Source organism: Manis pentadactyla, chromosome 8 (genome assembly GCF_030020395.1).
Source record: "Manis pentadactyla isolate mManPen7 chromosome 8, mManPen7.hap1, whole genome shotgun sequence".
Lineage (NCBI taxonomy): Eukaryota > Metazoa > Chordata > Mammalia > Pholidota > Manidae > Manis > Manis pentadactyla.
The window spans coordinates 124810317-124922428 of record NC_080026.1 but is presented as its reverse complement, the minus strand read 5'-3'; the positions used below and the strand labels follow the sequence as shown (position 1 = coordinate 124922428).

Genomic DNA, 112112 nt, shown 5'->3' with positions numbered 1-112112 from the left:
AAGTGGAATCGTGCAGTATTTGTCTTTCTGTGTCTGGCTTGTTTCCCTGAGCATAATGTCCTCCAGGTTCATGTATGTTGTTGCAAATGGGTGGATTTCCTCCCTTTTTAAGGATGAATAATATTGCATTGACTATGTATACTACATCTTCTTATCCATTCATCCATCAATGGATGAACGGTTATTTCCATAGCTTGGCTTTGTGAATAATGCCGCAGTGAACACAGGATCCCAATTTCATTTTCTTTATATGTATACCCAGAAGTGTGATTGCTGGACCATATGGTATTTCTATTTTTAACTTTTTGAGGAACGTCCATAGTGTTTTCCATAGTGGCTGCATCAATTTACATTCCCAGCAACAATATTCAAAGGTTCCCTTTTATCCACATCTTTGCCAACACTTTTGTCCTTTTGAAAACAGCCATTTTAACAGGTATGAGGTGATATCTCACTGTGATTTTGATTTCCATCTCCCTGATGAGTGATATTAAGCCTGTTTTCATATACATGTTGGTGGTCATTTATATGGCTTCTCAAAGCCCCTGTTCTTTCAACAGAAATGCTTCCTAAAAGTATGAAGGAGGTATCTAATACAAACATATGCTTTAGCTAATTAAAGTTTAAAATGGAGAAATAAGTCTGGAAATCATCACAAATTACTTTGGTGGAAACTGGTGGTATTGGGGAGTGTACATCCTTGTACGGACTCTGGAGATCATTTATGCACTCATGGAACATATTTCTCAGGTTCCTACCAAATGTCTGGCACTGATCTAGACACAGTGAAAGATACTGTAGTAAAAGGGGAGGCCTTCCCTGCCAAAGGGTAGTGCTTACAAGCTGGTTGGGAGTGCAGGTGAGGAAGGAGTTCAAGGGCAGAAAGTAAATAAAGGAACAAGATGGTCTCCAAGCAAGCAAAGCTTTGAAGTCAGGCGAGTCTGGGTTCACATCCATAACATCTGGACTTTGGACTTTGAATCTCTATCTATCCTCTCTGAGTCCAAATTCTAGTATCTGCCAAAACACAATATGTTTGTTGTGAGGATGAAAAGGGTTTATTATATAAAGCACATAGCATGGGGCCTGCCAGAATGAATAAGCCTTCAATAAATTGTCAGTATTAGGAAATAACCAGTTACACATTTCTTCCAACATACCCATAGAAATCTATATACCTCTTGTTTATCAAACTTTATTTCAATTTCTAAGATCTGATTATTCAGCCCTATAGGAAGTATTAACTTAATTAGCTGCTATGTATAGATCACTTATAATAGTGCTGGGCAAATATTAAGTGCTGTGTTTATTAAAATAATAAATGTATGAATTCTACTCTGAATATAGTTCAGTGAATTCTCTTAATATCAGAAGATGCTTGATATAATTTTCCATCTCTTTTCCAAACAACCTTATATTTATAATCATGCCCACTGTACTTCAGTTCATTCAACAAATACTTATTAAGTGCATGGCTGGCACTGTTGAAGGTGCTGGGAATACCAGCAGAGATATTTTCAGTAAAGATGAAAATATTAGCAGGAAGCAAGTAACCTCAGGTTAAGGGTAATTTCAAAATAATTTCAGAAATTATTTCAAAATATGTTGCCCCAACGAGAGGAATTTGTTTCCTCTAAATTTCCTTGGCAATGAGTTGTCATCCTGAGTCAAGTGGAGCGCCTCCTTCAACAGCTTTTGGTTACTAACCAGCATCCAAAATGGTGAGTTCTAAGTCCTCAGTGTTTTTCCACCCCTGACATGGCACATAGTTGGGAGCGGGAATAAGGAAAGATAAGGCCGGAATGTAAATGAGGTCACAAACAGGACAACAAAGTGACTGGGGCCTCGGCTGCAGGGACCTTGGGGGCAGTAAGAGGTTCAACAGGGCCTGATTAGCAGATCCGAACTCTGGTTACAAGCTGCCTCGTAGCACCCTGCCACCTCGTAGATCTCTCAGGGACCGTAAGGGAAAATGACAGGCGTGCAGGTGGTTCCAGAAAGCAAGTGATTCAGTGAAAACCTGCTTTGAGAAATTACAGTGGTTAACAACTGTTGGGTCTCAAAGAAACGGCACTGAGGAGATATTTTGAGAAGACATCTATCAGGCAGAGCAAACTGGTCAGTTCCGTGAATGAACTGCATGGGGTTCTCTAAGGGGTGCATGTGAGATCAGAGGTTCAGTAGTTGTGACCTGGAATGGGTAAATTTTAATAAGATCAATAAAATATAACACTAGCAAACAAATGCCCCCCTGACAATGGACAAGCAGCAACGTCACCTACCTGTCTTTTCTGATGGCTTACCTACGGGCAGAGGCTCCAGCCATGCCAATCCATTGCTGTATTAATGAAAACAAAAGATACCCCTATAAATCAGGTACTGCTTTAGATGGCTTATGTCTGTTAACTCATTTGATTCCACCAACACTCCCCATCCCCATTTTAGTGTCGAACAAGCTAAGTAAAATTAAACAACATGCTTGAGGTCACCAAGCTAATAAGTGACACAGTCAGAATCTGCACCCAGGCCATCTGACTTCAGAGTTTATGCTCTCGGCCAGGACACCAAATTCCAAGTCACAGTCCAGGCACAAAAAGAATACACAATCATCGCTTATGGAGTAAGTGAATGAATTACAAATTATTCAGTGTTCTCTTAACTACTATCTGTCTAAGCAGTTACAAGACCAAATTACACAGCGTCCAAGAAATGTATAAACAGTCACAGTTTATATATAAAAGTATAAAATATCACAGTAGATCTCTGTACTGGTCACATATTCCCTGGGTAGTTGAGATTAATTTGTGTAGCCCACAGTACAATTTACTCTGCAGGCCATTGAGAAAGAATATGCCGTGCCTGGATTATTATAATACACCAAAATGGCATGTATTTCTTGCCAGTGCGTTAGTCTCTAGGGAAGCTTTTTGCTCTTTGCTAGTTTTCTAGCTAGCCGGATATGAGAGTAGATGCTGGCTTCAGCAAAGACCAGAAAATTGTCCTGGCAGTGGACTGCCCACATTTGAGCTGAAAGGAAGCAGAGCTTCATCACGGCCTTTGACTATGTAGTAGAAAGCAACATTGTCTTAGGAGTGTTTCAAACTGTATCTTAAAATTATCTTCAACTTATAAATATGATATCACACTTTAAAATTTCTTGTTTCCTGTACTGAAAATCTCCCCTTGGCAGAAATTTTGCTAAAAATCCAATGACATATAAAAGACTTTTGCATTAACTACTTTGGCTGATTGCTTTGCCAGCACCCAACGTAAAAGCTCTCTGGGCTTTAAGGATCATTATGTTTAATTATTTTTAAACCCTGTTGCATATTGTAAAATGAAGATATCCCCTAGACAGACCCAAGATTTCAAGACCAGTGTCATTGCTGATTTACTGATATTTCTTATTCTTATCCTAATTCCATTAATTGACATGGATTAAATGTCTGCTGTGAAAGATGCATAGAAGATATAAAGAAATATTCTAGTAGAGACCCACAGATTAATCATATGGATACAACCAATCACTGGCCTGCACATATCATTAAGAAAGAAAATTGAAAAAAAAAACAACTTTAAACAACCTCAAATGACATGAATACAAGTTTTTCTGGAGTATGTTCCCCTTAATATTATTAATTTTGACCATCCTTATTACTCTATCCTCAACAAAGTGTACTTTCACTAAATGAAAATTAATTTAAAATCATTTAAGGAGTGCCCTAAAATGACAAGAACATCTAACAGTTATCAACATTCAGTATTAAACCCTCAAGGGGCCTTAGAAACAGAAAGGCACCAAACCAAGTGATCAGATTCATTTCAAATCAGTAATGGACCACTCTACGCTCACTTGAAATTTTCTAATTTGAAGCATTATTATTATTATTTTTTATTTTGGTATCATTAATCTACAATTACATGAGGAATATTATGTTTACTAGGCTTCCCCCCATCACCAAGTCCCTCCTACAACCCCCATTACAGTCACTGTCCATCAGCAGAGCAAGATGCTGTAGAATCACTACTTGTCTTCTCTGTGTTGCACAGCCCTCCCCCTGCCCCTCACATTATACATGCTAACTGTAATGCCCCCTTTCTTCCCCGCCCCCCCTTATCCATCCCTTCCCACCCATCCTCCCCAGACCCTTTCCCTTTGGTAACTGTTAGTCCACTCTTGGGTTCTGTGATTCTGCTGCTGTTTTGTTCCTTCAGTTTTTGCTTTGTTCTTAACTCCACATATGAGTGAAATCATTTGGTACCTGTCTTTCCCCATCTGGCTTATTTCACTGAGCATAATACCCTCTAGCTCCATCCATGTTGTTGCAAATGGTAGGATTTGTTTTCTTCTTATGGCTGAATAATATTCCATTGTGTATATGTACCACCTCTTTTTTATCCATTCATCTACTGATGGGCACTTAGGTTGCTTCCATTTCTTGGCTATTGTAAATAGTGCTGCGATAAACATAGGGGTGCATCTGCCTTTTTCAAACTGGAGTGCTGCATTCTTAGGGTAAATTCCTAGAAGTGGAATTCCTGGGTCAAATGGTATTTCTATTTTGAGCTTTTTGAGGAACCTCCATACTGCTTTCCACAATGGTTGAACAAGTTTACATTCCCACCAGCAGTGTAGGAGGGTTCCCCTTTCTCCACAACCTTGCCAACACTTGTTGTTTGTCTTTTGGATGGTGGCGATCCTTACTGGTGTGAGGTGATATCTCATTGTGGTTTTAATTTTCATTTCTCTGATAACAAGCGATGTGGAGCATCTTTTCATGTGTCTGTTGGCCATCTGAATTTCTTCTTTGGAGAACTGTCTGTTCAACTTCTCTGCCCATTTTTTAATTGGATTATTTGCTTTTTGTTTGTTGTGGTGTGTGAGTTTTTTATATATTTTGGATGTCAACCCTTTATCCGATCTGTCATTTATGAATATATTCTCCCATACTGTAGGGTACCTTTTTGTTCTATTGATGGTGTCCTTTGCTGTACAGAAGCTTTTCAGCTTGATATAGTCCCACTTGTTCATTTTTGCTTTTGTTTCCCTGAAGCATTATTTTTATGCTGTCACATTTTGCTCAAGATTTTAAGCTTTGGTGTTAATTTCTAGTTTCGTCAAAAGAATGGTTTTTAAAGTTAGCTTCCTAATTCATTGATTGTGTGTGAGGGGCTCAAAGTTTGACTTTGGATATGGGCTCATTTTTACCTGTGCACACCATTTACCACTGGCCAGTTCTTTTCTGTGGAATGGTTCTGAGAAGTCTCACCCAAGATTTGGTAGTCTGAAATGTGCCACAAGTCTTTCACATGTGTGATTTACTTCCTGGCCTCTGCTTTTGTGCTCACAAGTCTTTCACATAATGTGATATGCAATGCAAATATGACAACCACCTCCTGGAAGAAAGCTGCAGTTTTTGGTGAGAGAACTTGTATTTATGTGTAGTGACAGGCCTTGACTATTGATCAACCAACTTGACCAGCCTGCAAAATGAGGTAAATGAAGTTTGGTACCATCAAAAATTCCCACAGCAGGGATATGACCCAAACTGAAGGAAGCTGTGGCAAATGGGTGACATGTACATTCTGGAAGCAGACCACCTGGTTTTGGTCAAACTTGATCAAACAGCTTGACCTTTTTGTGCCTCAGTTTCCTCATATGCAAGATGATGGTATGGCCTCTTTGTAGTATTATTGTGAAGTTCAAATGAGACAATGAGCACAGAGTGCATTATACAGCCTGTCATACAGTGTGGGCATTGAACAGATATGAGCTACTGTAATAGTAGAGAGTTCAGAACATCAGCATTGAACATGGCTCTTCCAGGCTTGAGAACAGAGCCAGGCACCAGCAGTAAGCAAAGAAGTGCAGTCAAGCAGATGGCATGCTGTGATTAAAGACTCGGCTTTATCCTTACAAAAGAATTCCCGAGGCAGTACAAATATTAAAGTCAAAGGCATGGAGTTATGGGGGAACTCCTTGTCTCCAGTGCAAAAGATAGCAAGGATTGTGTGTGTGTGTGTGTGTGTGTGTGTGTGTGTGTGTGTGTGTGTGTAGTTTTTGTGCTGTGGATCACATTACTATTACTACTATATGGAAACAAACTATTACCTGCTGCAAGTTACAGAAAAATTATCCATGGTAAAGTTGCTTCTGGTCATTACCCAGTGCACCAGCCCAGACCCAAAGTCAGGGTTTTCTCTCTGATGAGCATTAAGAGGGATTTTCTTTGAAATGCGTTTAAGTGAAAAATAAAGAGAATTCATCAATATCTTGCAGATTAGTCCCCATAGAAGCACTTGGAAAGTTCTGTAGGACTAAACTTTAGGCTCTAAATGCCACTAGGTGGCAGGGGAATGTTATGAAACCGGCCAATCATCACAGTCTAATGTGGTGCAGCCCCCTTTACTTCTCGTCACAGGGTGTGCGCCCTGTCTGCAGGATCCTGAGAGATCTTTCCTGGAACTTGGGCTTTTAGTCCTTGTGTTTTCACATACTCAACCTCAGGGGGGTTGGACCCTGGATGGGTAGGTTCAAGGGTAACCTAGCAGGTCACATCCCTGAGCAAAAAATATCAAAACCTTTGCATCTTTGAAAATTTTATTTTCAAGTCTCTGAGGACTAGGCATTCGGAAGAAAGGGCAACCTTCTCGCAGGCACTTGCAGGGCACTTGTTAGAGGGTCTGAGCCCTAAGGCACCCTAGTGCCATCTTTCTTCTTATGTCAAGTAGAGCCACTTCTCAACCTAAAACTTTACCCACTCCAACACAGAGCAAACACCTCTATTGCTATCTAAATCTTTTGTTTCTTAATTTCAGAAATCATTTTTTTTATATTGAACATACTTTCTAACATCCCAAAATTTGGAAGGCTAGTTTGGACTGAACTTGAGTGATTTAATCAATGACTTTTAAAAAAAATGTTCTGAGTCTGAGCTGAAAGGTGCTTTTTATATTTCTGAGCTCTAGCTCAGCTTTATCTTATCTGAATAAAGTTCATGACAGATTTGATCAAGCAGATTTATAATCAGAGAAGAAATGTCCTCCTGGAAAAAAGCTGCTTTAACTTCATACCACCACCCCCTGAAGTTGAAATCCAGCAGGTTCTGCTTTATGATTTAGAATGTTATTATATTTAATATAACATGTTAACCATAACAACAGTTTTCTTCTATCATTTATAACCATCCAATTAATTCTTCCAATTTCTTGAGAAAACTCAAATATGGCTACCATGCCTTTGGTTTAAGAATCAAGTCTTCCCTTCTGTTTACACGTGGCAGATGCTGACTGAAGATCAGAGCAGGGCCAGCTGAGACGGCAGAGCATGTGGCCTGAGAAAGGTTCATGTAAAGAGACATGATTCGGATCCTGTGGTCTGAAAGGACACCTTATTGAGGTAACAGGGAGCTGGGTTTGGAGGCGGCACCTAAGAGTGGGTCCTCCTGAGTTCTGAGCACCCTCAAGCAACAGCCCCCCACGTGTCCACATCTGCTCAGTGTCTCCCTCTCTGACACAGGCATGTGTGCTGACTGATGAACCACTGGCCTTTGGTGTTAGCTGAGATGCTGGCCAAGCATTTCCCTGCACCCAGCTCCATGCAACTGACTGTCATTGGCCATTTGCTCCCTCTGAGTGGAGCTTTCCAGCAGAGGATCTATTTCTTGGCTTTGGGAAAAAGTGGGAGAAAAAATTCAGCCTTAAAATTAAGGGCAAATTAAATTCAGGGGCTTCCAAATTAAGGCAACACCATCATTTCTGTCTTTAAAGAAATCCTACGCCCCTGCAAAGCCGGGAGCTGAGTGTTCATCTGTCACTTCCCATAAAGGGCTATTGGAAACTCAGCATCTATGAATCAAAGGAAGCAGAGTCAGCCGCGGTCAGGGGCGGTGTGGAGGCGGGGGTGCCCAGGCTCCGGAGAGCTGAAAGGCAGGGGAGGAGCTGCACCCTCCTTTCTGAGCGTCTCATCTCTGTTCAAGTGTCTGGGCAGGGCTTTGAAAGGTGCCACAGAAGTGGAGAGTGAGCTGGAACAGCTCCCCTTGGGGACTCCCAGCCACTTCACTGTGCCTGTGGCTGCAAGTCCCTCTTCCCAGATTGTCACTGGCAGAGTCCCCAACAGTTTGAACCACTGCCTTGTTCTTCCTGTTCCTTCCCGAGCCCTAGGTTCACCTCCATCAGCAGCTCTGCCTCTGTCCATTGGGGCGCCAAGCCCAGCCCATTGTCTAGCCCGGCAGCTCGCAGTCCGCGTGGATCCTGACCAGGTTCTTCCTGCCCCTGGGAACCGAGGCTCATCTCAGTGGTTTTCTCTCCAGAAAAGACACCTGCATTCATTTCTGTCTCTCCCTGTCGAGACGGTTTCTGGTCTGATATTTTGTGTATTTTTCTTAAGGAGCTATTTCTTTTGGCACAGAATAATTGCTTTTGTAGCTAGGTACATTTCTGGAGCCTTGATAATAATATGGGGGTGTATCTAGAAGTTGGCTTTTAATGGTGAATGAAAAATACAGCTTTTCCTATTGAGGACTCTGCTGCGCTGTGGTGGGAACCGGCAGCGTGTCCTACTGCGGTGGCTGTTTAGGAAATGGACAGTCGCCCACCACCCCAGGGTCCCCACACCTCACTTTATGATGCATGAGGATCAGCAGACTCAAATTTGCCTTTCATTCAAAGGCCAGTGGAAGAGAGGAAAGGGCTGCGTTACTTACAGCCTGACATATCAAAGGCCTGCGTAGCTCTCAAGCCTGTGTCACAGCCTGGGTGGGGTGCCAGCTTCTCCACTTGGCATGAAGATCAGAGATTTGAGGTTGGCCTTTATTGACATTACTGAAATCTTTGCCAGTTGTGACTGTTGATAGGGATCTGATGATAATCCTGAAAACTACAAAGATGGTAATAATGAAGATACAAAGGTAATTTTTGTAGGAATAGAATGAATATATAGTACTTTAATTAATGAGCAGGAACCCAAATTCTCAGAACCACTAGTTTTGGTCCTGGCTGGCACTGGGCCATGATCCAGGGCAGTCCTGAGCCAGAGCATTGCTGCAGAACCCGGAGTGTGGCCGGCCCAGCGGTGGCCGCACACATGGACTGTGTCACCGTCCTTGTCAGCAGTTGCCATTGAGCCAGGCAGTGCCTGGTCTGTGCCTGCCGGGGAAGTCAGCGGCGGCCTGGCCTCGGAGCCCTCTTTCGCCCCCCACCGGGACAGATGCTCTGCCAGCCCTTCCGGCAGCGGGAGTGTTCCACCCAGACGAGAACTTGGCTCTGGGGACACACGTTCCAGAGCTGTGTCGTGACTGAAGGGCTCTTGTTCCCTCTGCCTTGAGACATTTCCCCAGAGCTCAGGCCCAGCTGGGACTCTGTGGCTGTCCCCCTCCGGAGGCAGGGAGGAAATGGGGAAATGGGCGCGGAAGGCAAGACATTGCTCTGGCCCGAGTTCCAGTTCCGTTCAGGATGCAAAGCGAAAGGGAGCCGCTCCAGCCTCTCCGGAGTGAGTGGGAGCAGGGAGGCATTGACAACAGACGGGGAAGGCCGGCCCCTCGGAGGGAACAGTCACTTCTAGTGTCGGGAGGGAGACCCTTCAGTTATCCCTAAAGCAAACAAGTCAGGGTCCAGGGGCTGATCCAACCGGCATTTGGTCTACCTGAAGAAGTCTCATGTTCTCCGAATCCTTGTCATTCTCAATGGGGCTCAAATAGGAGATGGGACTATTGGATAAATAAGGACAGATAAAGGGAGATGTTTTAGCTTTCCTGTTGGGGGAAAAGAGGGTGGGGGCAGGGGACCCTGAATTGTTTTCCAGGACTGCCTAGGATCAGTGGAGCATTTTCCTATAAATACTAACTGAACCAAAAGTCACCTGAAAGGAAAGGCACATTATAATTTATGTCTCTGTGTGTATCACCCCTTGGGCAACTAAACAGAGAGGAAGTTGTAAGCATGTCAGAGACCCATTATGCATTAACAGCCATGAAGCAAGACATTGTCCTCCTAAGTGTAATTGTTTTATTTGATAAAAGGTTTTCAAATTGGGGCATGTAGACTAAAGTTCACTTTTCCTCTTGCTGGACGTTAACCTCTTTGAGCGTGTATTAGCCAGATTGCCATAACAAAATGCTACAGGCTGGGTACCTTACCCAACAGGAATTTCTATTGTTTGATTTTATTTTTTACTGATGGATTGTTGATATACAATCTTATATTGGTTTCAAGTTTATAACACAGTGGTTCACCAGTTACCCATATTCTTAAATCCTCACCCCCACTAGTGCAGTTACTATCTGTCAACATCGGAAGATGTCACAGAACCCTGGACGTATTCTCGATTCTGTACTTCCATCCCCGTGACCAACGTATATTATGACAGAGATTTTGGTGCCCCTTTATCCACCTCACCTTCCCCACCCACCCACACCAATCCCTCTGCCATGGTAACCACCAGTCACTTTTCAGTGTCTGAGTCTACTGCTGTTTTGTTCATTTTTACACAACAGGAATCTATTTTTTCACAGTCTGGGAGGCTAGAAGTCCAAGGACAAGGTGCCAGTAGGTTTGTTTTTTTCCTGATGTCTCTCTCTTTGGTTTGCAGATGGCCACCCTCCTGCTATGTCCTCACATAGTCATCTCTCTGCATGCACATGCCTAACGTCCCTCTGTGTCCTAAGATCTTCATAAGGACACTAATCAGATCAGATCACAGCCACCCTAAAAAAACCACACACACACATTTTAACTTAATTCCCTGTTTAAAGACCCTATCTCCAAATGCAGTCACGTTCTGAGGTCCTGGGTGTTAGGGCTTCAACACATTAATTTTGGGGGACACGATTCTGCCCATAGCCGAACTCCAGTTTCCTCAGCGGTGAAACGGGATAAAACTTGCCTTCTTTTTTTTTTAGACTCAAACGAGATAAAATAAGAAAAGAGACTTTTGAGGGTGCTAAATGCTGTACAAAGCCAAGTTGTCTTTGTGGCAGGTGGTGGGGGGGACAGGCAGCTGAAGACAAGGGGTCTGATGGGCCTGTGTAAAAGACTCATTCTCGGTATACACACACGGTTTGGAGGCCAAGTTCCCCAGGAGAAGGTGGATTCGCAAAGGCGCTACTACATAGTGTGCCTCCTTAGGAATCCGAGCCTGCAGGGACATTACAAATCATTTATTGATCCCTCACCACTGATTCCACACCTGCTCTGCTGGGCACCGGGTCAGTGTGATCCATTCTCTACCAATGATGCAAAACGGCAAGTTGGCTGGCTGAATTTTACAGGAAATTTCATAAAGCAGAAGACTCCTAATTTGTCTTCCTACACAGCTTACGGGGAGCTTCACCAAAAATATCTTTTGCTTTCAACAACTTCCCCCTGACTCTCCTTCCTCAATCAAAGAAGGCAGCTCAGGATCTAGAGGTTCAGAAGAACTTGCAGGTCACCCTGGCTTTGGGACTGGAGCCACATGGCTAAACTCAGGCTGGAAAAAAATTCAGGTTCTGTCACTCTCAGAGAATGAATACCTGACACAGGGAAGCCAACCTCTACGAAAAACGACAGTCAGTTACATGCACACATGGGCACGTATGCATCCACACAGACACACATACATGCACACAGAAAAGTGCACGGAAGCCAGCAAAGTCTGCACCTGAGTAAAGACGATACCATTGGTATTTTTAATGTTAGGGATTCCCAGCCTGTGCTGAAGAGTGCCTTTTGTTCATGGAGGATAAAATAACACCACCATGCTCCCATTGATCTCTCTCTCAAAGTCTGAAGCTTCAAAACCAACTGAGGAGCATCATAGCCCAGCCTCCTATCTCAGCTCTGGGATCCCTTTCTCTGTGGGGTTCTACGTCATATGGTGGGGCATGGGCAGGAGGGGAAATACAGCTACACCCTCCTTGGGCATCCAAGAGCAAAGTGAGGACACCTTCATTTCTTTCTGGTCCCGAGCCCTGAGGTTAAAGTCCCATTGCACAGGAGCAGAGGCAGGAAGAAATGAGCCTAGAGCCACAGAACAAATAATGTGATAAATTGAGGCAGAAACTACCTACAGTACGAGGGCAGGAAGGGGCAGGAAAGAGCACCTGCGGAGCACAGCTTGCCGCATGAAGAACTCCAAAGAATGGGAAGAGGATGGACCTCAGGAATTTAACTTCTTACTATGGGCCGGCAGGCTGTCTTGTAGCTCAGAAACACTTCTTTGGACTTCAACTTTGCTTTATTTCCAAAACGGGACTGGAAATGGGAATTACAAAGCCAAAAATATCAAACAGCCTTAGATCTTTAGTTAAAAACATTAGCAGCAACACACGACGGAGCTCACTCACCTCCCCCATTCTTAGCATTTCATTGCGAGAGGAAAACCACAGGCCAAGGCTAGAAAAGGCTGTTATAATTAACTCACAAGCCCTCGTGTGCTTACTAGTGGTTTTTGAGGCTCTGGGGTTCAGAAGTAATGTAAGATGGGGTTATTTAAAATGCATTATGGAAGGAGGAAACAAAAACACATTTGTAGTATTTTTTGCTAAACAGCAGCCTGATTCCATCACATCCATTTAATGGACTGCTTCTAGGCTCAAGGGAATCATTTCCTTGTGATATTTATCTAGGTAAATTTGGGATAAGAGGAATTAACATGTGTCAATCAGGGTTTTCAGTGGCAAATGACAGGGACCAAGTCTGGCCCCTTAAAGCAGAAAGGAATTTATTAAAGTGTATCCAATGAATCCTAGAATCCCAGGAGGGCTGGAGAATGAAGCTTAAAGGCTATGCGGCCAGCAGCAATCCTTGAAATCAATTCTAGAGCTGTTCTGAGAGGATACTCCACGGCCTTCTCTCTGGGCAAAGAGGCCACTTGCCCTGTGACCACTTCTCACATGGGACACACTTCTGGATCATCCATGAACTGGCTGTCCTGGCCACCATCCTCGCCAGCATGGCCCAGATCCTAACCAGGCTCCTCTGGTCCTCGGGCTATTCTTCCTTCTCCAAAGATCTCTGTGTGAGTCTCCGTTCCCTCTTCCTGGAAACCTGACTTTTCCAAAGGAAGGGGCTCATGCTCTGGAACTCCCCTGGCTCTGCACCCCAGTCGCCTTTGCAGTAGGAGTCCTTCTGTCTGGAGGGGCACCTGGGGCTTCGGCTTGAGGGTCAGTGATGTTTGAAGAGGAGGTCCAGGCTCCCTGGTAACTGAGTCTCCCCCTGGTAGGCAGCTCTCCTTGCCCCCTGGCCTGCCATAGGCATGGCCTGCACTCCTGATTCCTTGACTACCTGCCCTGTTCAATCAAGCTCATGCATACCCCCAAAGGCAGGACAGATAGTAAGCCTCTAGGGCCAGTATAGTCTGGACTTATCAAGAAAGAACATTCTCACATGCATTGCAAGGCATTTTTTCTGTAGGGCCGGCAAGCTTTATTTTTAAGCTAAGCCCCCCAAGACAGCAAAGGATGCATACTACCCTCTTTGGCTATTCCCATTGGTACCCTGGGGAGGGCTCCTGGCTGGCTGTTTGTGGAAAGGACTCTTCCATTCTTTTGTTCTTCTCCTCCTCCCTCTTGGGGGTGGAAGGCAGGACAGGGGCTGCTGCCACTTCTTCCCCTGCCGGTGCCTTGGGTCATCGCCATGTGTTAGCAGTGCAAGGTCATACGCTGGACATGTAATGTGGTGGAATAACCAGCCTGAGAATTAACTAGGCCTTTTTTTTTTTTTCTTAGCTGTAACCTCATCAGGAAAGAATGGGAGGTATTTTTTCCCCTCTTCTCCCAAGAGAGGAGCCAGGTTCTGTGTCCTGGATGTCTGGGCTTTTCCTGTCTCAGGGGAACATGAGATGCCTTTGTTTTTAACAGTCTAGGTTCCCACAGGAGACAGGACTCAACCCACTGGAGTGACAGGGCCTGTGGGTTGATGCGGAGGAGGACGGGGTAGGGCCTCAGGCTGGCCAGATGCAAGGAGGTGAGGTTCCGGAATGGTGGTGATCTGTCCCAGCTTGCAGGCATTACCTCATGAAAGGTGATGCCTCAGACAAGGGCTGGTTACCTAGGCCGGTGAAGGATCCGGTACTGCCATGCTGGGCTCCAGCAGCCAAGGCAAGTGTCCCTGGTACCGAGCCTGGCATACAAGGAGCAGCACACTCAGCCTTAACTGCCTGCCAGCCTCCGACCGGACTGGCCTGGCTCACGGAGCAAGTGAGGCTTGCTTCAGGTGCAACGACAGTGCTGAACGACTGCCCCCACAAGCATAGCAGTGATGTCAGGTGGGCAGATGGAGCCCTGACCCCAGGCACAGAGAATTGTCTAGGGAGCTGCGCAACTCCCAGCATTCCTTGTGACCCAAGTCTAGAGGTGGGAGCGTCAAAGAATGGAATGGATAATTGGACTTCTCCCAGACCCTTAAAAAGCCCTATCTTGGAGTAATTTTAGACTTACAGAAATGTTGCAAAGTTCACGGCCACCCCTCATCCAATTTGCCCCGCGTGAGCACATTCCATTTCCATTGTACATTTGTCAAAACTCAGAGACCAGCACTGAAGCACTGTATTACCCAAACACTAAACTTTATTTGGATATCGCCAGTGTTCCCACTTGCGTCCTCTTTCCATTCCACGATCCAGTCCAGGGTACCGTATCACCTTCAACCATCACAGCTTCCCAGCCTCCTCTTGTCTATGACAGGTTCTCAGTCTTCCCTAGTTTTTCATGAACTTGACAGTATTAAGCAGTACTAGCCAGCTGTCTGGCATTTTTTTCATGATCACACTGGGTTGGTTTATGGGATTTGGGGTAGAAGACCACAAGGGTGAAATGCTCTCCTTGTCACATGACGCCACGTCAGGGTGTACATGACACCCACCGGACATCATCAGTCACGTCAGTCCTCATCACTTGGTGAAGGTGATGTCTGCCAGGCTTCACCACTGTCAAGTTACTATTTGCATTTCTCTATTCTATTCTTTGTAAGCCCTCCAACCCATCGTTATTTGCAAGAGAAAAATAAGGAAATGTGACGCTACTTGCATCTGAGTGGCATGGAACAATTCTTGCGTGTTATATTTATATTTGAACAAGGGTTTTCTTGAAGCCCTCTGCCTCGACCAAAAGTAGCAACTCTAATGGTAGGAATTTCGGGCTCTGTGACAGTTGGGTGTGGGCGTGTGGGCTTGGGTGCAAAATGCAAGCGGCGTTCTCAAGCCTACCACTCAGGCGATGCCCTGCTCCTCTGCCTATATATAGGGCCAGTGCACGGAGTAGCTGTTCATCAAATCTGGGTACAGATTTGAAAATTTAACACACCTACACATGTATGAGGGACTATCCTGCCACTTATTTTCTAATGCAGGGGGTGGGTGCAGTTTTACAAGGAGTGTTGATTGTTTACCCCGGACAAATTAAGCATCTCTGGTTGAGAGCATAACTGGAGAGGAACATGGCTCTCTTCTATTTCAAGTCCAAAGGGTTCCCAGTGAGACCGCCACTCCATTTCAAGAGCAAGACCTTCCCTACATGTTTGAAATTGGAAGCTACATAAGGAGAGATAGGAAAACAGGTAAACCTCCACCTCAGTGCTAGTGTTCACCAAATAGAAAGCGGCAGCCTCCAAAGTCTTGTATAACCAGTTACAGCCCCAGATATCACTTTCAGCATTTCGGATTTTCCCAGCCATTTCCACTGAGCCAGGGAGTTATGGATTTTTAGGTTTAATGCTTTAGGCAGAAAGTACTTCTATGGCTGGAATCAGTAGCAAGACTATGAGTTATTCAGAATATATGAAAAGACAGTCAAAGTAGTTATTGCAACACTGCAGAAGTTGTTTATTGGGCTTCTGACTCGTAGAGAAGCAAGGAATTTAGCAACAGATTTAGAGTATTAAAGCATGGTGATGTTTGTTCACACTTTGTGCTGTCAAAATTAAAATTCAGTTCCATAAGTCTTTGACTTGGGTCCTTAACAGAAATCATCTCATAATATCCCTTCAACGTGGGTTGTGTTATAGCAGTTCTGCAGAAAGCTAGAGGGAGGCACAGATTTAATAGAAGCCTCTGGAAGAGAATGTGGAGCTTAGGAAGAACCTTGGGGGTTCTGAGTTCCGGAGGCCCAGCTAAGCACCCTGAGATCTCCTTAAGATTAGGGCTCAAGGTCTCCTCCCACATCCGCCTCCACTTGGCTCTCGTGACTTTTCTTTATTCAACAACTTTTGCTGGAAGTGGGGCTGCTGGGCAGAGAAACAGGATTCTGCCTCTGTTCCTGAGAGGCTTGCAACCTAGAGGGAATGGAGGCGGTGGGAGGGTGATGTGGGACAGACAGATGAACAACTGGGCAATTAAAGCAGAGGCCAGAGTTTCCCAGGTGATGAGGTGGGGGCGGGAGGGAAGGGCGTTCTAGGCAAAGACAGAGGGGCTGAAAAGCCCAGAGACACAAAAACTGCAGGGAATGAGTTCCAAAGACTCCCATGGAAATAACACTGAGATTTTGCTTCTCTGAACAAAAATGACACAACAATGAAATTTCATGTGGAGAAATAAACATGCCAACAGAACTAAGAAAAGACAGTGGGAAAGGATAATGGGAAGGGGAACGAGCCGTAAATATTAAAGAAGTTCAGAAAGCTACTTTAAAACACTGCTCTGGACAGACAGAATAGTGTAAGTAAGAGAGGCCCCAGGACGTTTAAGTACTTAATAGACCATAAAGGAACCAATAGGTGAAGATTTAGATTATCCAAAAAGTGGTTGAAATGTTGGTTATTTGTAAAATAAGTAAATAAAATGAGAAGTTACATATAGTCACCTGTCAAAGTGGGAAAGATTTTAGAGGAAGGGAGTTGGCAATATGTCCCCTGGGCCTTGAAAATATGTTCATTACCTTTGACCCCAAATCCCTCCTTTAAGAATCTATCTGAAGTTTGAAAACAAGAGCCCTGCTTTTATAAAGCAAACTTCCCTTCTATAAATGTATGCTGTGACCAAAAAGCGTGGTTATAGCTATACTGTCTTATTTTACACCATCTTGTAATATTATAAAAGCAAAGGTTTGCAGTCAGACTACCAAGTCGCTAACACAGTGACAACAGGTGACTTACTTAACCTCTCTGAACCACAGTCTTGGAATCTTTAAGATGGGATTTTGCTGTTAGAGTAGCTCCCTAACGGACTGCAGGCACGTAACAATTGTTCAGTAAATGCCATGGTTTCTGTGTCCTCATCATTCCATTCAAACCCTGAGCTCAACACGTGTTTGTTGATTGAACAGATAAACCACAATTATGTGTTTAGGAACCTGGCAGAAGAGGAGACAAGGAAGTGATTTGGAAACCTCTAAGGACCCGGGAGTGCTAGCTGAAGTAAAGTAGGTGGGCACCATGTGGAATAAACCAGTCCAAGTGGTTTATTCCCCTTGGATATTCTCCCATGGGGGAAGGAAGGAGAGGCTGGTGGGAAATACACAGAGGCCCTGAATCCCTTGGAGTTCAAAGCATTGATCCGCCTAGACAAAAATCGAAGATTTTTAAAAAGCAAGCAAGTGGTGCCACAAGTTTTCAGGATACATCTATCTTGAAGGAAGCCACCAAAAACTATTGTTCCACTTTAGCCTAGAAAAAACTGGCCTGAGGCCTGATGATGTGACGGGGTGCTCATCTTCCTGCATGAGCCCCTCATTGTGCGTATCAACATACATGCTCTGCCTAACGGAGGAGACTCAAAACTGGGGTTGGAGGCTTGGGCCACAGGACCACTTCTAGATGCGGTGACATCTGCTTCTCTCCCAGATTCCCACTGAAGAAATGGGAACAGACTGTCTTAGAGCAGGAAACTCAGGAAGCCCCACTGCACGTGCCAGGAGCCTGGAGGAATTTATGTCGTCTACAGCGTGGACCTGACCAGACTGAAGGGAGGAGTGATCAGGCTGGGACGGACTGTAACGCAGGCGTGAGGCAAACTTGCTGTTCCCAGAGACCACAGCCTGTAAAACTTCAAAGCCCGATCCACCGTATCTGCAAATTCCTGGGGTTTATATTCTCACGATCTCTGCTGCCACTGGCTCCTCTGTCCCTCCCGCTGCCCCTGCTCAGCCCCACATCAGCCTGGCCAGACACTCAAGCCCTTCAACACTTTTCATGAAGAATTCACTCAGAACAGGCCCTTGTTGAGTTGTCTTCACCCAGTGGTTCTCCACTGGGGCGGTGCCTGGAGGCATTTTGGTTGTCACAACTGGGAGAGGAGTGCTAACGGCTTCTAGTGGGTAGAGGCCAGGGATGCCTCCGTGCATGGGACAGACCCCACAACACAGAATTATCCAGCTCCAAATATCAGTAGTGCCAACATTGAGAAACTGACTTTACTGAAGATGTGAACGACGGTCCCAGGGCTGGTGACCTGGCACAGTGCATGGGTTTCTGCCATCTCTGAGATATGCCTCTCTCCTGTTCCTCTCTCTGTCTTTCTCTCTGTCTCTCTGTCTCCCTCTTACTTCTCAGGAGCAAAACAAATTCCTCTCTCTCTCTCTCTCATTGTCCGCAGTTACTCAGTCTCCTTTGGTAATAAGAATATGCCTATGGAATTCTCATCCATGCTACCAAGCCTCTTGTCAAATTATTTCATCCAAAAATTTTGCTGTCCCTAAGAGGAATTTTGATAAATATGATCACCCTCTCCTATTACACACATATGTAAAGGAACCACTTATCTGGGAAATGGAAGACTCCTGCCAATGTCCACCAAATTTGAGGGTCAGGGCTGGAAGGAGAGTGCTGGTCGGGCTGTGGCTCAGGCAAAGAAAGAAACACTGACATTCTCCTGCTTTCTAGATTCTCTGGGAAGCAGTTATTTCCAGCCCCAGCACTTGGAGTGGACAGAGGTGCCAGGCAGTTAGGGAACTTGGGACTGCCTGCTCAGAGGACAGCTGCCTCCGGCAGAGCATGTGTGTTGTTGTGAACTTCAACAGGGTGTCTGGATAAAGGTGGAGCCCTCTGCCCAAGGGCCTATGATGCTGCCGTTGACTCTTCTTTTCTCCCCCACCCCACTCCCACCCCTCTCTGCTGAAGCTGAGTGAAACCCAGCAGAGTGAACCCAGAATGAATATCTACTTGTGCACAGTGTTCTAACAGGCGGCCCTATCATTTTTGAAAGATTGCACCTCAACTCCTAATGGTATATCCACATCTCTCTGGAAGGCTCAGCTCAGACAGAACATATGAGACACAGAAGAGTCCACATTCTAAAGAGGTGAACCCATCCGAGGAATCAAGCAAATATGCAAAATAAGCTATGACGTAAACTCAGTGCAGGAAAAGGTCTAATTTGTGTTCATAATAAGCTCCAAGAAGACTTTGTTGCTGGGAAAACAGTCAAGACAGTCTTGAGCAAGAGACATCTGAGAGCAGGAGAGGCAGCCTGCAGATGGAAAACACAACTGCCAGGTTGCAAACCCCATCGGAGGCACTGGATGGGCCAGAGAAGGAATCCAGCCACGGGGAAGATAAGCTTGGGAAATCCTCCCAGAACCCAGAGGAAAAATGAAAAGGAGATTATGGAGCAAGTTTTATAACAATAAATATTATTTCAAAAAGAGATTGGGGAAAGGAAGAAGGTGGAATGGAAGCAGAAGGGGTGGGGAAAAGATACCCAGTACAGCTGGAGTTTAACAAAAAGTGGGGGAGGAATGGGGATCTTCCTAGAAAGGGTGAATTCAGACCTTGCAAGGAAGAACGACGTGTCCTGAGATAGGGCAGAAATAAGCCTTATTCAAGCCAGATTCAGCAGAAAGCCAGGCTTGTCTGGGCCTTAACCACCCTGCCATCAGCATCCTGGCAGCCCGTTTTGGAGAGCATCTGCAGGGCCCACACATTTTCCTCTAACAACATCTGCATGAGTTCTCCAATCTGGGGCTTTAATAACACAATAAAAAGATCTGTTAAGCGTAACTGGAAGCCACTGCTTTAAAATAAGAATTGCAGCTTACTGCCATCAACTGAAGAATAATTTATATCATCTATGTGCATTTTATGTACACAGGTAACCTGCACTTCTGACCTGGATGGTTATTATATAATTTCCTGAGCATGGGGAGTTGAGTGAAACCCATTGATTAGTGTGTCTGAAAAAACTGAGCTTGTTTCACTCTGCTGGGTTTCTCTTCCGTCTGCGTCCAGGCACGGCCACTCCTCTTCTGCAGGTCCCACACTGGTCTCAGCTCAGGGTCATCATTACTAGTCCCAGTTTCTACTAGCCGCCACCCTTGTTCATGGTTCTTTCAAGCACAGCCTTGTTGCCAAGGCTGGTGCTGTGGCTGCCTGTCCGTGCTGCCATCCCCCTGGGCATGAGCCTTTGGTGATTGATCCCACGTCTGCTTGCTCTTGGGTGCAATGTCCAGCTCTTCATAGGGTGCGTAGGTGATGGCAGTGGAATGTGTTAACTCTGCATTATTTGATGGGAAAAGTAAATCCCTAAGTGAAATTGCAGATGAAGTATCCCAAGGTGGCAGACACTCCATGACACTTCTCATGTAAGAACTAATGCCCTCTTGGCTGCTGAAGCCCAGGTTTCCCAAGGAGTAACTCATGCCCACTCATATGTGGGCACAGAAGTTTCGCTCACTCTGCCCACAGCTTGCCAGCAGCCCTCTGTAGTAAACTCCAGGGTGAGGGAGGTGACCCCCTGCTCAAGAGTTCCGAACAACGTGGACTCAGCAGCCAGTTGGGAGGGACAAAGCAGGAGGCCACAGAATCCCTGCAGAGGTTGGAAAATCCACTTTATCCCTGCCCACTTTTGCAGACCTGGGGAATTCCCACAGCTTTGAAGTCCTGAGTGGGAAATGAGGACTTGGCAGCTCAGATGATGCTTGAAGTCTTCATAGGAAAAACCTGAAACAGTACATTGTGTAGATACAGTTGAAAAACCCCTACTTTCTGATTCGTATGTATTATCTAGATTTTTTTTTTTTTTACCAACTATACATCTAATTTTTCTATATTTTTAAGCTCCTTAAAACAAAGTAAAAATCAGAGAAACAAGAAAAGAGATTCTCAGCCAGGAAGAAAATGGGTACCCGGCTCAGAGGCTAGGAGATTAGGTCTCCAAGTCTTGTAGATCCCTGAGGGTTAACAAAGCCTGACGTGGATGGCACAGCAATCAGGAAGTCGGAGCCAGACGGGTGAAGACAGAGAGCATGGGAGGCCAGAAGGGTCCTGCTTGGAGCCTTGAGAAGCCCAAGTGAGCCTGGCACTGCGGTTTTAATTTCAAAGCCTACAGCCTATCTCCCTACGAGACCCTGTCACATTATCACAGATCTCGTCCTTAGGGAATTCCATTGCCATGCCCGTGGGAGTCTCCTTCGACAGTGACTCTGAATTTGGCATTTGACTTGCTCTGGCCAATGGGATGTCAGCAAATGTAGTATAAGAAGCTTGAGAGGTGTTTGTGTGTTGAGGTTTGCCTTTCAGAATGTTGCCTCCCTGTGAAGAAACCCATGCTTGCCTGCTACAGACACGTGACTCAGTTGACGGCCAGCACCGACCCGCGGACACGCACATGAGGGTGTATTAGACCACTGGGGCCTGGCTGAACCGCCAGATGGAAGACTTTGGCAGCATGAGCGACTCCAGGCAAGCACAGCAGAAGAACCACCAGCTGAGACCAGCCCAAAGTGCTGACCCACAGTGCCCTGAGCAAATTAAATGGCTGTAACTTCAAGCCACTGAGTCTTGAGTGTTTTATTATGTAGCACTATGTAACTGATACATCATGTCAAATGTCTTGTTACATTTTGCATCTAGCATCTTGATCCACATACACTATTTTTTTTTTAAATAATTATTTTTTATTGAAGGGTAGTTGACGCACAGTATTACATTACATTAGTTTCAAGTGTACAACACAGTGGTAGAACATTTATATACATAATTCTAGGTTCCAGCTATCACCCTACCAGGCTGTTACAATATCTTGACTATATTCCTTATGCTATATATTACATCCCGGTTACTTATTTATTTTACCATTGGAAGTCTGTCCCGTTTTTTTTTTGTTTTTTTTTTTTGTGAGGGCATCTCTCATATTTATTGATCAAATGGTTGTTAACGACAATAAAATTCTGTATAGGGGAGTCAATGCTCAATGCACAATCATTAATCCACCCCAAGCCTAATTTTTGTCAGTCTCCAATCTTCTGAGGCATAACAAACAAGTTCTTACATGGAGAACGAATTCTTACATAATGAATAAGTTACATAGTGAACAGTAGTACAAGGGCAGTCATCACAGAAACTTTCGGTTTTGCTCATGCATTATGAACTATAAACAGTCAGTTCAAATATGAATATTCATTTGGTTTTTATACTTGATTTATATGTGGATACCACATTTCTCTCTTTATTATTATTATTTTTAATAAAATGCTGAAGTGGTAGGTAGATACAAGATAAAGGTAGAAAACATAGTTTAGTGTTGTAAGAGAGCAAATGTAGATGATCAGGTGTGTGCCTGTAGACTATGTGTTAATCCAAGCTAGACCAGGGCAATAAAACATCCACGTATGCAGAAGATTTCTCTCAGAACAGGGGGGGTGAGGTTCTAAGCCTCACCTCTGTTGATCCCCAATTTCTCACCAGATGGCCCCCTGCGACTGTGCCTGTCTTAGGTTGTTCCTCCCTTGAGGAATCTTACCCGTCTCTGGCTAACCAGTCATCTTCCAGGGCCATACAGGGAAATGTGAAGTTGGTAAGTGAGAGGGAAGCCTTATTGTTTGAAAAGGTTAGCTTTTTACTTCTTTGCATATTTATGCCCTGTGGCTTCTATGCCCAGCATTTGTCTTGAGGTATCTTTACCACTTGGAAGAATTATGATACTCGGTAAATTTGATATGAGGCACGAATTCTATTTAAGGGTTGTAATTAGGAAGGAAGAAGAAAAGCTATAGAAGTAGCAGGCGGAAGAAAACATGGGAAGATTGATTATTTCTTTGACATATCTTCTTGTAGAGTAACTTCAGCATATATAGGTTTTAAGCTACTACTTAAATTGCGCACACACATTAACATAATAGGAGTATAGTTACATAACCAAAGCATATCTGTAATTACCAGCCATCTCCAGTGAAACCAAGAAAACCAGTTAGGCACCTTAGGCATTTGTGAAAACTTATCTATGATATGGTGGATATTGTCCAACTGAACTTGAACAGTCTGAGAGAAATCAGACAAATTAAAACAACCCATTCCTGGGGAATGTTCACATGCCATATGTTCTTTTAACAGTAAATAGTCTGTAGTTGTAAGAGTTTGGAGCGCTACAATTTGCACTTCTCCAAATTCTTGGTTGAGTTCCAACAGTATAGATCCAGTCAAATTTGTTTTACTGTATGCACAGGCCAGCTTAGATATCTCCTTCCTCATTCCCATGGCAAGTCCAGGAGCTGGTGGGATGAATGCGTCTACAGCTGTAGCAGTGCGTGGATCTTTGTTGGGGTTTTTTGATGATCATCTTCTGGCATGAGTCTTCCAGAGAGTGCAGATGTTGGAAGTTCATTTTCATATCGTATCTTAGTTCATTTTCGGGGTAGCCCAATTAGGCTTTGATCCTCTGTATAAACACAAACAGACCCTTTGCCTACACTTTTATATGCCCTTTATACCCTTGTGTAGAACTCGTTGGAGGTTACCACACAGGAACTGCCCTTTTTTTTTTTTTTTTGCTTTGTTTTTGGTATCACTAATCTACACTTACATGACGAATATTATGTTTACTAGGCTCTCCCCTATACCAGGTCTCCCCTATAAACCCCTTTACAGTCACTGTCCATCAGCATAGCAAAATGTTGTAGAATCACTACTTGCCTTCTCTGTGTTGTACAGCCCTCCCTTTTCTCCTACCCCCCCATGCATGTTAATCTTAATACCCCCCTACTTCTCCCCCCCTTATCCCTCCCTACCCACCCATCCTCCCCAGCCCTTTTCCCTTTGGTACCTGTTAGTCCATTCTTGAGTTCTGTGATTCTGCTGCTGTTTTGTTCCTTCAGTTTTTCCTTTGTTCTTATATTCCACAGATAAGTGAAATCATTTGGTATTTCTCTTTCTCCACTTGGCTTGTTTCACTGAGCATAATACCCTCCAGCTCCATCCATGTTGCTGCAAATGATTGGATTTGCCCTTTTCTTATGGCTGAGTAGTATTCCATTGTGTATATGTACCACATCTTCTTTATCCAGTCATCTATTGATGGACATTTAGGTTGCTTCCAATTCTTGGCTATTGTAAATAGTGCTGCAATAAACATAGGGGTGCATCTGTCTTTCTCAAACTTGATTGCTGCGTTCTTAGGGTAAATTCCTAGGAGTGGAATTCCTGGGTCAAATGGTAAGTCTGTTTTGAGCATTTTGATGTACCTCCATACTGCTTTCCACAATGGTTGAACTAACTTACATTCCCACCAGCAGTGTAGGAGGGTTCCCCTTTCTCCACAGCCTCGCCAACATTTGTTGTTGTTTGTCTTTTGGATGGCAGCTATCCTTACTGGTGTGAGGTGATACCTCATTGTAGTTTTAATTTGCACTTCTCTGTTAATTAGCGATGTGGAGCATCTTTTCATGTGCCTGTTGGCCATCTGTATTTCTTTCTTGGAGAACTGTCTCTTCAGTTCCTCTGCCCATTTTTTAATTGGGTTATTTGTTTTTTGTTTGTTGAGGCGTGTGAGCTCCTTATATATTCTGGACGTCAAGCCTTTATCGGATGTGTCATTTTCAAATATATTCTCCCATACTGTAGGGATCCTTCTTGTTCTATTGATGGTGTCTTTTGCTGTACAGAAGCTTTTCAGCTTAATATAGTCCCACTTACTCATTTTTGCTGTTGTTTTCCTTGCCCGGGGAGATATGTTCAAGAGGAGGTCACTCATGTTTATGTCTAAGAGGTTTTTGCCTATGTTTTCTTCCAAGAGTTTAATGGTTTCATGGCTTACATTCAGGTCTTTGATCCATTTTGAGTTTACTTTTGTATATGGGGTTAGACAATGGTCCAGTTTCATTCTCCTACATGTAGCTGTCCAGTTTTGCCAGCACCACCTGTTGAAGAGACTGTCATTTCGCCATTGTATGTCCATGGCTCCTTTATCAAATATTAATTGACCATATATGTCTGGATTCTCTAGTCTGTTCCATTGGTCTGTGGCTCTGCTCTTGTGCCAGTACCAAATTGTCTTGATTACTATGGCTTTATAGTAGAGCTTGAAGTTGGGGAGTGAGATCCCCCCTACTTTATTCTTCTTTCTCAGGATTGCTTTGGCTATTCGGGGTCTTTGGTGTTTCCATATGAATTTTTTAATTATTTGTTCCAGTTCATTGAAGAATGTTGCTGGTAGTTTCATAGGGATTGCATCAAATGTGTATATTGCTTTGGGCAGGATGGCCATTTTAACGATATTAATTCTTCCTAGCCACGAGCATGGGATGAGTTTCCATCTGTTAGTGTCCCCTTTAATTTCTCTTAAGAGTGACTTGTAGTTTACAGAGTATAAGTCTTTCACTTCTTTGGTTAGGTTTATTCCTAGGTATTTTATTTTTTTTTGATGCAATTGTGAATGGAGTTGTTTTCCTGATTTCTCTTTCTGTTGGTTCATTGTTAGTATATAAGAAAGCCACAGATTTCTGTGTGTTGATTTTGTATCCTGCAACTTTGCTGTATTCCGATATCAGTTCTAGTAGTTTTGGGGTGGAGTCTTTAGGGTTTTTTATGTACAGTATCATGTCATCTGCAAATAGCGACAGTTTAACTTCTTCTTTACCAATCTGGATTCCTTGTATTTCTTTGTTTTGTCTGATTGCCGTGGCTAGGACCTCCAGTACTATGTTAAATAACAGTGGAGAGAGGGCATCCCTGTCTAGTTCCCGATCTCAGAGGAAATGCTTTCAGCTTCTCGTTGTTCAATATAATGTTGGCTGTGGGTTTATCATAGATGGCCTTTATTATGTTGAGGTACTTGCCCTCTATTCCCATTTTGCTGAGAGTTTTTAACATGAATGGATATTGAACTTTGTCAAATGTTTTTTCAGCATCTATGGAGATGATCATGTGGTTTTTGTCTTTCTTTTTGTTGATGTGGTGGATGATGTTGATGGACTTTCGAATGTTGTACCATCCTTGCATCCCTGGGATGAATCCCACTTGGTCATGGTGTATGATCCTTTTGATGTATTTTTGAATTCAGTTTGCTAATATTTTGTTGAGTATTTTTGCATCTACGTTCATCAGGGATATTGGTCTGTAGTTTTCTTTTTTGGTGGGGTCTTTGCCTGGTTTTGGTATTAGGGTGATGTTAGCTTCATAGAATGAGTTTGGGAGTATTCCCTCCTCTTCTATTTTTTGGAAAACTTTAAGGAGAATGGGTATTATGTCTTCCCTGTATGTCTGATAAAATTCCGAGGTAAATCCATCTGGCCCGGGGGTTTTGTTCTTTGGTAGTTTTTTGATTACCGCTTCAATTTCGTTGCTGGTAATTGGTCTGTTTAGATTTTCTGTTTCTTCCTGGGTCAATCTTGGAAGGTTATATTTTTCTAGGAAGTTGTCCATTTCTCCTAGGTTTCCCAGCTTGTTAGCATATAGGTTTTCATAGTATTCTCCAATAATTCTTTGCATTTCCGTGGGGTCCGTCGTGATTTTTCCTTTCTCGTTTCTGATACTGTTGATTTGTGTTGACTCTCTTTTCTTCTTAATAAGTCTGGCTAGAGGCTTATCTATTTTGTTTATTTTCTCAAAGAACCAGCTCTTGGTTTCATTGATTTTTGCTATTGTTTTATTCTTCTCAATTTTATTTATTTCTTCTCTGATCTTTATTATGTCCCTCCTTCTGCTGACCTTAGGCCTCATCTGTTCTTCTTTTTCCAATTTCGATAATTGTGACATTAGACCATTCATTTGGGATTGCTCTTCCTTTTTTAAATATGCTTGGATTGCTATATACTTTCCTCTTAAGACTGCTTTTGCTGTGTCCCACAGAAGTTGGGGCTTAGTGTTGTTGTTGTCATTTGTTTCCATATATTGCTGGATCTCCATTTTGATTTGGTCATTGATCCATTGATTATTTAGGAGCGTGTTGTTAAGCCTCCATGTGTTTGTGAGCCTCTTTGCTTTCTTTGTACAGTTTATTTCTAGTTTTATGCCTTTGTGGTCTGAAAAGTTGGTTGGTAGGATTTCAATCTTTTGGAATTTTCTGAGTCTCTTTTTGTGGCCTAGTATGTGGTCTATTCTGGAGAATGTTCCATGTGCACTTGAGAAGAATGTATATCCTGCTGCTTTTGGATGTAGAGTTCTATAGATGTCTATTAGGTCCATCTGCTCTACTGTGTTGTTCAGTGCTTCCGTGTCCTTACTTATTTTCTGCCCAGTGGATCTGTCCTTTGGGGTGAGTGGTGTGTTGAAGTCTCCTAGAATGAATGCATTGCAGTCTATATCCCCCTTTAGTTCTGTTAGTATTTGTTTCACATATGCTGGTGCTCCTGTGTTGGGTGCATATATATTTAGAATGGTTATATCCTCTTGTTGGACTGAGCCCTTTATCATTATGTAGTGTCCTTCTTTATCTCTTGTTACTTTCTTTGTTTTGAAGTCTATTTTGTCTGATATTAGTACTGCAACCCCTGCTTTCTTCTCACTGTTGTTTGCTTGAAATATGTTTTTCCATCCCTTGACTTTTAGTCTGTACATGTCTTTGGGTTTGAGGTGAGTTTCTTGTAAGCAGCGTATAGATGGGTCTTGCTTTTTTATCCATTCTGTTACTCTGTGTCTTTTGATTGGTGCATTCAACCCATTAACATTTAGGGTGACTATTGAAAGATATGTACTTATTGCCATTGCAGGCTTTAAATTCGTGGTTACCAAAGGTTCAAGGTTAGCCTCTTTAGTATCTTACTGCCTAACTTAGCTCGCTTATTGAGCTGTTATATACACTGTCTGGAGATTCTTTTCTTCTCTCCCTTCTTGTTCCTCCTCCTCGATTCTTCATATGTTGGGTGTTTTGTGCTGTGCTCTTTCTAGGAGTGCTCCCATCTAGAGCAGTCCCTGTAAGATGTTCTGTAGAGGTGGTTTGTGGAAAGCAAATTCCCTCAGCTTTTGTTTGTCTGGGAATTGTTTAATCCCACCGTCATATTTGAATGATAGTCGTGCTGGATACAGTATCCTTGGTTCAAGTCCCTTCTGTTTCATTGTATTAAATATATCATGCCATTCTCTTCTGGCCTGTAGGGTTTCTGTTGAGAAATCTGACGTTAGCCTGATGGGTTTCCCTTTATAGGTGACCTTTTTCTCTCTAGCTGCCTTTAACACTCTTTCCTTGTCCTTGATCTTTGCCATTTTAATTATTGTGTGTCTTGGTGTTGCCCTTCTTAGATCCTTTCTGTTGGGGGTTCTGTGTATTTCCGTGGTCTGTTCGATTACTTCCTCCCCCAGTGTGGGGAAGTTTTCAGCAATTATTTCTTCTAAGATACTTTCCATCTCTTTTCCTCTCTCTTCTTCTTCTGGGACCCCTATAATACGGATATTGTTCCTTTTGGATTGGTCACACACTTCTCTTAATATTGTTTCATTCCTGGAGATCCTTTTGTCTCTCTCTATGTCAGCTTCTATGCGTTCCTGTTCTCTGATTTCAATTCCATCAATGGCCTCTTGCATTCTATCCATTCTGCTTATAAACCCTTCCAGAGTTTGTTTCATTTCTGCGATCTCCTTTCTGGCATCTGTGATCTCCTTCCGGACTTCATCCCATTTCTCTTGCGTATTTCTCTGCATCTCTGTCAGCATGTTTATGATTTTTATTTTGAATTCTTTGTCAGGAAGACTGGTTAGGTCTGTCTCCTTCTCTGGTGTTGTCTCTGTGATCTTTGTCTGCCTGTAGCTTTGCCTTTTCATGGTGATAGGAATAGTTTGCAGAGCTGGGATGAGTGATGGCTGGAAGGACTTCCTTTCTTGTTGGTTTGTGGCCCTCCTCTCCTGGGAGAACAGCGGCCTCTAGTGGCTTGTGCTGGGCAGCTGCACGCAGACAGGGTTTCTGCTTCCTGCCCGGCTGCTATGGAGTTAATCTCCGCTGTTGCTGTGGGCGTGGCCTGGCTCGGGCAGCTACTCCAAAATGGTGGAGTCGCGTTGGAGCAGGAGCGGCTGGGAGGCTATTTATCTCCGTAAGGGGCCTCCCTGCTCCCTGCAGCCCAGGGGTTAGGGTGCCCAGATATCCCAGATTCCCTACCTCTGGATTAAGTGACCCGCCCTGCCCCTTTAAGACTTCCAAAAAGCACCCGCCAAAACAAAACAACGCCCACCAGAAAAAAAAAGAAAAAAAAATTTTTTTAATTAAAAAAAAAAAAAAAAAATTTTAATTTAAAAAAAAAAAAAAAAAGGTGGTCATTCGTTTTTCTTTATTCTCCGGTGCCAGCCTCAGGCCTCTGCTCACCGGTCTTTCTGCCCTGTTTCCCTAGTATTGGGGTCCCTATCCCTTTAAGACTTCCAAAAAGCGCTCGCCAAAACAAAACAGCAAAAAAGCAAAAAAAAAAAATTGTCACGCGCTTTTCTTATGTCCTCTGTCGCCCAGCCTCCAGTGCCTGCTCACTGTTCTTGCTGCCCTGTTTTCCCAGTATCGAGGGCCCTGCACTCTGTCCCGGATGGCGGGGGCTGGGTGTTCGGCAGTCCTGGGCTCCGTCTCCCTCCCGCTCTGCCTGCTCTTCTCCCGCCGGGAGCTGGGGGGAGGGGCGCTCGGCTCCCGCGGGGCCGGGGCTTGTATCTTACCCCCTTCGCGAGGTGCTGGGTTCTCTCAGGTGCGGATGTGGTCTGGATATTGTCCTGTGTCCTCTGGTCTCTATTCTAGGAAGGGTTGTCTTTGTTATATTTTCATAGATATATGTAGTTTTGGGAGGAGATTTCCACTGCTCTACTCACGCCGCCATCTTCCGCCCCTCTCCCCACATACACTATTTGATCAGTAAATGAACCCTTCTATAGCTTTTATTTAAGAATGTATGGAATAAGAGAATGAAAAATAGTAGGGAATAGTAAGGATTAGGCATTTAATCTTCTCCAGATTCAAATTTATCTAGATTGCACTTCTTGTCTTATATCACCAGATTTAGTTTAAAATGGATGATGTTGATGGGTTCTGTTTTTCTCTAATTGCAGAAATGTGTTTTCAGCGTTCAAAGGAGAGAGGTTTACCCAGTTCCCTACCTGCATTCTCGCCTCTCCAATGAGATGGTTTGAGGGCGGTGGGTAGAAGCCAGGGTACCAGCTGATCTGCCGCCGTTTTCATATCACAGTCTGCTGGGCTGAGTCCAGCAGGGAAGCCACCAGGCAGGGTAGGTATGAGACACTTGGAAAAGCACATTCCTAGATGCCACTGATAAATCTGCGCATGTGCGCTACCTGCTCCATGGAGAGGAAAGGAGGGAAGTCATGCTTATGGTACGGAACTGCGCCTGGGTTTCATGGGGGAGAAAACGTTTTTATTTCAAAGCCTAGTCTTTGGTCACTCTCAAAAAAATGGTTTGTCTTTTGGCCTTGTGTTTGCCTGTTATAGCCAATTATTTAAGTAACTTGTTAATGGTTGGATGTACGATTGATATGGATAATTTACAAATGAAACAGACTCTATGTAAACTAGAGCCCTTTTACTAAAATGATTACTTTAAGGAGTCATATCTTTTTTACCTCTTCTCTATAGAGGGGCCAACCCGGCTGCAATCAGTTCCCAGGTTTCTCAAAAATGGATGCCCTACTTGCACCCCAGAAAGGCAGAGATATGTCCTGCCTCTAAGGAAGGTTCATCTTTTTTCTTTCCTAAAGCCTCGTCTACAGTGGAAACAGCAGTCATCTGAGGTAGTGTGTTGTGCCAGTACTGCTTCTAGAAATCTTTCAGTGGCAACTATTGCAACCAGGACAACGCCCCAGGAGGTTTCCCCAGGGCCCTACTCCGTGGCCTCCCAGACGGCCTTTGAGGCACCCTAGGGCTGCCACCTGGGTACGTGCCCTGGCTTAGCCAGAGACTTTTGGGGCACAGCAGACGTTGCCATGATTAGACATCAAAAACTTGAGCTTACAGGACCTCTGGAGGCTTAGTGTAAGATCCCCTCAATAATGAGTATCTCTGATTATTATACACAACTGCCAACTATCTATTTATTCAGTAATGAGTCATTCAAAAACAACTGCCTATTACGAACGATCCAGTTTGCTAGGCTGAGTAAGCTCCCAAGGAAGCACAAAATAATGTCTCTGGTCAAGCATGTGAATGTTTTACATATTAGAAAAGTAAAGTCTAATCAAGAAGAATATGAGAAAAAACTGAAACTGAATGCAGATAGGAACAAATGAGCCCAACTGCATTTTGAAGGAATAACACAACCAGGCTGCCGAGTGGTGGGGTGGGGGTTGGGAGAACTAATCCAAGTAATTTTTGAACATAACCCTTTGACCACATACCCTCAAGGAGGAGCCCTAGGAGGTTGACCTGGAATCAGGTATCAGTGAAACTCACGATTTCTACTCTTAACCTCTGAGCTTAAGTCTCTATTCTTTGGCCACCTTGCTTCTGCTTCTCTGCCCAACCTGTTCCAGCCACAGAGAATCTCCTTTGCGTCACTTCGGTATGTTCAAACCCTACCTCTTCTCCACGAAGACTTCTAGCCCCTCTCTCCCCAGATGGAAGCAACTTCTCTGAACTTCCACAGTTCCATAACTGAAATTCATTAAAAGCACATTAATGTTTACCTTAAAATAAATAAAATTTATGGGTTTATGCTTTACCTACTATAAGCCCTTTTGGATGAAGGACCAATGTCTGATTCTTTGTTTCTTAGGGTGCCAAGGAATCGAGGAATTCAGTGAATTAAGGGATTATTTTAGGAAGAATAAAAGTGATATTCTGCAAAAATCTGAGAATCTAATGCACACATCCTAAAGAGGGAAGAAACGCCTTAATGATAAATTTTGGTTTTAACCAGCTCCCGGCGGATCCACAGTGCGGTACGGCCTTCAGAAAGCTAGTGAGGTTGCAGGACACATTAGCAGAGGTCTGGTATTTACAACAAAAGAGGTGTTTGGGGCACTCTACTTGGCCTTCAGCAGACACTTCTCTGATGTTCAATGTTCTGACTGGAACTTGGGTTGAGAAATGATGTTCTGTAGGGATGTGGGATCAAGTTGGGATTTAAAACATTTATCAGAGAAATTAAGGCAAAAACAAAACAAACACAGAACAAACAAACAACCACCACCACCCCCAACCCAAAACAACCAGGCCCTGGATTTGAAGTTCTAGTTCTTATTGCTGTCAATTACTAGCTGAGGTACCATGAGTAAATCTCCTTTTCTGGACCTTCACTTCACCGCTCTGCATATAAGGAGACTGGATAAAGTGGTTGAGATTCCTTCTGCTCCACAAGGCAATGACTTTGAGATAAATTATTGGCTGTTATTGCGGATTCATGAACCAATGGGGACACGAGAGGAGTATTTCAGGGAGATTAATTTAATGTGCAGGGGAGAATGACGTCGAAGAGACTGATGGTGGGAAGAATGGCTGGGAGGCAATGCCAGGCACTGTTTCCGAAAATACTACCATTCAACTTTAATATTGTTTCCTCAGAGCTTTTGTCCCTCTATGCAACAAGTTTGTTTCTAGGTCAAGTTAATTTCCTGTCTTCTTGAGTAATCACCAAAATGCAATGCTGATACGATCACTCTAAACGCTGCATCACTGACCGAAGTAGGACACTATTTCTCTTGCATATTCTTTTGCGAGATCGGCTTCAGTGATGGCTCGCTCCGCAGACTGTTTCTTTCTCACCATGTCCTGAACACACTCAGCACCCCCTACAAAGTACTGAGATGACTTTCCACAGGTCATTTTTTCCCAGCAGTGGGGCAGGCATGGCCTCATCCAAACCTGGCTGGCTATAAAGCTCACACGGACCCCTTACTCCTGTCCTTTTTCAGAAGCACTTTGGTTTGTGATGAAGTGTCACCCTGAGTTGCAGAGGAGTTGTTACTACAATGACTGCTCTGGTTCTTAAAATGAAATATGACACTTCACACACAGAGCTGAATGCCCAGGGCTGCTAATGGGAGGTGGAGACACCTCTCTGTGTCACTGGTTTGCAGTTGGCCAGACTGAAAGGGAAGGAAAGTCACGGCCACTTCTTGGTGACTGTGGCTGGCTGGGACTGTGAGTGAGATGGAAGGGGAGGCGAGGAGTCTTTGATCGCTGTAGCTGGATGCTTCGCTGTGCTAGGAACACGAATTAAAGTACCATTAGGTTGTAGGTCAGTGGCTGGAATGTCTTCAGAGAGTGGCCTGACCGTGATGTTATATGACAGCTTCTACCCAGTGACTAAGCAGGGACGCATGAGAAATCAGTCTACAAATCTCAGCTCACAGAGGTGTGGGCAGAGCCCAGAAACTGAGTAAATGCTAGGTGGCAGGAACAAGTGAGGTGAGCCGCTGGGAACACCTCCTTGTCAACTTCCTCTGAATGGTGACAGCCACCCCAGGACCCCTTATCTGCCTTCCACTCTTTTCTGCCTTCATTTCTTCCCTAATCCAATGCCTGAACAGCAAACACGTCTAGGGAAACAAAAGCAAATCTGGGTGGGTTTTGAGGATGGGAAGCCATTCTGATTGCTTCCTTACTTGCATCAAGCCCCAGACTTAGACGGTGAAATTGGGGTGAACTGAGGGTTCTCACATCCTTGATCACATCAAGTGCAATGTTCCCGCTTTTCTCTTGTCCTCTTATTGCCAACGTGTGGTCTGTGCTGGTCTGCAGGGTGTTTTCCATTTTGTTTTTTGTTATTTCAGTACTCCACAGTGAGATAGCCACAGATACTAGGATGAAGCATTAAAAACATGCATAGCAATGTGGCATTGTTGTGACATCCAAGCACATTTTTACTGCATCTGTCTCCAGTGGGTGGGAGACAAAAACCAGTCCTTCGGCACAGGCAGTTTGAGAAGCTCTACTTGGTGTTCCATCAATGAAATGTTTACAGAGGACCTCTTACATGCAGGTGTCAATTCTAGGGACACAAGCCCCTGAGGCATTGTATGGCTAGCTAATGATTTGAGGGTGATGGTCTGGTCTTTCCTCCGCTCATGTCAAGGCAGATTCTGGAAAGAAAGGTGCCATCTTGATCTTCCTTGGTTATCTACCTCCATTTCTGTCACAGTGATTAGAACAGAGCACTCACAATAAGTACATGTTGAACAAAGTTGTTACTTTGCATTAGTGGTAAGAAAAATGAGATAAAAGTTTCACAGCAGTACTTGACTATAGCAAGTGGGTGGTCTCTTGGCTTTCTGTCTCCCTGCTCTTTCTGTACTCATTCTGGAGATAAACTTCTGGGGTCTCAAATATGGACTAGAAATGGCTCTGTTTCTGAACATAAATAAAAGCCCAAGTCTAAAAATGACTGGAATCTGTGAGGAGTCTTCAAAGGAGCAAAACTCTTGCTAGGCAATCACATGGTCTTGTTTATCTGTTAGTTATCTTAAAATTTTTTTTTGGTGATTGGAGGCAAGAGTTCTGAAATAAATACATACCTGTGGTGCCAACAAATGGCACATGAATGATGTCATTGTGCTGTTAGAATACAGTAGCACCCCATAGTCTCTGATAGGAATCCACGCTTCAAAGGGGCCTCAGGGATCTGCCGGCCCTCTGATTCCCTTATTTCATGACAGGAACTTACATGCAGAGAGAGAAAGTGACTTGCCTCTTTGTAACCGTTTTCAAGGATTTAAGATGTAAACGTAACTTACTTTGGGCCAAAGTTTAATAACAGACAGTCTCACCATTAAATGAACTCAGTTGCAAAGGAAAGCCTCAATCATTTGACATTTATTCAGGTCAGAGGAAGGCCAAATACGTAAGTGAGCAAGAGTATATGTCCAAACCTGAGTGAGAACTTATCATGGGAAACGAGCCAGGACTCTCTGACCCCTAGGGCATACAGGCAGTTAAAAAAAAGTTCATGGTCAACTGGAAAACTGTTTTGTAAGTTCATTTTTATTTAGGGTATGTAATGTAACCCAAAGAGCTCCCATAGCCTTCAGAACAGCCCATGTTTGCATCTTTCTGACATCCCCCTAGCGCAGTTGCTCAGCCTTGGCACTGTTGACATTTGGGGATGGGTGCTTGTTGTTGTGGGGCCATCTCAGGCATCGCAAGGGGGTCAACAGTATCCCTGGCCTCTACTCACCAGGTGCTGGAAGCTTTGTCCTGATTGTGAACGCTGAAAATGTCTTCAGTCATTACAAAATGGCCCCTTGGGGATGAAACCATCCCTGCTGAGAACCACTGGTGTAGCGAAATGGTTTCTTCTAGTTGTGGTAGAATTAAAACCTAGTGTGATGGTGCATATCATCACTCATTAGGGAAATGCAAGCTAAGCTTCAGTCAGATGTCGCCCACACCTAAAAGAATGACTATGTTAAAAAGAAGGTGACAATGTGAAGTGCTGGCAAGGATGCAGGAAAGCTGGAAGCCTTACACACTGCCGGTGGGAATGCACAACCGTACGGCTGCATTGGAAAACAATTTGGCAGTTTCTTATGAAACTAAACATACACTGATTATATGACCCAGCATTCCCACTCCTAAGTATTTATGCAAGTGAAATGAAAACTTAAATTCATTCAACAACCTGTGTGTGAATATTCACAGCAGGTTTATTTGTAGTCGCCAAAAACTTTGAAAGCACCGAAATGCCCTTGTCCTTCTGTATGGAGAAGCACTCTTTGGTACAGCTATACAACAGAATGCTAATGAGCAACAAGAAGTACTGAACTACTGATGCAGGCAACAACATGGATGGATCTCAAGCACACTATGCAAAGTGAAAGAAGCCAGGCTCAAAAGGATGGGTGATGCCATTTATATGACATCTTGGGAAAAGCAAACCTGTAGGGACAGAAAATAGATGTGTGGTTACCTGAAGCTGGAGGTAAGGGAGCCAGGATTGCCTACAAGGGGCACAGGGGAATTTTTTGGATGATAGAATTGTTTCATACCTTGATTGTGGTTGTGGTTACACAGCTGTATGTATTTGTCAAAGCTCTCAGGACTGTCTGTTAAAGGGTTGCATTTTCCTGTATCTTAATATATACATGCTATTATCTGTATTAATTTTAAAACATGAAAAATATTTTTAAAAATATCAGAAGTAGGTAGGCTAAAATAAATACAGCTCTCAATCTTTTCCAAGGTAAAAACTCACACTGTTCTTAATAAACTTGGCAGAAGACAAACAGTAAAATTTTGTTTCCATAAGCAAAGGCCCAGACATTGTGATTTAAGATTCCCAGATACACACCAAATGTTCTGGACGCTACACAGCACACATAGAAAGGAGGCAATCCTTGCCCCACAGGTAAAATAAAACCTTCAGCACCAAGCTTTGACCTATTAACTGGCCTCAGATGGTTGCGCACCTTTCTCTTTACAACTTCCTTCACACGCTTGACCTTGGAGTTGATTGCCTGCATTGCTGAGTGGATGTTTCCCATATCATTCTCCTTAGACCTATTTAATTTTTCATTTTCTGCAAATATATGCATGTCCTATAGTCACATGATATTGGAGACACCTCTGGGGCAGGAACTGCATCTTATACCTCTTTGTATTGCAGGTGTTTTGTGTTTTATGATGATGGTGGTGGTGGTGGTGGTGGTGATGATGGTGTGGGTATCAAAGCACTGGACAGTTTGCTCCTTTTCTGGTTATAGGATCTACTTTGTCTACATAGAGTGTTTAAAAAGGCCAGATTTGGAAAGTGAATACCCAGCATTCCCCTCAATCACCTCAGTGTGAGAAAGTTATGCAGATGAGAAACCAAGAATTTTAATTGGTGAGCTTACTCATCTTGAGATAAGAGTGTTTCAGGCCCCACTAAGCCAACTTTAGAACTGGGATTACAGCTCCCCAGGGGGAATATTTTAGCCTGTATCCCCTACTGAGCTGCCAAGAATAATGATTTTAGGTGTGAGACTAAAAACTTGTCCCAGAAGCCTGTCTTCAAGGTCAAGGGGACCATCTGGAACTGAAATGAGAGATCCACTGACAGGCAGGAAGGACTGAGCGAGGCCGAGCTCACTGTGGGACGTGTGGCATCTGGCCGCCTTGCTTGAATCTCTTCCTTTTATTCTTCCTGTACTCCATTTTAGCTTTTAAAGATGAAAATGGAAAGAAAACATTAGTAAGACAAACTATAATAAAAGAAGCTATAATAAAAAGATAACCTACAAAAAAAGAATTTCAATATAGGTGACAATGAAGGTCCGTCAAGGGTCAAGAGAAGACCCCTCTGTTGAATCGGAAAGCCCAGGAGATACAAACAAGTGGTCTAGGCTGTGAAGTAACAAACCAAAAAAGATTCTTCTTGGGAGAAACTTCCAGAGGGCCAGATAGAAGGTCCAGTCAAGACCTAGGAGAAGCCTTGGTCCAAAGGGTCTCTGGCTTCAGACACAGGTGGGTATCTGAGGCTCTAAGTACCCAGAGAGGCTGCATCCAGGAGCGTTTCCTCGCAAGTCAAAGACAAGCACCCTCAGCTGGAACTGTCAGCTCTCTTCCTCTCTCTCTAAGCTCCCCTATTCCAACCCAGGTTAGATGAAGCCCGTGTGAAACTACTCAAACACAGGATAGCCTCCATACGTCCCATGGGCAGTGTGTGTTGTCTTTGTTGAACTTCCACTGAAACCTCCATGGCCCTGGTCAGAAGTTAGGGGGCAAAATAAAAAGGGGATCATAGAAGGAATTACTCAATGTTACCTAGAAGGACAAGTTTGAAGTTCAATGCCTGCAAAGATTTATTTCACTTCAGTTCCCTCTGGTATAATTCCACAGAGGTCAAATTTATCAAAACTTGGAAGTCCTTTTCCTTCCAAAGTGGATGACAGCTGAAGATGTTTTCTGGAAGCAAGATGGGGTCTGTGTGTTCTCTGAGTTCCAACTTTCACAAAATATGAAAATGATAAAGTGACATGCCAGCATTTAAGCCTGCAGATCCTGCAATTGCTAGATACTATCAGATAATGCTGGAAGGATTGTGGCTTTAAAGTACATGTTTGGAAATTATGTAAATATATATATATTTACACATGGGTTATGAAAACCTTTTAAAAACAAACTTGGGTATTTACATCACAGACCTTCAGATTCCAGAAAGTGTTATGCTTTATTATGTCGACTCCCATTCACCAGCATAAGGTCTTTGAAAAAATATTGCCTTGTAATGAACTAATGAGAGAAAACCACACACACAAAAATACGGTTAACGAGCCCTCCCCAGACCCCTACTCGGCATAATTTAAGAGACGGCAAAGCAGTATCTCTCCCTGTAGGGAAATTACAAAACGTGACAAGACATAAGGATAGAAAATCAAAGTAAGCCTTAACATGAGTAAGATGATACTCCATAAAAATGGAAGAACGTAAGTATTTACTTTTCTACACTTTAATGAACTTTGTGGGATGAGGGATGGAATAATTTAATTCTGGGAGGAAAAGAAATGTGCTTTCATCTTGAAAGCACTTTCATTTGAATAAAATAGATCCATGAAATTAAAGAAAAGTATTTAGGCTGATCAGTACTCACTGCAATTTTTAAAAATGTGCTTTTTCATTTACAGATGAGGGATCCCATGACACACCCGAGTGCTTTTGATGTTTTTGTTTTACCCATAACAATCATCACTTTAATCTTTCTGTATCTAATAGGAACACTTTCCCTATAGGATTCATCCTTTTTTTTTTTTTAACAGTTCTTAAACAAGTGGTCCCTGAGACTCTGTAAGATGTAAATGCCAGATCTCCAAACATATTGGCTGGAAAATAGCAAATTGTAGACTTAACTTACAATATAACACTGTACCAGTTTAAACGTAACAAGACAATATTCTATGATGTATCTATGTGTTTATATATGGTCCAGGTGTAAAACCTTGGGAAAGATGCTTACTAAATTCATGACAGAGACTGCTTTGGGGGAGGGAGAAGGGAGAGGGGTACTGGTCAGGAACGAGGAATTTCAACTTAATCTTTGTTTTATTTTTAATTTTTTTATTTGAACTATGGCCAAATGTTAACATGTACCAATTCTAGTAGGTGGTGGTATATAGATATCTTGTTTCTGATTATCGTTATTTTTCTATTCCTTTTATCTTGTAAAATTATAAGGAAAAAGAAAACCCCGTTGAGCTCAAGTGAACTCAATTCCAAATGTGCCAACCATAAATGCGACAGCTATTATGGGAAGGGAACAAATATAAACTCACATGATAGAAAATCATGTCTGATCTTTTGGGTGAGGTCCTTCTGCTGAATTGTTGGCTGAGACTCAGATTCCCCCTCACAGGAGACCCCTGGTGCTGCTCTTGGTAACTTCTGGTTGCTGCCAGGGGCCAGATTTTGAATGATGTAGTCTCGATGCCCTCTCTGGAATCCCTCCTCCCCATGTTTTCTGCAGTGGCAACAGAACAGTTTATAGTAAAAAAAAAAAAAAAAAAAAGTGTTTACTGCACTACCACTTAAGATTTTGGAGTATAGACTAAACACAGGGAGGTCCCCAATCACAAGTGAGGTTCTATCCTATTTGCTCAGTTCTTCTTGACTCAGTTGAACTTGCTCCTCAGGCCTTTATTCTGACATCAGATTTCTCTCTTCTGTTGCTGCCGGCAGTCTAGGCCAGGACTCTCAGTTCTCTTGGTCACTGCCCAGGTGAGAGCTTCTTTCTGGCGAAGTCTTACCCCGGGCAGCTATCAGGCACTCGGGTCTCCTACTCAGAGCCGTGTACTTGATTAAGCTCTCCCGTTTTCTGAGCAGGCATCTGCTAGGATAGACTCTCTCGGCTGCTGCCTCGATCTTTGAGCCTTGCTTCCTATTGTGCCTCTCAGTTCATGTGTTTCTGCTGCTCTGGTCAGTTTTCCAGACATGCCTTTTGACACTATTCACCTTATTTCATGGATGACTAGCTGAGGGATTTTTCAAATCTTCATACATTTAGGGGAATTCATAATAAAATAACAAACATGCTAGAATTTTCAGAAGTGCTGACTTTTCTACAGAGAAAGAAAAATAGAAATATAGAGGAATGGATATCTAAGGCTATTGGATATCCAAAAAAAAAAAATCAGTTTCCACTTTACACTATTGATAACCTATTTTAATCTCTTTTTAAAACAGTTCACTTTTTAGCCTATTTTTTCTTGGGTGTGCCCAAATAGTCTAGCAGGGCAGTATGGGAGAAAGGGTGTAGGAGGAGGGTAGGTGCTGGAACCCAGCTATCCTGGATTCAAGTTCTCTTCGTTTAGTCTCTGGGTCTAAGTCTCCTCATATGGAATGTGGAAATAATAAAACTGGCACCTTCCTTTAAATGTAAGATTCTTTAAAAAGTCTCTGCTCATCAGAACAACCTAAGACAGGCACAGTCGCAGGGGGGCCATCAGGTGAGAAATTGGGGATCAACAGAGGTGAGGCTTAGAACCTCACCCACCCTGTTTTGAGAGAAATCTTCTGCATCCGTGGATGTTTTGTTGCCCTTGTCTAGCCTGGATTAATACTTAGTCTATAGGCACACACCTGATCATCTACATTTGCTATCTTACAACACTAAACTATGTTTTCTACCTTTATCTTGCATCTACCTACCACTTCAGCATTTTATTAAAAAAAAGAATAAGGGAGAAATGTGGGTTTCACATATAAATCAAGTATAAAAATCAAACGAATAATCATATCTGACTTGATTGTTTATAGTTTATGATGCGTGATCAAAACTGAAAGTTTCTGTGATATGACTGCCCTTGCACTGTTCACCATGTAAGAACTTACTCACTATGTAAGAACTTGTTCATCATGTAAGAACTTGTTTGTTATGCTTCAGAAGATTGGAGACTGTTGAAAATTAGGCTTGGGGTTGATTAATGATTGTGCATTGAGTGCCCTATACAGAATTTTATTGTTGTTAACAACCATTTGATCAATAAATATGAGAGATGCCCTCTCAAAAAAAAAAAGTCTCTGCTCATCACAAACCACCAAACTGAGTGCTCAGAACTTATCCACAAAACCCAGCAAGAATAATCAGAAGAGATGATGTACTTAACTGCCCTGATAAGACACGCAAAATATCTGACTCTGGGACCTCTGTTCAGCTGCTCTGGAAAACACACTTCTTTCGAAATGAACAATTCAAGCATGAGATTGGTTTTGGACTGGATAACTGGTAAGGTCTTTGCAACTCTGTGATTCTGTGATTCTATGAATATAAATTGTTTTCTAGAAAGAAATTAACATGTCAAGTTAAATTTGCATCCATTTATACAGAGTCACCAGACTTGACAGAAGTTCCAGTTAGTTTACTGACTTGTTTAAAAAAAAAAAAAAAAAAACAGGTCTTGCAGCAACAGGGGTTGGACTGCTTCATGGAAAAACTTATCTGCAGCACTCCAAACTGAAAAAGGAATGTAGAAGGCCTCTGTGTACAGTCCTCTCCCAGCTGCATTGTCTTCTCTTCTTCACAGTCTGATGTTGGCTGTAAAATTTATGAACTATTTTCTCTAGCAAATCTTGAGAGTTCTTCTTGTGGCATCAGGGCTCCCAGCAAATGCATTTCAGGAGAATGAAGGTGGTGGTGGTGATGGTGGTGGGACATCACTGTTTAGATTCCAGAAGCAGAATGCTAAGAAGTGTATTGTCCTAGAGAATGCATTTTTGATATAATCTAAGTAGCAAGTAGGTAATGAGAAAACAATTATTATTTGCAACAAAATGGTACTATCTGTGGCCATGATGACTCTATTTCTTATTAAATATTTCAAAGGCACTAAGATGAGGTTAAAATACGAGGAAAACCTAAATGCCAGAAAGAAAATCCTGACTCATGTCTTTAGCCTCTTACAGCTTCCCATAGAAACATTCTGGACTTCCATTTGATTTTTAACCAGAAAACAGTAGCTCTTTTTACATTGTAGGTGTGTATATGAGACATGATTATACAACAGACTTTGATGATTGAATCACATTCTGCACATTTTAATACTTGATTGCATATATCATATTTTGCTCTATTCTTTTGAGTGCAATCAGACTGGAGGTTCTTTAGAAATGTTTTTGTACTCTTGTATTCAGCACAGGCATATAGAGAGGCTTAAAAACACATGACAGTTAGGTTTTCAGGGACTCTTCATATTCGTTTCTGGGTGGTTGTCAGTTAGCAGGGATCTAGTCCCCTTTCCCAGGCAGATGCTAAGGACATGTAATCCAGTGCACCAGGAGCTGCTATTTAAATATCTTCTGCTCACCTGACTTTAGGGGCCTACTATGTCCTTCTGTGGATGTGGAAGTTCAAATTTCCCTAAATCAGGGGCAATTGTGGAAAAATACTGAGGGGTAAGACCATACAAATGAGTTCTATAGGGTACAGCTCAGAAAGAAAAGTACAGATTCTATCATGCATCAGAAAAGGAAAAAAAAATTATGGCCTGGAAAGGAAATTGGGTGAAAACAAGAAAAAGCTACTAAACTTAAAATCATGATCTTTAATTGGCATATGGTGATGTACCCTTGGATCTTGCACTTTGGACATATTGAGTATCTACAATTACCCAGGACGTCATGGCAAAGTTGAGGTGGGAAGAATGGGGCCACTGAATAAACTGCAACCTTCGCTCCCCAAATCCAAGGTGATTTGGACAGTTACTCTCCTGACTGAAACCTACTTTGTCGCCACCCACCTGACAAGGTATGGCAAGAATCAGAGAGCCAGCAGCAGGGCAGGGAGGTGGCTCTCCCACTTCATTTCCATTAAAGGGCATTTTGGTGTCTTCGGTAGGTGACAGCCTGGAGCATTATATGCCAGTGGAGAAGAGGAGGGGCTCTAAGGGAGAGTGCCTGGGTTCCTAAAGCCCTGAACAGGCATTGCCCAGCTGTATTCTAGGCAAGGAATTTGACCTCACTAAGCCTCAGTTTCCTGATCAATAATACATGATAATGCAGTTGTCTCAGGGATCTCTCAGACCAACTGATATAATCCATCAAAGCATGCAGTGAGGGCTACATAAGAAACACTAAAGAAAGATTAGCTGTCATCCCAAAGCGTTCTCCTGAGTTATCATCATTACTGAGATATTATCCTATTTTTACAGTTTCTACAGGTCCAAAAAAAAAAGCATAGTTATAGTTATTAATATGAATATATGATAGGGTATCCACAGGGATGTAGATTCCTGTGGGCCAGAGGTGTCTGTTAAGGCCACAGTCCTCCACTTCCTTACGATTTGCCCCTGACTATAGCTCTCTCTTCCTCAGCTGAGATGCTGAAGAATGAATTCAGATGTAATTAACATCTGCTGTCACTTGCTTTTCCTATTGTTTATGGCTTTCTGTTGTCTAATGACTACAGGTCTGAGGCTCCTGTTTTGAATAAACATTTAAAACCTGACAGATGACAGCTCTTGGGTTATAATTGTTCATTAAAAACAGGATCCTCAACAGGTAGCTGTTAAAAACAGAAGGGACACTGCCTTATTAGGGAAGGTCACCTGATAATAGTGATTATTTTGACATAGCTGGAAAATACAGCAGAGAGGAACAGAAAATGCCCGGTCAACGCCAGTGTTCTCCATCAAGGGAACTAAGAGCCGTAAGTTACGCAATAGACAGACACAGTGCTGGCAGTGCCAAGAATCTGCTTCAATCTGCCTGCACCCTGTTCTGAAACCGAGTGACCTTCTTGGAAGTGGGTGAATTTACCCTGCTATTTCTGGCAGCGGTTCCGGTTCTCAGGCTCTTTATTCTACCAGTGGTACTTCTAAAGTAAGAAATATGTTGTCTGCCTGATACCAAGTCCTTCATGCCAAACACATTCTTTTCATGATATAGGGGAAAGTCCTGCATAAGTTGGACAGCAAACTAAAACTATAAAGAAGAGAACGAAACCTTTTCTTAGCTCTTCTTGGGCAGCTCACCTGGCTTGAAGCTGATGTACCATTTTTTCTTAGAATGAGGAAGGATGTATATATACACATTCACACACATATACATATGCAAATATATACACATATCACACATATGTATGCATATACATATATATAGAATAATACTGGAACCTATACTTACCTGCTTTTATATAATGTTTGTATTGGCTATAAAGAAGTGCCTATCTGTGATGATACAAGAAATATTGTCATTTTGAAAACCAACCTAAGGAAAACTGTGAACTGATGGCTTCCTTCCCCAACAGTGGTCCCCTCTCCATCATGACTTTCTTACTTATTTTGTTGTGTTTTTGTTAGTTTAGTTGCAATAGAAAGTTTTCACTTTTAACTTCTCCTTAGATGTGGGCCTACAATTTCCACGGCTCTATATCTACACTACCCTGAGTCACAAATCTGTTTTCTTAGCTGCTTGGTGAACGGCTCTCCCTGGGTGTTCACATGAAACCCAGGAACCTCAAACCACACGTCTAACTCTGTTTACCTAAACTTTCCCCCAACAAAACCTGCTACTGGGCTTGCCTTCCTTTCTGCCACCGATGGCCCTCTTTCCTCGGCTTGGCTCGCTCAGCTCATCCGCCTTCTCGGCTCTTTCTCCTCCAGCCCACGCGCCCTGTCCTTGTGGAATCCCTGTGATGGAACTCAAACCTGACTCAGTCTTCTGACCTGAAACCTTCAGTAACTCTGTCCTTCAGAACGAAGTCCAAAATTCTCGGTATGGAGTATAAACACCTTCCTGGTCTAGCCTTTGCCTGTTTGTTAGGAATCTTGTCCCACCGCACTGGCCTTGGCAACCTTCTGCTCCAACCACGAAGATGGTTTTGGTGTCTGGAGTCCAGCCTTTTCTTTCTGGCTCTGTGCCTTTGGAAAGTTCTCTCCTTTGTATGGAAGACCCTTTCATCTTGGCAAAAACTACCCATCAATCAAGTTCCAGCTCACGTGGCACCTTGCTGGGGGTGCTTTCCCCGACTGCCCCCACCCGTTTTAGCATCTGTTCCGTCTTTGGGGGTCTCCCAGGAGACCCTGCATAACTCAGGGACTTAACATTGTCTGCTTCCTCTTGTGAATGCCCTGGGGGCCGGGACTGGCAATTGTGTGTTTCCATTACCTATGGTAGTCTCTTACTTCTACTTGGAGCTCAATAAGCATTTCTGGATAGTAAAATATAAATTAATCGAGTAGCTTTGATGTCTTAAAATCATTTAGGAAGTGATTGCATTTGCTTTCAAGGAAAGCCTGCACTTTCAGGAACATATCCATGTTAAAAGCATGGTAGTCAGCAGTTACTAGAGATAGGGAAAGATCTTAGCTGTTATCCCATTCAACCAGCAGCTCTTAGAAATTTAACACTGTGGCTAAGAGATAGGAAATTACTCCCCCAAACTTACTGGGAGTAAAGGGCATTAGAACCCATGCCAGTCCCAATATCTAGTTCAGGGGACTTTTTTTCCTGGGGCCTCCACTGGAAATATCCAGAATAGGAATTACTGGCAATACTCTTGTGTCATAGATCTAACCTGCCATATAGCTGTGGATAATTCTACAGGTCAGAGGAACTGCTAGTTTATTAATACTGAAACAAAGCTGTTGTACTTCCCTTAGGCAGTAGGACAGGTTAAAAGGGAGCAGCCAAAAATGTTAACAGCTCCACCCATGAGGGGTGTTAGAAGTCACAGGAAAGGAGAAGCGCATAATAAGAAAGAGAATTGAGGCTTGATCCAGTTCAGATCATCAAACTAAACTTTGGACTGCTCATTTAAACAATGTGAACCTTTCTCATCTGAAAATCTGTCTGTGGGGCCCTTGACCAGCCCATCTCTCAGGATTCCATATTCTCCCTCTGGGCAGGTCAGGATCCCCGATTAGCGGTTTAGGGAGAAAGGCTGCTTTATCAGCATCCTGAGCACCAGCAGTCCTCCCAGAAGGTAAGGGGTAAGTGAAAACAAAACAGAAGAACTCCATCTTTGGCCAACCTCAGAAATAAAACTGAATTAGAATTTGAGAGAATGAATTTATTTACTTATATAAAAATAATTAGCTGGATGCGTATTGAGCGCTCAGTGCCGTCATCCTCATTTTACACATGAGGAAGTGAGGCTTAGGGAAGTGAATAATCGGCTTAGGTCAGGTGACAGGAAACCTAGGACCTGGATCTGTCGGCATCATAACCACGCTGCCCACTGCTGCTTTGTTCAGAGTGCTGAAAAGACTCGGGACTTTTATTGTGGCTGAATTAATCTGCCTTTGCCTGAACGGGTGGAACCCCACCGAATCCTGGGTGGTGGAGAGGGTTCTGGAATGCAAGGCATCAGACTTGGTTTTAGTTCTGGCTGAGATTCACTACTACGTAGGAGCAAGTGTTTAGTGGGACTGGTGGGGAGACTTGGGGAGAGAATAAAGGGTTTACTGGGAGTAGGTATGAGGCTGTGCGTGGGACATCGGACCAGAGCACCACTGAGAACGATGACCCCGTACATCAAACGTGACGCAAGGAACTCTGCGGACCCAAGAACACCCATGTCAACATGACTTAGTTGTTTGTTCCAGGAACCCTCTCTGAGGAACAATAAGACTATAAACATAAATAACTACACAGTTTGCTTCAGGAAATTCCTGCAGATCAAATTACCTGACACAACACAGCAAACGGCTTGCTATTCAAACACCCGTTAGCTTGTCAAGCCTTGCTTCAGGCCCCTTACCTGCCATGCCCACCGTCCTTTACTGTCACCCTACAAACTCTGCTCAATCCCAGTCAGCTCCACTCTGAACGACATGCTGTAAATCACTTGTGACCAGATTCTAAAACCCTACAAATGTCCATTTTGACTTCCTCTTCTGAGAAAATGCTAGGACTTTGTCAAGACGGCACACTGCCTTATCACAGTTTAAGTTCTAATAAATTTGGCTTTGCTGTATCAAAAAGTGATCTAGTGACCTTTAGGGGAATTCAGTACTACATCTCATAGTAAACCCTGCAGAATTTGATTAAAGACTTACATTGTGTCTCCCACAAGGCTTCTCCACCCATTTTATTGATATGGAAACTGAGGTTCAGAGAGACTAAGTAACTGCACTCAAGTTGCACAGCCAGTAATGCACAGCCAGATTCAAATCTGCATCTCTGTTCTCCCAGACCAGGTTACCACGGAAGCCTTAACTTCTTTATCTGTAAAATGAGGAAATTGCATTGGCTCACAAAGGCTAAGATTCTTCTTTGCTTGCTTTAAACTTCGATAAAAATAAATGTAACTGTTTTTGAAGCCAGAATAAATATTTCCTTCCCCTCGCCTTCTCTTTTGTTGAAATACTTTCCCCAATTCTTATTTTATATGTTTTTGTCTGTCCAGATAAATTGTAAGCCTAGTAGAAAAGGGCCCTATCAGATTTTTTTTTATTGTGGTAAAAGACATGTAACATAAACATCACCATTTTAACCATTTTGCAATGTACAATTCAGTAGCATTTAGTACATTCAAAAAGGTTGCACAACCATCACCACTCTCCATTTCCAGAACAATTTCATCATCCCAAAGGGCTCCCTACCCATTAAACACTCTCCATTTCTCCCTCCACCCAGCCACTGGAGATTACTAGTCTATATTCTGTTTCTACAGATTTATCTATTCTGGATATTTCATCTAATTGAATCATGCAATATGTGGCTTTGGTGTTTGGCCTTTTCACTTAGCATGTTTCCAAGGTCTGATCAGATTTTGTGTTTTGTAAGGTTCATGGTATATTTCTGACAGTGAAGAGCAGTAAAGGAACAATCCAAACCCATTAATTATTATGATTGAGAGGTTTTCTTCTATGGGGAGAGAAGAAGTGGTTCTTAGGGGTAAAAATGTGAAGGGAAACAGTCGCTATCCCTTGGCCACTTGAACCTAAGAGGAGCTCTCCATCACTTTCCTGGGACTCTGGGAGGAGCCTGATAATGAAAATCAGGGCAGGAAGGGTGAGGTGCCCAGCATCTGGCTTTGTGGCGCCTTTGTTGACCGACCTGGTCTCTTCCTTGCCTGGTCTATAGCAGTGCGTGAGGTGTTGGATGAAGCCTAGCAACAGGCTGAGATTTTAGTTGGTATCCAGCTTTCCCTTATGACAGTTTATGTTCAGTTTCACCAGACTAAATGGAAAGAGGCTTCAGGGAAGTTTTTCCATTCATGGCTGGCAGGAACCATTGCTCTCTTAATTTCTCATGCAAACAAAAGTCAGTATTTGCAAAGCGGTTATGGAGCTCATGCACTCCTTCTGTGGGTGTGCCACGGTGCTGGTGTGGGCAATTGAGTCTCTTTGAGAGACTTAGAAAAGGACGTTCTTCATGAGCCATTCAGAGAAGTGCAGAAGGATGTGTATCCTGCAACACACCCAGAATCCTCTCCTATCAGACTCTTAAAAATGTCAAAGAAAATAAATGGTGTGCCTGATGACAGATCAAAGTCATCATTTGATGCCAGAGACTTATATAAATCTCCTCTCCAATGACAGCTTAACACTTAGAAAATTCTCCTCATCATTTCCTGTCCCAGTTAATGTCAAATTGAAAATTGATGCTCAGTGCATTTACTAGTAGGAAATTTTGTCTTTTCCTTTGAGGATTTCTTTTTCCTCCCCCCCTCCCCCTGTGTTATGAGTGATGTGGGATGTAAAATACAAGAATAAAAGCCAAAAAATGTCATTGTATTTCCTTTTTTCATCTTATCCTTTAAGATAAGGACAAAGGGTCAGAATGAGTTCAGAAATGTTTATCTTATAAATACTGCATAGAAAATCATAAACTGAGATAAATGTCACAGAAGTCACTGAAACATGTGACCACAGTCAATTACGAGGTAACTTAAAACAAAGAAGCTCTTCAGGGTACTAAGGTTGCTATGAAATTATTAGACAGTGGCTTCCTTTTCAAATATGGCAAGCATCGAAGGCACGAATTCTTAAGCAGGGGTCAACAGACCTCTTGAAAATGATTGTGACCCTTTCCCCTTTTCATGCATATGCATAGCTCTGGGTGGAGATAATTTTTCCTCTTTTTTTTTTCTTTCTCTCTCTTTTTTTGTAACCTTACAGGGGTTGGCAACTCAAGGATAAGATGACTCTTTGCTCTAAGAGACGGTTGAACTACAGTGATTTTTAAGTCTAGTCCAATCCTGAGGTTCTCTGGGATCAACCATGTATTAATCAAGGATATTTTCTCAGCTGATATGTTGCCTCTTATTAGCAGAAGATTGGCTATATAATATATTGGCTCTTGTGATTGCTCCTGAAAAACTGCCCACTAATCACTATCATGCCTTTGGACATTCTTAATATCTGCTAACAGGATGTGGCCTCAGTTATTTCAAAATCTCCCTGTAATTGCCACTGTTCAAATAACTGTTTATTACTTACTGTACAAATACTTATTGAATATGGAAATAATTTGATTTTACATACTTGGTAGGCTTAAATGGACATTTCATTGCCTTCTCCAAATAGTGGATGATGTTCTACAAAGGAACATTTTATCATACAGGTCTACAATATCTCATTCTTAATTCCCAAGATCAGAAAGCTCAGAAGATAGTTTTTCCACAACTCATTTGAGAGTAAATGTGACCTGGCTTGAACTCATTTAGCAGCAAAACCTGACCTGAAATGGTGTGAGGCTATTTATAGTCATTATTATCCACTTAGTATGAATAATTATACATGTCACTGCAGAGACATTAATGTTTGATTATGGAATGCTGACCTGAATTCTGCTTAGGGTGTTATGTAATACACATTGTATATGCTTTCCTAAAATTCAAAAAATTCCCAAGGATTCTGAAACTCAGCTAGTTCTACAGGGCCTCAGACAAGAGTTTGTGAACCTATACCATGTATTTTGCTTTAAAAAATATACACACACACACAAATATACACATTTATATTACATATAATGTCCATATAGTATATAATAGTAACTTCAGTATTTTCAAAATGTGGGTTTTGTCAGTCTGTGTGTATGCATCTGTACTGTCACTCTTAAAAAAGAACTAAATACTTTTCTCATCTTTCTGAACTGGACTGATATAAGTTATTTATGACCTCTGATAAACGGACTTTAGAAAGTACAGTTTATGCTCTCTTTACTAATGGTTCAAAAATGCAGGTAGAGGAACATAAGCAATAGCTGCCACATTTTGAGGACCATGTCTGGTTCAGTGCATAGTAGGTAAAATAAATGAATAAATGATTATAAATTGATTCATAGTGTAGTAAAATGGCAATATAATATTACATTGGTTGGGAAAAAAGTCTAGGAGCATAATCATGCCACACATTTCAGTCTTTGCCCTATGACTATAATCTAAATTGTGTTAGGTTGTGAACCTAATCCCTCAGTGCCATCACAAAAAATCATCATTTTTCTCCCATGGATAAACATGATTCAACTGTTAGTCATTTGTCCAGAGTTTCAGCCTCAGATGACCTAGGAAAGTGGCATTTTGAGCTAAGATATTTCTATAATATGGATCAGGATGATGCACTTAGAGTTCAAATTCATCTCATATGCAAATCAGAGAAAGATTTGAATGGCTAGCTAGCCATATATCTCATGTACTTAAGGCAAAGAACAATATCATCAAATGAAATGGAAATCATTCTATTTCTGTTTAGCAAGATTAATACAATCAAATACCTGGGTTCCTATAATGTAAAAACAGAACCAGGAGCTTTTCTATGGAGAATATGCCTTAATCTCTGTTGTAGGAGAGCCAGAAAAATATCCTTACCACTGCACTCCCACCCTTCCTTAACTCAGAGATAATGGATGAGACTAGAGATATGCTCTCTCCAAAAAGAGACAGCCAGACTTGACAATGACTTGCTTAAGTGTCTTCACATTTATAAAGGAAGAGTTCATCTGTTGAGAGATGGCAGTAGTGACTATTGGTCACAGAAAAAGGAGAGATTGAGAGACAATTGTTGGCAGTGTCCGTGTAAACCCTATGTAGGGGAGAAAAGAGAGTCGGTCTTAAAACCAGCAGAATTCTGGTATTGATAAATCTTAGTCTGAAGCCCTTAATGTTAAAATTTGGAACCAACTTCCCTTGTTCTGTCCCATGCTCACTAAGCAACCTTTTGATTATAGTGATTTTTCCTGGCCACAGGGAGAGAATGTCTGTTCATGCTCAAGGAAGTATAATGGGCATTGTGAGGGCTATATTGTAAGTCATTAAATTGGCTTTCTGGTTTTCTATATCAATTTCAGAAGCTGGCCCAGAGAAATGCATTCTTACCAAATTAATGTGTTTAAGGCCTAGGGCCTATAAATGCTGAAGGTCATGCCTCCCCTGAGGGTCTCTTTATGTCAGCCTCTGTACTGCTCCCCACATTCTGGGTTGGATGCTTCAACACTGAGTTTCTTGCAAACAATAATTTGGGTAAGGTAATAAAAATATAATGCTATTTAAAATGAATTCTGCAATATTGAGTACATACATACATTAAAAAAAGAACACCAGCTGGAGTCCTAATGCTTTCAAAAGGCAAGAATCCATACAATTTCCCTTGAAACAGCTAAGAAGTGTCAATGTGAACTCTATTTCTTGTGTTAAGATGGGAAGATAATAACTATGAATCTATTTCAAAAGACCTGAGTGGAAAATGCAACTTGGAGAGGGCTGTGATGCTGGTTTGCTCCAAGTACATTTTTTTATGGGTATATTGTCATTTTTTGCAGTATAGAAATGCAGAAGTAACATTTGAAACTGAAATCTGTGTGTCGGTGAAATGGAATCTGATTCTCTTAGCTGTGTTGACTGTTGTGTTCCAGGGAGATTAGTTAGTGGAGGGAAAGGGGCTTTTTTCCCTTGTAGGGTCCAGTAAAAAATGGCTATAGCTCTCTCAGTTACAAAGGAGAGAATCCCAGTTAGGGTAGATATAAGAAGTGACGAATCAAGTATTTTACACATTGACAACTGAGCCTCTAGCTTAGAACATGTAGTTCTTAGAACAATTTTAGTGAAATGCCTATTCTTAAAGAATGATGACGTACATTTTTACACAGTGTGTACAGCCTTCATACTCACTGAATTTATGTTGGTAAAGTACATAACTCCAGAAATCTAAGTGCCATTTCTAGAAAGAAACTCATTTCTTAGAAATATTTGAGAAATAACCTATTGCATCCTGTGACACTGTCAAGGGTTGCCCCATATGTGTGCTGCAACTTTTTTAAAATTAAAGGATTGTTGATATACAATCTTATATTGGTTTCAAGTATATGACACAGTGGTTCACCAGTTATCCATATTCTTAAATCCTTACTCCTACTGGTGCAGTTACCATCTGTCAACATAGGAAGATGTTACAGAATCATTGGCTGTATTCTCCACGCTGGGTTTAGTACCTTACTTGGAAATTTTTCCTTATGTCTTGTAGTAAGAACCTGGATTTACAAAGGGAACAGAGGGCCACAGCACATCTTGCAGTGTGCAGCTCTAGTTATGCCTCTTATCACTATGTGCCTGGGCTGGTGCAGAAACCAGAGAACTGGGCTCTCTATCTGGTTGAGTCCAGTCAATGAATATTCAGCATGCATACCGTGTGTCAGGCAATGTGCTGGGCATTGGAAAGTCAAAGATAAAAAGACAGATGCTTTATCCTAAAAGAGCTTCTAGTTTGGTAGGGAACAGACAAGTAGTTTGGTGTATGAATAAGAGATGGACTTAGGAGCCAGGTACCTAGACTTGATCACACTGCTCTCCTGTTGTCTTGAACAAGGTACCTGAGCTTGTACACCTTACCTGCATGGGGGCATGGCCTTTGGGTATTTACCAGGCCTTCAGGCCTATGCATGTAGAAACCTGCTTAGGAAAAGAATGTGTTCATTCAGTTCCTCCCCTTGTAGCTTCTCATGGAATGGTCTTTCAGGCCATTTTAGCCTCTCTCCAAGATCCACATTGTCACCAAGCTTCTAGATCATGCCACCCCATCCATCTACTCCCTTCTCTGAACTCTAGTGCTATAATGTCAGTACAGTAGCCATAGACTAATCACAGAAATCCAGTTAGGCTCCCCAGGTATCTTCTGAGCACATCTAATGTGAAAATGTGTGTTTCTCTGGTATCGGCACATTCACACTCAATTCAAAGAGAGTTGTAAATATTTGCTCTTTGGGGAAGGAGTTCTACTGGTTGCCTGGTTTGAGAAAAACTTATGATTGCCTGTTTTGTCCAGTGGCTGCAAGGACGCTTTTTGCAGTATTGTAAGGACTTACTAAATTTCATGTAACTCTTTGCACATTTTGTACAGTTTTATTTTTCCAGATCTTCAGAGTTTTATAGTTCTGGTAATAATGAAAAAATTATCACAATTCCAGGAAGGGTGACATGTTGGTGCCACCAGGCCAGGTGCTGTATTTTGTTTCAGTCTCTGGCCAGGAAGGATGCCTGTAACTAGGATGATCCCCATTTGATCGACAGAAAGAAAGGATTTGAAGTTGATTATAAGAGTAAATGGGAATTAATACATAGGAACCTGTGTGGGGGGTGGGGGGGCAGTCACTGTTTTTCATCTGTGTCATCAGAAGGATTTTTATATAGAAAATAATGCTTCAGTGATCAGTTTCAGATTCCGCTGAGATCAACCAAGAGTCCAAATAGCAAAAGGGATTGTAGTTAGCTATAAAAGAAATGTGCTAATAGGTTGGGCTATAAAATGGTAGAGCAGGTCTTTCAAGCTCAAACTGAATCTCATTAGTTTCAGTGGTGTGCACTGAAATAAGCAGAGCCTTGCTGGAGTATCGGCGTACTGTTTACTAGACATATCAAGGTCCTTCCCATGCTGGAGATTGTAGAATTTTTCTGAGTGACTCAGTTTTACTAAGGTATGCCAATTTTAAGGAAAAAAAAATTATTTCAGGATTGGTCATAGAATCATTTAAGCACAAGGAATTCTTTAAAAAGAGCATCTTACTAAAATGCTCCCTTCAATGGCTTTAGAAAAATCCCTGGAGTACAGAAAGTGTCATTGAAATACCTATTAATGTTTACTCTTTAAAAGCATTTTTAACAAGGACATCAAGATTGCAGGTGAATTACTGTAGTGAACATAACAGATATCTTAAGTCAGTTAAGTTCCTGCAGATTTGTCACTATTTATTAACAAAGAAACTGAATACCCTGCAAGCCACACAGAAGTAAGCAAAAATACCAACTCCCGTTGCTCTCAGCACTTTTAATCTCTGAATGGTTATTCCAAGAAAAAGAGAACAATCTAGATAGTTGCTTTTAGTGTTTACAACTCAATGCAAAATTGTAGGGTTGAGTAACTTTCCAAATTGATTTACTTTTCTCAAAGTGGCTGTGGGTAAGAATCATTAAACAACCACTTTTGCTTAGCACATAAGCAAACGGGTGTTTTAATCCAATGTTTGGGAAGATTATTTTGTTCAGTTGTGGTTTCTGCAGAATTTTAAATGTAATGAAACGTGAACAACTGTTTGGATGCATGGGTATTACATATATTGTGCTATTCTTAGATGTTCTTTTCATTTTAAAAAACAGGGATTTTGTGGGTGGAGTTGCAAGGAAAGGGAAAAGAAGGTCAGGGGGAAGTGTATGGAATGATAAACTTTGTAAAGCAATAAATTCCTTCTATCAGAACATCTCAAAGGGATTTACAAACAAACGCTACTCATGGGAAGCAACCTGAGTAGCAGGGAAAGCAACTGACTTTCCCCATTGGGCACAGCAACAAACACAGAATAGGAGCCAGAGCAGCCAGTCTTTTGGGGCCACCTGCTTGATCAAGTTTTCTGCTCTCCTCGAGTAGAGGTTTAGCTACAACTCCCACAAATCAGCTAGCCTAATGAGTAGGAAAACTAATTTACAAACAGTTGAAGGTGGAATAGCTAATGTTATCCTTTGCAATCAGGATGCTGGAAGACTGAGAAAGTCATACTGAAAAATATGAAGACTGAAAAATATGAAAAATATGAAGAACAGAACTGAAAAATAAAGACAAAATGATAAATAAAGACTGTTAAGAAAGCCCCACACACCGGTATTAAACTCAACATGAAGACCTCTTACAGGAAAAGTACAAACAATAGTTTAAAATTTTTTCTACTTATAACTACGAGCAATACTGAAATTCTCAGGGAGAAATCCAAACTTAAGGCATCATAGGTAAGTTTTGTGTCATAAATAGGAACAAAACAGTGTGATCTTGTTAGTACTAATTAACAGCTGAGCCAGGAATGCGGAAAGAGAAAAAGAACTGTAAGCACTGAGAGATGTTGAAAAGCAGAGTTTTAGGAAACTTCATAAGAAATCAACACTGCTATGTAAGACAATTTATCTACACTGGATGCACTAGGTATTATTTCTAGTTCATTCATGACGAACCGAGGAGGAACTGCTCAGAGAAAGGCTAGTGAGTATGGTAAGTTTAAGACACAAACTGGCTTCAGGTACAGAAGGTAGAGATGTGTTCAGAGTGATTTTTGCCCAAATCCTAGCGAAGGCAAAGTTTAAAGGGTGGATGTAGTTACGTCCAGCGTGCCTTGGGTGCTGCTAACATTGCTGCAAAGATCGTGCTGTAATGTTGGTGTCATCGTGCAACCTTCTAGGAGTTGCTGTCCAGTCTGTCAGTTGGAAGCCTGTTAACTGCTCCATCAAATGACCAAATCTTAGTGATTCAGAAACTCTCTTCCTCTTCTCTCAAAAGAGTAGAAAGATGATTAATGACGTAAATTAATCCACAAAGTAACTTTTTATTAATACCTCTTGGATTACATTGTAAGGACTATTTAGTAGAGACTCTTTAAAGAGAGCAGGGCAAAAGTGGGAATTTCAGGAGCGATGTAGTTCTCAGAAGGCAGTTCATGGAGTTTGCAATGTAGCAGTGCAATTTGGGACACACTGAATTACAAATTATGAGATTCAGGAGCAATATTCTAGATGGAAATTTAAATAATGTGGAGGGTGTATGTGAAAAGGAAGAAAGAGAAATTAATTTAATTCCATTTGCTGATGTGACTCTAGCACAACTATTTTTAGGTATAATCCAAACAGTGCATATCTTCTCCATTTTGATTAGTAGCAAATTGGCAGGGAGCCAAAAGAATTAGTGTTTCTCAGCACATTATGCCAGAAACGTACAAATAAAATGAAATTATCTGTGCCAATGTGTTTAATATGAATTACTACTAAGGCTTTTATTTATGCTTTTTCTGCAAAAGAACTAATAGGTCCAGTTTTATTTAAAAAATTTTTTTTAGTCTTTCACAAATGGCAGCAAAACTTAATAGAATGATTTTCCTTTAGGCACTTGCTTAGCAGCTCTTGTTAAAAACTTAAATGTTAATCTCATCCTGATACTTTGGCTGAAGAATTTCCGCCTGGCAATTTACATATTGTCAGAGGAAGTCAGCATGCTCAACAAAATGTGAAATTAAAATAAGCTGGGAAAATGTGCTTAATGAGGAACGGTTTCACAATAGCCACTTAGAAGTTATTAATAATGCCATTTCCAAAGAAAGCATGAACCAAAAAACAAAAAACAAAAACCCAAACCCTGTTTGCAAAGTTTTATATTGGCAAGTTCACCCAGGGATGACATTATATGCTCTACCAATTATACATTTCTACAGTGAGGGGAGAATTCATAGATGCTGGAGAATCTTGTTACATGTTAGAGAACTTCACAGTGGGCAAACTATACATCATTTTCAATGAAGCCAATCAATTAATCTCCATCATATTTTAGTTCACTCTTCTAATTTTAATGTTCATGTCTTTAGTAGTTTGTTACACACGCACTCATGGGGTAAGGTTGATTTTCTACATATTCATTGCCCTCCTTCTCTCACTTCTGTTGTGTATTAGTTCACCAGATTAAACAGGATTGGTAGGTTTCTCGTCCCACTGATGTAGTTATTTGGGATTGACAGCCGAGCTTCCCACCTTTCTGTTAAAAATAAATGTCTGTCTTCTTCAAAAACCACAAGAGGTACTTTTCATGGGTAGCTGGAGTCACTGATGGGGTCTGTGTTTGAATCCTTGCAATCCTAAGAGAACTCAAGGGGTCACAGAAAAATCTTCTATTTCCTAAAATACATACAAGCTGCTCCCAAGATTATACTGGTTTCCTCTAATTAAAGAGTTTAGTCCTTCTAGTAAGTAGTTAAATTATACATATTTGTTATTAACTTAAAGGGACTTTCATGATTTTAAGATCTGAGGTTTGATGGGCCTATAAGTAAGTTTTCGGTTGGGAAATTTCTTTTTATTCAAATGTGAAGACTTCTCTAGACAAAATAATAACCAGGAAGTCAGGAAAGTGAAGCAACTAACCTGGTACTTGAGTGTTCGGAGGAACAAAACCCTAACAAATTGCATCTTATATACACTTGGTGGGTAAGGGACTGTAGAAATGGACTATATTTCTTCCTAGGGGAAAGCATAGTGAGATTTCGTCCCAAGAATGATTTTACATTCTGCAAAATAAGTTTCTTATTTATCTTTGTATCTTTAAGTAAGTTTTGGAGATACACCCTCTTATTTATATTTTGCTGGAGAAAGGGCTTGAAGTTCCCAGCAGCTTTTGCTGAAACTGCTACTGTTCATGCAACCTTCTGTTGATATCTAATATATCTCCTCATTAGCCTTTCTCAGAAGACTGTCTCCGGATCTTTAGAATATCCCATTGCAAAAAAGGATAATCAGTCTTGACTTTCCTTAGCAGAGAATAGTTTCTTCATGTTAAAGCTTAGTATGAGCTACAACTTTATGTTCTTTACTTTGGTTTCTTTACTGAACGGTCATGTAATGAAAACTTTGTTTAAAAATACAAAGATAAATACTTAAACTTATTTTGGAGAATGCAGAATTAATCCCCGGATGGAATTTCACTATGCTTTCCTTAGGAATGAGTTTTATGAAAAATATCCTAGCCATTGGGTGTCAAAATTTTGTTAGAAGTCAGAAATTTCATCACACTTGCTTTTACCTGTGACCTACCCACTGGAACGTCTATTGGTCTGTTTAAGTACACAAGAGAAAAAATATTTACTGAAAAGCTTTTATAAATTTTTGCTTCACTAGGAAAGCATTTTGCATTCTAAACAGCCACTGGAGAAATCTGCACCCATGGACCCATCTGTAGGCTGTGATTTTCTATTGGTAAACAAAAACAAGCCGTGGAAACCACTTACCCTGTTCCAAGCAGGCAACTAAACTGATCATTCAAGGAGTTAGTCCTCTTTCTTGAGTTTCTGTGCAAAGTTGCAGCTGAGTTTACCTGGCTCCATCACTCTTTTTTTTTTAGAAGATTCACAATCCCGAATGTTCCTTCTTCAGTCAAGCGCAGCAGATGGTATCTTGAAAACACCTACAAGTAGTCCAGAATACCTTGAATCCGGCTGTGAAAATTAGGGCACGTCTGCGGCTCTCAGTAGGTACATGCCTTATTTGGTCTAGAGGCATTTTGCTATGTTATTGAGTCATAAATGGCTATTAAAAGAGCTCACTTGGAAATCCAGCCTGTATTTTGAACAAAACTGTCTTCTCCATTATCACTGACCCCTTACAGACACACGGTACATAATCTTGATTGTGCTTCATTGGTATTTATTGCACATGGACCAATTTCCTCACACAGTAGTTAGTTGCACCAGAGTATAAATACTTGGTAAAACGCACAGAGGAAATAGAATAGAATTTACACACAAGTGCTAAATTTTCCCAGCAAACTCATGTGGGCATTTGGACATAAAAAATAATTTAAAAATTGTTGAGATAATTATAATATGGATACAGTTACAGTACCATGATAAGAGTATAAAGTTATTTTCCCAATAAATCTTTAGCTCAATAACACAATAGACACCAGAAATAGAGTTTGAATTTTATTTTAGATTTTAAGATCTGTTTCCGCCCCCCCCCATTAAAAAATAATTTCTTTTTGTGCAAGTAACATCTCCTGTGGACTTTACAACTCCTACCACTGTGCAAAATGACATTTTGAACCACTCCTTTGTTTTGTTCTTTGTTTTTACCCATATGTGCCGTAATCTGAACTGTTTCCTCTTTTTTTATTTAAAAAAATTTTTCTGTCCTGTCTTCAGTGGACAGAGTCACATGTCACAGAGGCTCAGTGCCTGGTCCTCCCAAATAATATTGATACATAAATAAGCTGTTTAATATAAACAAGTCTTTCTATCTTGCTGTGCAATGTGCACAGTGTGAGGTAGAACCCCTCAGACTGCCCACCGCGGGGGGCAGGTTTGCCCTACAAAAAGAAAGCAAGGTGAGGCTTGTTCCAAGAATAGCTTAAAATTTCTTGAAACGTGATTTTTGCATCCATCCTTTCCCTTTGCTTGAAGAACAGGAGAAATCATTCCTCGGGAATTAAACTGAAATTTCTCTGGAAAGCAAAAGGAACCATGTCCTGACAGTCATTCCCCCTTCTCTCCGCTGCTGACCGCTCCTGTTCCCGGGAGCGGGACGGAAGCCAAGCTGGTGGACTTTTATCCCCGATGCTTCTCCCTTCCCTTACCCGGTCCTCGCGGGAAGTGTGAAAACCCACCTGGAAAACAAACAAACAAACAAAAACGCAACTAAAGATGCAACACACACACACACACACACACACACACACAACAAACAAACAAAAACGCAACTAAAGATGCAACACACACACACACACACACACACACACACACACACACACACACACACACACACACACACACACACACACACACACACACACACACACAGAGAGAGAAAAGAAGGGCGAACCACAAACAGAAAAAAAAAGAACCCAAGAAGGATCAGCAAGCCACTCTCCCGCCCCTCCCGAAACGTTCCTTTCCGTGCAACGCTGCGTAGCTTTTCGGCTGTCTTGGCCATTCAGGCGAGGTCTGTGGGCTTTTATTTAGTTCACCTGCTTTCGGTCTTGAGTAAACACAGCTCTCCTCTGTCCCCTGAGGGGGCGCCTGGGCCGTCCTCCCGGGGCGCCGAGGGCCGGGGTCGCAGGTGGGGTGCGCGCGGGCCCTACAGCTTGGACTCGGAGGCGCGGCCCGGGCGGCCCGGCTCGTCCAGGCTCCAGTCGCTGTCCGCCGCCGCCCCGCCGTTGCAGCCCGCCCAGGGCTCAAGCAGGCGCGCGGGCGGCGCGGCCCCGACGTCCTCGTCGTCGTCGTCTTCGTCGGCGCCAGGCGACGGCGGCGGCCCCCCGGTCACCGCCAGGCAGCCCGAGGCGCGCGGCCTGTCGCCGGGGTGCGTGTGGCCCCCGCAGGCGGCCCGGCGCGCGCAGCAGAGCAGGCGCTGGAAGGCCTGGCGGAAGTCGGGGCTGCGGCAGTAGATGATGGGGTTGAAGGCCGAGTTGGCATAGCCCAGCCAGTTGAAGAAGACGAAGAGGCGGTCGGGCACCAGGTCGCGGTGGAAGGCCTTCACCACGTTGGCCAGGAAGAAGGGCAGCCAGCAGAGCGTGAACACGCCCATGATGATGCCCAGCGTCTTGAGCGCCTTCTGCTCGCGCAGGGCCACGAGGCGCGAGGGCCGTCGCTTGCTGGACCGTCCGTTGGCCAGCGGGGCAGCGGGGCCCGCGGGCCCCGGCGAGGGCGCGGGCGAGGGCGGGCGCGCCGGGCCGCTCAGGAAGCGGCGCTCGCAGCTGTCGATTTTCTTCACCTGCTTCTGGGCCTCGCGGAACACCCGCAGGTACACGAAGGCCATGATGCACAGGGGCACGTAGAAGGAGACGACGGACGAGGCGATGGCGTAGGCCCGGTTGGTGACGAAATCACAGCACTTGGGGTCGTTGTAGCAGTGGCGCGCCTCGTCGCTCTCAGACCGCCACCAGTGCATGAGGATGGGCAGGAAGGAAACCAGGGCCGAGATGGCCCACACGGTGCACACGAGGGCCCGCGCCCGAGCGCGGGTCAGCAGGCTCTGGTAGCGGAAGGGCGAAGTGATGGCGAGGTAGCGGTCCAGGGCAATCACACACAGGGTCTCGATGCTGGCCGTCACACACAGCACGTCCACCGAGGTCCAAAGCTCGCAGAAGAAGGAGCCGTACTCCCAGCGACCCCACACCACGATGGTAGCCCCGAACGGCACCACCAGCAGCCCCATGACCAGGTCGGCGCTGGCCAAGGACATGATGAAGAGGTTAGTGAGCGTCTGCAGCCGGGGCGTCTTGGCGATGGCCACGATCACCAGCACGTTGCCCGCCACGATGAGTAGCACGATGAGCGCCATCAGCAGGCTCATGCCCGCCGTCCACTGCTGCGACAGCGGCGCGGGGCCCTCGTTGGCCGGGGGTAGCAGCGAGGCGGGCGGCGACGCGGGCACCAGCAGCCGGGCTGCTGTGGCCGCGCCGTCGGGGAGAGCCGCCGCCGCCGACAGGTTGCTGGGCTCGGCGGCGCCCAGCGCGAGCGCCCCCGCGCCCATGCCGAGCTGCAGAGGCCTGGGGCGGGGGGTGTGGCGGGGTTGGGCCGTGGTTGGGGAACTCCCCAGAGGCCGAGGCGCGTGGCGCGCGGAGGGAGGTTGCGGCCCGGTCAAAGCAGCCGCTGCGCGGGGCCGGAGGCATGGGCGCCGGGCGCCTTCCCCACCAGAGCCGAGCGCTGTCGCCGCCGCCGCCGCCGCCGCTGCTGCTGCTGGAGCCGCTGTCGCTGCTGGAACAGCCACCGGGACCTCAGCATGTTTCTGAGCGCGCTGAGCCCGCAGCCCCGGCACCCAGCACCCACCCCACCCCACCCCGCTCCCACTCCCCCGAGCCAACCTCCTGGGCCTCGCGTCAGGCAACTGCAGCCAATCCGGGCAAAGGCACGCCCCCCTCTGCTTCGCCCCCGTCTCTCCGCACCCTCCCTCCCACGGGCAATTCAGCGGCTCTGGGGAGTCCTGGCCAGATCGCCCAAGCAGCGAGAGCCTCCCCGGCGCCCACGGTTCCTGCGCGCTCGCCCCTTACTGCGCGCCGGCTCGTTGCAGCGCCCTGCTCCCCCGGCTCCCACTCACGTTCCCGCCCGCTCCCGAGGCCCCCGCTCCTGCACTCGGCTCCTTCCTACACCCTCTTTGCCTCTGGCTTTTGGCTTCCTCTGACGCCCCCGCTCTGCAGGCATTCCCTCTACCTCCAGGGGCCAGGTTCCCTGCAGAGCAGAGCGCTGGTTCCTTTTCACCGGGTGGAGACCTCGGTGTTCTCGAGGCGCCAGAGCGCCCTGGACAGTCTGTCCGCTGAGGTGGTAGGAGTTTGGCTGCGAGATTGTTTCTCGGATCGGGCAGCTTAGCAGAGTGTGTGTACAACCTTTCACCCGTGAGGAGGGGACCCAGCCAGCCCGCGTCCTGCCAGCTCCGGGGACCGGAGGCGGGTGTTTGTGGTTAGAGGAAACTTTCCAGCGAGAGCGTCTTGCTAGATAGAGCAAACGGCGCATCTGTCAGGAACGCTCTTTGGGCTCTGTTCTTGCAAGGAGCTTCTGTTTCTCTGGGGCAATAGATGCAGAAAGGAAGAGAAGGTTTGTACATCTGACAGCTAACGCTGAGGACCAGTTGGAAAAACACACTCTCCCCAGTCCCAGCTAATGAGTATGTGAGTATGATATAACACTGTGTGTCAATAATAGGACAGGCTTAAGGAAACATAAATGTTAAAGCAGAGTAAATGCCACCGTCATGAAAAAGAACACATTTAATTACATTTCAGAGTTTTCACATTCAGTAGTAACACCTGTATTTTGCTCTTTATTCTATACTCTACAATCTATACTCACATGATTGTATAATCTGAACTGGGTCAATACAAACAGAAAGGTACTTAGTTTTAGTTGACCTGATGAATTGAGATTTCGGATTTCTTGGTCTGCGTGGTTGTCTTCTCCTTTGCCTGAGTTCCCAGATTCTCCAAACTCTAGGATTCATTTTGGAGGAATGGGAGAAGAAAATAGGTAAACACTCAAGAAGATTAAAATCCTATAGCACTTAAAGTAATAGCAGTGGTTTTGAGTTGGCCAGTGAATGGGTTTGAAATTAGTGAGTAGTTAGCCCAGCAGTTGGTGGATTATTTGTGGGGACCCACGCACAGACAGCCTCTGGGAACTCAAAATGCAGCAGGATTGCAAGCCCCCTGTGTAATTTGACCATGGAAGGTCCTCAGCTCAGCCTTGAAAATAAAAAACCTTTAATTGAATCCTTGAGAAGTAAACTGCTTCTAATTACCCTTGTAAGGGGACATGAAATGGTATATAATGCTCACACATCTTTCTAGCATTAGAATAACAAGAACAGCATCTGGAAGGAACATCATCTGGAGCAAAGTCATAGTCTTACCTTCAGAGAGACTGACTTCCACAGCTCCCCCCAGTCAAGAGCTAAAAGCAATGCTTACGCAGTTTACAAAGTCAAGCAGTTTTATTCACCTTTTCTGACTCAAATCCAAACAAAAATTTGCTTTAGGCCCAAACTTGACAGTCAGTGTTACAAGGTGGGTGGGTGTGAGTGTGGGTGATTTGTTATTCACCCCTGCCCTAGGACTTGTCAGCCTAGTTCTGCCAACTTGGGGAGGTTGAGAAGGGGAAGCAAGGAGAGGGGATAGAAAGAGGGAAGGAATGGAACTGCTCCCCAAGTTCAGCGTCGGCTTACAGGAGAGCTTAGTTACCTTCCTGCCCTCCAGCAAACCTGTCTCCCCTTCTGACTGCTTTCTGTTCCTTCTCTCAAGGGGCAGCCTCAAAATAGACAAGGGATTGGAAAGGGTTGAATTGTGGCTGCCCAGGAAGGGCACTGTCAGTCTGGGCTGTGGAGGGAGGTGTAGGAAATGTGGAGGGAGGCTTTCTATCCGGCGCCATCTTTCTGTCAAGTGGTGTTACTGGAATGGTGTGTGCCAGCCTAAGTGCCCCTGAAGGGTGAGGGATCGCGTTTCTGTGAGTGATAAGACCCGAACTTGGTTGTAGAGGTTCAGTGCAGAAGCCTGGATGCCAGTGACATTACTGAATATATGAATACATAGGTACTGTATACATTATGTATACATACATGTATTTGGATGCCTTTGTATATGTAGAAACATACTGTGTAGCAGGGCATGAGATCTGAATTGTCCAAAAACTCTCCTGAAACTTTTTCCCCCTGCTCATTCAGAGATACATCAGGTTTCCCTGCATTTCTCAATAATAAATACATGAAATCGTAAATATTCAAAACCAGAAGACTATTTTAGTAGGATTTCCTACACAGGGCTGCAGGCAGAAAGGAATCCCTGGGCTTCTCAGGGCTTTCCTGTGGTTGCACTGAAGGAAACGTTTGGAATAGTCCATGTTCAACTAAAGTTCATTTTCTCTTAAAATAAAATGTCCCCGGATCGCCTTTAATTCCCACATTTCATGACTTTTTTTTTTGAGCTAATGCTTTTTAGTCCTTTGATAAGGATACAAGATTAAGAAGCAAGTGCAAAATGAATAGCCTCCCCAACCCCCTACTCCCCACTCATAACTGTTAAAACAAATCAGTTTTATAGTCATCACTGCCTATTTCTGGAAATGATCTTTCCTTCCTCTATCTATAGTAGTTATTTTGCTAATTAACATTTTATGTGGCAACTAACAATATATGGCCTTTTGACGTCTCATATTGCTGTGTCATTTTTATGTTTTTCTCATCTTCTCATATGCATTGTCAGCTCACCAAGGGCCACGACTACCCTATACATTTTTGTATCTCTCATGTTTACTAATATTTACTTAATACTAATTAACATTAAGCTCTGATTCATAAATATTTAATGTTTAAGTAATTAAAAATTTTCAAATTTACTAATATAAATGATTGAGTGTTTTTGGACTTGAAATTCTCCCTCATGCTTAGAATTTGCAGTAAAAATTCACATTCCTATAGTCTAGTCAATATTTTCATATATGCATTTGAAATACTTTATAAGTACAAATAGGCTCATGAGGTAAATAAATTTATCATTCCTACTTGGTAGTGAATAAGGTGAATGACCTTTTTCCCTAGCCTTTATTTATGATACTATATAGCCAGGCATTGCTGCCCTGGGAGAGTAGATGATGACTTGAATCTAAATCAATTAAAGGTCTGCATGACAGTAATTAATAGGCACACAACCTACCTATAGTTGTCAGCCAAGGGCCTGGTGAAGGCATTTCCATTCTTGAGTTGACTTTGGTAGAAATGAGTTAAAAATAGTAAGTAGCCTAACTGAACGACTGCTGGAAGGTCGGCCAAAGCAAGTCTGGGGAGGAGTTCCAAGTAAAGCCCCAAGAAATATAACAAGTCAAGTAGGCAAAATTTGCCTTGAGGCTGATAATCTGTTAATCAGAGCTCAAGTGGCTGTTTCTGATGAGAGATACGCAACTTTTCACATAAAGCAATACTAATGCTAAAACAATCTCTTGGTGCTAACTGACCAAGAACAGCCTGCACCCATGGCTGGCACTTAAGGTCATACACTGGTTTCAGCTACAAGTTATACAGGAACAGGCAACTCCATGCATTATGATAAGAACAGAGGACAGTGGTGTAATCATAGCAAAGCATGGACAATTTGGAAAATTCAAAAGCTCTCCTCTCTCCCATTTCCTCTTTGCCTTCTCCTCCTCCTCTTCCTAGTGTGTCTAACAAGTACATTGAACAATGCTAGAGCCACTAATAATATTTTTCAAAGTTTGGACATATTGGAAAGTGTTCAGTCCTGGGAGGCAGAGGATCCCTCTTTGCATCCCGGCTTTATCACTTTCTGGTTTGACCTTTAGCAGTGGCTTCATCTTTAAAATGGACTCACCATTTGCTCCTTCACAGGGTTGTGCATGGATTAAATTAGATAATGTATGTGAAAGCTTTTTGAAATCTCATACAGCACCATATATTCGTAACATAGCAAATACAGTCTTATCCAATCACTCTGACATTTTAAACATGAACGGTGTCAGGATTTGCTCATCTGAGAAGAGTCAGTTCACTTAAATAAGCTTCTTTTTATCACTTTGCCTTCTTTTTTTCTCACACCAGATATTAATATGACTCAGAGGTTGGATAACAGTGAGCTATTTTTTAAATGCTTTTACTTGTGGCAAAGCATCTTTTTGAAAGTTTTTACTCCTTTTTTCTGCCCTTCCTTAAAATGAATAGGTGTGTTCCCTATTCTTTTTTTAAAAGTATTTGTTTATGTTATTCTCTAAAATAAATTCCTTTGAAGTATTTAAGTGGTGAAATGTTACTATCAGAGAAGGAATTTTTTTTCTCAAGTGAACTATCTAGGGCCATGACTGTTAAGTTACAAAACAAAAAAGGAAGGCAGTAAAATATAAAACTTAAGCCAACTTTAAAAAATTCTGTTCTAATTCTGTATAAGGAATAAAACTTGATGGCTCATCAGCTGAAATCCTACCTTAAAATGCTAGCAGCCACAGGAGTATTATCACTGCGCATGAAAAGCATCTGGCTAGCCATCCTTCAGTTTGCCCAAGTCCAGAGCTTGTGATGACAACAAGTTGTGCTAATTATTGAAAACTCTAGGTTTCATTTTAACAAAGTCTTGCTGGGATCCAGATAAAACAATTATGTTGTAAAAAGCTCAGGAATTTGTAGCAACAAGAGTCCCCCAACCCCATGTTCTAAGTTTCCGAAGAGTAGGAATGATACCTTTGAAACATTTCAGCTCCTATTTATTCTGGCCATGGAGTTGGTACTTCATAAGTTATTGTGTAATAAAGGAATCACTGAAAAGCCTGTGTATAGTAGATTCTCTAAAATAAAAGAAGACATTGTGTTTTCCATTCATCCACGGAAGATGGCATCTGGGCCATCCAACTCAGCAGAATTGCCGAAGGGAACCAGTGGGAAAATCTGGCTATTTGCTCGGCCTCCGGGTGGCAGACCAAATCATTTACTTTTCATTTCACTTACTACTTTGAGTTGACAAAACAGGTATTTTCTTTCATATGTGTTTGCACTTCTTTGTACTGTGTAGATATTTTTGCAGTCAATTTATTCATTATTTACGTACCGTGTTAACGCTCATCCAGACCCACTCAGTATTTAGAGGCATGGTAAGTCCTTTGCCTCCGAAGGGCAGAGCCTGAAGACACTAATGAGACAATATTGCTGCTTCTTTGGTTTTGATAACTACTGTGGTCAGGCTTCTTGCTTTGAAAATAAATATCAAACCTTTGACCTGACATTTATTTTCCACAAAGTCTCAGCTTTGCAGCTCCTTGAAAAAAACCTGTGAGAGACCTTTATCCTATGATAGCCTTCGGTTTCTAGAGCATTATCCCTTAATTAAATGTTAAGGGGGCAATGACCTTCTTTGCAGATCTCTTCTAAATATAAATTACTTTTCACACTGGTCGAGAAATAGTTGTTTTTTTCCCACACATTTTAGTATGGAGAAACTGAAGCATAAAGAGAGACATGCTTAGGTTTCAAGGGAAAGGAAAGGGAGTTTTTTACTTTCCTACTTCCTGAATTAATTTTAATTACCAGAACATGCATCCTTAACAGATTTTGGCCCACTTATTTCTACTTATCAGCATAATATATTTGAGGGCCTGCAGGTGGTCATGGAGTAATTTTTAAAATATTTCTGAACAAGTGAAGAGATTCTGTCATGCAATGTTTGTATTTTTCAGTTGATTTAAATATAATAGATCTAGAAGAAGAATAATATTTATCCACACAAATGAAATTCTCATTGTTAGTCTGAATTTCCAAAAGTGCCACATGAATACTAACTCTGAAGACAAAAAGAGCACCAAAGAAAAGCCAAACAATTAAGTAATTTGGTTTTTTGTTTTGTTCTCTTTTAATGGGTAACTAGAAAAAGATTTCATAGAGGACTGTTACTGAGAGTCAGAGGCACAAAAGTTGTGATGACAACCTTGGGAATTTTATTTTAAGAGATGAGAAAAAGCTGTTTGGGAGTTTGGAACAGAAGATTAAAAGGCAAGCTATACTTGCTTTGGCATTTCTGCATCCTAATACCTTTTCCAAACCAGGTAGTCAAGTCATATATACATTGAACTTTGAGGCTCTCTGAAAAGCCTGGAAAATGCACTAAAATGGTATTGGCAGAGTTCTGGAAATACTTTTTTTCTTATTCTCTAAATGTCTAAAGTGATGATTTTAGTCCAACTTGTCACCACTTCTACCCTATTCCCTACCTTTTCTCTCTCACTGCTAATCACTCTGTAGGAGGCATTTTTGAAGTTTCCTCATTACTAATTAATAGAGATTCTATGCCTCTCACAGCTCTATATTGCAGATAATGATCTTGATTTTTAAAATTCCCACACTTACATCCTCATATGTATAGTTTTCACAAGTACTCATCTAAGAAACAACTCAGAATAAAAGTAATTTATTAAGCAAGTTAAAAACCCATAATTAGGCTTACAAAAAATAGTAATCAGTATTTTGTAGCATAACCAGTCTTGATGGAAGGTTGAAAATATGCCTGGTCTACACATTTTTGTTTTAGCTGTTTTTTATTACATAATTTCAAATTATGACATTTTAGCAAGATGACAATGATTTTAGTAGTTAGTTTTGACATGGACCTCTCTCCATGTAGCAACGATTAAGAATGTAGGCTCTGGAGTCAGACGGCCCGGATTCAAATCCAGATTCTGCCCTTAGTAGCTGCATGACTCAGAACAAGTATTTGAATACCTCAGGCCTCCATGTTATCACCGATAAACAGGAAAGATAATTATCATACCTACCCTCTGAGGTGTTTGGGAAGAGCCAATAGGGGTATATGAAACATTTGTCAAAGGGCTTTGCTTATCATAAATACTTAATAAACATTAGATTTTCTTTTTTCTGTTTTATTTTTTCAACACCACCATCCCCACCACAGATCAAGGCATAACGCAGAAAATTCTTCATTCAATACAAACCCAAGAGAGGCAAAGGAGGCAGCTTCCTATCAGCGGAAATTGAATAATTGAATAAATGTGTTCTTTTTAAAAGTGAGAGGATGTAGTAAAGAAACTAATTTGGTAAGTACTCTTTTCATTTTAAAGGCAAGTTATTCCTCTGTGGTCATTTAATCTGATTTTTGTTCTGTTTGGGGAATTGGAATTTCCCAAACCAATTTTTTAAATCATGGAAAGATCATTCCAGTCAGTTCAACCTAGGGTAGATCCATATTCCAAATATATGGAATAACAACAATGACAAAACAAAGCCCCAGCGGGCTCTTAGTGGAAAAGCTCATTTCCCCAAGTATAATTGATCCAAGCTGCTGCTTTTTATGGTATAAATTAGTGTGATCTCAAGGAGGCCAGAAGATTCTCCAGTAACCTGCTTTGTGTCATTGTAGCACAACTCGCCAGACATCCTGAGTACGGGGGGAGTGACCACCTCACCCTGAGAACAGGGAGTCAAGAAGTAGGTAACACAGGTTTTCCCCAGTCCATCTAGTTCAGCCGCTGGGACAGTCTTTCAGACCCTAACTCAGAACTTTTAGTTTTATTATAGAAATAGTTCTGGTTTCTGTGCTTTCATAACAAACTAGGAGAAGCATATTGGGGTGAAGGAATGAGGGTGATGTAGGGGCAGAGGGAATGTCTGGGAACTTTCTATTAGGGGAGAAACGAGGGAGACCAGCACTGCATTTTACTGCAGACAAGCAATGTCATGCACTCTCCAGTCACTGATGGTCCTGTGTCATTAAGAAAGGTTTAGATTGTCCAGCTGTCCTCCACTTAAGAAACATCACGCGTGCTTTAGAAACATTTTTATTAAGAAATACTGATATGAAAATTGTGGGCCTTTTTATTTTCCAAAATACTTCAGTTATCTAGAAAGTGAATTTACATGGATTACTGTATTTCATTCTCCAGTGACACTGGATCACTGAGGTATGACTTAGTTTGCTGGAAGTCTGAAATCAAGGTGCTGGTTGGTTCCTTCTGAGGGCTGTGAGGAAAGACACTGTTCCGGGCCCCTCTCTTTGGCTTGTGGTTGGCTGGCTGTCCTCTCTCTGCCTGTCTCTGTGTCCAAATTTCTCTTTCTAAAAGGGTACAAATCATATAAGATTAGAACCCACTTTAATGATCTTATTTTATCTTGATTACCTCTGTAAAGATCTTATTTGGAGATCCAAATAAGGTCACACTCTGAGTTACTGGGGTTTCGGACTCCAATATACATATATATTTTGGGGTGATGCATTCAACCCATAACAAGGTGTTACCATGTATGTAAGACAGTTTGACACCTTATGTCCAATCTTTAGTCACCTGTATCTCATACATGCCATATTTGTTATAAGTCTTCTAGGACAGAGGGCAAGCATAATGACTTCTCCTTTCTCACGGCATCCCAAATAAATGGCATCTAGGCTCTGGTGAGAACAGTCCAGTTTGTTGTAAGATTGTGGTCTGTCACAAAGCCATGAATGCCACGGCTGACTGCGGTCACATCAGGTTCCCATGTGTACTGAGTAAGTGGCCTGGGTCTTAGCTTAGCATGGAGTGGGTGGGATGTGTGTATATAGGGCATATCCCTGTTAAGTATGTGCTTAAAGTAGGCTTCAACGCACTGCTCTTTTATAGCTTTCTTTACAAAACAAGAACCTCAGCTGTTTCCTTGATAGACAATAGAAGTAGAAAAATTCAGATTCACTGTAATAATTCACATTCAAGGAGAAAAATCAGCCAATCCAGTTGGTTGATTGTACAGACCACTTTTCTTTCTTTTTTTTTAAATTAAGGTATTGATATACAATCTTATGAAGGTTTCACATGAGCAACATTGTGGTTTCAACATTCACCTATATTATCAAGTCCCCTCCATTACAATCACTGTCCATCAGCATAGTAAGATGCTATAGAGTCATTATTTGTGTATAGACCACTTTTCAGCTGCATCTTTCGACATTGTGTAGACACACTCAGAGTTGCTTTCCACAGCTGCAGCATGCCTGTTATTTTCCCTGAGCTAGAATTAGCGCAACGATGGCAAATAACTGGGTAAGAGAGTTAACAACAAATCTTTATAACTGAAGAACAAAGCTGGCCTTTGAGGCAAGAGAAGACTAGGTACTAACTCTTATAGAATCTGTTGAAAAACAGGATTTTTATGACCTTGAAGTAATGATTTTGATTGCGGAGTGATTCAGGTCTGAAAATATTGGCTAGTGGAGGTATAACTAAGAAATAACTGCCCTCAATATATTGATTTAGATTTATTATGGAATGTGAAAGCTCATGAACATCCTAATTTTCTGTGTCTTTAAGTTGTACATCTCATTGTCCTTGGTTGACACTGATGACAGAGCTAGTAATGTTTTAACCCATGCATGGCCATGGACCAAATGAAATTGGCTTTTATGCCAAGAAACCCAAAACCAGAAAACCCCACCTGAGTGAGGTCCAAGAACTCAATCTGAATATTGGTCTTGCCATTTGACAATAAAAATGACTCACACCTCTCTTGGATGCCTTGGCTGCGGTCGCAGAATGTAGAACTGTATGCCCAAGTAGGAAAAATCTGAGGCTCTAACGTCACATGGCATTCTGTGTGCAGTGACGCCAACTCCTCCTTACAGATATATCTGCCTCGTGTGTGCTATATAAATAGCATGGATTGAGATGTATATGAAACTATATTTTTAGAAATATCCTATCTAAGTGTTTGTAATGGCTAGGTTAGTTCAGTAGACCAGCGTTTTAAAGGGTGGTACACAAATCTATGTGTCTGAATATTATTTAGTCATCTGTTTGTGCAACTGTATTTTTAACTTAATTTATGATGATCAGATCATTTTTCTGAACTCCCAAGCTGTGTTTCCATACTTCACGTTAGTTTATTTTCCTCTCAATTTCCTTCGGAACACATTACAGAGAACTTTCTTTGGAAACTTCATAATGCGTCCCTGAAAGTTCTCTGCAACCACCAGAAAACACCAAACGAAGGGCCCAAAATGAAAGACTTGGAACAGAATCACAGGGCCTGTGCACTCCCCCAGTGCAGCGTGATGGAAACAGGCACATCTATGTCACATCCTCTTCCTTTTTTCTCATTCCTGTTTCTTTTAATTCTTACTGGAAATATCATCTGTGGCCCTATAAACACCTGACTGATGAAGAATCTTTAAATTTTTGTTAATTGAGGTATCATTATTTTCATAGTATTAATAGTAATACGCAGCTGTAAAAGTCCACTTGCTGTGGGATGTAGTGTAGTATGCATGAAAGGCTTGGACCCTGTCTTCAAGAAGTTTACCTTTGGAGAGGTTCTTTTTCTGTGTGAACTTCCCTGAGGAATACTTGACAAGTATAATCATATATATTTAAAGTGTATGATGTGGTAATGTGTTGGACATATATATTACGGAATGATTGCCTAGAACAAGATGATTAACATATCCATCACCTCATATAGTTAGTGTAGTGAACTCTTTTTTTGCGTGTGTGGTGAGAATGCTTAAGATATACTTTCAGCAGCTTTCAAATACACAATATTCTATAATTAATGGTAATCACCAAGTTGTACATTAGATCCTCAGAACATATTCTTCTCATAACTGAGAACTAGTACGTTTTGACCTGTGTCATCCCATTTTCTCCTGCTCCGGAACTTCTTCCCCCACAACCACTATTGTGTCCTGGGTCTGTGAAATTGTTTTTTATTGATGTTTTGTTTTAGATTCTGCATAGAAGAGTGCCACATAGTATTTTTCTTTCTCTGTCTGGCTTATTTCGCTTAGCATAATACCCTCCAAATGTATCTGTGTTGTCACAAATGGCAGGATTTCTTTCTTTTTCAATGGCCAAATGATATTCCATTGTATGCATATGACATACCACATTTTCTTTGCCTCTCCATTTGTCTAAGAACATTTAGATTGTTTCCATATCTTGGCTGTTGTGAATAAGGCTGCAGTGAATATGGGACTACAGATATCTCTTTGAGATACAGATTTCAATTCATTCAGGTATATACCCACAAATGGGATTGCTGGATCATATGGTAATTCTATTTTTAATTTTTTGAGGACCCTCTATACTGTTTTCCATGGTGGCTGTGCCAAGTTACATTCTCACCAACAGTGTATATGGGTTCCTTTTTCCTCACATCCTCACCAACACTTGCTATCTCTTGTCTTTTTTATGATAACCATTCTAACAGGTGTGAGGTGATTTGCATTTCCCTGATGATTAGTGATAGATGTCACATTTTCTTTCAGAACACCAGACATTATGCTAAGGGTGTCATTTTTCAGTATTTCATTTGCTTCTTGAAATTCTCTTGTCAGGTATTATTTTTATTTTAAAAAGGAGAAAGTTGAGGCTAAGAGAAGTTGCGTCATGTGCCCAGTTTTACCACTAGTAATGGCAGAGCGGCACTCCCAGCACAGGGCTGTGTGACCCCAAAGCAGAGCGCCTCACTGCTCTAAAATAAGTCCTTGTTTTATTTTGCTCCTGTTTCAAAACAGCTTATTTGTTTTAAAACTAAAATCCAAATTCAGTTGATAATAGAAAATGTCATTAACTGAATATGTGATAACATTATGAATTTTTTTCTGTGTTTCTGTTTTGCAAAAACTTCATTTGTAAGGACGTTTTCCATGAACAGTCAGTCTGGTCCTCCATGAATTACCAAGTTCTGCCTATTTGACATTTCCTCTTTTACTGTTACATGTCAAGTCTGCCTCTCAACTTCCTGCACAATCAACAGTTAAGCCCTTTTAATGCCTTCAAGATTTTTTTCTAGTTTCTGTGACCAACAGGGAGAAAACGACCATTAACCAGAGCCTCCTACACTACCAGGAATAGCGCTAGTGAGAGTTGAGCTCACTCCCCAGGGACCCTCTTTCCTCACTTGGGGCCCAGGCAACAAGCTGACCTTTTACCTTTAGAGCTTTTCTTTTATTTATTTATTTATTTTTATTAAGGTATGATTGATATACACTCTTATGAAGGTTTCATATGAAAAACAATGTGGTTACTACATTTGCCCATATTATCAAGTCTCCACCCACACCCCAATGCAGTCACTGTCCATCAGTGTAGTAAGATGCCACAGATCCACTATGTGCCTTCTCTGTGCTACACTGTTTTCCCCGTGATCCCCCCACACCATGTGTACTAAACATAATATCCCTCAATCCCCTTCTCCCTCCCTCCCCACCTGCCCTCCCACACCCCTCTTCTTTGGTAACCACTAGTTCATTCTTGGAGTCTCCGAGTCTACTGCTATTTTGTTCCCTCAGTTTTGCTTCATTGTTACACTCCACAAATGAGGTACCTTTAGAAGTTTTCAAGCATGAGTCAGGTAATCCCCTCAATTCCATCAGACACAGGCCAGGCCTTCCAAAAGATTCTTCTAAAGCCCCTTGGCTGGTTTGATGGGTGGGAATGAGCCATAGTACCTTCTCAACTCTGCAGGGAACCCAGGAGCAACACTCCAGCCTCCAGCAGAGACTCTCATGATGAGGCTCGGCCCCTGCCTAGTGTTTTGGGTCCCCTCTGCAGCACCTGTGTGGATGGCTCAGCCCCTCTCTCAGAATGCATGAACACCCAACACTCCTTGTCTGCAGCTTTGGGGTCTCAGCCCAGACTGAGGCATCAGAAAAATCCTACTTTAACATCCTGTTACATACAAATTTGGGAGTTTTTAGTATACAGTTACAAGTAGAATCATGGTAGAGGAAGAGATGGAGGGGGAGGGATGCCTTAAAAAGGCATGGAGAGAAAGGAGGTTGCCAAGCTGGGGAGCACTAACATTTAAAAGGCACAAAGGGAAAGAGTAACCCACACATGCAGAGGAAAAAAAAATCCCCAAATACTGAGCTGAGATGCTGAGTGGTGAGAGAAGAGCTAGAAGAGAGTACTATTAAAGAAACAAAGAGAAGAGTGTCAAGAAAGGGGATGATACAAACAACCATACTCGCTGATATGTAAAGAGCTCCTAGAAATCAAGAATACAAAGACTAACAGCTCAACAGAAAATGGGCAAAGACCATGATTAGATAGCCCTCAAGCAAAGAAAGACAAATGGCCCTTGAACATCTGAGAAGATGCTCAACTTGACTCTCTGTAGGAGAATTGCTGGTGAAAACTACCCAGAGATTCATCTCTCACCTTCAAGATCAGCACACAGTTTGACAGTATGCTGTGTCAACAAGACTGTGGGGAAATGATCACTTTCATGCCATGCTGACTGCAGTGCAAAGTGACTTCAGTGCAGAGCAGGCAAATCTGGAAATAATCTACTGGAACCACACACAGTCACTCTGACACAGATGGTCACTCTGTTCTTGAAACATCTTTCTCTTTTGGGTTTGTTCCTTTGAACCTTCTTTGCTGCCCCTCTTCTGCCTGGCCTCTAAATACTGGTGTGCTCTGGTGTTCAACCCAAGATCCTCTTCTCTATCTATACCCTCTCCTTAGATTGTTTCATGCAGTCCCATTGTCTATTTTTTTGCACTGTAAAATACCCATTAATATTAATGTCACCATTTTAAAGCATACAATTCAGTGGCATTTAGTATGCACACATGGTTGTGCAACTACCAACATTCTCATCACCCCAAAGGAAAACCCCAAGTGCATCAAGTGGTCACTCCCACTCCCTCCATCCCCAGCCCCTGGCAGCTATTAATCTATTTCCTGTCTCTGTGGATATTCTATATAAATGGAATCATTCACTTAGAATAATGTTTTTGGGGTTCATCCACATAGTAGCATGTGTCAGTACTTCCTTTTTATAGCTGAGTAATATTCCATTGTGTGGTTATTCCATGTTTTGTTTATCTCTTGATCTGTTAATGCACATTTGGGTTGTTTCTATGATTTTGCTCTTTCAAATAGTGCTGCTATGAATATTTGTGTACACGTTTTTGTTTTCAGTTCTTTGGGGTCCATACCTTGGAGTGGAATTGCTGGGTCATATGGTAATTCTACCTTTAATCCAGCTAATTATTTTTTTAACATCTGTAGGCTGTGATCTGATTTCTCCCACCTATCTACTTCAGATACCCCCTGGCATGCTGCCATCTCAAAGTGAACTTGTCCAGCACTGAAGCAGTTACCCTCCACTCTCTCATACTCCTTCCACATCTCAGGAAACAGCACCTCCATTCTCCTAGGTGCTCAGGCCAAGGCCCAGGGATCACCCTCAAATCCTTTCTTTCTAGCTCTCCTTCACATCCTGCCCATCAGCAAATACACTATTGGTTCTGTATCCACAGAGTTCTCACCTTCTCCACTGCTGTCCTGTTGGTCCAGACCAGCACCATCTCCCATCTACACTGGGTAAAGGTCACCACCAACTTCCGCTCCTGCCTCCCAGAGGTCATTCTCCACTCTGTAGCTAAGGTCCTCTTCTAAAAATCTATGTATGATCACTCAGCCCTCCTGCTTCAAATGCCCTCATTGTTTTACACTGCAGTTAGAGTTAAACACAAACTTGCTTCGTGGCTTGAGGCACACGGTGATCTGTTTGCTGCCTCCTGTCTCCCATCCCTCCCTTGTTTCCTGTTTCACCACGCTGGCCCTTCTGCCCTTGAACTGGTACCTGCCACAAGGCCTGTGACCTCACTGTCTCTCTGTCTCACTGTCTCTCTGTCTTCTGCATGGAAGTTCCTTCTCACTGTTGAGGCTTCCACTTAAACGTCATCTCCTTAGGGAGGCCCTGCCTGACCACTCCTTCCCCCAGACTCAGCCAGCCTCTATCTTAGTGATGCTGACCTGTTTTTTCATTGATGTGTCATTGACATTTGCATATCATTATCTGAAATCACATTTACCTTTATATGTTTATTTTCATTTTTAGTTTCTGTCCCCCCTAGTCCCCTACCCCCATCCCCTCCTTCAAATATAAGCTGGATGAGGACAGGAGTTTTGCCACTTGTATTTATGGCTGCATCTCCAGAGTGTATGTGCCAGACATGGACAAGGCACAGGAAAAATGTTAGTTGTGTGCTGTTGAAGGAGAAAAGTTCACATCTCACCTGGCCCTGAACAAATCCTCCTGATCACATTACCACCTCTCATGTCACCCCTCCTCCTTATCCACATACTTCTAGAAGGAGTAGACTGTGCCTAATGTATATTTACTCATTGTTCCTTCCTCCTGTAGGCCTGAATCATCCAGCTTTAGCAATCACTCACATTCAAAAGTGCTTCCTTAAAGGGTCCTACTAACTCCGCAGAAGTCAAAGCCAGTTGCCCTGTGTGTTATCCTGGTTCTGTGGCATCTGACACTGTTAGCCCTGGTCGCAGTCATGAATCTCCCTTTGAAATGTTGTTCTCTCTTGGCATGAGGCCTGGGTCTACCAGGGGCATGGTGAGCCTGAGAATACATCCTGGAGTCTTTCAGGAATGTGCCAGAGGATTCCAGTCATTCACATTTGGTGAGCAGGCTGGCTCTCAGCCAGATGGTCCAGAGCAACGGGGATGGATCAGTGTATAAACTCCCATGGAACATGCAGAGGGAGCTGCTCAAAGCACCTGAAGGGATCCTGACCTCATTCAGGTGGTACTCGGCAGTGGTGCGCCATGCTGGGCACCTGAAGGCCCTGTTCTGTGTAGCCTTTAGTGGGCTATCAATGGGTCTTTTATCTGCAAAGTAAGTCTGTCCTTTTCCTTTGCCCATGGAATCTTTGATCTGATCTACTATGTCAAAGGCACATCTGCCATAGCGACTCTTGATGTTCTAAATCATGGTTCTTGTCCTGCCACACTCATTCAGACTTTGTGTGAGGTCGCATGGGTTTCTGGAGTGCCCACCTCTCCCATCTATGAGCTGCATGATCTTGGACAAGTATACTGCTCACCCAAATTCTCTAGCCCCACATCTGAAAATTGAGCAAAATGACTACAACCTCCTTGGCACCTTGCCCTTTTTGTGTGGCTGAAAGGAGGCTCTGCCCAGAACACTCAGCCAGCACTGGCTCCCTATTGCCCTCCTTATTAGGCCTGACATTTAGGCTCCCATGCCATGGTTCTCCATAGCTCTACAGGATCCCCTACAGGCTCCATGTGCCCAGTAAGCCAGTTCCTGCACTTTTGCCCAAACCTTCCATTGCTTATGGGAGATCATTTTCCCTTTGGCCTTTCCTTTGTTTTCTGTATTAAACAAAACAAAACAGAATAAGAAACATGCATTAATTTATAATTGGGAATAAAATCTTCACCATTAATGTTGTTTGGGACACCCACCCTTATTTCAGAAGCCATTTCTCCATAAATGCTTTCCTTCCTTCCTTCCTTCCTTCCTTCCTTCCTTCCTTCCTTCCTTCCTTCCTCCCTCCCTCCCTCCCTCCCTCCCTTTCTTTCTTTTTATTGAAGTATCATTGATATACAATCTTATGAAGGTTTCACATGAACAACATTGTGGTTTCAACATTCAGCCATGTTATCCAGTTCTCACCCCCTCTATTGCAGTCACTGTCCCTCAGCGTAGTAAGATGCTATAGAGTCATTACTTGTCTTCTCCGTGCTGAACTGCCTTCCCCATGACCTACCTGTATTGTGATTGTGAATTATAGTGCCTCTTATTCCCCTTCTCCCTCCTCACCCACCCTCCCCAACCCCTTCCCTTTGGTAACCACTAGTCCCTTCTCAGAGTCTGTGAGTCTGCTGCTGTTTTGTTTCTTCAGTTTTGCTTTGTTTTTATACTCCACAAAAGAGTGAAGTCCATAACTCTTTCTTGATCACATAGCATCTGTAGTTGCTCAGATCTTTGGTCACCACTGGAGTTTTTTAAACCTCTCCTAGAACTCTTAGTATTGGGCCTTAAAGAAAACAATGTCAAGTATGTGTGGGGATATGATACAAATACACAACCAATTGTTACAGAAATCAAAATTGTAAACTCGGAGGGCAGATCCTCATTTCTTACTCCCTGGATGTTTCCGCTGCAGTGACTGGTGACAATCAGACTGCCTTGCCCAGGCTTTCAATAAATATTTGTTTAATTGAATTGTTAACTAATGCTTGTAAGAACAAGCAGGACCTACATGCCTTCTCTCTTATGAATAGAATAAAAATAACCCATGTAACTCTTCAGATTAACTGATAAAAGGTTTTGTTCTTTAGCCTAGAGAGAGGGCCATAAAGAGATGCTTTAGAACCTTTCTTTTCCAAATCATGCAGTTTCATGCCACTTGAACAGATGAATAACAGCAGCAGTTATAGTGATGTATCAGTTCATATCTATCTTTTGCTTTTTCACCCATGAAAGATACTTGTAGTCCTTTACAAGGGCCAGATTCCGAGAGGGGAAGGGTGCCGCCCTCATTCCCTGCCTCTCTGAACAGTAATTGCAAAGGAATGTTTCACTCTGAGGGTTGCAATCATTCACACTGCTGTGGATGATCTCATTCTACCTGCCTCTTACCTTCTTTTGTGGGAGCAGTTTATTATAAGGTGATGAACTCTTGCAAATTTTCAGTTCCTCTGTAGGGTTAATAAAGGAGAGCTAAATATTGTTTGATTCTTATTGATTAGAACGGAAGGCTGAGTAGGACAAATTGCCTACTGTTTACGGGATCATCTGCTTCAACTTTCTGTTTTCCTTAGATGGGAGCCAAAAATCCTTGTTACACTTTGAGTGATTGTGATCATCATTAAGCAGCCTTCTCTAAGCACCTTCCTGTTGTGAAGTCTGTACAAATTAGGTTAGTTCCGGTCCAAAAGGAACTTGTAATTTAAAACAGCATAAAGGCCAGTGTTTCTCAACCAGGGGCAATTTTTGCCTCCCTGGAGGACCTTGGGTGCTGTCTGGAGACACTTGTGGTTGTTGAAATTTTGGAGGGGGTGCGCCCAGTGCCTAGAGGGTAGCGGCCAGGAATGCATAAACAGCCGCACAGCAAAGAATGATCTGGCCCCACATTTCAATCGTGCTGAGGTTGAGAAACCCTGATATATAGACATATGGACTTAAATGCACAAGTTGTTTAAAAATAGTGATGGATTAAGAAAAGAGATTGAAGGAGCTGCGAGCAACTTGATGTCTGTCAAAATAGCCTACATGGCAGAATGATCGATCACCTTCCTCCCACCAGAGGGGCAGGTTTGTCAAAGGAATAAAGGAGGGTGGAGGCGATCGTAGGGAGACAAGGGGTCTTTGAGAGAGCATGTGATGACTCACCATCATTTCTGATTTTTATCTATGGGGTCTGCATCTGATAAAAATGCTAGTCATTCGGGAAACAATCACTGCTAGTGAACAGTTTACATAGGAAACTGTGGACTTTACTCTGTGATTACGAAATTCCTCACAAAGGCCAGAAACAACCTCAAGTTCAGAATCGTACTAATTCAAAGACCTAAAAAGAGGAACCATTCAGCCAGCTCAAAGAAATCATTGCATCATTTCCTTGTGTGCTGCTCAGGTTAAAAATAACCTTTAGTCCTCCTCAAGAGTAAACTGTCTTGTCAAACAGAATTAGGAAATTACCTCGGGGTGAGGTTATAAGGTGAGCAATTCAGCAAAAGGAAGAGATTACTTGCCGTATTTCAAGATTAAAATTTCTGAGTGATTAAAGAAAATGTGGGGCTCTGGGGATAAGGACTGTGAGTGGGGAGGGGAGGTGTGTGGGGCAGTGCTTGTGTGTTTGGGGGTGGGTGGGTTGGGAGGCACAGGAATGCTACCTGGGGTAGAGGTGCTAGGGTGTCTTGAACTGTTGGGTAACTGGGTGTTTGTTCTCAGTCTTAGACCGTCAGCCTTGGCCTTGAATGCTCAGAGATAGAGAGCAAACCACAAGCTCGGTGCCTATTGGTCCACGAGATGAAACATGGGCAAGGCTGACCTTAGACTGAGCCCCAAAGCCATCCAGCACCTCCGAGGCCTTGCCACAACGCAGCCGGGACAAGAGCAGACATGTCCCTAGCAGGGTCACTGCTGCACAAGCCATAAAGGAATGAATGGGGAGGGATGGCACATGTCAAACAAAGGAGGCTTTTGGACCTCTCAGATGAACTGTAGGTTTCAGCCAGTTGGCAGTCACCTCCTCTTTGCCACTGTGTTAAAAACTCCATAAAACAAAAACCAAACAGAATTGCTGTAAATGTGCCCTGAATTCTCATTATAGGTACTCAAATACAGGCAAAGGTTGTCAAGGGTTGTGACATTCTATCGCACGGTCCCTCCAGCCATATAATTTGGGTCAGACCTTATTGCTGCAGAGGCAATCAACTAGAGTGTCATTCTACCCAGTCATTTCAGAGTAGTGTGAATATGCATGCATATTGTAGAAATCAGTACTTACAAAGATAAAGAATTTTTTTTTGAGGTCCAGTTGTACTGAAATCAAAGTAAATCTACACACTTGATGTTGTTTTTCAAAAACTCAAATCCACAGTAGCTCTGAGCATAGTTTTTAGTACATGAGCAGTACCATGATGTCTTGTATGATAAGCAGAAGAAATAAGCAAGAGATAAGTGGTTTCTTAGAACTATCAAACCCAGTAGTATAGAAAGCCACAGGCTGGAGCTGGGTTTTGGTTCTGCCTTACCACCTTACTAGTTACATATCCTTGAACAGTATACTTCATTTTTCTGAGATTCAGTTATTTCATCAGCAGAATGGAAATAACATTTCCTAACTAGGTCTAACTGCCTAGGCCTCCAGTGTGAAATGAATAAGCTAATGTGTGTAAGAGCCCTGCAGAGTGCCTGGTATGTGGTGGGTGCTTAATAAATAGTATTCATTATCATACAGTTTTTATGCTACAAGTACATTGTCTCCAAGAGACCTTGTTCCATTGTGATTATCATATTATACTATACTGTAAAACCATACAGTCACTGGGGTCAGTTCAACAAATGTCAAGCCACTTTTCATTAGTAATATCACCAAAACCCTCTGTGAGGCACTCATCATTGTAGAATTAAAACTTGCTGGCCTGCTGGTAATTTCTGTAAACAGTGCGAAAACAAAGACACGGGTGCATGTGTAGATGTAAGTAAATGGTTAGAAAAATGTACCATCAAGAACAAGACATCATCTGGTTTGAAGGCTGAGGGGGTTTGGCCAGCAGAAACAATAGCTCAAGGGAGATGCCGGGACTCCAGCCAATAACTTCTGACCTACAGACGGAGAAGAGACTCTGGGAACTGAAATGTCTCTTATCACATTTTAATTGAAAATAGGAAATCTCACACTCTAGAGTGAGCATCTATAAATGGAATAAGATATCAGCAAGAGTAGTTTTCAGGTGATAAATAGTGCATTTGGCAAAGAGCTTTCCATGTGTGGCACCAGTGAAGTATGGAACTCTTCTGTTTATTCTCACTATGCTTATCATCAAAACAGATGGGTATCTGAAACTTAATGATAATGCCATGCATTATAAAACAGCTGAATTACCGGGGCACCTTGACATATAAGACTTCAAAAGTGGGGGAACTTTTTGGTTGACTGGTCTGCCTGTTTTTTTCATCCATCCGTCTATCCTTCTACCCATCTTCCCACCCCTGTACCTATCCACCCATCCATCCATACATTCAACCAGTATTAATTGAGTGCATGCTTTTTGCCAGACTCTGGGTTGGAAAATACAAAGGCTACAAAGATAGAAAGGCTCAATCCTCCTCCCCAAGGGTCTTTCAAAGTATGAAAGTCAGATACGGTCGAAAAAGAGATATGTTCAAAATACAGTGAGTTACACATGGGTTGGCCATATAGCAGCCTTTTAGTAAATACTAAAGAAGGGCAATAGAAATAAACCACAGGTGTGTGAACAGATGCTGTTTCCAACTTTTCTTTGCATTGTTTAATTGAGAGCAAGGGACTTTGAGCTTTTGGCAATTTGGGGGGAATAACTATTAAATAGGTGGCTTTTGTTTCTCTAGCCCACATTCCTCATCTCCAGAGAAAGTGACTTATGTGGCTTGAAGCCTTTAATGGAGAAAGTTCTCCCCGACGGACTGTCTTCATTTCAGGCAAGGGAGGGCTACTTACTACACGTTTCACCCCTGAGGAGGAGCCCAAGGGAGGGAACCCAGGAATCACGTGCGCTCTCAGCCGCCCAGTGGGCTGGACCAGAGCCATCTCTCTTACTCTCCCTTTATCTAACCTGTGTGGGGCAGCCAGGAATTTTAAAAGAAATACTCAGGAATATTAAAAAATAGCATGAATGTCACCCCCACTTCAACATGAAGTTGCAATTTATCATTCATTTCATTTTGTATTTTGTGCATTTTGCCAAGGACTTAGCCATGTATACTTTGGCTTTATCTGAATTAGGGTTTTCAAGCCATATGGAAACTCTAGAGGTGTTTTTTTAAACAAACAAACAAGTGAAAATTGAGTGCCGTGCTTTGTCTGTTTTATCCATTAACAAAACTGAAATTGATTTTCATATAATTGTGAGTTACAGTAACTTTCACCTACTTGGATTGGGTTTGCAGTTTTGGCATGAACTAGTGAGAGCTAAAATTTCGTTTAGCTTTTTAAAAAGTTTTTCTGGTTTGGATTGGAGAGATTCTGGAGGTTTGAGATTTGAAAGTAATCATTGTCATCAATCAAATTACTGAGACTGTGGTGTACATGGTGTTCCATTCAAGGCTTGCGGAAATCATGCCATCAATTCTAATCTAGCCGTGGTCACTGGGGCAGACTAAAAATCAATCAAATCAACAGGTTTTTATCCCAAACTTACTATGCACTTAACACAATTCCAGAGTACTTTTTGCAAGAGGAGCAGGGGAATGTGAAGATGTGTGGGACCCATTCCTTCATGATGTGAACGAGTACAGAGGAAAATGGCAATTATTTCCTCAAAATGCTAACTGTCTTATCATTAGCTTTGAATAGCTATATGATTTTAGGTTACAAGGTTGTTGAAGATACTATAACTGCTTTGTGCTTTCAATGTCTGATGAATTATTCGAGGGAGAAAAAGCCCACAGACGTATTACACTGGTCTGGTTATTTCTCTTTAAAATTGCTGCTGATTTTGGTGGCACAGAAAGGACCCTCCATCCTGTCTTCTGAAGAACATGACAGTATAGAAAGAGCTTCGTGGGAATTATTTTCTCTCTGGCATCCTCAACGCTGAGTGTGGGGGCAGGTGATCAGCAAGGCCCTGCTTGCCAGTTGATATTGTTTCGTCACTAAGGCCCATGAAGCTGACTGGCAGGCGATGGACAAACAGTGATGTTCTGTCCATATTCCTGGAAAAGGGGCAGGTGGCCAGGTTATATAATAGTCTGGCTTTCAGAGAAGTCCAGACTCTTTTCCAATAAACCAAGCAATGACTGAGAAGTATCAGGGAGGCTTTCTCCTGTACTGCCCAGCTAAGGAGGCATTTCAAAGCACCAATGATTTTTCTGACAGCTTCATTGAGGTATAATTTACCCAGCATAAAATTCACCCATGAGTGCACAGCTCAGTGAGTTTTAGTCAGTTTATACAGTTGTGCAACTATCAACAGAATCCAGTTCTAGAAAACTCCCAACACTGCACACAGTTCTCTCAGGCCCCTTTGCAGGCAATCCCTGCCCCTACCCTCACACCCAGACAACCACTGATCTGCTTTTTGTCTGGAAATTTCATATAAATAGAGTCATACAATATGTTGTCTTTTGTGTTTGGCTTGCCTAGAATCATGTTTTTAAGGTTCATTCATGTTGTGTCACGTGTCAGTAATTCATTCTTTTTTTATTTCTGAGCAATGTTCCATTGGATGGATAGACCATTTTGTTAACTTCTTATTAGTTGATGGACATTTAGACCTTTTCCAGTTTTTGCTATAATAGCCACTCTGTCATTGATAATTTTAAGTAAGACATGACATTAATGATGAAATGGCAATTTGATCCACTCCTGATTTTGAGTTATTCATGTCATAGCTCTGAAATGTACTTACATTAGATACATGCAGCTGGGAACCAGGAAGTTATCAAGTGGGTTTTTTGTCCAATTAAGACTTCAGTTATCCCATAGGAACTATGTTAGAGGCTTGAAATGAGCCAACTCTCCCCAAAAGCAAGATAAATTTGCCCAAAGACAGTCTTAATCTTTTTCTCACTCTCCAAGTACTTCCTTACTCTAGCTACCCTGCAGTTCATTCATTCACATGTGCATTGATTCATTCATCCCAATCCATCCCATAAATACTTAGTGGATTTTTCCTTGTGTTAAGGCACAGTGCTAAGTGCTACAGTAGATATAAAAAAGAATCAAACATGAAAATTATAATCAGTTCTTCCCAGACACCCGAGTAATTTTTTGAACATTTTTGACTAATGCCCACACAAGAAGTCCTTCTTACCTATATTTACAGAACTGAGATAAAAGTTTCATAAAATATACTTAACATTACCATGTGTAACGCACTATGTTATTTTCTATTTCATTTTTAAAAAATAGTTAATTACAACCCACCGAATGATTTTGCCAACATGAATGGGTTGCATTTTGCAATTGAAAAAAGTTTCACTAAGTTATTAATACATTAGGGTAAAGAAGGAGGAGACAGTGTGCTTACCACACAGGAGAAATAGGGGCTGGGAGAATTGTATGGGAGCTGACATAGGGGTGAGCAGAGTATTAAAGGATGGGTGTGAGGCCCTTCTTAGCAACACAGACACTGCTCTGAGCATTTACTTGTGTGTCTGGCTTCTGCCAGGGCTTGGACCACAGTCATCCTCATAGCAAATCTTGTGTCATGAAGGAGTCAGGCCCCTGTGGCTTAGCAGAAGTGGGTGGCTGAAGAGATGACCGTGAGAGGAATTTTCCTTCCTTCCCAGCTAATAGAACCAGCCTGACATCATAAAGCAAATGTGTCCTCACTTACTCAAAATTTACTGCTTTGGATTTGACAGTACTTGTCTTAGAGTAGCTGAAACTCACAAGGACTGAACAGACATTGTGATCTCCCTGCAAGGCTGAACACACCAGCTGTATTTCCCTCTCTTTCTGAATCAGTGATTATCTTCGGCCTGTTTTTCTTTCCTCTTTGTCCAGTCCTTTAAAAGTCCTTCTCTAGGCCATTTCCTCTCAGCTGTCTTCCTTATGAAATAACTAAAACTAGGCACTGTAACAAAACAACTTTCAATAAATGCCACCAAAACCTTCTTTAAGTCTTGAGGGTGACAAGCACTGTGGCAAAGGTGGCTTTTAGATAAGCAGGGGAAGGACTTTTTTTTAAATTCAGAGTTTATTATTTTATATTTTACATACTTTGTCTCCTTTAATGACCAAAAGGAGCCAGTGAGGAAGAGAGCCTCCCCCCGTTTCCCAGCACGGTGAGCTGTCTTACCCATGTCCACAAAGTCATTAAGTGGTGGAGTTGAAATTCCACCTGGGGGTCTTCTGACCCTAAAGAATGGGAAACTGATAGTACCTATCCAGCACATATTAACTGAGAACCTATTATGTGCAGACTGTCCTTGTCCTGTGGAGCCCTTGACGTTATACAGTATGACCTGCAAAGAGTGGGAATGACGTGGCAGCTGCAACTAGCTGGCTTGGGGGACCGGTAGGGAGACAAACTGAGGAGTTGGAGGTGTATTCTGTAGGAAATTTGGGAGCCCCTGGAGGTTTTTGAGCAGGAGAGTTAGTTGACAGATGTAAGCCCCATCTGGCAGCAGGCGAGAGGCGATGGGCATCTGGCTCAGGCAGGCGGCAGTGGGAAGGCGGAGAAGAATGTTGTGAATGTGGAAGAGACGGTGACCAGACTTGATGGCTGATTCTGTCCAGGCATCAGAGCGACATGTTTATTCTTCTAGCCATCGTGGCTGACCGTGGTGACCCCTCCCCAGCCCAGCCAAGGTGGCCCCTTATGAAGAGGCTCCGAGCTGTGGGTCCTGAATTCTGCTTCTGGGAGAAACCCTGTTGCTCTTCGCCTCTGGCTGCTGCGGGACTTGGCTGGAGGTCTGCTTCCCTGCCTACCCTGAACTCAGTGTATGTGACAAATTTAACTGCTCACTACCACAACAAATTATTTCACATTTTCCCCAGTTGCATTCAAGTGATTTTGGAGGCTGTGATTTTCCTTGCATTGGTCCAAGTTCCTCAGAGCTCGCAGTTTTGCTGTCCCATCCCTGCAAATATGTTCCCCCATCTGCCGCTGTTTCCCACAGTGATTAACTTAAAGATCCTGAGTAAATCCTTCCACGTTGGTGGATTCCCCTTTTCAACATTTTCCTCTAGCTTCATAATTTCCTCCACCCAATACAGAATCTTGTGTTTCAAAAGCGCAGAGCTCAGACTGGGACCGCTCATCACTTTGACCTTGGTTCTTTCTGTCCCTTCCTGTGCATGGCTGCTCAGCCCTTTCAGCCACAGCTGCTTACTGGCCTCTTGGTTGTGGGAAAGAGGTGAAATGGTCATAGCACCCCACGATTAGAAACACTTGAGATTTTAAAGTTAGAGGTTAAGGGAACAGCTCTAGCAATCTGGGCCAATTCTGCTCTGAGAAACGGTATAATGCAGAGAATCCTGTTTCCAGTAATTTTCAAACTAAGACAAGCAATTGGGAAAAGTTAGGATTGGCAAGTCAAAATGAGATTCACTGGCTGTGGGACTTGGGGAAGCTGACTTAATAGTCTCTGGACTTCAGATTCCTTGTCTGTAAAATGGATTCAGAAATAGCAGCCACCTCCTGGAGGGGGTGCCTCAGTTGAATGAGCTGACATTCACACCCGGCACAGGCTGACCATGTCTTTACCTTCTTGTTCTTTATTTGCAATCATATCTCGGTCCCTGTCCTCCTCGGAGGCAGAACAGCACAGTGATGTGGCCTCTGGGGTCAGACTGTCAGGGTTTGAATCCTGGCCCTGCTTACTAGGTATGTGTGACTTTGGGCAAGTTGACTTCCAAGTGCCTGTGCTCAGTCTGTCGACAGGTAAAATGGGGCTGCTGTGAGTGTTAAGTGAGTGGATCAGCACGACTCCTTGAATCTCAAGCATCTTAGTCACCAGTTGGTCAAGGAAGCAGTTTTTTGCTCATCTTCCCCTTTCATCCAGTTGCTTATTCCTTCTCCCTGATGAAAGATCTAATGCAACTTGGAATTCAACGACAGAGGGATCTGTGATCAGCCTTAGGGTCTTAGGTACAATTTCTAATAAAGCCACAGAGCAACAGGTCTAACTTCAGCTGTTCTTCTCCTGGACACAGTTCTGTGGCAGGTCAGCCTTCCCAACAGACTGGTTCTCTTAGAAGAAAGAAAAGCTAACTTTATTTTTTAAATTTAAAAATTGCAGTAAAAAATATATAAAATAAAAGCTGCCATTTTAGCCATATTTAAATGCTTTTACATTGTTATGCAACTATTACCACCATTCATCTCCAGAACTTTTTCATATTGCAAAACTGAAATTCATTAAACAACAATTTCCCCCTACCCCCTCTCCAGCTCCTAGGGACCACCATCCCATTTTCTTTCTGTGAATTTTACTACTCTAGGCACTAAATATATGTGGAATCATACAGCATTTGTCCTTTTGTGTCTGGTTTCTTTCACTAGGCATGATGTTTTCAGGGTTCATCCATGTTGTAGCATGGATCAGAATTTCATTCTTTTTGAAGGCTGAATAATATTCCAACGCATAGATATTTGTTTAACCACTCATCTGCTAATGGACTTTTGGGTTGTTTCTACCTCTGGCTTCTGTGAATAGTGCTGCTATGAATATTGATGTACAAGTATGTGTTTGAGTTCCTTAGGTAACTTCATTTTTTTTTATTGTGATAGAAAAAACATAACATAAAATCTACCATTTTATCCATTTTTAAGTGTACAGTTTATTGGTGTTAATCACATTTAAATTGCTTGTGAAACAGATCTCCAGAACCTTTTCATCTTGCAAATCTGAAACTCTACCTGTTGAACAATAACTCCCCCTTCCCCCTTCTCTCAGCCCCTGGTAACCATCATTCCATTTTCTGTTCCTATGAATTTTACTACCTTATATACTTCATCTAAGTGGAATCAGACAGTATTTGTCTTTTTGTGATGGTTTATTTCATTTAACATAATGTCGTCAAGTTTCATTGATCTTGTAGCACATGACATGATTTCATTCCTTTTTTAAGGCTGAGTAATGTTCCATCGTGTGTATATACCACATTTGTTTATCCATTTGCCTTTTGGTGGATATTTGGTTTGCTCCTACCTCTTCATTATTTTGAATAATGCTGCTATGAGTATGAGTATGGGTGTGCAAATACCTCTTTGAGACCCTGCTTTCAATTCTTTTGGATATATGCCCAGAAGTGAGATTGCTGGATCATAGATCATAGGGTAGTTTTATTTTTAATTTTTTGATGAAGCTCCACACTGTTTTCCATAGTGGCTGCACTGTTTTACAATCCCATCAACAGTGCATAAGGGTTCCAGTTTCTCCATATCCTTGGAGACACTTGTTATTTTCTGTTTTTGTTTTTGTTTTCCTTTTTTTTATACAAGCCATCCTAATGGGTGTGAAAGCATTGTGGTGCACTATGATTTTGATTTGCATTTCTCTGATGATTAGTGATGTTAAGTATCTTTTCATATACTTCTTGGCCATTTGTATATCATCTTTGAGTAAATGTTTATTCAACTCCTTTTCTCATTTTCTGACCAGGCTATTTTATTTTTTTGTTGTTGGGATGTAAGAATTTTTTATATATTCTGGATATCATTCCCTCATCAGATAAATGATTTGTAAATATTCTGTCCCATGCTGTAGGTTGCCTTTTCACTCTCTTGTTTATGTCCTTTGATGCATAAAAGTTTTTGAGTTTCATGATATGATTTGGCTATTTTTGCTAACTTCATTTTGAAACAGAAAGAAATATGGTTATTTTTTCCATGTCTAAGTTATATTGTAAATAAACTTTAGATTTTAAGACCAATGAAACAAATCTATGAACATAATAGTAAGTCATAACATTTCCTTACTTTTTCATTTGGTTCAAGAGGGAAAATGATCATGATGTTAATTTTAGAAAAGTCAGAAATTAGGACAAACAGTGCAGGGGCTAAGTGCAGTCTGTCTAGTCTGTCTGGGTTCTGGGCCCAGGTCCACCTGCCTTCTAGCTGTATAACTGAATAGCTTACCCAATTCCTTAATTTCTCATCTTTAAAATGGGATAATAACAGCTAATTAAGCAAGCTAAAGTAAGCACATGTCCAGTAAACTGAAGTGGTTGCTCTTCTAAGCCTGTCCTGGCCACTGTTACCTAGTGCTCCAGAAGTTTTCATAAAAAAGACATGGTGGCAAAAGGATAGAAACAGCAAAAAGATCAGTGGTTGCCACAGGGGCTCACGGAGAGGGCAGTGGTGAATAGGGGGAGCACAAGGCAGTGGGACTATTCTGTATGATGATGGTGGGCACATGACATAATGCATTTGTTTAAACCCATGGAATGGATACACAAAAAGTGAACCTACTGCAAGTTGTGGACTTCTATTAATCATACTGTATTAATATTGGTTCGTTGGTTTTAACACCGGTGCCGCACTACTGCAGGGTGTTAATAATAGGGGACACTGCTTGAGAGGGGGTATATGAGAACTCTCTCTACTATCTGCTCAGTTTTTCTGTAAACCTAAAACTGCTTTAAAAGTAAAGTCTATTAAAATTTTTAAAAGGCATGGTAATAAACAATGCCATGTGCTATGCCAGCTACCTTCCCCCATCTTGGGGAAAAGAAGCCCTCCAAGTGCAGCCGCCAATAGGGGTTGTCTTGAATTTCTCTTGTTGTCTGATTGTCTGCCTCACCATTTATCCTTCACAAAGTTTCCCTCCTAAGCACCAGCTCATGGGAAAGGGGTTGCATCTGCCATCTTCTGACAAAGAAAGACAGGACTGTCCTCTCCTTTGGGAGACCTCTCCTTACAGGGACTGACGTGAGCAGCCTTTAAACAGATGAACAGTGAGAACATTCATGACTTACCCTTGGTTTACATGGCAAACAGAGGAATTCATCTGTCATAGGCCCTTGTCCTAATTAGGAGACACCATCTCTTATTAGCTGCACCACAGGCCAGCAGTGACCTTAAATCATGATGAAAATCTCATATTTCGCAAGGGTACTTGGGTCCCACCTAGGCTGACTCTAAAGACTGCTCTTACACACTGTGCTGCTTGGCTTCTGCATATTCTGACTACTCTAAAAGTAATATGATTGCCATTTTTCCTTTTGAACCAAATGAAAACATGGGGAGAGAATTTAGGTTGCCTTCAACAGCAGAGAGATGAGCCGTCAGCACATTCATATATAAATATTCTGGATCAAGCAAGTTTGCCTTGCTTTAATCAATATTCAGCCTTTGGAACTGAAGGGCAGTTGCGAGCTTGTTAATTGTTCTCATCATGGGATATACCACTGTCACATCGACTGTGAACATTACAGCTGTACTATCCCGAAAGACAAGCATGTCAAGCCAAAGGCAAATAATATCAAGTGTAGAATACTCTTGGGTGCTTGAAAAATCGGCCTAATAAATAATATGATACTGCATTGTTGAAAAGCTTTGACATTTTCCTCCAGATTGGTGCTAAGCATAGTGGCCACTGCCCACCCTACCCCATATACTCTTCCTTGAAGTTACTCTCCATCCACAGCCCTGCCTGAAGGCAGGAGCTGATTTGGCAGTGTTTGCCCTGGTGACTGGCCCTCTGGACTCAGCCGATTGGGCCACAGGGGCTCCTGATCTCAGAGGAGGAATGCTGAGTGAGGGGACAGATAAGCTGGAGTCTCCTGGGGGCCCCTGGAGCCCTAAGGTCATGTGAACATGAGTCTTGGGCATGTATCCTGGGAAGCCAGCCACTTAGCTTGAGGGTGGGAAGCAGAGGTTAAGTGCCTCGCACAGGGAGGGGCAGAGATAGGACTACACCACCCCAGAGAGAGGGACAAGGGCAGGGTAAGAGCCTGATGCTTTTCCAGGTCTCTGGAGGCCCACTGAACTTCCTGTACAAGGATCCCAGGAGAGACCCCCCCTTTGCCTCATTACAGCTCCTTTCTTAATTGTGCTTTTTTGGGAATCATGTCTATTCATTGCCACCAAATGCTCTGTGTGGAAAGCATTCTGATGCTGGGTGTCTGTCTGCCCCTTCAGAAGCAGACTCTTCCAGCAACCCATTTCAAAAATGGGCAAAGGACTTTAATGGACATTTCTCCAAAGATATACAAGTGACCAACAAGCACAGGAAAAGATGCTCAGTGTCATTAGTCATTACGGAAATGAAAATCAAAACCACAAAGAGATGCCACTTTGTAACCAGTAGGATCAAAAAAAAAAAAAAGGAAAGAAAGAAAGAAAGGAAATAACAAGTGTCAATGAAGATTTGGAAAAATGGGAGCCCTTGTGTGTTGCCGGATGGAATGTAAAATGGTGCAGTGTTGTGAAAAAGTTTGGTGGTTCCTTAAAAAACTAAACATAGAATAACCATATGACCCAGCAATTCCACTCCTGGGTATATGTCACAAAGAGTTGAAAGCAAAATCTCAAACAGATTCTCGCACACAAATGTGAACGTATGTGAATAATTGCAGCATTATTCACAGTGGTCAAAAGGTGGAAGCAATCCAAATGTCCATCAACATTTTTTATATGGATAAACAAAATATGGTATATCCATACAATGGAATATTAGTCATCCTTAAAAGGGAATAAAATTCTGATCCCTGCTACAACATGGATGAACCTTGAAAACATTATGCCTAGTGAAAGAAGCTAGACACAAAAGGATATACATGGTTCCACTTACGTGAGGTACCTAAAGTAATCAAATTCTTAAAGACAGAAAGTAAGGTGGTGGTTGCCAAGGCTGGGGTGGGGGGTTGGGACACTGTTTAATGCATACAGAATTTCAGTTTTGCAAGCTGAAAATGTTCTGGAGATGGACGGTGGTAATGGTTGTACAACAATATGAATGCATTTAATGTCACTAGACTGTACACTTAAAAATGGTTAAAATGGTAAATTTTATGTATGTTTTGTCATAATGAAAACAAACAAACAAACAAAGGGCAGTGGAGAGAAGACTACTTCCCTCCTTCATCATTTTGTCAGGCTCACTGAGCATCTGGCAAATGCCCCTTGAAGTTTCCTCATCAGGAAGGTCTGGGCTATTGCCTATAGATGAGAGTTGGCAACCTGATAAGAGGAGCTAGGTGTCGACTGACCTGTGTTGCAACCAAAGTGTTTTTCAAGACCAACTGGAGCCAAGTCCCCAAATGGTGAGCAAATGAAGGAGGATTTTGTGCTTATTCAGTAGCGCTGAGTCTGAATCTTTGATGAACATGCTCTTTTGAAAATTCTTCCTAGTTATGTAGTGCCATAATTTTTCTTCCATTTTAGTAATTCTACTCACAGGGATCACAGATTCCCTCCTAAATTGTTAGAAATATGTTAGGAAGAACAGTCATCATGGGACTATTTGTAATAATGGAAAGTTGAAAACAATCTAAATGTCTAAGGTAGGGACGTAGTTAATTATGACATAGCTACATGATAGAATATTATGCAGCCACTAAATACATCATGTTTCTAAGGATATGAGAAAGAGCTCACCATATAATGTCACGTGGAAAAGCAGGTTACAAAACTGGATATTCATGATTCTAAGTTTGTTATGACCATGTCTGTATAGAAAACTGTTTTAAGGAAAAACATTAAAATGTTAACAGTGATTATTTCAGGGCAGAAAGATTATAGGTAATTTGATATTTTTCATTATACTTTTTTTTTCTATAAGGCATAAGTTATTTTTACATTAAGGAAAATTAAATGTTATTTATCTTTTTTTAAAGAAAATGAAATGGGTTAGTTTGGGCTCCAGGACAATTTTAAAGGCCCAGAGGCCCTTGACCCTCTGTCTGGGTCTGCATTTGTCATGTTAAAAGCATAGCTGAGCTGAGGTTTGCAGCCCACTACTCCTCCTGGAGATGTCAACTTGGTGCCTCACTTGTTTTTTTTGTGTGTGTGTTTCAGTGATTGGAGGTGGAAACACAGCCACCTGCTTTTTTTTGCTGTAATTTGTGTCTGATTTTAATTTCTCACTGTTGTATGGACACTGTTTCTGCTTCTGAAGTTCTCACTCCCTGTCCAGTGCACCTCCCTCGAAGTTGCACAGACCTGCCTTCTCCTGCAGGACCCACAGTGGCCCCCATCTTCCAGTGCTTTAAAGCTCCTGACTGCTTACTTAAAAAGGATGAGTGGTTCATGCTTGGAATTCCAGTGCTTGTTTATTATCTACAGAACAGTTATCTTGGGGGACTTTGAATCCATCTTGGTTTGAGTTCTGCGGAAAGAGAGATTATTCTTCTTCCCCAATAAAATGCGTTCCCAGCTTGCTATTGTACGGAATAATTAAACTACAAACAAAACCAAAGCTAGTGACATACTTCCTGGTGTCAGCATCACAGGAATCATTATAAAAGGAAATTTAAGTCAGCCATTCAATGCAAATGGAATTTTATACCACTTCTTACTGCCATTTTCTTGATTAGCACAGTACTTAAGATTCTGTGGGAATTGTTACATTTGTGTTTCATAAATATAAGCTCTGTCATTGGCATAACCATCTTTTCTTTTGGAATATTTAGAGTATTTAATATGATTTGTGTGTCTTTTGTACAACATGCGTCAATGTGGAATTGTGAAATAACAATTTGATTCAAAGTTATTAAAATCTATAACTATGAAGTGAACTACTGCTTTCAATGACTCTGAAGAATATTTTTTTGTTTTGTTTGTTGTTTTGAGTAAGGGCAGTGTGCTCTTTGGCATTCTTTAAAAAGCCACCATGTCTAGGCAAAAGTACTATATTCTTTGAAGACTTTGGAAACAAATCCTTAACCAAAATGGAAGCAACCAGGCCATTGAAATGATTATCTCCTTTGAAAACAGAAACTCCACAAGATTGAAATATAGCATTACTCCTGCAGAGCTGCTTAAAAGAGCAAAACTTCAAAATAGAAAAGAATTTAGAACGCTTGCTAGAAAGAGCAGCCAATGTCATCAAACTCAGTTTCACCAGCACAATGCACCCTTGAGAGTTTTGTTTGACATTGTTGAATATTAAGACTTGTTTGGACACAGTTATGGCTATTGTTGGTCACAGCTCTGGCATGACATTAAACTAACAACATGATCGGGCTGTCATTGTCTTGGGGTCAAGGTCAGACCATGCCTGAGACTTTAGCTACAGCGAGTGGATGACAAGAAGCAAGTATGAGATCAAGACCATTTGCTATGGAGACTGAACACTTCTAAAGCAAGAAAATAAATGTAATTGAAGTGATATTTTATTCATAAGTAGGGAATAAGTCTAAATATTTTAAAACGTAAAACAAAATGATACCTAGTGGGGAGAGACTGAAATTCCTCTACCAAGAAGTGCTCTGCTTTCTGCAGGGCATGGCTGGGGATATTTCCAATACTGGAGACATAGGGCCATGGACAAAGGCCTAGAAAATGTCCAGGCTTGAAATGGCAAATTCCTTGACTAATGTTAAGTCCATCCTAGAGGCTGGCCAAGGTAGGTAATTACAAATGAATACATAAATAAAAGTCTTAGGAAAGTAACCCACCGGTTTAGTCAACTTTTGCTAATTGATTTTCATGTCTTAAAAAAAGATTTAAACACTTATGATGGTATTTAACACAACAGCATTGATTTATTGATTTTAATTTAACAAGCTGAACCCTCTTTTAAAAATGGGAAGAAAAAATAATTTTAGGAAAAGTAGCATGTAATTATTGCTTTTAACAATTTCTTTGACATATAATTCACATATCATGCAATTTTCACCATTTAAAATGGCTTTTAGTATATTCACAGTTGTGCAGCCATCACCACAGGCAATTATGGAACATTTTCAACACCCTCAAAAGAACCCCTATATCCCTTAGCTATCACTGCCTAGATTCCCTGACCCCATAACCTGTAGCCTTAAGCAACCACAAATTTAATTTCTGAACATTTCATATAAATAGAAATAATATAATATGTAGTCCTTTGTGGTTGACTTCCTGCACTTGGCATAATATTTTCAAGGTTCACCTGTGTTGTAGCCTTTATCAATACTTCATTTCTTTTTTTTTTTTTTACTTTTTTTTATTGGAATATGGTTGATATACAGTGTTATATTGGTCTCAGAGGTACAACATAGTGATTCTACAATTATATATACTGCTAAATGATTATCATGTAAGTGCAGTTATCCTCTGTCACTATCCCAAGATATTATATCATTGGCTATATTCCCTATGCTGTACTGTGACTAATTTATTTTGTAATTTGTATTTTGTATCTCTTTTACCCCTTCACCAATTTCTCCCATCTCTCCACCCTTCTCCCCTATCATAATATATCTGATAAAGGGCTAATAACCAAAATATATAAAAAACTAGTACTTCACTTCTTTTTATGTCAAATGATATTCCATTGTATGATATACCACCTTTTATTTATTCACGATCAGTTAATGGACATGGGGGTCATTTCCACTTTTTGCCTATTATGAATAATGCTGCTCTGCACATTTGCATACAAATCTTTGTATAGAGATATGTTTTCGGTTCCCTTAGTATATACCTAGGAGTGGAATTGCTAGGTCATATGTAAGTCTATGTTTAACCTTTTGAGTAATAGTAGCTTATAATTATGGCATTAAATTTTCTTTTAATAGTTTATCCAGCTTACATTTATTTATAAGCTCAAGCAGATAATCCTGAAAATTCTCATTATAACTGTAGTTTATCCTATTAAGGCAATTGATTCAGACACACCGAGGACATACAAGTGTTTCATTACTTAGTACCAGAGTTTTCTATTTGATTTGGATTTATGTATCTGGTACTTCTCTTCAAAATAACATAATATGACATCTTGCAGATTATCTTGCTTATTGTAATAGCAACTCTGAAGGAAGAGACAAAGTGAGGTAGAGACCCTGAGCTTCTTATAAAAAGATCTTGGACCACCTGATCACCATGCCTATGCCTAAAAAATGGAGTGCATGATTATTTTCTAGCTTTTTATGAGAAACAGATTTCTCTTTATGGGCATGGGTCCCTCTCATTTTTCCTTCCTAGGAAGATTGACAGCGTTTTCAGTTTTGTGTGTGTGTTTGTGAACCAGTTAACTTAAAAACAGGTGACATCCCTCCTTAGATCAATGTGAACACGTTTTCAAACAAGGAGTTCTGCAATTTTCAGGAATGGGTATGTGTATAAACCCTTTACCTTTGAAGAAATTTTAAACAATTTTCACTTGTTTAGTTGTAGTTCTAGGATTACTTGTTTGTATATGTATTTTTCCCTATAAAAGCCTTTAATTCATCTGAAAACTTTTAATCTGAAAACCTAGAGTCAAGGTTTACTTTCCTGTAGTCTTGGCATTTTATTCATTCATTCATTTCATTCATTCACTCATTCATTCACTCAAAGTCACTCAGTTATTGAAAACCAACTGTAGTAGGAAAGAGACATTTGATGGGATTGGAGAGAGCTGGGCAAGGTGGATCTCATAGGGCTTGGTGGTAAGATGTTTGGGTTTAATTCTGTGTTCAATGGGAAGCCATGGATGGTTTTTAAGGGAGGAAGTGATATGATATATTTGAAGAAGATAGCTCTGGAGTATTGGAAATATAGGGCCATTACAACAATCCAGAGAAGAAATGATGGTGGCTTGGACTAGGGGGGTGATTGTGCAGAGAGAGAATCAAGCTTTACTTCTAGGTTTCTAGTTCAGGCTGTTCAGTGGCTGGTGGTGCCCTTCAGCAAAATGAGGAAGACTAGGGAAGAGGGAAAATCCCAAGTTCCTTTCAGATATAGGAAGTCTAAGATGCTTGGAAGACATCCAAGTGGGTGTAGCAGAGGGGCATCTGTGCATACCAGGGAGCTCAAAGGTGTCACTCTGGCTGGAGAGGGAATTTCAGGCGTTTACTGCCTGAGTGACACAGCTGGGGAGCACTAAGTCTGCTCCAGAGAGTGCGGAGGGAGGAGAGATGGGGGCTCAAGGCCAAGCCTTGGCAGACACTGAGACTTTGGATGGAGGAAGAGGGCCTTGCAGAGGAAACTCGGAAGAGGCAGACACAGGGTAAAAGGCAGGTCAGGAACGTGGGTGGCACAAAAGCCAAGGAAGAAGAATGCCTTGAGAGGGAGGGGGGGAGAAGCTGGAGGTCTGACGAGTGCGATTTGAGCGGAGTGACGGGGGTATCAGAGCAAACCTTGGATTATGATGGGTTAAGGAGGGAAAGGAAGGTGGACCCAGTGGGTATGTGTGGACAATTCCTTTGAGAAGTTTGTGCGAAAGAGCAGAGAAAGGGGGAGGTAGTTGAAAACAGATGAAAAGGGAGGTTTCCTTTAGGAGTAGAGATAGAAGTGCCTTGTTCACTAATATAGATAAATGAGAAGAGAGAGTTGTGAAATACATGTGAGGCAAGATCAGCAGCTGAGAACTCTGGAGTGGAGAGAGCAGAGAGGAGAAGGTTTGGGAGTATTGTTCAGTGGGAGAATACTCTCACTAGGGAGGGGAGGCGTGGGGATGCCAGGCTATCAGGGACCACTTGAGATAATTAATTGGAAATGAAATTTAATTATCCAGTGATTGTGAGATGATTTTCAGTGGTGCAAAACAGGGTTAAATAACAGTGAATCTCAGAGCAGGAGAAATTTTCTATTCCAATTCCCTTTCCCTTAACTAAGGAGAAAGACTCCACCTGAAATTACATCAAGCAGGAATTGAATAACACTGCTTTGCTTTCATTTTGCTTAGTTTTTTAATGATTTTTGCAGTTCTGTCAAAAGATACTGGTTTTCTGTATATGTTGGTGATATGCAACTTCCTTTTTTTATGTATATATTTTTTATGTGTGTGTGTGTATATATATACATATGTATGTATCACATTAACATTAGTACTTCTGTCCATGAAGAGACCCATTAATATAGTAAAAAGGGAAGCCACGTAGTGAAAGAAAAATTCTCAGTACATATATCTGACAAAGAACTCACATCTAATATATAAAGAATTCTTAGAAATTAATATTAAAAAGGAGACTACACAATAAAACAGCAGCAAAGGCAGGAACATTTCCTTGATAAGAGAAAATACCCAAATGATCAATAAGCATAGGCAAGGGAGATAAACTACATAACTTACCAGGCCAATGCAAGTTAAAACCACAGCGCAGTACACTACAGACCCGGAGGTATTTTTACAGTTGAAAAGGTAGCCAGCGCAAGTGCTGATGGGGAAATGGACCACACCTTTTCGTATATTACAGGAATGACTATAATTGGTGCAAGCACTTTATCAACTTTCTGATATTATCTATTAATGCTGCATATGCACATAATGAGACTCCCGTATTTCATTCTCTGCTATATGCACAAGTCCCAAAAAGGAAACAACCCAAATGTCAATCAAAAGTAGAATGCGTGAATATATGAAGGTATACAGACACCAAGGTATACAGAAAGTTATACAGAAAGTTATAAAGGTATACAGAAAGTTATAAAGCCTTTCAAATGAATTCACCATAACTACACTGAAGAAAAAAAGTAGAACACAAAAGAATACTTCCTGTATGCTTTATATAAGGATCAAAAACAACCAAACTTAATGATATTTGAGACCAGGATAATGGCAATAAGCTAATCTGTTTAAGCACATGGTTTTAGAGTCTCGCTTGTTATGCAACTTCCTTTTAAAACAGAATTATTTGAGTTTAAAAAATGAGGCAATATAAAGAAAAATCTGTGGTAAATAATAGTGTAGGGAATATGGGACATGACCACAATGGTGACAGAGGCATAGCAAACACTGACAGGGTCAAGAACATGAGTCTCAAAGCCCCTGAGGTGGGGGTGGAGGGCAGCTCTGTGGAATGGGAACCACAGACAAATTAAAGCTCAACATCCCAGGACCCAGAATATGGGACCACCTAATGGCGAGTGTTGCTGAGTTAGCAGGGTGATGGGGAACCCCAGGGCAGAACAGATGGCTGCACCGTATGGCACTGTGCTTGCCCCCTCCACTTTCCATCCCCCACCCAGCTGTACCTCCTGTTAGAGTCCCTCCATGCTGCCATGGGCACCCACCTTCCCGCTATAGCATTACCATTCTGCTTCAGGATTGCTTTCCCAGCATTTAGCATTAGTAGCCTGCTGTGCTGTGCAAAACAATGCAAGAGGTGAGGACACAAGGTCTACTAGTATTAACTTCATCACCAGCCCTTTGCAAGGGTGTGGGCATAACCATTGGATGAATCAGAGACTCTAGGAGTTTCCCACTCAGTGGTACCCTAAAGGAACATATCATTTCCTGGTAGAAGGAATTAAAAAGAGCCTTTTCTTTGTTCTCTTCTGGATTTCTACTGTATGTGTAGACTTGCTTCTAGCAGAATAGTGTCCTATGGGGTAACCAACTCTTCCCAGTTTGCCTGGAATGCCTGGTTTTAAAACTAAAAGTCCCACATGCCAGGAATCCCCTCAGTCTTGGGCAAACTAGGACAGTTGGTGACCCTAATCTTAGGTCAAGACAAGTGTGCCCTCGTAGGATGGTGTTTCTCTTGGACACTGAACAATGTTTAAATGGTTGTATCCAGGGAACTATGTTTTGACATAGTCAAAGGCTACTAAGTGATTTCTTCATTCAGATTTAGACCACAGTGAAAATAGTAAGACCGTGCTGTTTTGTTAATACAAGCTAAATAATGCATCAAGAGAAGAGTTTCTTGCATCAGCAGTAGCTGTAATTGGGTTGAGCCGGGAAAACCTATGAAGAGCCATTCTTCAAGGCATGTTTACAAAACGTGCGACATCTGTACTGAAACATAAGCCCTAATCAGCTTCTTATAGTGGCATGGATCCTGTGGTGTGCCTGTCTGCCAGACAGGCTCTGCTTCCTCAAAATACTTAGTGTTTGCCTTGTATGTTACATCAAAATAACGCTAGCTGCTGTGGTAAACAACCCCAAGATGTGTGGTTGTTCCACACAGTAGGAGTTGATTTCTCACTCACATGAAGTCTGAAATAGATGTTCCTGAACGGTTGTGATTCCTGCAGTCAGAGAAGCAGTGAACCAGGCTTCCTCCGTTTTGCGGTACAGCAGTCCTCCTGTTATCCACAGGGGATACGTCCCAAGACCCCCGGTGGATGCCTGAAACTGAGGATAGTACCAAACCCTATATAAACTATGATTTTTCCTATGCACACATACCTATGATAAAGTTTAATTTATAAACTAGGCACAGTAAGAGATTAGCAACCATGATTAATAGTAAAATAGAACAATTGTACTATAATACAAATTATGTGAATGTGGTCTCTCTCTTATTTCAAAATATCTTATTGTTCTCTACTTACCCTTCTTTTTATGGTGATGTGAGATGATAAAATGCCTACATGAGATGAAGTGAGGTGAATGATGTAGGCATTGTACATATTATTAAGCTACTATTGACCTTCTGACTGTACATCAGAGGGAGGATCACAGTTGTGCTCTGGACCACAGTTGACCACCAGTAACTGACACGATGGAAAGTGAAACTGTCTACTGTATATCCCTCCTATGGCTTCAAGGATGTCATGCTTATTTGCATCGAGCCAATGGAAGGGTAAAGAACAGAATAACACGTAGAGGGAGTTCGGGGCAGGGAAGCTTGGATGTGGCACCCATCAACTCTTCACATTCCGTTGGCTAGTCTGTAGTCAGAGGCCATGCCCATTGCAAGATGGTCTGGGAAATGCTGTCTAGCTAAAGCCCGGGAAGAAGAGAAGCTGGTCTGGCGAAAGCTAGCAGTCTGGATCACAGTGAGTGTCTTGTTTCTTTCTCACTATAAGCCAGAGGCAGATTTAGTCCTGAATGCAGACACAGTGGCCTTGAATTCTCTTTTCCTCTTTCTAAACATATTCCATCCTCACACATAAGTTGTCACACTTTATTTTTCTCTCAAACTATAGCTCATTTAGGTCAAATAAAAATAGAGAATCTGTTTCTTAACGTGCCATCTCAAACTTTTTAGGAAAGGAAGTGAGGTCATAATTATAAACAAATACACTGATAACAGGTGAGTGATCTTTCTGGTTAAACAGGACTGGAAAATTCCCCTTCCCCCAAAGGTAACTTCATGAGACTCATGGATGTCTCTGTTAGTTTCCTGTTGATGCAACAAATTACCACCAACTTAGTGGCTTGAAACAACACAAATGTGTTATCTTAGGGCTCTGGAGGTCAGAAGTCCAACAGCAGTCTCAGTGAGCTAAAGCCGAGGTGTTGGCAGAACTGCATTTCTTCTGGAGGTTCTAAAGGTGAAGCCGTATCCCTGCCTGCCAGCTTCTAGAGGCAGCTGCACTCCTTGGCTCATGGCCTCACGTCATGCCCACCTCTGCTCCCATCAACACACCTTCATGTCTCTCTGATTCTCCAGCCTCCCTTTCATAAGGACCCTTCTGATTACTTTGGGTGCACTTGGATATTCAGTATACTCTCTCCATCTCAAGATCCTTAACTTAGACTTGCAACAGTCTCTTTTGTCATGTAAGGTACATGAGAGGCTAACACACTAAAAAAATCCAAGGACTAGTATGTGGACATCTTTAGGCAGATGGGGACCTATATTCAGCCTACCATATGATCTTATGTCTCTACTGTGAGTGATAATCAGCAGGTCTAAACATACACTAAGAGGAGGAAAAGGTATGACTTACTCACTGGCTTGACTGAAGTGGCAGGGGGTTGGTAGCATCTGTGGGGCACTGGGGGGACTAAATCATCAGGAATTGTTACAAGCACGAAATAATGGCGTCAGCACGCAGCAGGAGCCGAACATGAAAACAAGCAGACATACAAGTAATCTGTGAACATCTTCATGGAAATTCACTAGTGTGTAGGTGGAAGAATACCAGAGTCTGTGTAAAGACAAAGGGAGAGAAGAACAGAAGTGGTTTTGGTGGGACCATATTATAGATAGACAAAAAGAGAGTCCCAGAGCTGATCACAGCATCGGCGTAGGGCCGTAAGAGCGAACAGTAAGGGGACTTCAGCGCTCCCCGTTATGCAATGGGGACTCACCTAAAACAGAGTCTGGCAATTCTTGCTTTTCTATCAGCTTAATCTCTCAGAGGTTTGAGAAAACATTTTGGAGAAACAGCTGACACCCTCAAGATCTGGTTCTAGCCAATAATGAGAAATTAGTTTTGTGGAAATGAAACTGATCTTGAGGAAGAGACCATGAGGTGTCATGCATGTGTATAAATGATTTTGTGTGTGGGCTAGGGGGAATGGGGGCAGAATTATATTTATTCCAGGTTCTATGCTGGGTGCCTTACTATATATTATCATCTTCTAACAACACAAAAAGTCTATGAAGTGGGTGATACTAGTTTTTGCTATGTAACAAATTATCCTCAAACTTAGTGACTTAAAACAATAAGAATCATTTACTATTATCATCCCTTCTGGTTCTGAGAGTAGGCTGCATTTATCTAGAGGCTCTGGCTTGGGGTCTGTGCATGCAGCTGGGCCAGGATCATCCTGATCATGTCTGATGCCTGGGCTGGGAACACCCTAACACTGAGGGCCTGGACGAGTTTGTAGCTTCAGGGTAGCCAGACTTCTTACATGGTGGATCCGGGCTCCAAAGTGGGATTCCCCCAAAAATACAGGAGACTCAGTTAAAATTTAAGTTTCAAAGAGACAACAAACAACTTTCTAGTATAAGTATATCCCATGCAATATTGGGACATACTTACACTCAAGTATTATTTGTTGTTTTTCTTAAAATTTAACTGGGTGTCCTGTATTTTTACTTGCTAGTTAACTCTATTCCCAAGGTGTACATCCTAAGAGAGGACCAGGCAGCGGCTGTGTTGCCTTTTATGGCTTTATCTTAGAGGTTGCCCAGTGAGGGTATGTCTATATCGTGTTGTAAGGAAAGCAAATGGGATGGGGTACACATATATGTTTATTGGTATGGCCATCTTTGGAAAATGAAATATTTATAGAAGCCTCTTTTGTACAGATTAGGAAACTTAGGTATAAGCAAATTCAGTGACCTGGGAAGTGATACTGCTAATGGCTGCTTGAATCCAAAATCCGTTTTTGAGCTTATGATAGTCAAGGACGGAGAAAGTTTTGCAGTTAAAACATTCAATCTACACTTGAAGGAAGCAGATTTCCCAAAGATTGGAGGAAAGATAGGCCAGATGTCATGGTCAGATACTTTGAAATGAATGCTGTCAACAGGTTTGGGACGCTCTCAGAAATGTCACTCTGAATCTGCAATTGCATGTGACCGTCCTGCAGGAGAAAAGGGAAGGGAGCTAGTAAAATGAGAGGCTGCACAGGAAATCCTGTGATGCTGTCAGACTTTGAAAGGGCAGGAACAGAAATGGGAAGGAAGAGCACTTAACCAAGGACAAATAGGAATCAGTGGGAGAATTGTAGGAATAGCAGCCGGAAGTGTTACACCCCAAATGGTCTCCTGGAGAATGTTTGGGAAAACAAAGAAGGGATAGACTTACTGCTTCTGGTCAATGCTGTAACATTTATGGGCCAGAAAAGGAAGGAACTCCTCCAAGACAATGACCTTGAAACAAAAACAGCCTCTGGAACATAGTGATCAATACATATCGGTCCACTGCATGAATGAACAAGCAAATACCTTTAGGAAGGAAATGAACACCAGGATTGGCCACAGTAAGAAAGCACCCGAGTTCTTTTGAATGGAGCTTCTGGTGCAGGAATAGGTAGGATGCTGAAAGGAGAGGCTATGAAGGAAAGAATAAGATGAGCAAACATCAGGTCTAATGTCTAGAAGGAATAATTAATGGCAGTGAAAATGGGTTACTTGGCAAAAATTGGGACCACCATTCCATTTAGAATTGGCAAAAGAAGTTTTGACTCAGAAGTATCTTTAGTTTGAAATGGTTAAAATGTAAAACTTAGACATTTGTTTTAAAGGATTGTCTTGTTTTATATAATTTTAAAAGTCACCTACTTCAATATTTTCTTGCTAGGAAAAAACATTTAGCTGAACAGTGCTAGAGAGGAAGTACCAAACTTTTTCTCTTACTCAGACCCCTTAGGTTTGGGTGTAATTTACTAATAAAAGACATTATCTTGAAACTATTTCAATATTTAGTTCAAAGAGAGATAGGGGACTTTTATTGTGAAATGAAGTGTTGGTACATTAAAAGTTTGTTTTTGGTTTGGTTATGCTTTAGAATTTCTCACAGAAGTAATTTGGACTAATGTAATCAATAAAATGCTTTGTCTTTTCATTTACAGGCTTTATGAATAAATGCCGAGCTTTCCCATTAAGCCCTTGTGAGATTTGCATTCAAAACACCTGTAGTTTGACACCGTTTTAGCTAATTTTGGTATTCAAAAATCTGTTGACATCCAAGATAAAAGACATCAAGTACATGTATTCAATCATTTTCTTTTTTAATTCTTATGATATGTAGTCCATATTCTAGGCACTGGAGATAGAACTGTGAATGGGGTAGGCTCTGGTAAACAAGCAATCAAATGAATAAAAAAATATAACTTTAGAAAATAATCTACACAATAAAATTATAAAACAGATGAGATGATATGGAATGACTGCAGAAACTTCTATTTTAGATATTTAGGTAAGATTTTTTTTATAAGGTGGTGACATAGGAATATAGATTAAATAAGGAGCCAGCCATTATGTCTATAACAAGCATAATAAAAATATACTGTCCCTATAATAAATTCTGTAACAACTTATTCTTTATTTAATTCATTATTTAGAGATTTGGCCTCACAGAAATGGGGGAGCTGATTAATGACTAGACGTGAGGCTGTTGTTTCTGCCTCTCATACTCCATCTGAAGTCAGCAGAGCAGGCACTTGAGAATGCAAAACGGGTGTGAAGGGAGGGTAGGAGGACATGCTAGGAGCTGCAAGGATGAGCCAGAACCTGACTGTCCCTCTACACCTTCAAGACTGTGACCTCTGTGCCCTTCGTCATAGGGCTGACTGTGCACCTCACTGGGAACTGGAGTTGCTGAAGGGAAAGATCCTGTGGGGACTGAAGGTGCTCTGGCTCAGCTGCTGTCCCACAAAACGGGCCAGCAGATAAGCATCAATATGAGCAGGCGGTTGCCCTTCACTGACCTTCCTAGCAAAACAAGAATCATGCTGCAGCTTTGTTTCCACCTTCCAAATCTCGTGCACTCTTGTGGTCCATGCCAGCCTGTAACTCTGCATGGAGGGGGTTCCAAGAAGTGGAGGTCTACCTTAGAGTTGACACAGTACAAGCCCAGCCTGGTTTGTTTTCAGAGCAGTGAGAGGACCAGGGCGGCTCACCATCCTCATGTTTGCTCATGTCCTGCCTCCTCAGTGCAGGCCTATTTCAGAGTGCAGCCCACCCTTGCTGGCCCCAACTCAACACTTGCAATTCCTCTCTAATTTCTCTTTTATTTTCCGTTGCACTCATCACCTCCTGTTTATGATATCACTGATTGGTACCACATTTAATGCTTGCTTTTGTTTCCCATCAGTAGAATAGAGCATAAATATTTTTCCATTTTGTTCCATGATGTGTCCCAAACACTTTGAACAGCCCCATCACTGGGCAGACACTTAACCCCTACTTTTGGAGGAAGGAGAACAATTGGGAGTGTCCGAGATGAGTCTGGAGAAGTCAGCAGTGGCCAGGACAAGTGGCATAGATTTTATTTTAAAGGTACTGAGAAGCCCTTGGGAGGTTTCAGCAGGGAGTCATGTGTTCTCTCTGACATTTTCACAGGCTCACTCTGGAGATGTGTGTGTGTGTGTGGAGGGGTGGGCATGGGGGGGTATGGGAGAGGGTGGGCTTGGAAGGAAGTGACTGCAGTTGTCCACTTGGGATGAGAGTAGCTTGTACTATGGTGATTGAAAAGTGGTGGCAAGTGGTCAAATTCAAGATATATTTGGGAAGTAGAAGTGTTTAAGCTCTCTGAAATGGGTTGGATGTAGAAATAAGGGTAGTTTAGGGGTTCGTCCTGAGCTGCCATGTGAAATGGTGGGCCCACTAGCAGAAATGAAGACTGGAAGAGGAGCAGGTTTGAGGTCAGGAGCCGAGATTTTCATTTCTTCATTAAACAGCTATTTGCTGAGCCCCCACTATGCGCTGGGCACTGTCCTAATTCTTAGGAGTACCATAGTGAACACCCTGGACTAAAATCCTTGCCCTCAGGGAACTTACATTCTAGTGGGAGGGAAAAGCAATAATCAGGAAAGTTAGTAAGAAGAAGTATGTTAAGAGGTGATAGGACGTAGAGGACAAGGGAGGGAGTAGGGAGTGTGAAGAGAGGTTGTAATTTAAAATAAGGTGGCCAAGGAAGGCCTCTTTAACCAGTGGCCTTTGGTAAAGACTTGGAGGAGGTGAGGGAGGGAGCAGTGAGGACATCTGGTGAAAGAACTTCCCAGGTAGGTGGTACAGCAAGTTCTTGTAAGGTCAGCCTACCTGCTGTGTCTGAACAACAGCAAAGAGACCAGCACGGTGGGGCGGAGTGGTGGGGGAGCAGTGAGAGAGGACTGGGAAGTGATGGGTTGGGGGTGGCAATGAGACTATTTTATGGATTTGTATTTGGTATAAGATGAGAAAACATTGGAAGCAAAGGAATGACAAGAGCCAACTTAACCTTTTGAAAGGTTTGAGACACCCGTGAACATCCTAGTGGAGATGTCAAGGAGGAGGTTGGATGAGTCCGTAGCTTGGAAGAAATCGTAGCTGGAGCTGGATGCTATCAGCGTAGAACAGTATTTAATGCCAGGAGACTAGATAAGGTCAACCAGGGAAAGGTGATAGATAGAGAAGGGCAAATAAAGGCAACAAAAATCCCAGCAGGAGGTGCCATGCATGGAGACTCCGGCCATCTGGAGGGATTGTTCTGCTGCCTTCACAGTGGGGGACCCCCCGTGGGGACGAAGGTAGAGCCACTTCGTATACAGTGCTCTCAGGAGACATAATGAAGAAACTTACAAATTCAAAATGCATACTGTATACATGTGCATACTGTAGTCCTTTGTAGAGAAAAGCTGTGATTATAAGTGGTGTCAGGTGGGCAGATGTGGCTGACAAGACCCAGAAATGACCAAAGATTCTCAGCTACAGGTAACATCCAGCGTTTGCTCCTGGGACCATCGGCTGCTGTTGGCAGAGACTGGACTTTGTGCAGTAAGGCCAGTTGAGGTCACAGCTTGAAAACTTTGCTCAAAAATTATACTTGCCTGTCTGCAGATGGTCAGATGCTACCAGTAGTGTCCTGGTAAACCAGCTGTCCTGGGTGGGATGGGGTTTGGGGGGGCCTGATTTGCAGCATTTGTTGATTTCCATGGTGTAAGTACTCTCACCACAGCCAGTTTCAGGTTACCGATGATTTAACACCTGGCTCTCAAAAGTCCTGCAGTTTTCCTGATATATAATAGCTGGCCCCAGCATACCACCTTTCTCTCTCCACAACCCATAGTTAGGCTGTACTTTTAAAGGCCCAATGTCTGTGGCTTCTCAGATTTTCTCCATTCCCTGTATCAATGCCTACGGTTTACATTGAAGATGGCTGAGTGCCCAACACAATGGTATTTGCCTCTGAAATTAGAAGCTACTTCATTACTGTCAAGTTTAGCCATGACCCCAAGAAGGTATCAGCAAGTGTTTTCCAAATCAAACTGCTGTCCTTCGCATTTCCTGCTGAAGGATACTTTTCCTCTCTTGGGGTGGGCCGTATATCCATATGTATATGATTTTCTACGTCATTAAATTATTTTGAGACATTCTATAGGGAGGGCCCTGGACTTGATGCTGGAGAGACAACAGGCAGGAAATCTGCCTTCCAGGGCCCTATGGAGAGTTGAGAAAAATTGAAAGGATACCTAGGAAGGTTATTATTATTATTATTTTTAGAGTCAGCAAATGTTCCGTACAAGATGAAAGACACAGACGGTGGATGCCGCGGGAGTTCACAGTAGGCAAAACTCAGGCAAGCTTTTGGGGGCTTATGGGGCCAGAATCCGTGTTAGGGCACAAAGTGAATGCTGTGCAAGGCAAAGGGACCCCATTTGCTTTTCTCATTTTCATTTACGACTTGCCATCAGAAAGACTGCCATTCCCCATAACACTGTAATGATCAGCAAGATGCTGTGGACCTTAGGATTGTAGATTGGAGGAGAGATGATGTATATTTATTTAAATCTACTCTCCCTACCACCCACCCCAAGTTCCACTCCATTTCTGAAAGTCAGATGGAAAAGTCAGCATCCTTTGAGACTTGCTGCTGCTTTGGAGAAATGAGTGAAGCTCAATCAGCTGCTCGGTGGGTTCCCTGTTGGCTGCTACAGTGTTGTTTTCATGCTCTCAGCAGACCTGGATGAAAGCATCTCAGGTGGGTCATATGGCTGGGAGAAAAAGTAAGCCACAGTTACATCAAAGTGCCACCACCGCCAGATCTCCGAGACAGAACCCATTCTGTGGTCAGTGGTCACAAAGGTCCCCCGTCACCCTTTTTGTATATGTGATGGTGATTTGGGGGAAAATGCACAAACCAGAAGACATCCAGACAGCGAGGCTGCTCTCACTAGCGACATTTGTGCCGCATTCTTCCTGGCCCCTGGTGTGCATTGCAGCACTCAGACCGGTGGTTCTGGGGCCAAGTAGCTGATTGGGAGCCCCAGGAGGCAGCAGATACAAATCAATCTTCAGATCCACCAGTTCCCCTGGAACATACCACTTGCTAAACTGTGACTTTGAGGCCAAGAGTAGCATTTTTTCCTCAGCTCAAGTCTGGAAAAGGCTATGAAACTGCATGGGTCAGAAAACCAAAGGTGCCTTTTTACTATTTGGCATGGAGCACCAGTGGGACAACCCCAAAATCCCAGATGGACAGCAGCCTCAGAAAAGCAACCACTGTAGGCTTCTGAAACAGACCACCGACATCCTTCTCTTTTCTTTCTTTCATTTTTTAAAAAAGCCTACCTGAACCTCTGGACTTACTTGTGTGGAAAGAAAGAGGAAAAACTCCACAAACCTGGCATTTGTTTTGTTTTCTCAATTACTTGTCAACTGACTCATGATAAAAAAAATGTCAATTTCAATCTTTTTCAATTCTGCTGAACAGTAAAATAGAAAATTTATAGGCAACTATTGAAAATGAACCATCTGGTTTTTGAAGTACAATTTTTCTCTGAAATTGTTTTCTCCAAGTACTAAAATCATTTATTTTTTCCCCACTGCACCACTGTTAAGTACTACTATTTTTCCATAGAGCCACAAGAGCTGAACTCAGGTGGATTTCTTTGCAAAAGCTCTTTCTCCACAGGGCGGCTGAGCTTCCGGACCAGAAGGCCTGTAGGGCGGTCGGGACATCTGTCTCTCATGTGGGGAGGGCTTGTTATCATGGGAAGCAGCCTCAGTGACTGGCGGAGGTCATCCAACCCTGGTTATTCTGGTTCGTTTGTCATTTCGTAGTGACAGTTTTCACTTTCGTCCAGGAATCTCCAGGGAGGTTTTACAACATTGTGACTGAAACAGTCATGTGCTGGTAGCTTCCACAGACTAAATATTTATTTGCCCAAAAGACAGAGGCAGCTCCGTCAATGGGGCAAAGTATTATATAAGCCATGTGACAGCGAGCAGTTGTCTCTAGCCTTCCAGCCTTTGGCCCTCTTTGCCTTTCAGTGCTGTGCTCACTGGCTCACATTCAGGAGCCATCTTGCATCCACTCCAAGGTTTCTGTAGGTTCCTCACGCAGCCTAGCATTCTGCTCCCCAGGCCACGCCTCAGTGGCTTCCCTGATTCTGACTTCCCTTGCCCTGCAGCTTGCCTTCCTGGACGCTTCTCTTCTCTATGCCGCTCTCGCTCACACACACCAGAAAGTCAGACAGAGCTTCCTTTCCACAGGACATGCTGTCACAAGATGGAGGCCCTTGGTCAACTTTCCTGCAGGCTTGTGAGTGATGGGGCGGATTTATAATAAAATATTACACGGCCCTGACTTTCCTCCTCAGGCCCTCAGTCTGCTGCTCTGCTCAGCCCTTTGCTGTTCTCTGGAACTGGTCTTATCACCCAGCTTCTCTCCCATCTCTTGTACCCCAAGCCATCCCATCCCTCTCCCTGGGCTACCCTGAAATGTTCACATTCCACCCACTTCATTTTGTCTCTGTGCTTCCTAAGCTCTCCTTTCCCAGGAACCAGTAGCAGAGTAAAGAGAGGATGCATTGCATTCCCCCTCCCATTATTAGAAAGGAAAAATAAAACAAATCAGAAGAATGTGCCTCAAAGTGTACATCACTGTTGTCCCTCATGGAATCATACATGGTTTTATTCTTTTTACTTCTTTGTATGTTTTCCAAATGTCCTATAGTAAAGATGAATTATTTTATTACAAAGAAATGAAAACTACAGAATTATTACAGGGAAGATTTGTTCCTTTAAAAAAAACACTGCACATGTATCCAGTAAACCAGCTCTACGCAGTTCATCACACCAAATAGCCACGATAACTGGATTTTTCCCTTTTTTATATCATCTGTAGTCCCAGTACAAAATTTATCTGTTTCAGAATCTCAGATGTGGGATTGATTGTATCTGGAACCTACTATGAATATATCAGATGACCTTAACTTTTATGAAGAGCATCAGATGAAGGGAAATCTCAATTCCCTTACACTGAGAACTGTGGTCACTCAGATACCCGGGCAGAACCTGCTCCTTTCAGCACTTCATCTCTAGCTCATTGAAAGCCATACTTTTTGTCATCACTACTACCACTGCTGCCACCATCACCATCCCCACCGTCATTTTCTGCTGTGCTGGGCTAGATGTGCCAGGCTAGGTACCTGACAGCTTACACAGAACCCCATACTAATTCCTACTACAACTTTATGAGGTAAGATTCCTTGTTCCCCTGTAGTTGAGGAGACAGGCTCAAAGAAGTTAAATCACTTGCCTGATGATTGATGACCCAGCAGAAATGGCAGCAATTTAAAAAGATTAAAAACATTTTAATAATAAAGTGGACACTACAGATTTTGGAGATTAGAGGAAATAAAGAACCCCCACCTCCCATCATCCCTATTCCCCATATCTTGTTCTATTTTTCTCCATAGTGAATATTACTTTCAAACATACTTCATAGTTTAATTATTATGTTTTATGGCCTGACTGTCCTCACTTGAACATCAGCTCCATGAAGAGAGATCTCT

At 42.3% G+C, this 112112-nt stretch overlaps 1 protein-coding gene and 1 long non-coding RNA gene across 3 annotated transcripts; one reads left to right on the top strand and one right to left on the bottom strand.

The window, feature by feature from the left end:
* Window positions 1–56281: 56281 nt before the first annotated feature.
* On the bottom strand, window positions 56282–62300 carry ADRB1 (adrenoceptor beta 1). Of its 2 annotated transcripts, none has more exons than XR_008999026.1 (2): window positions 59920–61708; window positions 56282–59559 (listed from the first exon to the last, which is right to left on the bottom strand). XR_008999026.1 is itself a non-coding variant. In XM_036898889.2 (2 exons), exon 2 carries the CDS (start codon window positions 61422–61424, stop codon window positions 60030–60032), a length of 1395 nt encoding a protein of 464 aa, XP_036754784.1. In that variant the 5' UTR covers window positions 61425–61648; window positions 62102–62300; the 3' UTR covers window positions 59745–60029. The 2 variants fall into 2 exon arrangements, 1 of the variants encoding a protein (XP_036754784.1); XM_036898889.2 differs by lacking the exon at window positions 56282–59559 and adding an exon at window positions 62102–62300 and having other exon boundaries at window positions 59745–61648.
* Window positions 61034–108183, top strand: LOC130684658 (uncharacterized). Its single transcript, XR_008999027.1, has 3 exons — window positions 61034–61142; window positions 68839–68980; window positions 105900–108183. It is a non-coding gene; the product is annotated as an uncharacterized LOC130684658 (long non-coding RNA).
* The last annotated feature ends 3929 nt before the right edge of the window (window positions 108184–112112 follow it).

What these genes read in the sequence shown, in the direction of transcription:
- ADRB1 (XM_036898889.2), bottom strand. Translation starts at nt 61,424, where the DNA reads ATGGGCGCGGGGGCGCTCGCGCTGGGCGCCGCCGAGCCCAGCAACCTG.